The 139,811-nt window shown below is 44.8% G+C and overlaps 1 protein-coding gene across 1 annotated transcript; it reads left to right on the top strand.

Annotated features, from left to right (window-relative positions):
- The first annotated feature begins 23,414 nt into the window (after positions 1-23,414).
- Positions 23,415-125,018, top strand: LOC147639765 (D-xylose-proton symporter-like 3, chloroplastic). The gene is made up of 13 exons (XM_086773768.1): positions 23,415-23,892; positions 24,081-24,159; positions 51,768-51,827; positions 52,013-52,079; positions 52,214-52,338; positions 63,000-63,101; positions 63,181-63,546; positions 63,631-63,678; positions 63,787-63,849; positions 79,497-79,577; positions 79,699-79,797; positions 79,921-80,058; positions 124,424-125,018. The coding sequence occupies exons 1-13, from the start codon at positions 23,792-23,794 to the stop codon at positions 124,556-124,558; spliced, it is 1,464 nt and encodes a 487-aa protein (XP_086629894.1). The 5' UTR covers positions 23,415-23,791; the 3' UTR covers positions 124,559-125,018.
- Positions 125,019-139,811: the final 14,793 nt, after the last annotated feature.

The raw sequence follows: 139,811 nt of genomic DNA, 5'->3' as shown, positions 1-139,811 counted from the left end.
TTTGTATGGAAACTTTACATATTCTAATGTGAAGCTGGGGGATCTGTAGTGCTTGGTGATGTGGTTGCACCTAATACTCTCATACCAAAGTGACATAGCAGAAGTCTTAATGCCGCCTTAAATCACAACCCTTAAGCACCCTATAGGAACATTAACACAAAACACATGAGAGAAGCAAGAGAGAGATAAACATGTTTTTAGTATGTGTATTATGTACATGGAAAATGTACATGGAAAAGATTACATGTATGCTATCCCACAATGGGGTACTTCTACTTTTGACTACTTCTACTAGTTCTATATAAACTCTCGTGCATTCAACACACCAACACAAGAGCTTGTCTGTTCAATTAAACAATTAGTAGTCTTCCCTATACTGCCTCGATATCATTTTAGCAACAAATTGAAGAAACAATACGGAGACTTAGGAGCACATCAAGAACAGAATAAAAATGCTCTTGTCACCCCTCTGAAAGTGAGAAATGAGTGCACAAGAAGCTGTTGCTTTGCAAATCATGGCCTAGATGACCTATCAAAAAAAAAACTCGAGGTCAAAACTTGCAAATTCATGGAATTCCATCTCACAAAATTACAATTCACGGAGTTCCATCTCACGGCTTAAGAACCTGCACTTTCACGATTTAAGCCCATCACAGATTAAGCCATATCACACAATAGCCACTATATATTTGTTAAGCTTATTGCTTACTATTCTTTTGGCTAAATTAATGTAGCAGCTGCTCCATGAGTACATCATATCCATACTCATGCATTGGAGAACATTTGCACCAAAGCCTCACCATCGACAACTTCCACATACATCTATGGATGGGGGACCCATGGTGGGTGAAAGCATGGTCAATAGTACAACCCATCGCCTAGAATTTTCCTTCAAATTACAAACCTCTCTAAAAGACGCCACTAGCTTCACAAATCAATAATCTTCAATCCTTAGTGAAGATATCTATATTAGCATCACAAGTCGACGTAATTCTTTCAATCCTCACCAACAAGTGGCTACTTCAACACAGAGCAGTTCAATAAGAGTCTATATGACTCAATTCTTGTACTTCATGTAAATCTTTTTCATAAGAGCACTTAAATATGCATAAAAACATAAAAAGCACATGGACAAAAGAAGACAGGATCAGGTCTTACTCAACAACATTTGACAAGAATCTTGCCACACAAAGGGACATCATCACAAGCCAATACTTCAAATGATGAATATCGCTTCAATGAATCAAATGAGGAACTGAGAATCATCATCTCGTTCTGATGGATTAAGTCTACGTTCCTCCATGTCCTTCTCTCTCTTTTCTCCCATTATTAACATCTCTTAGTGTCCCCACTAACAAAAATCACATGTAACCTTGCCGATGATTGTCAAAAACAAAGTGAGCCAAAGTAAAAAGGGGGGGGGGGAAAGGGCTCCACAAATATAAAAATGCAATCATTTGCAAAAAATCCCACCTCCCACCCCGTTAGGAATTCCCAATACACCACTAACCTCTTCATTCATTAACTAGCTTTTCTTATTCCTTCCGAAGGAACAAAGACCATTGAACATCATTCAACATCAAAGCCATCGACAAAGCTTGTTCATTCTTCCCACACAAAGGGCTTCAACGCGATCATCATCAAAAGGGAGGAATGTTAACCCAATCCTAGGATTAACTACCACCATTATCTTACATCAAAGAGTCACGGTAGATACACCAAAGGGTTATACATTCATGATATGAAGCAATAGTGTCCAAAGCTACAACTTGGACGGGCGCTCGTAATAGTGTGACGGAGTATTTATGGCGATTCCCACTTCAAGAGCATGTGGTAGCACGTTAGGATGAAGTCCTAACGTGATGTACTTCATGGAGTCCTAAGTGATGTACTTAGGATGAAGTCCTAAGTGATGTACTTCATGGATATATTATGAGAGTAGTCATTGTAATAGCATTAGGCCTCTTATGAGCCTAAAGTGCCCGACCGGCCCCACAGTTTAAGTGAGTGTGAACACTTATGGCCATGTATATAAGTGAATTTCTCTCATAATATAACATACTCTCCCATTGTGCATCTTGCTCTTGCTAATCCTCTTTCTAATATCTCTCCCTAATGCATGCTAGTGAGTGTGTGTGAGTGAAGTGAGGTGAGAGGAGGGACGAGGACCCGTAGTGCAAAGCGACGATGTGACAATGCTCGTGCGGGAGACGCGATGGAATTGCTTCTTAAGGAGTTGTAGAGCTTGGAGACCTCAAGGGTGATGAGAAAACACGGTGCTCATGCTAGATCAAGTATGTGGAGAGGAGAGACTCAAAAAATACAAGAACAATATCTTGCTTATTAAGTTGTTTATGAATACAACTAGGCCTTGCTCTCATACAAAATGCCTCATGGCTTCACCTTTAAATAGGTGAGCAAGTGGACCTCAAGTCCATTCACACTCACACTCTTCTCTCACCCTTCTACATAACCTTAGTCCCTTAATACCCCCCCTCAATACCAACTACGAAAGAATTGGAATAGGTGTCATGGTGGTGTGGTTATCTAGGATTTACAAATGTGTTCCTAGAGCCTTAGAGGCTAATACAATGTTGCCTTCTAAGTCTTTATTTGTTGTTGTCGATGAAGATGTACACCTCAATGATGGTGCACCCCACTCTTTGTGTTTTCTTGACTTCTTGTAGATGACATGTTTTAGACATACATGCCATTGCTTCCACCACATGCTTTCCACCTTGACCATTCTCACACAATGATCATGACAAGGTTGCCACCCTTGCTTAAGTGGTTTGCTTTTAGATGGTCCTCCAATATGCTTGATGCTTCCTTGAATACCATATCTCCTCCATGTGTAATGAGGTAGATTTAAATGGGAAAGGGAAAGGGAGGGTCTTACCACTTGCCTTATGCATTGGTCAAGGGCAGTGTCTACTCCATAATTACAATAGCTTTTATACATGTTGGTTAAATGATACCCTTTAGGGTTTGAAGTTACAAGGTTAATGAGAGTAAGTGGTTGAGGTAAATGCTCAAACCAATAAGGTTGATCATCCTTGGCTCAAGAAGGAGAGGACATGGCTCATAATGTTGCCAATGCCTCTTACAAAAGTAATGCCAAAAGATGCTTAAAATCATGACAACCAATAAGGTAGAGCACTTAGGGATGCTATGCTCAACCTTACAACTCATCTTATACGATGAAAATGCAGAATATGGAGCGGAATGAAATGCCTTGGGCTTGGGAAACGAGAGCATACAGCCTAGGCCTCTTACAAACAAGAGCCTCAAGGGTAATATACAACAACATTGTAAATGAACACTTAGTGTACATGTGTTCAAGTTTCAACAACTCAAGTATTGAGTTTGTTGATGGAAAAACCAGAGATCTTCAACCTCTTTGACTCATGAGATGAAGACAATTGGTTCATGGTTGCACCATTTCTCCTTGGAAGAAACGGGTTAACGATGAAGACTTGAATGTGGCACTTATAATGTGTGCCCGGCCTCCAATGTTGATGAAGAAGAGCCTCCTTAATGTAAATGACCTCCTCCTTTGATGGTTGAGACCACCTTAGTGTTAAGCAACACTTTAGTTGATGATTAATATCACCATTAGTGTGTATAAAACACAAGTAGTGTTAAAAGACACATTTTTAGTGTCAAATGACACTTATTTTGGTGATTAACTCACCATTAGTGTTTAATAACACTATTAGTGTTTAATAACACTATTAGTGTTTAAGAACACTTTCCCTTTGTTGGATTAACAGAGTAATTAGTGTTAAACAACACAATTAGTGCTTAAAAGCACACTTTGAAAGCTTTAAAGTTGATGTTAATGTTGAAGCTTGACAGGAATGAGATTTATGAATATCTCATGTGGTTGGAATCTCTTCAAAATCAAGAGAAAGCTCAGCAACAACAAACATTTAATTCATCACTTGATTGATTAGAGCAAAGGAGGTGATGATATGAGCAAGAAAAAATCACAAAAAATGAAGCTTTAATGAAAGCTTGAAGAGGAAAAGAGAGAAGCGACTGGTTTTCTTCTGATTTCCGGCGCGTTGCTGCATGGTTGGAGCTCAAATCAGAGCTGTAGCACCTCCACTCAATGGGATATCATAGCCCTAAGGACCCATCCCAAATGGTAGCTCACAGGCGTCGAATTTCTGTACAGCCAGCGCTGCAGCAGGCGGGTCACTCAGACAGTAATGCCGTAGCGACGCAAAGAGGATTCACCAAATTGACCGTAAATTTTGATGCGCCTAGACCTCCTTAACATCTCCCATGTTGACACCTCTACAAGATTTTGCCTCTATTGGATGCTGGAAGGCCTCCAATGGAAGAGGGTTGAGCTCCACACATGAAATGATAAGAAAAAATGGAGATATTTGACCTATTCTACACCACAAGTGGTTCAAATCACCTAAGCTCTAGATACCAGGTTGAGAAAACGTGGTGCTCATGCTAGATCAAGTGTGTGGAGAGGAGAGACTCACAAAGTACAAGAACAAACTCTTGATTATTAAGTTGTTTATGTATACAACAAGGCCTTGCTCTCATACAAAATGCCTCATGGCTTCACCTTTAAATAGGTAAGCAAGTGGACCTCAAGTCCATTCACACTCACACTCCTCTCACCCTTCTACATAACCTTAGTCCCTTGATAAAGGGTTACAAGCTTGGCCATTGGAAAGATCCTCACGACTTCACCAGGTAATTTCTTTTTGGATATGTTTCAAGGAGGGTTAGAGCCATAACAAAGCTCAGTTGTTGAGTGAGAAGAGGCAAAGAGAAGATTTTGAGTGAAAATTTACTCGCAAGAAGTGAAGGTGTGTGTATTCCGAATCTGATTCTTTTTTTCTTTACTTTTAGCCTAATTTAATCTCTCCTTCTGAAGCCGAAATGGATTAGCATGACACTATCCAGAGAACTGTGCGAGCTACTCTCAAGGTTCAAGAATCTCAAAAGGGACACAAGATCAATAGAAAGGCTTTTACTTTTTGGGATTATGATGGCAAAAAGGATGCACACGTCATACTCACATGGTTGATGAGCCACCTTATGATTATTTTTCTAGAGAAAAAATTTCTGAGAAGGATAAGGTTAAATGTGCTACTAATCATTTGGTAGGTAGTGCAGCTCTTTGGTGGAATGTTATTAGATAGGGCAATCGTAAACCAAAGTCATGGAAAGAATTCCAAAAGCTGATTAAAAAGGATTTCTTACCTTCGTCATATAAGAGAAAAGCCAGACAGCGATGGGATAATTTTAGACAACATGAAAAGGAGAACATATCAACCTATATTGATAGATTTTGGCAAACTTTATTGTAACTTCAAACTATAGAGAAAGTGCGTGAAAAAGAGAAAAGGAGAAGTTCACAGAGCCGTGGTCTCAAGCCAGTTAAGAGAACAAAAGTGAACATGTTTCATCCTCGTTCTCTTACCAATGGCATCTCTCTAGCAACATACTGTGAGAAGAAAAATGGATTTTCGAGGGATACTACAATGACAGATTCACATATTCCTCCATCTTCTTGATCTACACATTTTGAGAAGTTTTAGCACAAAGATAAAACAAAGAAGCACAATGGTCCACAAGTGAATGGAAAGAATACTGAAGCTGCAAAGAAGACCAATAATGGAGATCAAAAATCATGTGTGATTACATGCTATAGATGTGACAAAGAAGGACATTATGCATATGAGTGTCCATAAAAGAAAAAGAATCGAGTTGTGGTCAACATGTGATGACGACGAAGACAAAGGCAACCAACCTAAACAAGAGGATACTCCCAACCATGATTTCTACCACTAGAGATATAAGCCTAAAACTCATACTTATGCGTTATTTAATTTATTATTATCATTTAAAAAATTATAGTTAAATTCAAATATAATGGTCAAGATAGTGCAATGATTGATATGTACTTTCTATACGAAAGAAAATACATATTAGACCATTCACTATCAGGATTTGAGTGAACTACCAATGATGCACATGTTTTTCGACTGATCACTGAAGAATGTATAACTTATTGTTATTTCACATTCAACCTTTAAACTCTAACTCCTCATTTAGTACACTTTCTTCAAATTGTTCTCTTTTCTATTTCAAATAAGGTTAACTAAGTGTCTGTGAGAGATACTTGTGTTAGTGTCTGTGAAAGATACTCGTACTGGTGTATGCGAAGAATACTGTTTTGATATTTGAGATGGATAATCTAAGTGATATTTATCTATGATGGTTGACTTATCACAATCTAGTGTTGAGAGGGATTCTATCTATGATAGATTTATATTCTGACTCTCTTCACTTGCTGATTAAATACACAACTAAGGTTAGTTGCAACCCAAACAAGAGAGAAGCATAGCTTGCACCCAATGCTCATTCTCATGTGCTTCTTCATAAGAAGAAGGCTCTTCTGAATCAAAGAGACCACCCATTTCTAATGCAAACTCCCCACCACGATGTATATTCAAAGCATGGCTAGAACTAGCCCTTGTTCTACCTGTGAGTGGAGCTGCAAGTTTGCTTTCTTGCAAAGTTTTCAGCAACCATCTTGTTGGCACTGACTTGGCTGTGTCTATGGCTATTTACTCTTCCCTGACAAGATCTTCCACTTCTTCCATAGAAGGGGGCTGAATGGTTGGCTGTTCCACATGTTCTACATGAGGATTTTCTTGTGTAGGGGCTGGCTGATCTGAATCCCCCCTAATTGCAATGGGTAAAAGTCCATCAAGCTGTACATGGCTGTTCCACATGTTCTACATGAGGATTTTCTTATGTAGGGGCTAGCTGATCTGAATCCCCCCTAATTGCAATGGGTAAAAGTCCATCAAGCTGTACATGGGCTGTTTTGAATTTTCAGTAAATACCACATCTCTACTTACAAAAATCCTTCGTGTAGTTGGATTATAAAGACGGTAACCTTTGCTCTCATTGCTGTAGCCCACAAAAATTCATTTCATTGCTTTGTCATCTAGCTTTGTTCGGAGTTATTCTGGCACATGTGCATATGCCAAACACCCAAATGTATGCATATAATCCACTGTTAGCTTTCGGCTATACCAAGCCTCAAACAAATAGTGTTATGGTTTTCAAAGCTTTTGTTGGACACCTGTTCAACACATGAGTTGCACACATTATAGCTTCCATCCAAAATTTGTGAGGCAACTTTTGTGCTTTCACCATGCATCTTGCCATCTCCATGAGAGATCTATTTTTCCTTTCAGCTACACCATTCTGCTGGTGTATAAGGCACAGTACATTGGTGTTTGATGCCCTTTTGAAGCATATAATCCTTGAATTCATTTGACATGTATTCTCCACCTCTATCTGAGCGGAGTGTTTGGACTTTACATCCACACATATTTTCAGCCATCAAAGTGTCGAAAGCATGTAAACACATCTTCTTTAGCTTTCAAGGGGTAAGCCCAAGCAAACCTGGAGTAGTCATCAATGAATGTGATGAAGTAAAGATGCCCCCCTATGGATGGTGTCCGCATTGGACCACATACATCACTATGTATGAGCTGTAATTTACTTTCAGCTCTAACAGCTCCATCTTTGGGGAATGGTTTTCATTGCATCTTTCCCAAAATACACCCCTCACATACATGTCTTGGTGGAGACTCAAGAGGCGGCATATTATCAACCATATGATGCTTCTGCAAAAGCATAAAACTTCGAAAATTTACATGCCCAAAACGAGCATGCCATAGCTCTGCATCATGCATAGCAGGAGTGTGGGCAGCCACTGTATTTGCATCATAAGTACGCTTGTCATAGCTGTCTAGCTTATACAAGCCTTTGTATCGTGTTCCAGAAGTGACTGAGATGAAGAGCAAATTTTTCTTTATCCCTGGAACATACAATACATTTTTCATACAAATATTGGCACCATTGACTGTAATAAGTATGACATTGCCAATTTCCTTTACTAGATATGTGGTATGATATGCACATGATACAGTGAGGCCATTTGAAGCATAAACCAAGTGCTGAAATACATCTTTGCATGAAGTGATGTGGCTCAAAGCACCACTATCAAAATACCATGATGCATTCTGTCTGTCAGATGCAATGCAAGACATATCAGTGTCTGAAGCACTTGGTGTGCAACTAGTGCATGTGACCAAAAAAGTGTACTCTTCTTGGATTACATTAGCTGATTGCTATGCTTTGTCATCAGAAGAGTCTGCTACTGCATTGCCTGCTTCTTTCCTTTTCTCTTTTGCAATCCGCTTCCTACATTCACTGATGTAGTGTCCAGGCTTATGGCAGTAGTGACATTTGCCCTTCTTTTTGGGCTTGTTTGCATCCCCTTTGTCAAACTTTTCACCACCAGACGAGGGCTGTCCATGATGAGCCTTGCTAGACTGTTGTCCCCCATGCTTAAAGCTATTTGCTTTACCCTTATCCTTGGCTGTAAATGCCTTGTCTCCACCACGGTTGCTCGATAAGTTTGCTCTTGTTTGCTCCTCCTACAAGAGTAAACCCACCAGCTCTTCAAAAGTGACAGGATCACCACCTCCTCTCATTGAGAGGTTAAGAGAGGTGTGAAAGCCCAAGTAGGAAGGTGGTAAAGAATGAAGAGTGTTGGTGACCATCTATCTGTCTGGGATAACCTCATCAATGTTGAGCAATTGTTCCTGCAAATCTTTCACTTTGGTGAGATGATCTGCCATGGAGTCACCCTCATCCATAGAAAGAAGATCCAATTGCCTCTTCAAGTAGGCAACTCTTGCCTCGTTGTGTACCTGATACATTGCTTCCAATGTGTCTCATGCAAGCTTCGATGTCTTGCAAGAACGAATGTGCGAAATAATAGTCCTTCTCACTAAAAGGGCTATCAATGATATGGCGTGTGCATCTCTAGAGTCCCATCTCTTCTGCTCTTGTGTGGGGCAGGTTCTACATCAGGAGCTCTTTCAGCACCTCCCCTTTGAGGCATGGCTGGCTGTATGGTAAGTGGGCGTGTGTCATCACCACACACGATGCCCCAAAGCCCTTTGGCTACCAGCAAATTATGGATCATGAAACTCCAGAGAGAGTAGTTAGATCCATCCAACTTGTCCTCCTGGGTGTGTGAGCACACCAAATACATCTGTAGCATTCTGTGCCATGTCAACAAAATATGCAAGCAAACCAAGTACCAATGTGCACTGCCAGGCAACCAAATGTCATGTGCAAATGTATGCCTGCAAACCAAAGCAAGTGTAAACCTGCACCAAATTGTCCAATTACACACAATGTGTATACATACGTGACAAATCACACCTGTAATGCCCAATTACATGCTCCAATCTAAAAATCCCCAATTTTTATGCACTCCAATCGTTTTAATGTGCATCTGATTGGCCAATTTTCACAAAAGCCCTAAATTTTTGCAAATGAAAGAGGTTCAATTTGTAGATTTTGACCTCAATTTTGAAAACCCCCAAATTACAAGCAAAGCAACATGCCCATTTTTTTCAATTTATCCTGAAATTGAGAAATCCCCCAAATTGCATGAACCCTTTACCACATGCACTGTAGTGTCTGCAAAATCTGCATATTTTAACCACATGCATTGTAGTGTCTGCAAAATTGTATCTGACGTGCACTGAAATGGCTGCAAAATCTGTATTTGTGTTTGAACAAAAATGTGTACAGAGAATACCTTTAAGCAAGGGCAGCACATGTAAAGCAGGTGCTAGGCGGGGAGCAAACAGGTGCGTATGTCGAGGGGCCTGCACAGCCAGGTGTGCAGGCATGAAGATGGAGCAAGAGGGAGCCGCCGTAGCTGCAAAACAGCCGGGCCGGGCATTGGTGACTCACTGCGCACTAGAAGCTGTTGGAATTAGGGTTGCAGGAAAGCACACAAAGCTTGGAGAAGAAGAAGCAAGAATGCACACAACACACAATGTATTAGATTGTGTCAATGTACAAAAGATAAGTTAGCCCTAGAAGGATGGGCGTATATACAAGCCGGGGGGAAAAACCTCCTAAAGAGGGAAAAAGTGCCCCGACGGTCCTAAGTGTGTTCACACACATCACTGCCTATATATATATATATGGCAACAAATCCCCCCTAGGAGTGATGGTGTGAACGAGAGCTGGCACTCATGTATAGGGGAGTGCCATGCCCGAAGTAGATCAGTCCACAAAGGGGAGCAAGCCCAAAGCTTTGCAGAAAGCTTCGAACTTCTCACGAGGAAGCGCCTTTGTGAAAAGATCGACGAGGTTGTCCTGTGTTGGCACATAGGCCAAGCTGATCTCTCCTGCTGAGAGTCTCTCCCTGACATAGTGATAATGCACCTCAATGTGCTTTGTGCGAGCATGAAAATTTGGGTTTCTCGCAACTGCCAATGCGCTCTGACTTTTAGTGAAGATAGAGGTGGCAGACTCCTGTCCAACACCCAAGTCAGCCATAAGCCGTCTGAGCCGCCACACACACTCAACCGTAGCTGTGAAAGCTGCCCTGTACTCAGCTTCATAACTAGAAGTGGCCACAGTAGGTTGCTTCTTGCTCAACCAAGATATGCATGAGATACCGAGCATGAAACAAAAACTTGTGGACACTCTTGTATCATAGTAACCAGCCCAATCTGAGTCCGAAAAAGCATGTAAATCTGGCGGCAACGATCCCCCCTTGGGATAAAACAACCCAAGATGTATGGTGCCACTCAAGTAGCGAAAGATGCGTTTAACTGCCTTCCAATGCTGAGACCCTGGGCTATGCATAAACCTGCTCACCTGTGAGACTGCAAACTGAATGTCCGGCCTCGTAATGCATACATAAATGAGGCAACCAACAGCTATCTGATAGAGTGTGACATCAAAGTGATCTCCAGCATCATGAAGACTCAACTTCAAACCTGTCTCCATTGGAGTAGCAATAGGCTTGTAGTCTTCAAGGCCAAATCTCTGCAACAATGTCTCAATATACTTTGTCTGACACAAAGCAATACGTCCATCACACTGCTTAAATTGTATCCCCAAATAATGATGCAAATGCCCCAAATCTGACATCTCAAAAGAGGCATTCAAATCAGCCTTAAAATCAACAATATGACTCTCATTTGGTCCTGTGAGCAGCATGTCATCGACATAGAGAGCAATGATTAGATGTACACCATCCACACATTTAACATACAAAGTACTTTCTGTTGGACTATTCTGAAACCTATGTGCAGTCAAATATGCATGTATCTTTTCATACCAAGCTCGTGGAGCTTGCTTTAAACCATATAAAGCCTTTTTCAACCTGCACACTTTGTTTTCCTGCCCTCTTTGAACAAAACCACGAGGTTGCGATACGTACACCTCCTCATGCAAATCTCTATTCAAGAACGCAGTCTTTATGTCCAGCTGATGTACATTCCAACCATTATGAGCTGCCAATGCACAAATGCTACGAATGGTAGTCATACGACAAGTGGGAGCAAAGGTCTCATCAAAATCAATGCCCTTTTCTTGAGCATAACCCTTTGCAACAAGTCTAGCCTTATAACGATCAACACTGCCATCTGGCTTTCGTTTCAACTTAAAAACCCACTTGCATCCAATGGCCTTTTTACCAATCGGCAAATCACACAAAGACCATGTACCATTCTTCATTATAGCATCATATTCACTTTGCATTGTAGCCAACCAATTTTCTGATTTTTGTGCCTCATCAAATGAAAGAGGTTCTTCCTCTTCACACATACTAGACACAACCAAAGCATAACAATCTGATGCATAAGAGGCATGCTGAAATCTTGAACGAGTAAGACTAGATATAGGTGCATCAATTTTACTATCACGTAAGGTTTGCACCAGCCATTTAGGCATACCTCTAGCCTGCTCATTTTCAGCCCTATCCTCAGAAATTACATCCTGTAAATCTGCATCAGAAATAGACTGATCTATGATGTCGTTTGAAATCTGCATAGGCTGAATATTTGCCTCATTATTAGGACTTACATTTGAATTCCCACCTGTAAACAGAGGTAACAATGTATCAAATACATCGCGTGAGCTCACACCTGTCTCTTTGGTACATGATAACAAAGGTTGCACAGCATCTTCCACAAAAACAACATCTCGACTAATCAAGATACGCTTAGACTACGGATGATACAATCAGTAACCCTTGCTCTCAGCACTGTAGCCAACAAAAATGCATTTGACAGCCTTATCATCCAATTTTCTACGTTGTTGCACAGGCACTAAAGCATAGGCCAAGCAACCAAAGACACGCAAGTGACCAATAGAAGGCTTCCTGCCATGCCAAGCTTCGTATGGAGTAATAGACTGCAAGGCCTTAGTGGGACACCTGTTGAGTACATATGCAGCACATATGCCAAGCTTCGTATGGAGTAATAAACTGCAAGGCCTTAGTGGGACACCTGTTGAGTACATATGCAGCACACATGATAGCCTCAAGCCAAAACGCATGTGGCAAAGCTTGGCTCTTGACCATACATCGTGCCATCTCCATAAGTGACCTGTTTTTTCTCTCAGCAACACCATTTTGTTGAGGGGTATACGGCACTGTACATTGGTGTTTTATCCCACGACTAGCCAGAAATGCATCAAACTCTTTAGACATGTACTCCCCCCCTCGATCAGAATGGAGGGTGCCCACAGTACAATTGGATACATTTTCAACCATAAGAAAAAACTGTTTGAAGCACAAAAACACTTCGGACTTTGCCTTCAGTGGATATACCCATGCATGCCTTGAGTAATCATCAATGAAAGTCACGAAGTACAAGTGTTTACCAAATGACGGAGTTTGCATAGGCCCACATACATCACTATGTACAAGTTGCAATTTGCGAGTGGCCCGCATAGAACCATCCTTTGGAAACGTAGAAGGCTGCATTTTGCCCAAAATACAGCCTTCACAAACATGTTTCAATGGTGCCTCAAGAGGGGGCAATGAAGCAACCATATCAAATTTCTCCAAACGCAGCAAACTAGCAAAGTTCAGATGACCAAAACGAGCATGCCATAGTTTTGTATCTGAAACCTCCTTTTCATCAGAAACTACATTTGCTGAATCTTCCACACACTTGTCATAAGAATTGAGCCTATACAGCCCACAAAACAAGGTGCCAAATGCAATAATCGTATCACCAGAAGTCAAATCATGAACAGTACATCTGTCATCCACAAATTTGACTACAAGTCCAAGTCTAGCAAGCGCAGAGACAGACAATAGATTCTTCTTTATCCCTGGCACATACAAAGTATATGAAAGTGTGAAAGCGCTGCCATTTGCAACAATAAGCATAATTTTACTAACGCCCTTCACTGGGTAAGAAGCATTATTGGCACATGTGACAGTATTCCCATTAGAGACAGTCTCAAGACAAGTGAACATATCACGATGCGAGGTAATGTGCTTTGTAGCACCACTGTCAAAATACCATACATTAGAGTCAATAGAAACTACCAAACATGCATCATGTACAGATGGGTCATACTGGCAATACACGCTAAACGCCCATTCTGTATCTTGCACAACATTTGCAGAATCTGCATTTGTAGAAGCATCCGCTATTGTGGCTGCATTTGACTCTTTCTTCTTTGCCTCTTTAGCCTTTAGCTTAGGGCAATTCTTAATGACATGATCATTTGCCTTACAATAGTTGCACCTGGTCTTTTTCTTGCCTTTATCAAGAGCCTTCTCAGACTTATTGTTGCTACCTGTGGAAGGAGAAGAAGTTGTAGACCTACTAATAGGAGAAGAAACAGTGGAAGGGGCTGCCTTACCACTTCTTCTCTGCTGTGCTGGGCAGCAATAAATGCTTGATCAACTGCACGCTGCCTGGCCCTGTTTTGCCTGGACTACGCTTCTTGCAAGAGCTTGTTGACTAAAGTATCATACTTGACAGCATCAGGAAGTCTTCACGTGGAAGCAAAAGTCTGATATGTCTTAGGTAAGGCATCAAGAACAGTCTGCACAAGAGAATGATCAGGAATAATCTCACCTGTAGAAATTAACTGTTTCTTGAGATCTTTAATCTCAGTAAGAAAAACATTCATGTCATCATCTTCCTGCATAATCTTCAATTCTAGATCTTTACGCAGGTAAGAGATTTTTGCCTCGTTACGACCTGCATACAAACTAGCTAGAATATCCCAAGCCTATTTTACTGTTTTAGCTGAACAAATATCTGGAGTGATGTTACGTTTGACAGAAAGTGCAATCAAGGCATGAGCCTGCGCATCTTTACCATCCCAACGAGCTTGTTCAGCAGTGGGTAAAACAGCAGCAATAGCAAAGCTGCTAGAAACTGCAACATCCTCAATAGATCCTACATCCAAAGAACCTGGACGTACATCCATACCCTGCACAATGTTCCACACTCCTTTTGCAACCAAAACATGCTGCATCATGTATGCCCAAAGTGGGTAGTTGCTATCTCCATCCAGTTTGTCTTCAGCAGACAACATGCGAAATACATCATTGTTATTATCAGCCTGGCCACTGTGGACTGAAACTGATGCAAAAGCTACCTGTAATATGAAGCAAAGACTGAACAGAGAACAACTCGTGCTATGTAGCACGGTCCACAATAGAATACGTATGCCTGTTTTGTAGAAAACTACACTGTCAAAATTTCTGCACAAAATGACGAAAACACCTGTGCAGAACTTGAAATGCAAAAACAGAGCCCGAAACGACCTCAGATGTGATTTCTGAGAACCTGCAAGCGCTCGTGAAAGCTCACCTCAATCGGAGAACGTGAGTCGGAGGGTGCTGGCAGTGTAGCCTTGGGAGCCGATGCCTACTCTGATACCAATTGTTAGAATTAGGATTGCAGTAAAGCACACAAAGCTTGGAGAAGAAGAAGCAAGAATGCACACAACACACAATGTATTAGATTGTGTCAATGTACAAAAGATAAGTTAGCCCTAGAAGGATGGGCGTATATACAAGCCGGGGAAAAAAACCTCCTAAAGAGGGAAAAAGTGTCCCGGCGGTCCTAAGTGTGTTCACACACATCACTACCTATATATATATATGGCAACAGAAGCGCCGGCATGGCTGGGCACTGGCGGCGAGCTGAGGAGCGAAAGCCGGCGGGGCTGAGCACAGCGGGCGGCGGGCAGTAGGGCGGCGAAAACCAAGAAACTCCCCAGACGCCAATTTTCACCGGGTTTGCTGTAGAATCTCCACAGACAGAATTCCAGGGCCACAGCTCCCAGCTCTGATACCAATTGTTGGTGTTGGACTTACACACTCACACACACAAACCTGCACATTAGGGTTAGGTGCAGGATGGAGATGCTCACATAGAGAGAGAGAGAGAGAGAGAGAGAGAGAGAGAGAGAGAGACAAAAGTGTGGTATCCACAAAATGCAAAGTCAACCCTTGCATGTGTGCCAATATAATATAGAAGTACAAAATATTATATGTTAGAGTGTCCTTTCACACTTGATATCCAAGGGGAATACATGCTCATCTAACCAACCAAGGTTATGTGAATAGTCCAGCTGAAAGCACCTTGTATGTGAAGAAAACCGATGCCAATATTCTCATAGTCATCTTGTATGTAGATGACATGCTCATTACAGGTACTAGCAAAGCACAAATTTCAGATTTCAAACCTGATTTGAAAGTTGAATTTGATATGTCAGATTTGGGGCCTTTACACTACTATCTCGGCATACAGTTTATGCATACAGATGATGGCATTGTTATGCAGCAAACTAAGTACATAAAAAGTTTGCTAAAAAGGTTTCACATGGATGAATGTAAGCCCATTTCTACTCTGGTAGAACTAGGTGTACGGCTTACTATGCATGATATTGGAGAGCCTTTTGAGGCCGGCATTTACAGCCAAGCAGTGGGATGCCTCATTTACTTGTGTAACACGAGGCCAGACATATCTTTTGGGGTATCTTTGTTGAGAAAATTCATGCACAGCCCAGGCACAAAGCATTGGCAAGCAGTCAAACGCATTTTTCGTTATCTTAAGGGTACCCTGGGTTTGTTTTATCCCAGGGGGGCAGCTTGCAGCTTTATGCATACATTGATTCAGATTGGGCTGGTGATTATGATACTAGGCAATCCAGCAGTGGGAATTGTTTTTTTCTTGGCAGTTCATGCATATCTTGGTTGAGTAAAAAGCAACCCACTGTTGCCACATCTACTTGTGAGGCTAAGTACAGGGCAGTCTTCACAGCTACAGTAGATTGTGTATGGTTGAGGAGACTATTGGCTGATCTTCGTGAGTGTTAGTAGACACCCACCACCATTCTCACTGATAGCCAGAGTGCTATGGCCATGGCACAAAATCCAATATTTCATGCACGTACCAAGCACATTGAGATTCATTATCACTATGTCAGAGAAAGGCTACATGTAGGGAAGATCAGTTTATCTTACTGCCCTACACATGATAATGTTGCAGATCTATTCACAAAGGCTTTACCTCGAGAAAAGTTTGAAGCTTTCCGCAAAGCTTTGGGCTTACTCTCATACAGAGAATGATCTGCTACCTTGTGTACAGGTTCACACTTCCACTACAGGGGGGATTTGTAGGCATATGCTCACTTATGGTAGTGCTATGTGTGAACAGGGCTTAACCAAGGGCACTTTTTCCATGTGGTTTTTTCCCCTTGGATATCAAGTGTGAAAGGACACTTTTTCCCATGTGGTTTTTCCCCTTGAATATCAAGTGTGAAAGGACACTCTAACATATAATATTTTGTACTTCTATATTATTATATGGATGTGGCACACATGCAAGGGTGGACTTGCATTTTGTGGATACCACACTTTTGGTTCTCTCTCTCTCTCTCTCTCTCTCTCTCTCTCTCTCTCTCTCTCTCTCTCTCTCTCTCTCTGTATGTGAGCTTCTCCATCCTGCACCTAACCCTAATGTGCAGGTTTGTGTGTGTGAGTGTGTGAGTCCAACACCAACATTAAAATCTTAGACACAATACCTTTTGCCAGTTTAGCCCCATTAAACCAAGCCTAGTCCTTAATCATGTACATTAAGTTGAGAAAAGGAGAAAGCAATGTGGAATATTGTAATAAGATTTGGAGGGTGAGCTGGAGCTCTTGCTATTGGAAAAAGAGATGGAAGTTGTTATGGGAGAGCCAGCTACTTGTTGGTAAGTTTCAAGTCTTTTTGTTAAGAGTATGTATGTGGGCTTTGCTCATTGGATCTAAAGTGATATAAACAAACTTCACTAGTGGATGTTATCCCAGGTGTAAAACTGCATTGGAAGATGGGAAACATGCATTATGGGATTGTCTAGCCATCAAAGGTGCACGAGGAAAAATTGGAAAGTGGGTTGAGAAATGCTTAGGAATTTAGGCTCATTGGGGAGATTGGATCCTTGGGAAGTGGGCTTTCAATGATGAAGCTACAGAGTACTGTTCAATATTATCAGAGCATGTTATTTGTGAGAAATCTAGATCATTAGGAATGCTATTGTATTCCATAATGGATCTCTTGTTGGACTTGATGTGATATATGTAATGCATAATGTGTGTATATATGTGATGGTATGTAACTTATGTGAATAAACTGGTAAAAGAGAGGATGGATCAGCTAATGCAGAAACTTCATATGAGCATCACTTGATTTATGTATCTACTTGGGGGAATCTTCAAGCATACTAGGGTAACCTAACCCATAATTCATATCTTGTAGGTTAGTATTGCTGAGGTTTGGAAGACCAAGCTGCCCCGATTTGGACCCAAAACTAGAAGATGGTACCTCAAAGAGAAACAATGGATCATACTTTTGTTGCTTTCATAGAAAATCCTGTGGGGACCAAACCTACAATTAAAAACTGGTCCAAAAAGGGGGACATATTGGAAAAACAAATCCCTAAGAGGGTGTACCACTAAAGCTATAATGGAGGCTTGCATCATGCTAGGATATCAAATCTCTTGGGAGCAATCCAGTTTTCTTTTGGAGGATGATAGATGGACTTTGTTGTGTAATTTACTAAATTAAGTGAAATGTGATAAGTAGTGGGTCAGTCTCTGAAGTAGTTTTGGATGTAAAAGGCATAGTTGTGTACTCGGCATATATATATACTTATTATTGATCCCAAAAAAAACTGTTAAACACAATAATCATAACTGGTTTTGGAGAGGGATATGAAGACTTTATTCAAGGCCTCATCATTCAAAGTGAAAGCCTCCACTAGATGAGATGGAGTAAATCCTTAAAGACGAAGACAAAAAGCTTGAATCAATAAACAATCCTTATGGTGGCTATGTAGGTGAGGAAGAGGAAGGCCAAGCTTCAAAAAGAGGTAGAGGAAGAGGCAACAACAATCAATCCTTGTGGTGGTAATGCAGGTACAATAAGAGGAAGAGGAAGGCAAAGCTTCTAAAGAGGTAGAGGAAGAGGCAAATAAATATATATAAGTTGAAGTATAACTAGGCTAGGTACATAGAGGTAAAGGAAGAGGCAAATAAATATATAAGTTAAGGTATAACTAGGTTGGTTACATAGAGAGACACAAAGGTAAGCTAGGTATCAAAGGCTTTTCTTAAAGATTTGATATAGATTATGAAGAATATTTGGTAAATGCATTTTTTAATGGAAATTTAGAAGTATATATTTGGTACATGCATTTCTTAATGGAAATTTAGAAGTATATATGTAGTGGCCCTATGTCAGCACACTTCACTTAGTTTGCAAATTGAAGAAGAGATTATACGGCTTAAAGCTTAGAGGTTGGTATGGTAGGATAGATGAGTATTTCAAAGATGAAGGTTTCCAAAAGAGTATAGAAGATTTTGCTCTTTATTTTAAAAACAATGACATTATATTGGTTTCCAAAAGAGTAAAGTAGATCGTGTTCTTCATTACATGGTATTGGTTTTGCTTTATGTTGATAACTTGATTTTGATAGGTAGTAATGATGGCTTGGTGGCTAAAGTAAACTCTAAACTCTTACACTATATACTTGGTAATGAGGTAAGTAAACTCTAAACTCTTACACTATATACTTGGTAATGAGGTTTCCAAAAGAGTATAGAAGATTTTGCTCTTTATTTTAAAAACAATGACATTATATTGGTTTCCAAAAGAGTAAAGTAGACCGTGTGCTTCATTACATGGTATTGGTTTTGCTTTATGTTGATAACTTGATTTTGATAGGTAGTAATGATGGCTTGGTGGCTAAAGTAAACTCTAAACTCTTACACTATATACTTGGTAATGAGGTAAGTAAAACATATGAAGATGGTACTTTATTTCTCATTTAGAAAAGTTCAATATGGCAAACATGTCTCTACCTCAATGAAGTTTAACCTAAAAATAGTGAAGGATGAAAAAGGATAATAAACGACAATGCTGCATAGTATAGGAAACTTTATTTGATATACTTGACAATAACTAGCCACACCTTTGTTATGGTGTGAATACACTTTCTTAGTTTGTATAGTCACCTTGGATGGCACACTAGAGTGCATCAAAGAGAATCCTCAAATAACTAAATCATTATTGAGGGATTCATTACTATGGAGGAGAGAATGTGAAACTCCATGGTTTCAATGGTTCTAATTATGCATCAGCTTTGATGCATAGCAAAAATATAAGTGGAAATGTTTTATTTTTTGAAAGGAGCAATCTCATAAGCTTCAAAGAAGAAAAACAAAATTAAATTCTCCTATAAAAAGCCTTTAAAATGGGTAGCTCTTGAAACTATAGAAATATGTTTGGAGAAATGTTTCATTTTTTTGAAAGGAGCAATCTCATAAGCTTCAAAGAAGAAAAACAAATTTAAATTCTCCTATATAGAAATTTAATACAAAGCCTTTAAAATGGGCAGCACTTGAAGTAGTAGAAGATGTGCTTCGAGAAACCAGGTTTCTCTAATTGCTCTCAGCTTACACTTGTCTTCTAGAGAAATTCGGTTTCTCTAATTATCTCACCTTGTACATGTTTATTGTGATAACATATTAAGTAAAGCATTGGCCAAGAATCTAGATTAATGTCAAAGGACTAAACGTATTCCAATAAGGGAGCATTCATCAGATATAAAGGACATGATAAAGATATAGTGTTACACTCTTGTAGCACCAAGGAGAATGTATACATTACCTTTGTATATGTGTATGTTTTGTGTGGGGGGGTGTGTGTAATGGTCATCCCTTAGCTTATAAGAGTGGCAAGTTGAAAGTAACAAAGTGCAACTACAACAACAGGTGACGATCTATGATAATGGATGGGCGGGGGCACGGGAAGGTGGGATGTTTTCTTGTGTTATTTTTCTTCATGTTTTTATGTGCTTTCCCAAAGTTTTGATTTATTTGCACATGGTTGTTCAGTTTTAGTTTGAAAGGTAAGTGTGGTGAGAGATTACTTCGTGTACCAAGATTATGTCAAGTATTTTTGGATTTAAAATGTAAATTGAGTAATACTAGAGAATTGCCCAATGGTAGGACTCCTATAGTTACCTATTGGGACATAAGTTCAAAAATAGAACAACCACATGCTAAACATAACACGGATAAAAAAACAAACTTAAGACGACTTTTGAAACAACATTAATGCCACTATGTATATGTAGTTGTTGTAGAGAACACTGAACCAATACATGGTAAATTGTACAAAACAAAACCAGAAGGGTGCTTTACATTGTATATGTACATATGATGATTATTGCTATGTACATAAAAACCTCATGAGGGAGAACAAATTGAGATAGATGTTTTATTGTTGTTTTTTTACAAGCATGGACTGAAAGATTGCAAAAGCCAAGCACAAAAACAAGATTGTAGATTCTGATATTTGTATCTAAAAAGAAGGCCACATCTTTAGGAAGGACTCTTCGTGGAGATAGAGAGACATAATCATCACCATTTAGTATGGCTTGTTTGTATTGCTTGGTTCTATCCCCCAGATAGACTGATACTTGCCAACATACTATTAAGCTAGGCTAAGACTTTCATCAAATTCAAGGGTTACGGGGTTTGTTAAGCAACTAGTGTTTCCATCAGCAGCAGGAATAGCAACATGCTCATGTGGATGTGTCATGGTTGTTCCATCAAACTGTGCAATTTCTTGACCAAACTGAGGACAATACCTAAACATGGGTACATCGGAGAAGAAGATATTATTCATATCATGTGCCTGTGCCAAGTGTGGCATTCTCATAACTTTCCAAATTGCATTTGCATGTTTTCTATGTCGTGTGTCCCACTATCGAAATTATCCAGGAAGTTACTAGATAATACTTCCCTGTTTGCAACATCTTTAGCAAAGTTGAATCTAGCTCTACTCCCAATTTGTTGATAATGTGGTTGTTCATATATACGTAGCATCTATCGAAAAGGTTGAGTGTTGTCAAGCAGACCTTGTTTTTTAAATCTGCTTGGCCATACACAGAGCGTAAACTTAATGACCCTCACCGAGCTTCTTAGTTGTAATGTTATTTGCAAAGAAGCTGAAGTGGGGTTTGTGCAAATCTTTCATTCAGTACCCCAACAACATACCTTCGAAATTGTGCATGTGGATTTGATTCAGCCCATGACACATAACTTAGCCGACTGCCTCACAAAGCACAAGAAAGAAGAAGAAGAAGAGAGTGCATGCAAGGGTCGAATCCGGTAATTTGCCCTTGCTTCAGCCCACGACACATAACCAAGCAGACTGGTGGTTGTTAATGGTTTAACATGCTACCTCACAAGCACAAGAAAGAAGAAGAAGAAGAGAGTGCATGCAAGGGTTGAATCCAGTGATTTGCACTTGGCCAACCCTATTAGGGTTAACTCCCTGATGTGAGGCCGTTAGGGGCTCACTCTACACTCTCTTTGCGTCACCCAAAGAGAGATCCATGAAAGCTAGGTAGGAGCAAGAGGGAAGGAGCTATGGAGAGCTCAACTTCTACCTCAGGCCAATCGTATGCAAACATGACAAGGTGGAGAGCAATGAGAAGGGAGTGAAGGAGAGAAGGGAGATCAACACCATTCCTACTCACATACACCAACAATCGCAAGCAAGCAAACCACCATGAGAGAGAGAGAGAGAAGGCAAAACTCAATTGAGACAAATGGGATTTTCCCTTTTCATATTTCATAAAATGTCTTATATACATGAGCTCATATTTACAATATCCGGCCGCCCAATTACAAATGGGGACACAAAACTAGTCTTCCTAGTTTATCTAGCTCTATGTACATCAATTCCGTATGACCATCATTACATAAGCCGTAAGCTCGGTCATCCCATGTCTCATTTTGGCGCTTAGCGCGGTTACAAAAAGATGAATTACAAGGGAAGTATAGTAGTTGCGCGAAAGGTCATGTTAACCAGAGTGGTTAACAATGGTTTGTGTACATGCCAACGCATGTATTTCTTGATCTTTTTTCCAAGTGATATAAAAGATGGTGCCATGAGCCTCACAACCATCTGGAAATGGATGTGATTCATCGAACCACCTTTTTTCTAGAGAAAACAAACCTTTGATGATGGATTCTATTTAGACAAATTCTTCAAGTGGTTCCCAAAAAGACAAGTCTATATTGCCAGTAGTGGCGAAAACTTCAAACATCTTTGCCTTCTTCTCAGTAGGGAATCTTGGACAAGTAGGTGTCGAACCACTCATATCTTACATGGGTGTCTTAGACACTTTGACATTGTTTTTAGACGAGCCTAGAAAAAGCAAAAGTCATTACATTTTCTATAGGGACAAGTGGAAAGCTACAAGTGCAAATTGGAGCACACCATGTACCAGAGGAGCGAGCTAGTTTCCTCACTACAACCATGTTGTGCATAGCTACAGCTTAGCCTTCCTGGAGGGGTGATGATATGAGGTGGTACCTATTGGCGAGGCAGAGGAGCATTATCTCTTGAAGACCCGTCTTCATTAGGAAGATTCGAAATGTCAGTCAACACATTTCTTTGCACGATGATGCTACGCTGATTCTCCTCTTTGGAGCCATGGCATCTAGTAAAGAACGAGGGAGAGCACACAGAGGCTAGCCTGCAAACGGTGAATTAAATAGATAAAAAACCACATGCCTGTATTTGTTATGTGGAAGACAAGTCGTTGGATGACGAGAACCTTTAGCTACTATGAATTCCAGAAGGTCGGCAAGAAAAAGGAAGGAGCATACCAACCCATAGGGCAATGAAAGCCAAGTGCATCCACAACGGCCGCCAACAACAGCAGGAAAAGAAAGCACACCTTTACTTGAGTGCTACGTTTATCTTAAAACCTCGACCTTATTATCTCAAGCTCAGAAAAATAAAATCAAATCGAGCACCTTAAATTGGAGGTAAGGTTTATACATCGAAATAATTGAATGGAAACACGATGTTAGTGCCACGTGTATTAAATTTAGAAACTTAAATTTTTAAAAAAGAGAGGTTGTAATGAAAATTTAGAAACTCTTTTTCCACGTGGCTCGTCAAGGAAGTGGCACGTGCTTGCGAAGCACGCTGGTCTTATTCGAGGTGGGGGAGTATCTCGTGGGGTGCTAGGGAGCAGAAGGGGCGCTATACCGCCTCTCATATGGCGCCTCGCCCACGTGTGGATTGCGGAGCATTTGGCTTTGCAGAAAAAGCTAGTTTCTGTGAAGAGTACGAGGATACCAACGGTTCTTGTTGCCAGGGTTTATGTGAGAGAGAGAGAGAGAGAGAGAGAGAGAGAGAGAGGGGATACCAAGGGTTCTTGTTGCTAGGGTTTTTGTGCGAGAGTGTGTCTGAGAGAGGCAGAAAAAGCTAGTTTCTGTGAAGAGTACGAGGATACTAAGGGTTCTTGTTGCCAGGTGAGAGAGAGAGAGAGAGAGAGAGAGAGAGAGAGAGAGAGAGAGAGAACAATCATGAAGTCCGATCAAGATGTCTACACGCAGCTCATAGAGTCCCAGGAATCGCGAGAGAAGCTCACTGCCAACACCTTCAAATGGAGCTCTGTCATCTTACCGTAAGCCCCATAAATACATTTTCTGTTTTCGTTGTTTTGTTTCTCCCTTTCTTTTTGGTATTTATCCATGGGACTTTAAACATCTCTCATATGCTTAAGCTGTTCAGAGAAGAACATGTGCATTATTATGGGGCTTCATTTACTTTAGCCTGGACTTAAGCTTGTTTAATACGGCAAAATCGTCTCAGGTTTCTGTTTCCAGCCCTGGGAGGATTCCTTTATGGCTACGATATAGGCGCCACATCATCTGCTAGCTTATCCGTTGAGGTGTGTCATCATTCACAATATCATGCAATTCTTTCATGAACCTTGTTCCTTGTTTCTCCAATATTATGGCAGCAATCAAGTATTTATATAGATGTAGTTTCTAACCAGAGGAAAATGGTTTTTACTAAACAAACAAGATAGTACAAGAATAAGAGATCAATTTGTTACAATAGATGAACCTTTCAAATAAATAAATTATGGCAAAGCCAATGTGGCTTGTGGCATTATCAATGTATGTCCAAATGGCGAGAAAATGATATATTAAGGTCTTGAAAGTCTTCAAAACAGAGAGAGAGAGAGAGAGAGAGAGAGAGAGAGAGAGAGAGAGAGAGTTAGCTAGTTAGTTAGATTAACACCTTACGAAGGCCCACAGGGTCTACGAATGGTAATACATTAAGAGTGTGTCTATTAGGCACGGTGGCATGACAAGAACCAATGAAAGCTGAAACATTTTTGACTAAGATGCCTTGCTAAAATGATGGAGCCTGTGAGGCATGATACAAACGCACATAAGATCACATATGAAGGAAATGTACCCTTTAAATATTTGCTCCTCCACCTTAAGAGTGTGTGGGTCATGGTTGGGCTTAGGTGCATCTTGGTGCTTCCGTATGATCTTTGTCACCTTGGTGCTTCTGGATGATCTTTGTCACCTGTTGTTTGGTGTGGGGCGTTGGGTGTTCCCTTCAAACTCTCTAATAGTAGCATCATTTTTGGTGGGTGGGTGTTGGTTTCCAAAAGAAGGGGTCCAAGGTACGCATCCTTACAATGTCATACGACTCTCTTGGTCAAGTCTTTTGTGTGATGCTGAATGCTTTTCTAGATCACTTTGCATAATCCTATGTTGTGTGAAAAAATGAGGTAAGAAGAGTCAAAGACTACCCAAGAGTCTCTCTCTCTCTCTCTCTCTCAACAAATTACTTGTATGCTTTCTTATCTGTGTTGAATCACACACACACACACACACACACACACACACACACACACTTACTTTTTGTGTGTGTGAAAACCATGCTTCTATTAACAATGACTTGTGTACAATATAGAAGATGGACTCAAGATAAGTCCATCTTCAAAGAACTTCAGAAGTAGTGAAAAATACCTCAAACTGGCTAAAAGTAATGTCCTCCATCTGCAAGCAGTCATGGAGGGATTGTCGCAAATTCATCTTAAAGTAAGCATATGCCTCTAGAGACGTTTGCCCAAACATAGCATTGTTTCTCATCTTCCATATAGACCCCAATATCTAGTCCATGGAAAGAAAATATCAAAATCAGGAGAGTTCGGCACACCAGTCCCAAATATCCAGAAATGCTTTCTGTATCGCCTGCTTGGAAAGCGACCTGAGATATCATCGACCAATGGTCGAAGAAACTCCCTTGTCTCCAAATAATGTCGTAACAGGTGTGGTATGGTTTCAGAACGAGCTCTACATTTGCAGCAGGTGCCTCTAGCTAATCATCTTTTAGCAAGCATCTCTGCAATAGGGAGGACACCCACTAAATAGTGCCAAAGAAACAATCTTTGCTTTAAAGGCAACTCACGTTTCCATATACCCCGGAGGTGTTTTTCCACTATCTTTCACTCTTTTGCATACCCCATAGAGTGTTGCCATGCGCGTGAATCCAAGGTAATGGAAGCAAATGTTTATACATGCTAGTTGCACAAAACACCAAGATTATTGCAAAACACTAAGATTTTTGAAAATCTTTTGGTTTCAAGGTGAGCAATAAGTTACCTTTTCTTTATGCTATTTGGAAGTTTCATAAACATCCCAAGAAGCCTAGAGTTATAGCTGCCTCTAGTAATACCTCTTTAACTTCGTTTTCAAAATGGTTGATTAATTGCTTTAAAGCCATTTTGCTGAGTGTCCATGAGCTTTGGAGACATTTGCTTAGAAAGAAGGATGTACTTATAGATTGTCGTTGGATCTTAAAAGATTCAATGAGAGTGATTCCCGTTGTTAAATTCTTAAACTCTTCTCGTGGTCTCACTGAGAAGTCTTCTCCTTTGTGCCTTCAAACTTTTGATTTCACTACTTGCTATACTAAATTGGACAAACGACTTGCATAGTAGAATTAAATCTCTGATTTGTTAAGTCTTTCATTACAAACTAGAGCACAATAGATACAAAGCTTTGTTGATAGAAAAATCAGCTCTTCATTTTGATTTTTGTTGGTTGAAAAACAAAACCAAGACATAGCCAAGAATAAAAAAAGATACACTAAGTTTGTAGACCAAGATGATATATTGTCTTGGTTAGATTTTCTCCTAGATAACCTCTATGTAACCTTAGGCGATTCCTCATATAAACAAACCATTGGTATTCCTATGGGTACTAATTGTTTCGTTTTTCTTGCCAATTTTATCTTTTTTACATATGAATTTGAATTTATGGAATGCCTAGTTTCCGTTGATATGTGTCCTGTCTTTCTCCACAATCTTTGTCAAGTGAGACGTTTTGTTGATGATCTTTTTGTTCCCAATATTCCTGATTTTCAAGACTTTATGTATTTAAACCCTACCTCTCTAGGTGGAGGAATTTATCCCAAAGAGTTTTGTGAACTTAACGACACCGCAAATAATGACCATTGTTCTTTTTTGGACCTTAAGATTTCTCAATCTTGTGTTGGTTTAGATGTAGATATATATGATAAACGTTTACAACCAGAGTATTCTAACTTGAATATCATAAGAATGTCTATCTTCACTTCTAACATTTCTAAAATAACTAAATATGGTGTTGTCTCTTCTTAGTTATTTAGATTCTCTTGTATTTGTTCAAAAAAGTTTGCTTTTATTGCTTAAGTTTGCCAACTCATCATTTTGCTTGTGCAAAAGGATTATTGCTTTAAAAAGGTTTTAAGCAAAGTTCATTGCTTTTTGCATCGAAGTAGATATATCTTTGAGATTTCTGCTTTTGGAATGTTTAAGATTATAAGTAATAAGTTTCACAAAAATGGGGAGCTTAAAAGGCCATTTTTTGTTTAGATCATTTTAGCTCTTAGTTGTTATTTATCATTGATTCTAGTCTTGCTTAATCATTGCTTTAATAGGGAAGTGATTTGTTTTTGCTAGTCCAATAGTAAATGCTAGCTTTCATCATGATTGAGTCTGCCCTTCACCTCCGGAGAAGTGATAGAAACTCAGCTCGTTGGTCTCTATATAAATTTTGTGTCCTCTTGGTTGAGACAAATTTTTTTATATGTAAACCTGCGCTAGGGCATTGATGATGTGAGTAGGGATGTCGTAGTACCTAGTCCATGCTATGCATGATGAAGTTGATGATCTTATACTTCATGATTGGACACTCTTTGAGGTAATGTCTGCACTTTTTTGTATTTTTTGTATTCTTGTCTTTACTTGTTTTGTTTTAGTGAATTAGTCATTTAAAGTTTGTTTTTGCTAATTAGCTATTAAAAAATTATTTAGCTTGTTTTTTAGAAATTCTTTTGTTGTGGTTCAATAAAGAATTTGTTTGTGTGTATGTGGGCGTGTGTGATTTAGTTATGTATTTGTCTATTTTTGCAAGTTATTATTACTATTATTATTATTATTTTTTCTTGGGTGTCTCTATTAAGCTTTTTTTAAAATTATTATTATTATTAATAATTTTTTTTGGTTTGTTTTTGGTGATTCTCTTCTTTCTTTTAAAATTATTCGTAAGTTCAGATGCATCTGGCCTTATGACGGTATATATACATTCTAGTTGCAGTTATCTTATCCAAATGTGAACCTCGAGCATTGTCGGTTTGCCCTTTCACTTTCCAGTACTGCAGCTTGTCATGGTTCATATGGTTTCAATAACCTTTTTATCTTTCTACAAATTAGTCTATGATGCAAACCCAAGTTATGCTTACTGCATGCTTGTGGAAATCATAGCACATTCACTGTATCATCCACAACATCACGCATCTTCTAGTTCAGTTTCACTAAACAATGCATCAAAACGGATGGCGTCTCCATTTGTCACTATGGGATTTACACATGCCAAGAATTCACGCTTTGCATTTTGAACATATAATGTGATTTGTGAAGGATGCTCAAAAATCTGAGTGGAATGTTGCACACGTGTCTGCCAGCTCAGCTTTTGTGCTTGTCCAATGACCATTAGCTTTTTTAGTGCGAGAAATCTTTTGTCTTTGTGTATCCGCATGTAGACTTTTGAAGAAGGCTTTGGAAGAGCAACCTTTGTCTATTATTTGTTTGAGGCATACCCTTACTTGCCATCTTTGTATCTTCCTTTGCTTATCCAAAGTGATATAGGTTTTGGCCTCACAATACCATATGTTGGACATTTCATAACGCGTGACAATGGCTAAGTTCTGTCAATGATTATATTGCTTGTTTTGCATCATCCACTCTTTGCCTTTGTTCTCCCATGTACCATCTACCATAGTCTGCCATGACAGTTTGCGTGCGATGAGCAAAGCAATACCAAGCTACGTCCAAATCTTCTAAGAGTTGGTCCCGAAGTGACACAATAGCATCCTTCACCATTGCTTGAAATATGCTATGTGTAAGATAGTCGTCGTTAAAAATAAAAAAACATTGATGGTGCAATGGAGGTTCGTATGTAGGCATTTGAAAATACCATCCATAAAGATACTGTCAGAATACGCAGCGGAGATGATGACCAAATCTAGGAACACGAGCAAACGCAGTGCAGAAAAACAACACAAGAGAGGGAGAGAGAATAGAGGCGTGTAACTTTGCTCTATATACACAAAGAAGATCTCGAATATGATACAAATGTGACAAGGGAATGGGGGGCCATTTTATATGGCCCCCATAGTGCAGTCGGCTTGTTTCAGAGGCAGCCGACAGGCACTAAACCTCCACGACCAGCCAAAAAAGCAGTCGGCCAGCACATGTGGGAGGTCGTGGACCTGAAGCAAAACAATTAGCGAGCACTAGCATGTACAAATGCAGTCGGCCAACATCAAGCAACAGAGGTCCTCCTTCCACCACAGGGCTGCCACCCAAGCCACAGAAAAATAGGAAAAAATGGGGGAAAAATACGGGGAGAGAGGAAAAATGAGAAAACACCTACAAAGGGTGGGCACACCCACAACAAAGGCCCTGGTGTTTGGTACAGATAGGAGATGACTTCTAACACCCCCTCTCAGCTCCTGGCTGTGAAACCAACCACAGGGAGCTGGGGTGCCGCCTAAGCAAATCCTGAGATAGCGACTTTGTGAAGAGGTCCACCGTACTGTTCTCCGTCGAACAGAACTCTAGCAAGATGTCATCAGCAACGAACTGTTCTCGAACAAAGTGCCTCTGGATGACCGTGGGTTTCTCCAGTGGAAGCCCAATCCTACCATGCAACCTCTGCAACCTGACCACCTCACAAGCAGCATCACAAGCAGCCCGGTACTTTGCCTCTGTCGACGACAAGGCAAAAGATGACTGCTTCTTACTGCTCTGTAAAACTGCTTCTGGGCCTGAAGTAGATCTCCTCGTGTCCGGATCTCCTCCCCAATCTGAGTCACTCCAACCGTGGAGTCGGAGTCCATCAATTAATCCCCCTCCTGTGTAAAAGAGTCCATGATCCTTCGCATGCCGCAGAAACCACAAGATACGCAATCCTGCCTCCCAAAGAGTCATTTGTAAACACGAGCTCAACTGCCTCATCAGGAAGCTCCTGTCCAATCCGGTATCCATCAATCAAATCAATGGACCATTCTGCTTCCGAGTCAAAGAGACATCACACTGCTCACAAGGATCAACACCTGTTACGGTGGAAAGCCAAGTCCTGGAAACTTGTTGAAGACCACACAAGGCCTTCTAAAACCTATCAACCACCCCCTCTAAATCCGAAACCACAAAGCCTGGAGAATCCACCTTCTTCTGCAAGTAATCAACTGCCACCTGCCTAGCTTTATGAGAGGTCCCCGTGGAAAGAACATCCTCATCTGTAGGAGTTTCTTTGTCCCGAATGCTACGAGACATCAGAGCATAAGTTACCTGTTTAGTTTCCTCTGATTGATGAACACAAGAACCACCAACATCAGTACTGGAAAGTTCCTGCTAACTGTTGCCATTAACTGGCAAGCTATCCTCCATCTGGTCCCGGAAAGCGTGCACAGGTGGAGCATATCCACACTTAAGTGGCCATTACCAGATTGCCACTCATCACAAACCAGAGGACTTGGGAGAGAGAGTGTTGAAAGCTTGTAAACTCCATTCTCCACTCCGCCTTCCCAGACTACCTGGCCTGGTGCTTTGTCCCGAAGAGCAACAAAATGCTCATCAAACTCCACCCGTACACGAGTCTTGCAAACCTGATGCACTGACAACAGATGAAAACCAAGTGACAGAACATACAACACCTGGGAGGAATGCTTTCCCCCTCTACCATCGGGAACTACCTCCAACCTGCCCTCACTGTGAACTGGGACAGTGGATGTATCCCCAGTAAGAATGTGACCAGAATACCTACAGAGATCCTGTAAATCTGAGCGGGAAGGAGTCATGTACCTGGAAGCACCACTGTCTAGAATCCACTCCCGAGTATTCGTAGCGGAGAGTCCTCCAACCTCCTCCCTGCCTGAAGAAAATGAAACATTGGTGTCCATCACCTCCAAGTGCACAAAAGCCGGAGTCTTCATGATTGCTGCTGTGGAATCTTCACCCTTCTCGGTCTTCCGCTTGGGACACTGTCTCTAATAGTGGCCTTTCTCGCCACAATCATTACAGGTCTTAGTTTCTCGCGGTCAACGTCGGACTTCTTCTCAGAAGACTTCTCCGATGAAGCCTTTCCTTTGCCCGTGTTACGGCCTTTCGAGCGTTGCCTAGTTATGGCCTCCGAACCTCCGCCTTGTGCATTGTTCCTCCTGGTCCAAGACCATGGGCACAAGCTCCTCCCACGTGATGGTGCTGAGCCTGCCACTGGTAATCAAAGACGAGTAAAATGCGGAGTACTGAGAGGGCAAGTGTGACAGCAGTGTTATGGCTATGTCCTCTGACGATATCTCCTTCCCAGCTTGAAGAACTTCTTGCTAAAGAGCTTGCAGCTTGTTAATATGCTCCCGCATCATCGACGACTTTGCAGGGCTCATAACCCGCATCTGTACTTCCAAGGAAATCCTTGTCATGGGCGATACCCTGTTGTAAAGAGAAGCCAAATGCTGCCATATACCTCTGGCCAGCGTCATATGCTTTACATGATTGATTACCTACGGTGTGCAGTTGAGGAAGATAAATGAATGGACCTTGGCGTTGACGCGATCCCACAACTGTGCCTGTGCCTCCCGGTTCTTTCAGATCGACGGTAACTCCCCTTCCTCTACTTCCGGCCGTGGAACCCCAACAACGATGAAATCAACGAGGTCGTAAGACTCCAGAAGAGATTCCATCATAACCTTCCATATGCCGTAGTTGTTCCCGTCCGGGAACGTGGGGAGTGTAGGGATCTTCACATGCCTCTCGGCCATTTCTAACAAATCTGTAGGGATCTTCACATGCCTCTCGGCCATTTCTAACAAATCTGCCATTGCGGGGATGTACTCTGAAAAAGGGTGGGTGGGTGGGAACAAAGAAGAACTTACACCTGGAAGTGGCTGTCCAGCAAATCAGCCCGCCGTCCTCTTGCTTCTCCTCTTCCCGAACAGTCCTGAACAGTCCACCAATCAGCAACACAATAGTCCCCCTCTTGCTCACACAAATCCCAAGAACTATCAAGAGCCTAGGGCTTTGATACCATGTCAGAATACGCAGCGGAGATGATGACCAAATCTGGGAACACGAGAGCAAACGTAGTGCAGAAAAAGAGCACAAGAGAGGGAGAGAGATAGAGGCGTGTAACTTTGCTCTATATACACAAAGAAGATCCCGAATATGATACAAATGTGACAAGGGACTTGGGGGCCATTTTATATGGCCCCCATAGTGCAGTCGGCCTGTTTCAGAGGCAGCCGACAGGCACTAAACCTCCACGACCAGCCAAAAAAGCAGTCGGCCAGCTGCAGGGGGTGATACATGCCACATAACATCATTTTATCTACAATTTGTGTGTCCCTTACAAATGTCTGCCCAGTTTCTAGACACAACATTTGTAAAAGGATGTTGATTCTGACCTCGTACAGTTTATGGCTCAGTTCAATTCTGGATATGATATGTAGATTGGGGCAGTTTCTTAGCTGTTTTCTTTGGAGTCACAAATCCAGCTTTGTCAACCTTCCCTTTTACTTTTTCCTTTCCAATAATTGTTGTTTTATTATTTGCCAGAGTTCCATTATGCATCGAGGGTTTACCCTTGAACTTTTTCTACATCTTAACCCAGCTCCTATGTTAGCCACCTTGTTTACAGGTTGCACAGCTTCCTGTTTCTGAGGTGGAGATACAGCTTTTGGAGGAGGTTGGTGTATTACTGATGCATTGCAAAGCCATGTGCCCAAATTTACAACATTGGAAACAAGCTCCAGCTAACACATCCCAATTAAGCTTATATTATTTTTTGCCAATAGCTAAAGGCCCAATTCCAGGTCTGCTTACCCCAATAGAAATGTGAGGGATAGTGAGTTAATCAATGTCCTGCAAAATACAAAACGATTTCCATTTCGTGTGGGCCTTTGTATTTTGATATCCAACGAACTAGAAACAAAGGAGAATGCTCAAGGTTTATATTCCAGTGCAGGGAATTGGGCATTCTAGAACTCGAGTGTTGTTGTCCGAGTTGTATCCAAAAGGAATAACTTTGAGATTGAACAACACTAAGTCTTTTGTACAAGAGTCATGGGATTAGCCATCTCATGGAGGCACTATTTATCAGTGAAGGAAATCAGAACTGAGTACATGGATATGAATACTGTTAGTCTACCATAGTTAGATACTGACTTGGGTAGTTGGACTACAGCAGGAATTGGTGTAAAAACCAAGAAATTGGTGTTAAAACCAAGGAACTATTTGTGCATTCGTTTGTTTATCTGATTTGTGCTTGTGAGCATATTTGTGTATGTGTGCCAAGGGTCGGAGATGCTCGGTTAAACCCAAGGACGAGCATGTGTGCACGAGTTTGTGTCTTCTGACATAGAACGGATGCGTGTTGATCTTGATAGGAAAAGAATCATGCTGGGAAACTCTTGCCTGAGGACAACTTTAGAGGTGCAAGGGATGGGCAGACAGGTCAAACCCAAGGTTACTCTATGTGAAAGGTGAAAACCCTGAGGGCAAAATGCTCCCGAAAGCTAAGCACAAGAGACAAGGAGGACATTCCGCATGAAGAACCATGTCTCAAGAGCCGGAGAGAGAAGATCTAAGCCCAAAAAAAGCAGAGAAAAGCAAGACCCAACAATTGAGGACAACTGTTTAATAAGTTGGGGAATGTCACCGAAGCATCAAAATATAGATTGATGATATGCAAAAAATGGCGTGACAATGGTGTCGTGGCATTGACGCGTGGCAAAGTAGCACAAGGTTATCTTACAGGCTTAGAATGATGCGACTAGCTTTTGGAAAGCAAAAGATGAAAAGTTTTTTAAAAAACTAAGAAGAGAAGAGCATTTATTATCAAAAAGATGCTTTTTGGACTATAAGTGAGTTTAAAACACTTTTCTTAATTACTTTGGGCAACCCTCCAATGAGTTTTATCTAATATAACTCGGAGGGGGAAGGGGCCAGCCCAAGGCTATTTCGAACCCTAGTGTGGTGTCCTTGAAGAAAGGGGATGAGCTACCAACCAAGCAGGATGCGGTTGAAAATCAAAAGTCTTCATCGAAGAGATCTTCCCCCGAACAGATCACCCGGTCCTCCACCTTGTGGAAGGAAGATGGAGAAGCCATTCCAAATATCACATCGTGGAAAAAGGCGACATCTACTTCATCAAGCCTTTCATCTTCCTCATCTTCATCTTCTTCATCTTCTTCTTCCCCTTCCAGGTCACCCTCTCCACAACATGGAAAGAAAGGGAAGAAAGGTAAGTGCGAAGCTAAGGAATTTAAAGAAGGAGAAAGGATAGTGTAGTTTACACTATATGATGGAGCGCATGGTTACACAGACAAATCCCTTACTTTTATCCACCAATTTTATATTGTTTTTGGTTTTGAAAACTATTCGGAATCATCCAAGATTCACATGGCTAGTTTACATCTTACGGAGACAATCAATGCATGGTGGGGTGCACTCATGGTTGAGGGAACATCTCCTAAGAAATGGAAAGACTTCAAAAAATAATTTTATGAAGTTTGAAGATGATGTGCACCTTGCATGGGAAAGATTGCGTATGGAAATAGGTGAGACAATTGATCATAACAACAAGAAATATTGGGATGAATATCTCGGGATTACTCCTTTTAAAGAGATTTTTCCGGATTGTCCCAAGGGACCTCGAGAGCAAGTAAAGTCCAAGGAAAAGTCTAAGCCAGTGGTTGGTGGGATTCTCGATATATTGGGAAACACTTCGGAACCCAAGGCTAGAGAGTTATACCTCTCTTGGGGCAAAGTGCGGAACAAAAATGCTCTAGTGTTAACATGGGAGCCACAAATAGTTTCATTTCCATAGAGCTTGTGGAAGAGTTGGCCCGAGGAGATGGGACCGGCCTTGCATGTAGAACAAGGGTTTCATGGTGAGGCAGTAGCAGTAGTGCCTATCATTGGTAAGTTAAGGATTCATGTCCAGGGTTATGTGGACTATGAGGATTTCTATATTTCACCTTTGAAGCACTCGGATGTCATCTTGGGGATGCCACGGTTCCATAGGAAGAGTGTTATTATCCAAAATTCTCGAGAGGACTATTTCTGTTAAGTATAAGAATAAGGATATCACTATTGTAGCAAAGAAGAAGGGAGATACCATTCCTATTGTATTCCATGTATCTATTTCCAAAGCAATAAAATCTTATGTCTTTGCGTATATGATCTTTGTAAAGGATAAGAGTGGTGAAGACTCCTGAGCAACTAGAGGATCATGTGATAGTGTTGATTCCAGGAAGTTCATGCCCGAATCGACCTCCTTACCATGTGAGTGCAGTACATCAAGAAGAGATTATGACACAAGTATAAAACTTGCTATCAAAGGGGTTAATACGGCCTAGTTCTTCACCCTTTTGTTGTCCGGGGCGGGTTGGTGATATATTGGATCAACTAGAAGGCGCATCATTCTTTAGTTGGATTGACTTGAAGAGTGGCTATCATTCGATTCGGATCTAGCCACAAGATATTCACAAGGCTGCCTTTCGTACCACTTTTTGGATTGTATGAGTATTTGCTGATGACTTTTGGACTCACAAATGCTCTGGCTACCTTCAATTGCATGATGGATTGGATCTTTAGACCTCATCCGAAGTACGCAGGCACTTTCTTTGATGACATCATTGTGTTTTCCAAGACCAAAGAGGAATATATAAAGCATTTAGCTAAGGTATTTCAGGAGTTGCAGGAGCACAAGTTATTCATCAATGGAAAGAGAAGTGAGTTTTTCTTAGAAGAAATACATTTACCTTGGACATATAGTGTCTAAGGAAGGAGTGCAAATGGATCATCAAGAATTGCCTAGAATTGAAATCCATACATGAGGTGTGTAGTCTCTTGGGGTTATGCTCCATATATAGGAGGCTCTTTAGAAACTTTGCCACCATTGCTGCTGCTCCATTGCATGATCTAACCAAGAAAAAAGTAGTATTCTGATGGGGTGAGCATTAGAGACATGCCTTCAACTTCTTGAAGTAGAAGCTTACTACTGGACTGGTATTGGTCATTCCAGACCTAGTGAAACCTTCTATGGTGGAATGTGATGCAAGTGGGGATTGTATAGGGGCCGTTTTGCAACAAGAAGGGCATATATTTCTGCTATGCTTGAGAGATGAGCCTTGAATTCCCGTGAGAAGTGTAGCACTTCCACCCACTTTGGGCATTTATGCTTGATCACATTGTGATAGTTCTTTTGGGTGACCATGGCAATACATGCTGTGCCATACATCAATGGCGACATTTCCAAAAGCATAGTATGATGTATGCTATTTGAGAGAAGTTACTTCAAAAAAACCGCGAGGGGCCCAATACACCCCATCAACAAAACCCCCTTGCAGGATTGATTTCAAGCCTGAGGCATTTTTCGATGGAAGAAAATCACCACTGCATTTTCAGACAAATGCTTGAGGGGGTTGACAATCGAAGGCACCGTGATGTCATAGTCATGCTTAGGCACCGGATGTTTCCACCGCTTTTTGTTTTCCACAAAATCTTGAGCAAGTGCATCATAAATAAACTGCTCTTTAGAAGAAAGAGCCACTTTTGTATTGACCGATTTGTCTGTGTCTGTACATAGCTGCTTATTCCCATGTTCTCCTTCACAATGAGAGTAAACTTGATTACTAGAATCACCCGTGATGAAAAAAGAGAGAATCCCACACTCTGACAAACTCTCACTCCTTACACAGACACACAGAGACACTTTTTTTTTTGGGGGGGTGAAAGCACTGTTCTGTTTATTAATTAAATGTACAAAGGAGTGTGTCTCATTGCAAGACACACACTACTCAGAAACAATGATAAAACACCTCTAACTGATTGTAAGGAAGCTCTCCAAGACCATGGCAATCTTGAAGAGACAGAAGAAGAGATCTCCCGTAGTAAGTGAAGTAAGAGAAATCAGCAGTATGAAGATGAGATGATTCCAGGCCGTGTAGATGGTCCAGAGAGCCCAAAATCTCATTCAAGTAAGAAAGAAAGGGGTGAAATTGTGGAAAAGAGCCAGAAGTCTCAACCAAATCTTCGACTTGGAAATTTGATTGCGTAAACGTGTCGAGAGATTGTCGAGGAACTGATGAGCAGAGGGGCAAAACCATAGAGTATGTGGGGGATTGTTTCCTTTGTTCGAGAGCATCTTCTACAATCCGGTGATGCAATGCGCCTACAAGCTAAGAAAACCCCAACCGGCAATGCTCCCACCCCACGTCTCCATAGAAAGACCTTTTGCTTAAGAGAGAGATTACTTTTCCAAATACGTGAGAGCACATCACGTCACCACCTTTGACGCTTGTTTAGATGCCATAAGCGATTGCCATGTTGTTTAATCCATGGGGGGGCAATAACAAGTGATACGCTTTCGTAGCAAAAAGCAAAGGCATAGGAAAAGGGCGGAGTTGAGGCCTGCGTGGAACAAATGACCAATCATCTAGTCTCTCTTGGCTTTCAAGAGGAGGCACAGGCTGAAATGGGGCAAGCAATTCGACGAGTGTATTCCAAATCTGCGTATGATGCATACCCAATCCAAGTCGTTGCCTCACTTTAGGGAAGGAAAGTAGCATGCCTTGCATATCAACCACATCATCTATGCTGCGCATGTGCATGAAGGAAATAAGATCTGCGAGGCTCTAGAGTGGCCAGAGGCTCTTGAAACACCTTGCTCCAATGAATGTATATCAACCACAGGAAAGTAGCATGCATATCAACCACATCATCTATGCTGTGCATGTGCATGAAGGAAATAAAATCTGCGAGGCTCTAGAGTGGCCAGAGGCTCTTGAAACACCCTGCTCCAATGAATGTTTTCTAGGCGCAAGGAATTACTGATTCATTGCTGCCACCCATTCCAATGTAGGTATTCCAGAATAACTTGCCAATCCTGAATCAACCCGGTGACATATGGGCAACCTGGGATTTGAAACCGGCCTTCAGAAATTTGACGGGCAGTGAAACAAACACTCGCACCTAAAACACTTCATCACCCATGGGAACCTGGAAAAGGGAAACAAACAGGGGGAGCTAGAGTGCTCCTGCAAATAGTACAAGAACACCGATTGGCCCCAAAACGCAGTGGCGCCCCTTGCGGTATTTCTTTACTTGAACAAAATTTGAGTACAAAGTACAACTTGTAGAATCCTCTACCAATAGGATCCCTCGAAGCTTTCACCCAAGACTTCCAAATAAGAACTCTCGTGATTACAACAAAGCATTCCATAGAGAAGGCACACTGGTACAACACCTCCCTGCTTGAAAAGGTCTTCTCCATCGCTACCATGGATCTCTCAAACCCTTTCCCAAACAGCAATAGGGCTGAACCAAACATATGTCCTTCCCTATAGTCCCAGCTTGCATGTAACCTCGAGAAAACTAGAACGTGTTCACATGAATCCAGAGACATGCTTTCCACATGAAACCAAAGACCTGTATCCGATAAACCAAAGACCTGTATCCCATAACCATAGGCCTATTTCCTCGATACCAAAGTCCTGTCTCCTCTCGAAAACCAATGTCCTGTTTCCATGACAGATAAACCCACATATGCAGCATCCAATCACGGTGCCAAAAACCCAGTGTTGTTTTCCATAGCACCAGGTGAGAGAAAAATAGAGAACCTGTAAGCAAATCCTTGAGCACATATAAGTTCGATACGAAGAGAAATCACACCATCTCTCCCATGAACATTGTCCCGTGCATCTATAGCTTGTTCTCCTGTTCAAAGTCTCTCATACTTCCATGTTCAAAGTCTCTCGTACTTCCATGGTACACAAAAGAGAAAACACACCGGGCTCTTATGATGAAAGAGAGAGTTATACAGTGGTCGGCTGTCTCTGTCCAGCCCCTGTTTCGCCTGCAATCTGCCCGACTGGCTGCACCTGCCTGGCTGCCCGTTGCTGGCCGCCTGGTCCCCCCTTGCTGTGCGCCTGGTCCCCGGTTGCTTGCAGCCCGTACACAGCCCGTCTGGCGCCCTTTTACTGGCTGCAGCCCACCTGGCGCCCACAGCCATACGCAGCCCATCTGATGCCCCTTTGCTGGCTGCAGCCCATGTGCGCAGCGGCGCCCGGCTGGCTGCAGCCCATGTGCACAGCAGCGCCCGGCTGTACCACACGTACGTGCAGCAGCGCCGACTCCACACGGCGACCTGCCCGACGATGACCACCACCCGGCACTCGTCATCGACCACACGGCGACCACCCAGCGATCTGCCCTCTTTCAGCACTGCCACCCTTCGCTTTATAAAGAGGTGATTCCAAACGCTTTTCTCAAAAAGCCAAAAGCAAGAATCAAAATGCATGCTTACTAAAATAATAATAATATTTTAAGCCTTCAAAGGTTTAAAAACCTTATAAACTTGAAGATCCTCTTTTGTCCCTTTCGCACTTGGGCTGGCCACACATATGGGTCTCCTTTTCTTATCCCAACTGATGCTGTTCACACTGTCCATCCCATGCCCGTGCCCACTTGCTTGTTGTCTAGAGGGAAAAACACAGGGTCGTAATAGGTTTCGTCCTCTAAACTTTCAAAAAACTCTCTCTTCGTAAGCAATAGACCAATGCCCAAAAGCTTTGGTTTGCATGACTGTCACCAAGTGAGAAAGCATGATGGCCCAAGGTTGTCGTTGACATAGAAATTCCAATATAAGGGTGCTTTTTCGAGCAATGAGATGTAGATGAATATCAAGTATGTTGAGTCCACCTTGCATCTTTGTTGGAGTGCAAACCAATTCGTTTTTGAGAAGATGGAGAGGTTTTCGATCCGTTCTTGTGCGCCAAAGACAATCTAAGGCCTTTGACAAACACATCCAAATCTGATTTTGTCCAAGGCAATAATGGCAAGTGAAACTGGACATACGCAATGAGAATGGATTGTACAATTTTCACGCGCACATGCAAGGGCCACATAGATAGCTTCCAATAGTTGAGTTTTTGTCTAAGTTTCTAGAGCACCCATTGCCTTTCTTGCTTAAAGAAAACATGCCAACCAATTGGATATCCCAAGTGTCTTACAATTTTTGGGGTGGAAAAATCTGTCTTGGCCATAGAACACTATGCTAGTCACAGTAGTTTAAGGGCAAGAGCTTGGATTTTTGAAAATTCACAAAAAGGCCAGCAGCCAATCCATATAGATGCAAGGCATCCATGATATTATGAAGATCCGTTGGTGTGTTTTGGGGGAAGGAGTCATTAGCATACGCATGACTCACAAAGTCTCTTCCTCCAGGTATGGTGATGCCATGAGCTGCCATTCTCTACTAGCTTATCTATTTATAATAGCATTGGGTGCGTTGCAATAGCATAAAGAAGAGCACTAAGTCGACAACCTTGTCTAAGAGAACGACCCATCTTCTAGGGCATTAGACCATTGTCGATGATGCACTGTGCTTGGCCATCCTCATAAAGCCAGTAGATGACATTCTTCATTTTATTGCCAAATCCCATCCTTTCCATGACCAAGGCTACAAAATCCAAATGGATTATATCAAAAGCCTTTTCAATATCAATTTGTATGATAAGCACATCTTGGTTTGTATATTTGGCATACTCAATACCCACATAAGCATTTGCAATGTTAACCATGATTTATCGGCGTGGCACAAAGCCATATTGCCTTGGGTGCAAACCATAAAAAAAGAACATCTTTGATGTGGTTGACAATCATTTTGGCTACCAATTTGTAGATCACAGGCATGAGTGTGAGCGGGTGCCAGTTTGATAAGCGGTCACATAACTGTTTCTTAGGCAGCAGATGTAGCAAGCCTTCCTTCTAGCATGAAGGGAGATGACCATTAACCCAAGACCGAATTGATCATAAATAACAGTTGATTTTTTAAGAGATCCCAATAATCCACAAAGAATTCCACATTGAGACCATTCCAACGTGGGGATTTCCCTCCATGGTAAAAGAAGACTCCATTTGTTGTGCTTGGCAAGCAGTCATAATCAGATTAACAAGATCAAGCATGGCATTCCGAGGATCCATGACTTGCTAATTTGGTGAACCGGGCGTAGCAAAGAGGCTTTGGACTTCATTTTGTAGCTCAAGAGAGTCTTGAGTCCATCGATCATCAGATATCTTCAGCCTATGGAGAGAATGCATTCTTCGTAGTGTGAAGGCTTTTGAAAAAGGCCTTGGAAGAGCAACTTTATCCTTCAAAGAATTTTGTCTAGCTTTGTCTTGCCATTTAAGCAATTTCCTGTGATCATTCCTCTGAATAAAAAGTTGAGCTCTTGTCAAGGCAAGAGACACACACACACACACACACACACACACACACACACACACACACACACACATTTCTCTTGCATTAGAACTATTTGGTTGCTAGGCTGGCACTCTTATTCTATATTACAAGATTTCTTTGCTTTCTTAAAAAAAAAAAATGAGTTAATAACCTCATTCTAATTCTGGGGCATATGACTGGATCCTTAACTAATTTATCTTGCTACAAAGATCTTTTTAACTAATTTAGATTGGCACATGACTGGACCCTTGGTACTGCATCCTTGGTGTTTTTGGGCTGGATTTAGCCTTGGTGTATTGATAACCATTTAATAGGTTATGCTATATATGGTGGGCATTGGGTTTGGTAGCCGTCCGCCTCTTTACTTCCATGAATACTCGGATATTCGCCTGCAACGACTGGGGCCCTGGATCTTCTGCTACGAATGGCGGGAGCTCCACATAGATGGTGCATGGCTTCCTATATAACTCAAGGTGAGTGGTCTATCCACTCACTGAGTCCTTTGTGCTTGTTACAGTAGATATGGCTTTGTCTCTGGCTACATCCGGGGGTGCGCCTCCTTCGGTTAATCAGGTGCATATTTTTAACAAATGCACTTGTTCAGTTTACGTCTGTTGCTGCTAACTGAATGGCCTTGAAGATTTTGCAATTTATTCTCCCTTTGATGGCTTCATACATGTTTGCTAGCTTATACAGGATGGCTGATGCCTTGATTCCATAGGGATAGATGTATAGGTGGACTCTACCTTTCTGTGGAATAGTGGCTTGTGTGCCATGCTATTTCCTCATTGTTTTTGGCAGATCTCATAGTGAGTTGTTTTGTTAGATGTTCAGGGATTGCCTGATGCTCTGTTTTGTTGTATTGCTGACATATTATAGTTGTCTAACCACATTGAGCAGTCCATATTAAATGGATTATTGCAGGAACAGGATGCATATAGGCTATTTATTTATATTGGGTGTCTGTAGCAAGAATTTGCCTCACGATTTTTGTCCTGCTCGTGGGTATGCGTTGAATGCACGCATAGTAATGGGTAATTGCTTTTGTGGTAATGCTGTTTGACTTGTATTTTGCACTTGGATGATGGCTTCTTTTGTGTCCTCTGGCACTTTGTCAGGTGGAGAGTATTTCCTGTCTGATGATGTTGCGTTATTATGAGGAGGTGTTGAGGGCTGCCTGATACCATGTTTGGTAATCAATACATTGGTTTTCACTGTACAGGATTTGGTGGTCTCTCAGGCCATAAATCTATCTCGACTGACTGTGTTGAGGTGGACATTGGGTTTGTATGGAAACACTAATGGCATAAGACACATTCTGAAATAGATAGGTGTTAATACATACACTTCTTGAACCTAGGTATGTGCAGATTATTTCTCTAAAACCTGGGTTACTCTGGTACCTTCTCTATATATAATGAATAGATTAAAACCTGGTTATCACTTTACAATCCTGGATATAGGTTAAAGGGGTATTTTGGGTGTTCTTGGTTTTGCTTTGCTTATCTGTTCTCTCTTGCTTAATGGCATGTTGGGCAGGATGTTTGGGCTGCCTTGTACTTTTCAATGATATGTATATAGTGCTGCAGCTACTGGCATGATATGATATGGTTCCTGCAGGTTAGTTGCCTTTTGTGTGGTCACATGCTTTATAACATGTATTCCAGATTGGGGTACAATGGATGCATTAACCCTTACTTGCTATTGCTCTGCTCTATTAGTTCTAATCCATCCTTCTGCGGATTTTTCAAACATGCCTTTTCGGGATATGGCTAATTGCTATCCTGTTGTGATTGGTGACATTATGAGCTCTGTACATGGGCTGGTATTGTAGTGCTGATGTTCTACTGTGGAAAGAATCCTCGATATTTTTGGTACACTATGGCCTAGGCTGCTAACTGGTAGTCACTTATCTGTTGTCAATATATAGGTTTATAAGTTATACTATATGATGGGAATTAACATGAGTATAGTGATGCCGTTATTGGTATGGTATGATATGGTTCCTGCAGGCATGATTTTGTGGTAGGTGGGCACTTGCTTTGATGCATGTACTCCATATATGGATTGAGATACAATGGATGCTCCATTTTGTCTGGTGCTCTGTCAGTTGTAATCCATCCCTTTTGCTAGATTTGTCATCCATGGTTTTTTGGTATATTGCTTACCTATTTTGTAGAGAATGTTCTATAGTCTGGGCATACTCTGGCATTGTCGTGCTTTTGATCTGATTTGGTTGGATTTCTGATAATGTTGGTACAACTTGTACATGACTGCTACTATGTAGTCATCTACCTGTTTTCAATATACAGGGGTATTCTAGTATGCTATAATATAATCTGTAAATTAACATGTAGAATGAAACATTTAATGAATCTGTTAAGCCTATGAAAAAATTACGTAATTCATCTGGACAGCATTCGAGTTTATATGTTTCAAGAGTATTAGAGTTGCATACTGGTTTGACATACTCTGAGTGGATGGTAAAAAGTTTCAAATTGCTTATGGTATATAATCTGTAATGAATGTATCTGGTAGGTAAAAACCGGAACTGCAATTTTTCAGGGATCTGCACCAATCTTGTCTAAGTGCAGAACTAATTTTAGACTGCTTGTGGCCAGATTAAGGCTTTGGTTAATATTAAAATATTACAAATGTTAGAATATTCATGAATAACTGATGGGCTTACAAACTTTGTAGAATATCTGACAATGATATTCTGGATAAATTTCATAATGATTCAGATGTTAACTTTAAAAAATCCTATTTGTTGGACATCAATAACACGTGGTTGGGCTTTACGACACCTGTAATACGCATAGGGACTAACATTTCTGTTGTTGCTTGTGTATGGATGCAGGTAACAGAGCTCACCTTTTCAAATAGGATGTTTTTTTGGGTTGATGTTGTTGCTGGACAGTAAAGCCTATGGGCAATTTTGTTCTTTTGAAACATTGTTTCTTCACTTGAAAATCTTGTATAATTTCAATGAAATAATACAGTTTTTCCCATTTACTTGTCGGAGTTGTTTTGGTCTTCTGACGTTTTGTCAGCTGTGTATAATTATGTATTTTAATTTAGGCAAAACACACACACATGTTGGAAATAAGTGCTCACTAGGAGTACTTTTAGTCTTGGTCATCTCAGTGTATGCCACGTGGCACCTCTATAATTGTCCCATAAGTCACTCTACTCTATCTTGTACTTCTCACCTATATATTGTGGGTGTCACATCAATGAAAGCATCAATCTTGTGTCTTGTCTACACTCATCTCAAGGTAACTCTTTGTCTTTCATTTTTGTTCTTGTTTCATTTCTAGTCTGCTCTAGCTTTCATATTTTCTACATGGTATTTTAGGGTTTTCCTGTTTTTTTCCTATGAGCTTTCGCCATTCTCTCCAAGCTGTCCCACTCAATTCAGCGCAGCCCATGTGTTGCCCGCCATATCTTCAGGCCGCCGCCTAGCTGCATCTGTTGCCCTGCGTAGACCTGCACATGCTATCCAGCGTTGAGCTACACTTGTTGTGTAGCGTTGACTTGCATTTGTTGTCCAACGTCGCCTCTTATAGCTGCACGTGCTGCCCTCGCCAGATTCACAGCATTGGGACATAACTCGACCTGCTGCTGTAGCAACCCGTCAGCCTGAACTTGCTGTCCGCCCTGTTCAGGCTCATACAGCCCACTGTACTGTTGCTGCTTTGGCTGCCTTCTTCATCAACTCAAGGGTGCGCATCATCTAGAAGCAGCTGCAGATCGACTTTCCTCCTGATAACGAGCTATTTGCTGCATTCAGTTCTGCCATTGTTTCCTCTTGAAGAGTCTACAAGGTATTGTGCATTGTATCCTTCAGTTTGCTGGTCAGTCCTTTTCTTATCCTCATATCTGCAAACTGCTAGTTCCTCATGCTTCGATGGGCTGTCACATGCTATGGCCTTGACAAGTGGTGAGAGAGCCGGCTTCTAAAAACAATTTGGATCTCTTCTTTCATTCATTTCTGCAATCTTGTAAGGGAATAGACACTGCCCTTGCATTTTAGCAAGAGGTAAGACCTTCCCACATGGCCTCTTCTACTCATTCTCTTATGTCTATCGACAAATTCAATGGGTCCAACTTTCATACTTGGCAAATCAAAATCAAGTGCCATCTTATGAAAGAAAGTCTTTGGGATGTTGTTCACCATGCTGCTCCCGAAGATTCCGACATTGAGCAAGTTATCACTTATGCTCCCACTGCCAAGAATGACAAAGCCTATGCTATCATCTTGCTCGGTCTTGGAGATGATTACATTCATCACATCTCCGACATACAGTCTGCTTCTCGAGCATGGATCACTTTGGATACCCTTCTTGGACCCCGCTCTAAAAACTCTAAGATTGCACTTATGATCTCATTCTTTGATCTATATATGCAAGAGGGAGCTACTATAGCCTCTCATGTCAATTATTTTCGCAGTCTTATGGTTCAGCTTGCATCAGTGAAGTCTCCCATCTCCGAAGATATTGCTATTGCTGTGCTTCTCAAAAGCTTACCTGACACCTATGCTACTCTTGTCACTACCTTCAAGTATCACAATAATCCTACTCTTGAAGGTATCATCAATGCTCTCCAGGAGGGGATGTCTTCAAGGTCCATCTGTTTGTCTACAGTCAGTCTTCTGTCTATCTAGTCTTGTCTGTCTGTCTATCTGTTGTCTGTCTATCTGTCTATCAATCTGACTGTGTCTTGTTTTAGATCCATCTTGTCCCTTTCCTTGTGGACCCATATGAGGATATCACTTGAGGAGGGTGTCTCAGGATCTTTGTCTGTCATGTCTTCTGTCTTGTCTCTCAGTCTATAGGTCTTTATGTCTGTCTTCTAGTCTTGTCTTTCTGTCTTCCTCCTAGTGTCCACTTAAGGAGGGTGTTGGAAATAAGTGCTCACTAGGAGTACTTTTAGTCTTGGTCATCTCAGTGTATGCCACGTGGCACCTCTATAATTGTCCCATAAGTCACTCTACTCTATCTTGTACTTCTCACCTATATATTGTGGGTGTCACATCAATGAAAGCATCAATCTTGTGTCTTGTCTACACTCATCTCAAGGTAACTCTTTGTCTTTCATTTTTGTTCTTGTTTCATTTCTAGTCTGCTCTAGCTTTCATATTTTCTACAACACACACGCAGGTTGCAAGACTTGGGGGTTCCATGAGAGCTCATCTGGGGTATTATGGCACTTTATGAGACAGTAGTTGATCAGGTGCGGACTTTAGAGGGTCTCTCCCAGCCGTACACTCCACTATAGAGGTGAAATAGGGCTGCCCGCTCTCTCCGACTCTATTTGGACTATACATTGATGAGATCTCTGATTATATTGGGACACGAGGGGACAGAGGAACCCATTGGATACCCCTGCTCTTATATGCTGATGATATTGTGCTTATAGCAGACTCACCAGAGGGTATGCAGAGGCACTTGGATACTTTACATGCTTATGCACAGGACAGTGGGCTCTCAGTTACCCTTGGTAAGACCAAGGTTATGGTGTTTAACACTATAGCTCAGTGGGTTTGGAGATCAGCGCCTATTTTCACATATGGGCAAGAGACAGTGGAGTATGTTGACTCATACACATATCTTGGAGTGGTGTTCACTGGGCCCACATTTTCCATGAGGGGGGCAGCAGAGGCCAGATTGACTAGAGGATATGCAACACTAGGAGGTCTAGAGAGGATGGGCTCATAGGTACAGTTTCAGGAGCCACGCACTAAGCTGTGGCTTTTTGACACGCTGGTCACATCGGCTATGCTGTATGGAGTACAGATCTGGGGGCCTAGCCTAGATCGTCACAGTCGATCAGGACGCACATACGATGGATGGAGATCGATGGAGAGACCACTTGTGTCCATGATCTCCAGGATGATTCGGGCTAAGGCCTCGGTACCCCATGAGATTATTAGAGCCGAGATGGGAGCACCACCGATCGTAGTCGAGGCTCTTGCCAGATCAGTGTCCTTCATTCAGAGCACCCGGCAGCTTCCCCGACACCGGTATGCACGACTTGCTTTAGAGTCCTCTCATCAGCTAGCCATGGAGGGAGACACTTCATGTTGGTATGCGCAGATAGCATCCTGGTTTGACCTCCACTGGTTTGACCTCCACGGGTTTGACCTCCACGGGTTCAGTTTAGACAGACTTCCACCCTTCCAGTACTCTCTGGAGGCACCCTCTCTCACCTTGACACATTCTGAGATTAGTAGAGTCATCAGACAGGATCTCATTCAGTTGGACACTAGGAGGACATGGCTAGAGCCCTCATAGGAGTTGGGGACGAAGATGGCTTTCTATAGAGACCATCTTCTCCGCACCACTGAGGATGGCTTTATACTTAGATCGAGCTACATGGATACCCATCTGTCTCATGGATTGAGTTGCGCCATTGGGCAGATCCGCACCTCTTCACATCAGTTAGAGATAGAGACATGCAGATTTAGAGGCATACTTCCACGGGACAGGATTTGTCAGATTTGTTGGATAGAGCCAGAGACGGAGGAGCACTACATCTGTCGCTGCACAGCATATTATGAGATTCGAGGGCGCTACCATTGCCTTTTCAGAGAGGGATTTGGACCACTGGCTAGAGTCATGGACTATTGTGATCAGCGATGCTTGGGTTTTTATCTCTTGGAGATCCGCAGGCTCAGAGAGTCCATTATCAGGAGCAGACGCCCGATTGGCATGGAGTCCACACAGAGACAGATTACTGACTTCTTTAGAGGGACTACCCGGGAGGACACACAGTCGATAGCCCAGCAGTGGGCACCCCGTGGGACTCTAGTTGAGAGAGCTATCCAGTTGGGCAGATCTAGACGCCCGAGGGTTCGCGGATCCTCACATCGGAGACGGTGCCTACACCGGAGGATTCAGAGCATCATTGGGCTCGTCCGACCAAGCATCTCACTACGGCAGATATCCAAGCCATCCGGCAGAGACCCATGCTAGAGCTCCTAGGATGATCATGACTCCAGCCATGTACTGTTGTACTCATTGTCACTTTTGTACTCCCCCATATTCATGTATTTAGGTATCCATGTACTCATGTACCCCATTTTGACTAGTAGCATTAGCTTCCCCCCTACTGATGTATTGTGGGGCTATCTCTTTTCTTTTCCAAACAGTGTATCAGATGTCACATGGTTGTAACTTTGGTCTCATAGGTCACTTTGGCCTTTTGAAGACGTTAATATAACATTTCATTTCATTCTCTCTCTCTCTCTCTCTCTCTCTCTCTCTCTCTCTCTCTCTTGCATACACACAAAGTCAAGCCTAGAGGTTGTGCAGAAGCAGAGGCAGTAGACGGGAAGAGATCAGTGGCAAAAGAGGAAGATGACGACCAGCAGGAATAAGCGACAACCAGCAGGAAAAGAATGACGAGCAGTAGGAACAGAGAAGAGCTAGGAAGAACAGTCAACAGCACTCAGCAAGAACAAATGATGTCCCAATCTGAAGTAGTAACAGTCTATGGCCGAATCCCTCTACACCGACCCAGAGTAGGAAGGTGCGATCGCCTATCAATGTAGTGTGCGCGCACACACGCTCGTGCGCAAGGCTGAGAGATCGTTGGCGAAGACGCTCAATAGTTGCACCCCTCTCACACAACTTGTTCACCACAAATTTTTCACACACACACACACACACACACACACATAATGCATGGCTGTGAGTGAATCATGTAGTTGAAAAGAAAGCTTTTTGTTTGTGAATCTTGAAATTGAGTTTTAAAGCATTACCTCTCCAAGTGTGCCAAAGAACCATATCCCTTGCTTAGCTGAGCCGTAGCATCCTTGCATAAGGTGAAGGGTGGACCTCTCCTTGATATGTGTCAGAGTCGACCACTTCCACGTGTTCCCCTCTACTGGTGAAAGTATGCCTGCCTGATCATGAGGTATGAAAGACTATTACCTTGATTTTATTGAGATTGGCCTGAGGCTCTTTTCGTGTGCAAAATACCTCAAGTACATCCAATCTTTTTGCAACCCCTTTGATGATGGATGATGATGCACAATATCATCTGCAACGAGCTCAACCTCCTCTTCCTTGGTGATGTCATTATAGTAGTGTAAATTGGCTTAGAATCTTCACCAGATTTTGCTAAGTTTACCTCCTTCACTTCAGTAGGTCCATCATAGACTCCGCTCTCCTTACTTGTAGGTCCTTGTTTTGCATTTTAAAATACTAACTTATGATCCCCTATGGTGTATGATTTGTAATGCTCCAGTACTAGGTGTAAGTCAGGTTCTTGTTCTTTCTCTTCTTTAGCTAACTTGACAACTTTAGCCTCAGCCTCTCATTCCTTTTGGGCTAACGCATGGTTTTAGTGCCCAATGCCTGGGCACATTGCTTGAGGCTACGTGTTTGCCACGTGGCACTACTATTGGAGAGGTTTGTCATAGTTGGCATCAAAGTTGCCACGAGGGACACTTGCAAGATCGCCGTGCCCATAATCTTGAGGATTCTTCTTTTGACTACAATCAAGAGGCGTTGCGAGAGTAAGTGTGCCCTTGATTATAGTCTAGAGAGGCATCATTGCAGCGTCACAAGATCAGGCATCGATGCTCTCGAGATAGTCGTCAGTAGCAATACAAAGGTATGGACAGTCACACATGAGAAACGGATATTTCACTTTAGGTAAGATCCCTTCTGGTGGAGGAGTGAGATCAACCTTGTTGTATGTCAAGGAGTAGGCAACCAAAGGCCAGAAGTACAAGCAAAAGTATGAAGATTGGTTCAAGGAGATTGGGCAGTGTGTGTAGTAGTGTACAACAGTCTTGGCAGGGGATTGTGCCATGTGGCAGTTGGCAGCATTAAATGTAAGTTGTGGACAATAAAAACAGGCAACAAGAGTTTCTACTTACCGATTAGGAGTGCATATGGATACACATAGAGGAAAATCGTTATTATTATCTGCATTTCTCTAGTGATTGGGGCCTACAGTGTGACTCTCGCGTAAGGGCTGGCCAAGGAGGATCTTGAGTGGAGCGTGGATTGTGAACCGACGTCTTCATTATCAGCCATCTCTTGTACTTGAATCTCAGCTGTAACACTTGTACATAATATAAAGCAGTAGTTTTAAGACTCTTGTGTGCGCTATGTGTTTGATTCTGTTACACTCTTCTCTCAAAACATAGCACATAGGCACAAGTGTTCTACACAAGTAGATGGATACGATGGCTTGGACTAATAAAGAGCTGGCTTCCCCATATTCGTCTTTGAAATCAGCTACGTCATCATTATATAATTCAAAGAGGGTTGGAGTTAATGGAAAATCTTGCTTCAAAGTAGTGCTACTTTTAGTTGCATTAGACATTCTTCCCGATGTTTTGACTTGGAAAGTGCCATTGCTGCCCATAACAGATTTGATGGGAAGTTGAATTCTAGAAGTCTTAAATTTTTTTTCCCTCAAAGTGAAATTATATTGTCTAAAACTAGTGTGCCCTCTAGCTTGCAATTGATTTTTCTCTACAAATTGCTAACCAAAGTTTCAAGAAAATGATGCATATATCTTGGACATTGTGTGGCTGACCATGATTGTCCTGTAGAGTTCCTCTCAATCACTATGCTAGGATAAACATCGTGGTAAACAGCTTCGAGTGCTCTACTAGGACTAGGTAGATCTAGAATAACCCCACGAGTCAACACACTACCTTATAGTCCTGGACCTCTGCTGCACCAGAGGCTAGGAGAACCACATGTTGTAGATCCTAGCGTCCCATACCACTGGGATATGCCCCATATACTTCTTACAAATCGATCATACGTCAGCTTGGAGACTCCGGAATGTTCCTTGAGGTATAATAAAGTTGTTAGCAATTCCCCAACAACACCCGGCACAGAAACAGTGTCTTGTTAGAAGAATAAATCAACCCGAGGAATCAAGTGATCTCAACATCAATGATACATGTTCTAAGTACGGATCCCTGCAGTTCATACAGCGTGAGGTACGTAACAGCAACTCATAGGCTCCCTGAGGACTCAACCCTAGTTCGCTAGCATTTGGGTCTTTGGGCTAAAGCAGGCCCTATATATGTGGTTATTAGCTGGTGGTAGATCCTTTTTGGATCTGGAGATGTCAAAGGATGATAAATAAGAACAGACAAGACAATGGATCATAGGTGTCTCTGGTTATCAACCCAACCGCATCCCTCCTTTCTGGACTCGCCCACTGAGCTTACAGTTGTGTTGGGTGTCCATATTAATCCCTAGCAAAATAACCTCGTGCTGCCATCTGAAGTAGATGCTTCCCCATTCTGTTGGGGCTTCCTTGCTAACCTAGCAAATATTTCATAATTGGTCTAGGCATGGATCTGATGGTTATGTCTCATGTGTTCCCACTTTTACATAGACTGGGCCTCTAACCATTATGACAACGGTCACATTTGTGAAGGTCCAAACTGCATCCTTTGTTAGCAACAACGATTTTTAGACACTTACTACCACAAGTTTTTTTATATGTTTGGAAATCGCATGCATTTTCATTAACTTTAACTTGCTATTATACTGAATATTTTACGTGTCTTATAATGCATGTATTATTATTATTATTATTGCTATTTAAATAATGATCAATGTTCGTATCTTTAGTAAAGCTGCTGTCTTCCGACATCCACTAATGAGTAGCGCTGGTATGTTTTTATTTGATGATGCAGTCTGCCTCATTGAGTGGAACCAACTGGTACGACCTATCATCAGTACAGATAGGGCTTGTGGTAATGCATCTTCTCCTTGGCTAAACATCATTTGTTTTTCCTTATCCTCGTCGTTGTTGATGCAAATATGGCATGGATGTTCAGAATCTTTTACCAATTGAATGCTCTGTAACATCCGTCATGTTGCAGATAAGTGTCCAATGGTGTCATAGTTCTGTTCTAAGCATTGATTTGTGACAATGCAGGAGAGCGGTTCACTATATGGTGCCCTAGTGGGGTCTGTTTTGGCCTTCACTGTAGCAGACTTTCTAGGTTTCTTTATCCCTACTCCAACTATGCAAAGAACGTTTCCTTTGAGGACTTAGTTCTTAACTGTAAATTATTCTTCAATAATTATTTCTGCTACGTAAGATTCCTTATGAAAGTTCTGAAATATACATGTGAAGGTCGTCGAAGGGAGTTGATCACAGCAGCTTCCTTATACATCCTTGGAGCAGCCATACAGGCTGGAGCTCCCAGTTTTGCTCTTCTGATTATTGGAAGATTAGTTTATGGCCTCGGAATTGGTGTGGTAAGTATTGGCATAAGTTGTCCACAACTAAAGCTGTAGGAATTTCCTTTTATTAGCTTGAGCTCTGTTATGTTTTGGATTGGAGAAATTTGTGTATTGGGCCACTGACTGTTTGAAGCAATAAACATAATCAACATGTTGCACCACATTGCACAAAGCAGGGTAGCTAAAAGTCTACTGTTTCATGTCCAACTGTCTAGGCCTGCTCTGATACTAATCCAACGACAGAGGAAGTGTAAGGAAGATAATTATGTGGCTACTTGGGGCTGGGGGTCTATCAAAAGGACCCATTTCCCCCTTTGAAAACTATTTTTCTTGTGTAATAGAGTTTCCATTCTTGTACCCTATTGATTCTGTTGTTATCTCTTGTTATCTTCTGGTATTTTAGTCTCTTTTGGCATCACGTTGGCGATTCATGTCACTTGTGATCACTTATTGGCATTCCACAGTGGGATCACTCTCCCTGCTGTTTTTTATATGGTATAGGAGCTTCTTCTGATTTAGTGAGGCTACTCTTGCTTCGTAATCTGATTTAGTTTTTTATATGGTATAGGAGCTTCTTCTGATTTAGTGAGGCTACTCTTGCTTCGTAATCTGATTTTCCTTGTATATAGTGCCACCAAGTGCTCACATCTTCCTCTCTGCTAAACCATACTATTGTAAGCCTTCCACAGCTCTTAAACTGCTCTAGCATGGTAATTTGTATAAGTGGCTGATCTGCACAAGCACTTCTACACCTTGCGGAGTCTTGTAAAAGGATCCAAAACTTTGGGCTGCAAGTTGTTTTTGAACTCCCTTGTCCTCTTTGCATAGTGATGAGAGGCTCAAGTTCTCAAGTTTCCTCTTCCTCCTGATGTATTGTGATCTCTTGGCAGCCCTATACTCTTGCTATATGTTATCGGCATGTATCGAAATCACTAGATGTCTATGTTCCCAGAGAAGGCTATCAAGCATCCGGGCAGATTGCTACCATGCTTCCCTCCTATGTGTGTGTAACATCTCCCGATCAACAAAGGGAAGTGACAAACAAAGCTCTAGGCCTAATCCCAAGAGTAAACGACGAGTCCCCACAAGTCGTCCTCAACAAGGGCATGCCTCATCGTGAAATTCCATAGTTTGCAGTTAGTGGAATTAACTTCTAGATTTCAAAAGATGGGATGCCATGTCAAAGAAAGTAAGATGGAATGGAATCCCAAAAAATTACCAGATTTCATAAGTTCAAGGGATTTCAAGAGTCCATAATGTTGCAAGAAATCAAAGGAGGATTGAGGAGATTTGGAAGGAATTTCCCTACCCACAAGGATTTGGATCAAGCATTAGTGGAGGTTAGTTATTTTCTTCTAACCGCTGCCCAGGGCAGGTTATGAGCTTTCAGGGTGTAGGAGTCTTGTCTGGGCTGGTATCTAGCCGCTCTTGAGCGTGTGCAGGAGATTGTTGAGACCATGAGGACTGAGTATGTTCATGTCAAGAACCTTCTTGCTCTCTAACAAGGAACCATAGTCCTAGTGGTTAGACCACTTGTCTTGGATCACGGAAGTCCCTATTGGAGAAGCTAAAGAGGTCAAGAGGTGTGTCAATCCCTCTTGTTTGAGCCCTTCTCTACTCTCTAATCAACTAACCAATCTTTCCAAAAGGTAGTGGTTAAGTGAGAAAGCTTGAACCACATTTTTCTCCAATCATGATCAATCACACTCACTCAAGCAAGCAAGCAAGCATGCACACTCAACACACTCCATCCACACACACAAGCATGCATCTTGCAAAAAAAGCAAGCAAGCATGCATACTCAACACACTCCATCCACACACAAGTATGCATCCTACAATCAAGCAAGCAAGAAGGTAAGAGATCAAAAAAGGATTGCATCGTCGAGCGTGAGCGCTTAAGCTACTCCCATCTGCTTGTCAGTTGCCCTCGCCATCACTCTGCTCCTCTAAGTCCTCTGCCTCCCAGTTGCCCGATTCGCCCCCAGCTTCTGCCCGCCCTGTTGAGCACTCGCCTCTCCCTTCCTACGCCATCTGCCCTCGCCTGTCTCTAGCCAATGTTCGCCCCCCAAGCCCTCGTGTACCTTCATGCACACTCAACACACTCCATCCACACACAAGTATACATCCTACAATCAAGCAAGCAAGAAGGTAAGAGATCAAAAAAGGATTGCATCGTCGAGCATGAGCGTTGAAGCTACTCCCATCTGCGTGTCAGTTGCCCTCACCATCGCTCTGCTCCTCTTAGGCCTCCGCCTCCTAGTTGCCCGATTCGCCCCTAGCTGCTGCCCGCCCTGTTGAGCACTCGCCTCTCCCTTCCTACGCCATCTGCGTTCGCCTGTCTCTAGCCAGTGTTCGCCCCCCAAGCCCTCGTGTACCTTCCTGCTCCTCCGACTTGTTGAGCTTCTTCTGCAGCTTTAGTGTATTTGTTCCCCTTTCTTTCTGCCAGCCCCATTGCTTTGCTTTCTTCGCTTTCCTACCCATAACAGTCAACCCTCGACACCCCCCTCCCCTCCTATCCTCCTTTGGCCGATGTCTTCAGCTTTCGGGTCGGATTTTTCTCTTCAGCGAGTGTCGGTATCTTTTGGTCTTCTTACCCCCAAGAGGACTCCATGGCAGCCGCTCCGTCATCCCTGATCGAGGAATCCTTGGTCGTTTTTTTTCTCTTCAGCGAGTGTTGGCATCTTTTTGTCACACCTTTTGGTCCCATGCTTTTGCCTCCTCTGCACCCAGGGTGTGGTATGCGTTTCCATCAGCGAGCAGCTATTACCTGCAGTGTGGTCGGCTCAAGCACCAGTCACTCAGAGAGCTCAATGGGTGACCATCAGGATTGGAGAGGACAGAGTGGACTTTCTAAACATATATGCGTCGAATGCTGTAGCAGGCAGAGCCACTTTCTGGAGTACAGGTCGCTAGTCCCTTCCATCGGCGGATTTCTAGTGCATGGGTGCGGATTTCAACATGTTGAGTCGATAGAGGACAGAGTCGAAGGTGGCATGGCTACAATTTCAGGCGTAGAGGGAGGAGCTGTTTTTGGCTTTGACGGGACGACCCTTGGCATTTACCGGTGTTACGACCCTGTGTTTTTCCCTTTGGACAAGCAGGTGGGCACGGGCACGGACAGTGTGAGTTGGATATGAAAAGGAAACTCGTAGACGGTGGCCAGCCCAAGTGTGAAATGGGACAAAAGGGAATTTTATTGTTCATAAGGTTTAATAACCTTTGAGGTTTAAAAGTATTATTATTTTTATGGGCATGCGTTTTTAATTCTTGCTTTTGGCATTTTTGAGACAGCGCATCGTCTCTTTATAAGGTGAAGGTTGGCGGAATCGTGGAGAGAGGTCGCCCTATGGATCATCACTGTGTGGCGCATGGAGCAGCGGGCGCATCCCCTTGAGAGGTCGCCATGTGGAGTTGGCACTGCTGCGGGTACGCTTGGTGCAGGTGTTGTTGCGCATGGACTACAGGCAGGCGGCAGGTGCTGCAGCGCTTGGGCTACAGGCGGCTGGCCCTGCTGCGCATGGTCTACAGGTGGTAAGCGCTGCTGCGCATGGGTTTCAGGCAAGGCTGCTGCGCACATAGGCCACAGGCAGGCTGCGCATAGGCTACAACCAGGCGGGCTGCATCCAGCAGAGGTTGTCAGGTGGCTGCGCATGGGCTACTGCCATCAAAAGGGGACCAGGTGGCTGTGCGTAGGGGCTGCTGCCAGTCGGGCAGCCAGGCAGGCTTCTGATGAGAGGCCTCACTTGTGGAAGACCAGCCAGCTGCGCCCATGGGTTGCAGCCAGCAGTGGGAGTCAGGCGGGAGACTCACTATAACCAGCTGGGCAGTCAGGCAGGTGCAGGCGGGCTGCATGTGTGGAAGCAGCCAGCGTGGGTCTCTCTCTATCTCTCTTGAAGAAGACGAGCTGAAGGAGGCGCCGAGGGGCTAACAGCCAAGGGGTCTCTCTCTCTCTCTCTCTCTCTCTCTCTCTCTCTCTCATCGCAAGCAAGTTTTGTTTATGAGAATAGGATGCAGAGGATCAAGCTACACATGCACAGGATGATGTTCTTGGAAGAGATGTGTGTTGCTCTTCATCTTGGACTTATGTGTATTCAGGGTTTGCTTGACACGTCCTCTATCTTTCTCTCTCTAGATGTTTGGCACTGTGATTGGATGGTGCATATGTGGGTTTATCTGCCATGGAAACAGGACATTGGTTTTCGAGAGGAAAGAGGACTTTGGTATCGAGGAAACATGACTATGGTTATGGGATACAGGTCTTTGGTTTATCAGATACAGGTCTTTGGTTTCATGTTGAAAGCTTGTCTCTGGATTCATGTGAACAGGTTCTAGTTTTCTCGAGGTTACATGCAAGCTGTGACTATAGGAAGGACATGTGGTTTGGTACAGCCCTATTGCTGTTTGGGAAAGGGTTATGGGATCCATGATAGAGATGGAGAAGACCTTTTCAAGCAAGGAGGTGTCGTACGGGTGTGCCTTCTCTATGGAATGTTTTGCTGTAATAGCGAGAGTTCTTATTTGGAAGTCCTGGGTGAAAAGCTTCGAGGGATCCTATTGGTAAAGAGGATTCGACAAGCTGTACTTTGAACTCAAATTTGTTCAAGTAAAGAAATACCGCAAGGGGCGCCATTGCGTTTTGGGGCCAATTGGTGTCCTTGTACTTGCAGGAGCACTCTAGCTTCCCTGTTTGTTTTCCTTTTCCAGGTTCCCATGGGTGATGAAGTGTTTTGTGTGCGAGTGTTTGTTTCACCGCCCGTCAGATTTCTGAAGGCTGTTTTCACGGTTCCATCGCTGGGATATCGTCGACTTTCTCAAGGAGGTGAGCCCGTGGTTGTCACATCAAAAGCTTCAACATGTGGAAAGTGAAAAGGAAGTGCAGGAGACAGTGCAGGATTGCTGCCTTGCATCTCCGGAGGTTTGACAGAAACTCAGTACGAAGGCCTTTGTGTGAATATATGCTTGTGTGTGTGTCTGTGGAGTGCGCGTGTAAGAACATATCTTGATACATAGTTCTACACCCACTATTGGGGGCACTGATTGACGTTAGTGGGAATGTCGTAGTATCTAGTCCATACTATGCATAATGGAGTTGATAGTTATATAGTCTTGTGGCTTGACTACCATGAGTATATAACATGCATGTTCCTAAAAGGTGAATCTCAGCATGTTCCTGGATTCCTCTAGGTATATAATTTAGTCGTATTAGCGGACATGTAGATTTCACATTGTGAAGTTTTCGTTCGAGTTGTGGCCAGTTGATATTGTGCTAATACTTTCTATCTTTAGCGAAGCATTTTCCCTATCAACTACTTAGTTGCTGTACTAATTCTTTCTATTTGCTACTTCCCCTTAGTGCTAGGCTTCATCATGGTTGAGTTTGCCCTACATCTCCGGAGGTTTGAGAGAAACTCAGTACGAAGGCCTTTGTGTGAATATATGCTCTTATGTGTGTGTGTGTGTGTGTGGAGTGCGTGTGTGAGAGCATATCTTGATATAGAGTTCTACATCCACTATTGGGCACTGATGACATTAGTGGGGATGTCATAGTATCTAGTCCATACTATGCATAATGGAGTTGATAGTTTTATAGTCTTGTGGGTTGACTACCATGAGTATATAACATGCACGTTCCTAAAAGGTGAATTTGGGCATGTTCCTAGATTCATCTAGGTATATACAAAATTCTAGCCAAGGTCATCAGTTGGCGATTGCAGTCATGGCAGGCAGATGGGGTTTGTCCAGGATTGGAGTGTTCTACATGACATCTTCTCTTTTTGGGAGGTGACCGCTTCGGCCAAGTCAAGACAGCAAGATCTTATTGTCCTCCTCCTAGATTTTGAGAAAGCACCATCAGAGTGGATTGGTGCTTTTTGGAGGGGCCGATGTGCCGGATGGGATTCCATGAGGAGTGGGTCTGAGGTGTTTCTGGGCTCTACATGGTTCACACGGCTAGGTTCTCATTCAGGAAGCCATAGGTGACATTTTCGCTTTCTCGCTCGATTTGACAGGGCTGTCCATTGGCATCTTATCTATTTTTGTTTGTTGTTGAGTGAGTAGTTTTCTCTCCGCTTAGGAGAGAGGGCTCTAGGGGTTGTGGTTTCCCATCCGCACGCAACAGGAGCTTTTTGATTTTGAGTTCGCTGATGACATAGTAGCATACCTGTCCAGAGATGAGGGGAGCCTCGAAAGATTTTCCAAGACAATCGAGATCTTCTGCCGAGCATTTAAGCACAGATCAACTGTCACAAGTCGTATGGATTTTGGTTTGGCTCATTGCCCACTCTGACTTGGAGGCCAGTTGCTGCTTTTCAGTGGATCCCGAGTGGCACTCCCGTTCGTTATCTTGGATGTCTGTGGGCATTGATATCTCCGTGGAGCAGCATCCTCCTCTTCTTTTGAGCATTCGGAGGGAGCTGTTATACTGGAGTTCAGCCAAGCTTTCCCTAGTTGGCCTGGTCGTGGTGGCGAACCATGTTCTTCTCACCACCATGTGGTATATCACCTTCTGTTGGGCCTTCTACCAGGCTTGCATTGGTTAGGTTTGGCAGTTGATCTGCAACTTTCTTTGGGCTGGCAGCAGCGAACGAGGGAGGCTTGCTTGGGGCAAGGTGGCCTGGAGAGTGATCATTCAGTTGCGATGCAAGGGAGGCTTGGCGCTGAACCTGACCAATACAAGCTTGGGAGAAAGACCGGCAAGAGGTGATGTACCACATGGTGGCGAAATACGAGTACTTTCGTTGTGTGAAGCTGTGTATAGCCCCGAAACACCTCGGACCCACTCCTTTGGAAATCCCATCCTGCACGTCGTTCCCTCGAGAAAGCCCCAATCTTCTCTGTCATAGGCTTTCTCGAAATCAAGGAGAACAATAAGATCTTGTTGACGCATCCTAGCCGAAGCGGTCACCTCCTAGAAAGTGAAGATGTTATCCAGAATGCTCCGATCTTGATTGAAACCCGTATGTGTACCAAGTATCAAGTCGGTGAGGAAGGGTGGCAGTCGTCGATTGATGGCCTTGGCTAGAATTTTGTAGTCGGTCCCTAGAAGGGGGACGGGTCGCCATTGCCGAATCTTCATTTGTCTCACCACCTTGCTTGGGAATCAAGTGGATCAATCCCTCTGACAACCTCTCCAGCATGGCTCTCGTAACCATTATCTCGTTGAAGGCAGCTCTGAGGCCACCTTCCATGAGATCCCAGTGATGGAGAAATAAGGAGATTGGAAGCACGTCTTCTCCCGGGCATTTTCCCCTAAGTAATCCTGTCGTAGCCTCCTCAGATGTGAAGGGGGTCAAGAGGAAAGTCCAGGGAGCGTGAGGGACCACCTCTCTTGTATGTTGCCAAACCTGCTCATGCGCATCCAGCAGCATTTGTGAGGATATGGGGCATCCGCCGTGAGAAGAGAGTTGAAGAAATCTTTGGCAATGGCTCTCACATTTGGGGGGGGGGGGAGGGGGGGGGGGGGTTGGGTATCTGTAACAATGGATCCATCTTGGCCTCGCAACTTGTGGATACCATCTCTTCGCCTCTGTGGGCGTGCAATCTCAAAGAAATCCCCAGTGACCCTGTCTCCCGCTTGCATCCAAAAGGAGGCTCTGGCGTGGCATCTGTACTCCACCCTCCGCTCTTCTATGGATATGAGCTTTGTATGGCAGCAACCAACCGACTCTCAATCAATGGGCTATCTGGTGCACTCTCTTGAAGCCGTTATAGAGAAGCTAGGTCCCGGCGAATGCTGCTCTCCTGCTCTCAGAAGCCAGTCAATCTTCTTTGCGTTGCCTCCTGTAATAGACCACTAATCTCTCCAAGGCCTGCATCCAAAGCGCTTGTGGTTGCTCTTGAGTGAAATTCTAGCCCCTCTTGAAACTCCTCTATCCGTTTGCAAATCTCAGAGTCCTGGATGAGTGCTATCTAGGATCCTGGGTACTCAAATGTTTGTCCTGCCTCCAGGGGTCCTCCAGGGAGAGAATAACCGGTGCATGATCAGAGACGGTAGTGCTTGCCAAAATACCAATCATGCCACCATGACCACAAGCCTACTCATCTGCATAGAACTGATCTTGTCGGATGTAGGGAAACACAGACTCTCGGGGCTGCATCCGAACTTTGGAAGATGCCAAGGGTCCTGTCCCCTAAGAGCCAAAATCAGCTCCTCCCAAGCTGAGTACTCTGTACTCGAAATTGTAGCCATATGCCCCCTCCGAGTGTGTCCTCTGTTGACACTAGCATGTTAAAATCCCCACCCATACACTAGAAATCCACTTGTGTGGCAAGGATTGACAAACTGTACCCCAGAAGGTGGCCCTGCCTGTTGCAGCGTTCGGCGCATGTACATTCAGGAAGCCCACACAGTCTTCTCCAATCCCGATGGTCAGGTCACCCACTGAGCTCGTCGAGTGACAATGGTGCCCGAGTCAATCATTGCCGGCAATAGCTGCTCACTGTCGGAAATGCATGCTTCACCCCGTGTCTCGGACGGCAGGCCCGGTGGCTACCCACAATCTTGCATACCAAGGTGGAGGCCTCCAAAGAAGAGACTCTCGAAGCGAGGAGCTGGAGGTCCGCTTCTAAAAAAGAGAGGCAAGGGACCTCCGGGGATGACGGAGCGGCTGCCATGGAGTCCTCCTGGGGGTTTGAGACCAGAAGATGCTGAGTCTTGCCATAGAGAAAATTGCCCGAAAGCTAAAAGCACCTGACTTGGGGGGGGGGGGGGGGGGTGAGGGATGGGGGAGGCGCAAGAGAAGGCGATGAGGGAGGGGGTGCTGGAGAGGCGAAGTCGAGGGGGCCACAAGGGGGGCAGCACGACGAGGGAGGGGGAGGTGGAAGGGAGGCGAAGGCGAGGCAGGGCAAGAGGGGGGGGGGCAGCAGGGCGAAGGGGCTGCGAACAGGCACAGGGGGGGCAGAGGAGATGGCACAGGGGGGATATGCACAGGCACTAGAGCAAGGTGACGGTGGAGGGAGCTGCGCACAGGAGAAGGGGGGCAGGTGATGGTGGATGAGGTGCTGGCGTGCAGGGGGGGAGCTCCAGCTTCACTCGACGATACGCTTCGAGTATCTCCTATCTTTGGAAGATGCCAATTGGCATAACAATGCTTGGCTTCTGGTGCAAGCACCGGTGATGGCGGATGAGGTGCTGGCGTGCAGGGGGGGGAGCTCCAGCTTCACTCCACGATACGCTTCGAGTATCTCCTATCTTTGGAAGATGTCAATTGGCATAACAATGCTTGGCTTCTGGTGCACTTCTTGGAGATTCTTTGGAGATCCATTGTTGCGGCCACTGGATGGTCCATCCAGGATGGCCCAAGTTGACCCAGCTGGGTCACAACACAATGTAACACTTAAACAGACTTGAATGTAAGTATAGAACAATGCACGAGAATGCTGTAAACATAACTTGTATTAATTCTAAGAAGCTGTTACATTGCACTCACTGCACCGTGCACAGCTAGCAGTGGTCACAGTGAGATGGACAACACACAGGACGGAATGACAGTGTGATCACAGGACTCAATGAACAAGCTGAAATGCCAATGACAGAGTAGACTGAGCTGAAAAGATGTATGTAGAATAGGATGTCGCAATGGTTCCATTGATGTGTCTTTTAACGCTCTGGAGAGTCACACAGTATCCAAAGATGCTGTCAGTGAGTACCTCCTATCATTGGAAGATGTCTCTCGGCATGACAGTGCGGTGCCTGCTGGTGCGTTCACCTCCCATGTATTTGTTGGTTTGCTTCTTGGAGATTCTTTGGAGATCCATTGTTGCGGCCACTGGATGGTCCAAGATAACCCAGCTCGATGGTCGAGGATGATCCAGCCAGGATGGTCCAACTGGAACACTGCACACCATGGGCACCCTTGGTGGCTACATGCATTACAGCTCTCAGATGTTTTCTCCCTTGAACTGCAACCATCCAACCCAAAAACCCCAAACCCCAACAAGGGGTCTCTCCTCCCTTTATTTAGCAGGCGTTACCTCTTTCTAGAGTCTCTCTAATCCATTTCATTCAGAAGTACTTTTCTTTTCGAATGAAAGGTTCTCTCTATCTGTTTCTAGAGTCTCTCTATCCATTTCATTCAGATGTACTTTTCTTTTCGAATGAAAGGATCTCTCTTGTTTGTTGAAAAGTAAGCATGGGAGATCTGTCAAAAAGAAATAGAGGTTCCCTCAAACTCCTGAAAGATAAAGCTAGAGAATATTGTTTCATAACTATTAACAGCACAACATTCATAGGGCTCAAAGACTAGTCTGTTTCTAGTTTTTTTATTCCTAGTTGGTGGTGGAGTCTGCTAAATGTTCCTTGGACTCCTAGAAGGATAAACATACAGCCCCCTGAAAGGTGGGATTCTCAGGCATCTTTGTAATCCCATTGTGTTGACAACGAGCAAGCTTACAACCCTTACTACAAAGCATATAGTCAAGATTCACTGTGATGCCCAGATGCCTATCCCATCTTTTGTTTCATTCTACTTTCACAGTGTCGTGATGACGCTATCAGTATCTTTTCTTTTTACAGGCTCTGCACATATTGTACCCTGATCTTATTAGCCATTCTGTTCTTTTGCAGACGTAATTTAAACTATTGATTCTTTCTTTTTTCTATCTGCAATGAAGGCTTCCATCAGTGGCTGGTTTGTAATTTTTCAGATGTAATCATTCAATTTAGTCTTCTGTCAGGCCATGCACGGAGCCCCAATGTACATAGCAGAGACCTGCCCTGGGGAGATACGTGGCACATTGATTTCCATGAAAGAGGCCTTCATAGTTTTGGGAATGTTGGTAAGTTTTTTTCAGTAATTTTTTTGGAGTTAATGCCATACTTAAGAGTAACTATCATGCTATGTATCTTTTTCTACAGCTTGGATATCTTATTGGGTATCTAGCGGTTGATACGGTGGGAGGATGGCGGATCATGTATGGCATCAGTGCACCTATTGCCTTGATAATGGCGGTGGGCATGTGGTGGCTACCCCCATCACCACGTTGGATACTGCTTTGTGCTTGCAAAGGAAAAGGATATGTGGAGTCGTCACAAGAGAGAGCTGCTGCAGCCATCTGCCGGTTGAGAGGAAACGATGTTGATGAAGTTGTAGTTTCACATCAAATGCAGGAAACCTTGCTATCTTTGCAACTTGTACAGGATGAAGTGAGCTTCTTGGAGATCTTTAGGGGCACCAGTCTGAAAGCTTTAATGATAGGTGGTGGCCTTGTGTTGTTCCAACAGGTAACAATACTGGACTTCATTTCATTGCTGTAATGGATCATGTAATGGTATGAGAGATGTTAACTAACTAATTGCTGGTTTTAGATCACTGGACAACCAAGTGTTCTTTATTATGCTGCATCAATTTTCCAGGTATAATGCTCTGCACCTGATTGAGGTGAATGCACTCATTCTTGTGGTTTTGAAATCTTATTGAGACATCTTAATGACTATGGAAGCACTCTTTTGATTGTTATGCAGAGCGCAGGATTTTCTGCTGCTTCTGATGCCACAGGAGTTTCTGTAATCTTGGGATTGTTCAAGGTACAAAAGATTCTCTTCCAAAGTCCGAATCGCCAAATATTTGTAAATGTTAATATAATTCTCTTCCAAAGTCGGTCGACTCAAGGCAAAGGCTGGTTAGCACTGGTCTACGGGAGTCAAACAATGTTCAAGCTCTTCTCAAAAGGACTCAAAACTGCTCAAAATTGGTTGACCTTAGTCTAAGATGGACAAAGAAAAAAAAAGAAACATTCAAGGGTAGTCAAATCTAGTCATTGAAATTCCCCAGAATCTTGTGCTGCTCTCGTGTCTATTAGTTTTTAAAAAAAAGAGATTATTATTATTATTATTATTGTATACTAGTGCCGAGTTACCTGTATGTCCACAAGCCAAGGGCGTTACCTCTTGGGCTAGAGCCCGCTGGCTGTGTCCATTAGTTTTAAAGCTGTTGATCTTTTAAAAAAATTGGCTTTGGCATTTCTTCATATATATGAAAGTTTTGGTGCTCTCCCCCAAACAACCCTCTCCCCCCCCCCCCCCCCCCCCCCCCCCCCCCCCCCCCCCCCCGCGCGTGTTTTCCCCTTTTTTTTCCCTCTTCGGCCTTTTGGCATCCATGCCATACACAACCACGCTACACTTACAGAAATCAAGCAAGAGTGGACTGAGAACCATTGTGGAGAGTTCCTCACTTTGACTCTGATATTTCAAGTGATGGGCTGATTCCATCTATACAATCTACCTCTCTTTATCCAAGTGGAATTGCATAGTTAAGCATCATGTCCAAGAAGCATGGCTTGTTACACAAACTAGCAATGGCTAGGACATTTTGACTCTAGTTCCTACCTCACATTGATGACTTCTTCATCTTTTGCTTACAAGTGACAAGCGCTTGGAAGGAGTTGCATGACATTTCGACTCTAGTAACTAGTTCTTACCTCACCTTGGTGACTTCTTTTCATCTTTCGTTTACAAGTGACAAGCACTTGGAAGGACTTCAAGTAATGTCAAGAACATGGCATAGCCCTCAAATGAGAAAACTCTGTATTTTGGGTTACCTTAGGCATCCTGCTAGGACACATTGTCTCAACCCAAGGAATTACCACTGATTTAGCCATAGCAGCGAAGTTTGCCTTATTTTATTGACCATTTTTCCATAAAAGCTTCCCCTCCTTGCAAGTTTAAAGGTGTGGAATTGCAACGGAGCCCTTAGAACAGATGCAAGATACTTTGAGGATATTTTCAGACACAGTGATATTGCTATGTATACGGAGACCCATTAATGCACAAACAAGAGGCTTCCTGACGCAGGGTTATAGATGGGAATCAGTTTTCCGCCCTCAGCCACGTACAGTGGGAGGTACCAGAGGATCTAGAGGAGTGGCAATACTTTTCAAGGAGGAGCTTCGTGACAAAATACATGTGGTACATAGAGATGCAGATGCGTGGTACATGTGGGTCCAAATATGCAGAGAGGGGCTCCGCGAGCTATATGTGGCGGTATGCTACTTTCCCCCAGCCCACTCCAGGTTTGCACCATCAGGAGAGTCGCCCTATGCGCCACTATATGATGATATCATGAGGTTTGCCAACATGGGAGACATATTACTATTGGGAGACTTTAATGCACGTATAGGCACAGAGCAGACAGAGCTGTATGATACTCAAGAGGCTATGTGCCGGGAGATCATGGCAGAGGATGTAGGGTTGCAGACATCAGCACAGGATGAGGGGGAGATTACAGATTATGGTAGGCATTTTTTCACACTAGGAAGTGCACATAGGTTGGTCATATACAATGGCTTATCGAGATGGCAAGAATCAGATGCTCTCACACACTGGAACTCTAAAGGGGGAGCGAGCACAGTGGACTACTTCATGGGATCTCCTTCATTGATACTTGATGTGCGGGGTTTCACGATTTCCAGTCGGCCCATTGGTATAGCAGACGATCATGCATACCTGAGTTTCACACTAGTAGGTAGATCCCCAAGAAATGGGAGCCACTCATCTACGTAGGTACTCGAGATATCAGTTTACACGTGAGACACTTGGGGTTTACCGAGATGCAGTATCTGATGGCTTGTTTGCTTTAGACCCACATAGCCCTCTAGACGAGATCACGAGAGGATTGGCAGGTGTACTACATGCATCCGCCTCATATGCGTTTCCCTGCACTATGATCCCCCCCTCCCCCCCTCCCCCCCCCCCCCCCCCCCCCTGGGGCCTGCAGCACTGCCCCACAGAATAGTTGAGACACGAGCATAGCTACAGCGTGAGATTGCCATTGGGACTCACATGCATAGACAGGCCAGGATGATCTTTCGGCGCCTTGTGCGGAGGAAGAAACGAGCCTATCCTGATCTACCAACTCTTCCTGGGGAAGGACAGCAAGAGGACATGAAAGATGTTTTAGAAGAGACAGCCTAGTACTCCGATCACTGCACCTGAGGCATGGCATACTTTACTATGCGGATGGTGCTAGATGCGATAGACAGGTTACAGAATGGAAAGGCATAGGATCATGATGGGCTAGTTGGAGAGCACTTCTCATATGCGTGCGATACTTTGGCTCCGCTCATCGTATATGTGTTTAATCGTGCCATTTGTGAGGGTTTCCTGGCAAGCAAGAGTGGGGACCCCATGGTACCAGGCAATTATAGGATGATTATGATTGGTCATTACTTGGCCAAACTATATGGCTCTATATTGGAGTCCGAGCTGAGCCGCTGGGCAGAGAGGCATGGTCATCGAGCACATGGACAGGCCGGCTTCAGGAGAGGATTTACTACCTTGCACTTCCGGCACTTATTGAAGAGGGCAAGGCACAGAAGAGAAGGATATACTGTTGCTTTGTGGACTTCCGCAAAGCCTTCGATACCGTGAGGATTCTTTCTCCGAGTGGGAGGTAGTCGCTATGGGACATAGCCATTGGCGCCTAGTCCGAGACTCTTGTAGCACACCGGGTGGGCAGATTCGTAATCGCTCGATTGGTGTGCTCAATGTCTATGCGCCCAATCATGCTAGTGCCAGAGCAGAGTTTTGGACCCTTGTTACAGATGCATTGCCTGAGGCTGCACATTGGTGTGTTGGGGGAGACTTCAACATGCTTGAGGACCCGGCCGATAGGGTGGGAGGCAGTCATGTTACAGTGCACGGCACGGAGCTTGCAGCTTGGGAGCGATTTTGTATGACACTGCGGATCACTGATGCATGGCAGCATGAGGCTTTCTCCCGTTCTCAGGACAGTCTTAGTTTTTCTCGGTCAGATCGCCTGCAGGGAGGGACTAATCTATCACGGATTGATCGCTTCTATGTGGGCGATAGGTTCGGGGAGCGTGGTGGCTCCGTTGGCACTCGTGGGCACCTCTTTCTCAGACCATGCGCCAGTTATTTTGACTCTTGAGGAGAGGACACGGGAGACCAGCTTGCAGTTGAGGATCCCAGAGAGGATACTTACAGGTGCTCGCTGAAGCTTTCTCCCCCCCCCCCCCCTCCCCCCCCTCCGCTCAAGCTGCTGCTTGCTCGCACCCCCCCTCCCTGCCCTCGTGACTACCTCACCCCGCTTGCTTGCACCCCCCCCTCCGCGCCCCAGTGCTTTTCACGCCGCCCGCCCTCCCTTCCGCGCCTGTCGCCCCCTGCCCGCATGCCCTGTCTCCTTCGTGCCCCCCGCTCCCTCCCTTCCTCTGCGTCCCGTCCCCCCTGCTTGCCCCCGCCCTCCCCCCCCTTTCGTGCTTTCCCCACCCCTCCCTTTTCGTTCCCTGCTGCCCCCCCCTTTTTTTCTCTGCCTCTGCCTTCCGCCCCTTCCCCTCTGCTATTTCCGTCCCCCTCTGTCTTCCGCCCCTTCCCCTCTGTCTTCCACCCCTCCCCCTTTGTCTTCCGCCCTTCCCCCTTTTCCCCTCCCCGCTCCACCTTTTTGGTGCAGCTTGGTTCTTGCAGGACCCTCCGTTTTTCACTTCGCCCTCGACTCAGCTTCAGACTCTGATGGAGGTTCCTCCCGCCCCACCTCAGAGGGACTCTTCCACAGCCCCCTCGCCCGCCCCTGAGGATACCCCCATCAGGCTTTCTCTTTCGCCAGAAGAGGAAGCGAGCCTCGCCGCAGAGGTGGAACGCCTCCAGGCACATTCCACCATCTACCGTATAGTTGGCACTCGCCCCAGCAGAGGGGAGATCCGGGATCTTCTCCAGGCCCGCCTTCTTACAGACGTGGGCAAGATCCTGGACGTTTAGTTACTGGGCCATGGACACTACCAGATTGAGTTCGAGACAGCCTAGAGCGTGGCCCAGGTCCTAGCCATGAGTCCCCTTGACATCAGGGGCGCTTGGGCCTTCTTCAGACCTTGGCAGCATGGTTTCGACCCAGTAGCGGCCGAGCAGGGAGAGCGCATATTCCATGTCACAGTTTGCTTTCCTGGACTCCGCCGCGAGTACCTTCCGCTCCTTTCTAGGATAGGATCATTGGTGGGCTCGGTGCTTGAGACTGGCCCCATAGCAGCTTCAGTGGTGGCTAGAGCAGCTGGCCTGCCTTCGGTCAGAGTTTTGGTTCGTGACATCTCCTCCCTTCCGAAGGTCATTCAGTTACCTGGGGGGGGGGGGGGGGGGGATGGATCGATCAGAGAGTGGAGTTTTCGGGGATCCCAAACCAGTGTTTTATATGCAGGCAGGTCGGCCACCTGGCCAAGGCCTGCCCTCGCAGGAGACCTCGACCTTCACCTCAGCAGCAGACCCCCGATGGCCCGCCCACAGATGCGGCTCGGCAGGTAGCCTCCGGGACGCCTGCTCAGCCCACAGAGACCTCGGATTGGCAGCCTGGACAGGGGCACCGTAGAGGGAGACAGCCACAGCAGCATGCCCAGAGACCGACGCAGCAGCAGTCACAGCCTCAGCATCACTGGGTTCCAGTGAGGAACAACTTTGCTCCCCTCCAGGAGGAGACCCCAGCGCAGACTGAGGATCAGGAGATGCCAGCACCCCCCCTTCGCCCCTACCCCCCCTCCCCCGTTCCCCCCTCCCGCCTTGCTTCCACCTTCGCCTCCTCCCGTTCCCGCTCCCGCTTTTTCAGCGGCTCCTTCCCCACCCCCTTCTCCCCCCCCCCTCCTTCCCCTCCGCTCGCCTCAGCTCCCCAGGAGGCACTGGCAGTACTCTGGCGCTCACCTGCAGCAGTCAGGCGGGCACTGAGCACCGACCTTGCTCGAGCACTGCAGAGGAGACCTACCATGCCGATTCGTGCTTCACGGATATCCTCTATCCGCAGTCGGTTGAGTAGTCTCGACACTAGACAGCGCTCGGAGGCTTTCGACTACTCCTTCACAGGCCTTTTTGGAGCGGAGGGCCCCCATGAGCCAGCCCCCATCAGAGTTCATGTGGTGATACCTCCGGCTTGAGGGGAGGAGGCACTTGATTCAGCGGTGGTCTTCTCCTTCCCTCTCTGCGGCACTAAGGACCGGGAGTGGACTCGCTCTTAGTATTTTGAAGACTTAGGCAGTTGAGTTTTCTCACCATGTGAGCGATCTGGAGATGACAGACGTGATAGGCCGACTCTGGGAGTAGCCACATTTCTTTGATACCGGGAGTGCGGATGCCTCCGAGATTCGACATTTGATGGTTCGCATAGTGGCAGACCTAGCACGAGACCCTGGCTATGTCTGCATACATGAGGTTTCTCTCTCTGAGCGGGAGGCAGTCGCTATGGGACACAGCCACTGGCGCCTGGTCCGAGACTCTTGCAGCACACCGGGTGGGCAGATTCGTAGCCGCTCGGATGGGGATTACTCTCCATCCAAGCCGCTTGCGAAGGCCCGCCGTAAGGCTGAGACAGCCTCCACCTCAGCAGGTCATCCATGAGGATCATCTCATGGAATGTACAGGGTCTTGGTGGCGCACACTATGTACGTTATCGTGGTTGCTTGAGGCAGGAGCTTCAGAGATGCCTGGTTGGGGGTAGTATTGATATTCTGATGATGCAGGAGCACCATTTGAGTGAGAGCAGGGTTCGGAGATATGGTTCGGTGATGCCTGGTAGATGGGACACATTTTGGTCTGCAGGTTTTGGTCCCTTGGGTGGGCAGGAAGGAGTATGTATGGTCATTGCGGATGTATGGCGGTAGGCCATTGTGGATCGCGGGGTCATTGTGCCTGGTAGAGCACAATATGTTATTCTGAGGATGCACGATGAGCACTTTGGTGTGCTCAATGTCTATGCGCCCAACCATGCTAGTGCCAGAGCAGAGTTCTGGACCCTTGTTACAGATGCATCGCCCGAGGCCGCACATTGGTGTGTCGGGGGAGACTTCAACATGCTTGAGGACCCGGCCGATAGGGTGGGAGGCAGTCATGTTACAGTGCACGGCACGGAGCTTGCAGCTTGGGAGCGGTTTTGTATGGCACTGCGGATCACTGATGCATGGCAGCATGAGGCTTTCTCCCGTTCTCAAGACAATCTTATTTTTTCTCGGTCGGATCGTCGGCAGGGAGGGACTAATCTATCACGGATTGATCGCTTCTATGTGGGCGACAGGTTCGGGGAGCGTGGTGGCTCCGTTGGCATTCTTGCTGGCACCTCTTTTTCAGACCATGTGCCAGTTATTTTGACACTTGAGGAGAGGACACTGGAGACAGCCTTGCAGTTGAGGATCCCAGAGAGGATACTTACAGATCCCAGTCTTTCTGAGGACATTGAGAGGATATGGCATGATAGCCAGAGCTGTGACTTGGATGCAGCAGGCCAGTGTGCCCAGGGACTCATCAAGCTCAGCTCTTTTTTGCACGCTACAGCCTTGACACGGCTAGGAGAGACACGAGAGCGGGAGCGTTGCTTGAGACGTAGCCTTGCTTCGCTCCAGCGTCTTCAGGAGCAGCTGCCTACATGTGAGTGGGTAGCGTCCCAGCTGAGCTAGGCACGCCAGGAGGTTAGAGAGGCAGAGGAGCAGAGACATGAGTTCTACTATCATTGCCCTGCCTCTCAGTGGACGCAGCTTGGTGATAGAGTGACTGGGGAGTTTTTTGAGATCACCGAACCCCGCCATGCTCGAGCAGGAGTATGCCAGCTCAGGAGGCAGGACGGATCGTTAGCCACTGAGCTCGGGGAGATTAGAGCCATTGCCACTGAGTTCTATAGAGACCTGCTTTCAGTGGAGCCAGCCACGGAGGCACGTGATGCTTGCAGACAGACTGTGTGGGCCCATGTACAGAGGAGGGTCACAGATCGTATGCGCACAGTTTTGGGTGAGCCCCTCTCAGAGGATGAGCTTGTTGAGGCTTTGAGGGTCCTTCCGCGTCATAGTTGCCCTGGGGAGGACGGATTGACGCCTGCCTTTTTTGGGACCTTTTGGGGCCAGGCCTCCCCAGGGGCTTTCAATATGTTTTGGACATTGGGGTGATGCCACAGAGCTTTTCAGAGGGCTTGATCTTTCTTATCCCCAAGGGGAAGGGAGTGTCAAATGATATTCGGCATTGGAGGCCTATTACGATCCTCAATACTGTCTACAAGGTCCTAGCAAAGGCCTTGAGTTTGAGGATCTAGCCCTTCCTTGGGGAGTTGATTCATGCTACCCAGACAGGATTCGTCAAGGAGCGCAGTATCCTTGACAACATTTTTACCTTCTGGGAGGCGACGGCCCGAGCTAGATTTCTCGGTGAGGACTTGGTCGTGATGCTTCTTGATTTTGAGAAGGCATACGATAGAGTTGATTGGGGTTTCCTAGAGGGCACTATGCTTTGCCTGGATTTTGAGCCTCGAGGAGTGGCGGCTCTATATTCCATAGCTCGTAGCTAGGTGTTGATGGCAGGAGGACGGGGGCCGAGTTTTGAGTTGACCAGATCAGTTCGTCAGGGATGCCCTCTCGCCCCGTTCCTCTTTCTCTTCTTTGAAGAGGCTATGAGCATGTATTTGACAGCAAAGGAGGTTGGTTTGAGAGGACTCTAGCTCCCAGTCCGGGGTGAGGACCTGCTCGATTCTGAGTTTGCTGATGACACGGGATTGTTTCTGCATGGCCAGGAGGCCAATCTACAGAGGGCAGAGCAGTTGCTACAGGTTTTTGGTGTGGCTTCGGGAGCATTGATCAATTGGCGCAAGACAGTGGCTTTTTGGATCAGTAGCGCTCTCGCTCCGGCATGGAGCCCAGACCCGGGTTTTAGATGGATTCCTCCTGGTACAGCAGTGCGGTTCTGGGATGCCAGATTGGACTTGATTTGTCACCTGAGCAGCAGATCGCCCCGCTTCTTCTGAGCATTCGAAAGAAGCTTTTATATTGGAGTATAGCTCGGCTATCCTTGGCTGGGAGGGTGGTGGTGACAAATCAGGTGCTTTTAGCGACTATGTGGTACATCACGTCTTGCTGGATCTTCTCGAGCTCTTGCATCAGCCAGGTACAGAGGCTGATCAGGAACTTTCTTTGGTCTGGGCGGGATGGTCAGCCGGCCCTGGCTAAGGTTGCTTGGGCAGTTATTACTCTTCCGCTGGCCCAGGGGGGCTTGGGCATTATAGATTCAGCTGATCAGAGTAGAGCCTTGTTGGGGAAGCTTATTGTTCGGGGGCTGCTTCCAGGCGCTGAGCCTTGGAAGGAGCTTCTTTTTCAGCGGCTGTAGGCTAGAGCTCCCCCAGCAGGGGGCGCTCGGGCACCAGAGTTACGGTGGATCTTCATAGAGATGAGGAGGACAGGCCTCAGTAGAGGATGGGAGGACAGATTTGCCTTGAGCATCCTGCGAGCTCGGGAGCTGCTGAGACCGGGGATTTCTCAGAGACCTCCCAGTTGTGATGAGGAGCGGGCCAGACACAACTTGCTCAGCTCGAACTGCTTGCCTAAAAGCTGCTACATGGTCGTATGGATCTCCCGACCCTTCATATTTCTTTACCAATTTCTGAAGAGTTGATGGCTTTACTTGTCGTGAATACTCATCATAGGGCCTACGGCCTCTTACCCTTAGTGGGAATTGTTCCTCTCTTTGGAAAGATGGTCCACATGTTTCCAAAATTGGTGTGGGTACCCTATTACCAGCCTCACCAAACCCTTCCAAAGATCTTGTCACCCTCATTTCAGGAGGTGCACTTATAGGAGGCCGAGTTGGCTCCCTTCTCATCCGATTGTCATAGTGGGAAAGATGTTGTTGTGGTGGTGTGACCTGTGGTCGCACATTTGGTGTAGGACGATATCGTGGTGCTAGAGTTGGGCTACTAGCAGTGGTCCACTTAGATGTTGAAGGTCCCTCTCTAGTGAACTCTCGTAGGGGAGGAGCAGCAGTTTCTCCAAGAAAGGCTGTCTCTCCTGGTTTGGCTGTACGTGTTGAGAACACTTCCATAAATAAAGGTTGTCCTTTCCACGTGAGTTCCCTAATCTCTTTCCAATCTAACGTTCGATATTCATTTGACCATTTATCAACTATTCTGTTCATGTGTCCTGCACACTTCTCAACTACCACTACATAAGCTAGAGGAAGATCCAGCTCTGGCGATTTAGTTGTGGCATAATATCCCTCTAACGAATCTTTATAGACCTCTTGAAATGGGTCATCCTGTAAAACCTTCGTCACAGGAATTTGTCGTACAAACTCCCATTGACTTTCAGCCCCTTGATCCATTTTACACTTGCCTTTCCTATCCTTGTCCAAATTGAGATCTACAAGAAGTATATCATCTATGGATGGCTTTGAGGATTGGGCATTGGATGGTCCAGGCATGTCCGGCTCGATGAGCCAGTCATCTCTAGACTCTTTTGCTCTGGAAAGTTGTGAATAGTCTAACAACTCAGTTTTAGAGAGCTCCCCTAATTTGTCTACCTTTTCCGGATGGTAGGTGACTTCATAGCGAACACCATCTCCACCCATGTACATGTTACCCTGGTCATTGACTAGAGGTGCTCTATCAAGTTCTGAGAATATGTCGGCAATCTTAACAAGGTACCGTTGTTGTGGATCCCTAAAGATCTCAGCTCCTTGAGCATTTGTGTAGACATATTGGAGTCGCACATTGAATGTTAACCCCATGGTGTCAGCCTCGAATGGATTAAAGGATCGTGTGGGTGTCCTATTTTGGGCTCCGGGATAACTAGTTGATGGCCCTAGATTGTCCATGGACAATGAACTATTTGTTCTGGAGGAAAGGGTATCGGATTGGGATTCAGAAAGGGTTTCAGCAATATCTGCCAAGTTTCCTATCGATTGGGTCCCACTTTCCTGAGTAGGCACTCTAGAAGGTGCCCTAGGTCCTATGGCAGAATCTACACGACGTCCCGACCGCAAGTGCATAAGGTCAAAATTTTGTTTTGGTTTTTTGATGTTTTTTTGTGTTTTTGTTTTGGTTTTTGTGTTTTGTTTTTTTTTTTTGATAAAAATATATATATATATGTATATATATATATATTTTTCCCTACCTAACCCCTAAAGGCAACTAAAAGGAGTATGTAACTATCTATCCTATTTTCTTATTTTTAAATGTTTTTTTTAATGATTTAATGATTTTTTTTTTGAATTTACTCAAAAATTATGAATCACACTTAAAAAAAATACTAATTATGCACAAATTTACAAAAAATTAAAAAAATGCAGTTTACACTAATGAAGAACTACAAAATATGCGAAAAATAATAGACTCCTAAAAAATCAAAAAATTTTCTTTTGTTTGTTTTTTCCTCCTTTTGTTGGTTTTTATTGTTTGTTTGATTGTTTGTTTGTTAGTTTGTTTTTTTTATTTATTTTTATATATTTTTTTAATAAAATGAATGAATCTCGTGTCAAAAATAAAAAATTATAAAAATACTAATTATGCATGCAGTTAAAAAATTCTAAAAAATAAAAAATAAAAATGCAAGCTTCTTTAACTATGCAAAATTTTGTACAAAAATTTAAATAATGAACAATGGATTCAAAATACAAAAAATAAAAATTGTTTTTTTTTCTTCTTTTTTTTTTTAATTCTCTTTTTTTTTCCCCTTTTGTTTTGTTTTGTTGTTTTTTTTTAAATATATTACAAAAATTTAAAACAATGCAAATTACACTAAATATGCTAAAAATTACAGAAATGAAAAAAATAAAAATATGCACACACTATGGACTCCTAAAAACAAATAAAAAGAATTTTTTTTTATTTTAATTTTTTTTATTTTTTTTAATTTTTTTCTTTCTTTCTTCTCTCTATTTTTTTTTTAAAGATTTTCCACTATTTTTTTTTTCAAAATCTCTTTTTTTCTTTTTAAATTTAAATTTTTTCTTCTTTCTTTTTTCTTTTCTTTTTTAATCTCTTTTCTCTTTTTTTAAAAAAAAATAAAATAAGAAATATTATTATTTTTTGTTTGTTTTTTTTTATTTAAAAATAAAAAAACATAAAAATTAATTAAAAAAATAAAAAAATAAAAAAAATGAAAAAATCCACTAACCTTATCGTCTCGCTCCGCGCTCGCAGCCCGGATTTGTCGCCGCACCGCTCGCCGGTTCTTCACGTGCTCCCAGCCTTCCTCTTCACTGCTGCCAGCCTTCAATGGCCTCCTTCGCTGGCTTTTTCTGCTGCTGCTGCCCTCTGGCTTCTTTTGCTTCTGCCGGCTGCCCAGCAGCTGCCGCCTCCAAGCTTGCCGACACCGACTGCCACTCCGTCGCCTCCGTCTGCAGGCCTTCGCTTACAGTCAACTCCGCTTCTTCCACCTCCCACACCTTCCGCACGCTGTTTCGCTAGCCAACAGCAGGAGCAGCGGAAGGTATCGTCTTGCCTTCAGCTTCTTTTTTTTTTCCACGTTCACAGCCAGGAGGCACTCCTTCACGCCTCCCACACAGCCTTTTGCTGCCAGCCGCCTCTCTGCTTCAATTGTTCCGCAGCCAGCTGCTCCCGCCTGCTGCTGCCAGCCGCCCCCACTTCGCAAGCTTGCAGCAGCCAGCCACCATGCCGTCTCTTTCGGCTTCCTCACCACCGAGCTACTCGTCGCTGCTACCGCAGCCGCCTTGGCTCCTTCTACACGGCCTGCCTTCCGCCTCCTTTTTTTCTACGTGGTCTCGCCAGCCGCCTCAGCTTCGCTCTCTGCAGTCGCCTGACCAGCAGCTGCCGCCTACAGCCTTCTTCCACCCGCTTTACAAAGCCTTAGTATAACTATATATATATATATATATATATATATAGTTCTCTTTGCTTGCTTATGCCCACACTGGCCGCCTGATGATTATATAAATATATATTTGTTTTTATTTTGAAAAAGCAGTCTGCTCTGCAGGTTTGATGCAGCCCTTGTCCTCTAATGTTTGATGCAGCCCACAAATATATATATATATATATATATATATATATATATATATATATAGATTTATAAGTTCTTTCTTAGGGCCACCCTTGGTTGCCCGTTTCTTTCAAGCAAATCGGTTAGTCATGCTGCAATAGATAAATATTTCTCATTTTTTCCTCGAGCACGCTTGATGCGTTGGCTCCCCACACAATAACAACACAAAACAAAAGGAAGGTCGCCTCCAACACTTCCTATCTCTCTTCTTTCTTGCTTGGGAGTCAATGGGGCTTGCATAAGCTATGGGAGAGCTTAGCAACGCACCTCTTTTCTTTTTATTTATTTATACTAATTACATGTTAACGAAAAGCATGAAAGAATGAAATGACAAAAAACAATGAAGGTAAGCATAATGAACGGTACTTGGAAAAAGCAATAAAACATAAAAAACAATGCGGGAAAAACCTCAACCGCTCAATGGTTTTTTTCTTATCCTAACCTTATCCACTCACCGGGATCACACACCCGAACTTAACCTAATCACTCAATGGTTTTGCAACCAAAAGAGGAAATAGTGGTGGTTTCCACACACTCTCAACCGGATTTGAGTCTTCTCCCCGGCAACGGCGCCAATGGAGAGACGGAAAACTCTCTCTCTTGTAGTAAGAGGAGTACGATCCACACTAAGCTCAATCCAATGGGATTTGCATCCCTTTCGGAGCTAGGGATTCGACCCGTACCGGTGCACAAGAGCTTATCCACAAATGGAGAGAATGCTCATGGCTACCACCACTTGACACTAGACTAAGCATACACACAAGCTCAACTTGTCCTCATTCCTACACACCCATTCATTCACAAACACAAGCAAGAGGAATACAATCACTATGCACTCAAGCAAAGAGAAAGACCTCACTCCACTCCTATCTTCCTACAAGCATGCACACATTCAAGCATCAAGCTTCCATGAAAGCTTCAAATCAATCCATGTACTCAAAAATGAAATACTAAAAGCATGCATAAGAGTAAAATGATTAGAGAAGAGGATGAGAAAGACTCATGACATTGCTAATGATTCAATGAAGAGATTTACCTCATACAATGATGTAGATGGGGTGAGAGAAGAGTCTTCACCTCTATGGAGAAGAGGGAGAGTAGGTCTCTCAAAGGAGCTCTTGCATGAACTAAGCCCAAAGTGTGTCTAAGCTCTCAAATGAGCCACCTTTTATACAAAAATTCTAGGACTCCCATAAGTCCCCATGTGGGATTATTATCAAACCCTCTCCCACATTCATCTACAAAGTGGAACTCTTTTCAAGAGCCCTAAGTGTATCGTTTTTGTTGCATCCTGGTATTGATCTTCATTTGCAAGCAACACAGCCGCTCATCTGGAGCCTCGCGGTACGCACAGAGCACGGTCATATGTTGGGTTCTCGGCCTCGCCTAGCCTGGGGACCATTGGCGGCAGGCCCAGCACACAGTTTTGGGGATTGGCAGGCCTTTTGGAGTCTCCCGGAGGAGATCTAGACAGAGAGGCTAAGTCACTTCAGAGGGGGGCTGATTATGAGGGATGACATTTAGGAGGCACTCACTGAGGAGTGGTTCACGCCTTTCGAGCCAGCGGCCCCACGGTGGATGGGAGCCTTTACACAGTTGGAGATCCTAATAGCTGTCAGAGCTTGCACTGAGGATGGTAGATGCCCCTGTTGGACCATGATGTCGATTGGTTGAAACCTTATATTGGACCTCCTCATTCCGATGTCCGTGATGAACACGATCCTGACATAGTGGACAAAGTTGAAGTTATGGTTCCAAAACAGATCCTTTTACATCGTTTCAAGCATGGCTCCGGTCAAAAAGAAAGAAAGTTCCTCATGAAGTTTCCAGACCGAGGGACACACGAAGCGGTGTGGCTTGACAAGACCTTTCAAGAATTTTTGGCATTATTGATGGACTATTTGGAGGCTTTGCGGCTCTTGTCAAGTTAAGAAGAAGGGGATGTCACGTGCATCCCATAGTTGGATGCCATGTGGACATATTTGGACAAGTAGGTGCAGGACCTGGAGTGGAAACAGGTCCCTTGTGAGTCCCATTCCGGGTTGAGTCAGCTAGGGTTCCACTCTAAGCATCCAAGGTCAAGTGTACAAGTCCCGTACATGGTCTTGGTCAGGTGTGCAAGTCCTGCACATGAAGGAGTGTGAGTCCGTACTGTGAGTCACCCTCTGGAATGATGACAGATGTTCTGGGTGTTCGGCTTGTAACCAGATACCAGTCATATGAGGAGTAGAGCATGTAGTTGCATGTAGATTGAAGGGGCAGCCATGTGGGCCACCCCAGAAAAGGATTAAGACCCTTGCATACAAAAGGGGTAGGCCTTGTAAGGGTCAAGGAGGCCCATGGCCAAGCCCAACAGTCACCATTGGCTGGGCATGTTGTCTATTACGACCGTCACACGTGGGACGCGTACATCGTTACGTGGGATTTACATGCCAGTAATGCGTGGGACACGCGGACGTTGCGTGGGAAAACCAATGGTGGCATACTATTGCACATCATCGCTTATAATAATAAGTGTGAATGGGTAATGTTCGTGGATGACGGTTGTAGGTCAAAGCAAATAAAGCTATTACACCATCCTTGGTGGGGGCCCTACAGAGGGTATTTGGGACCTAATCGGGTGTACTGTCTTTACTGTGATTCTCCTCTCTACCGCGAGCCACAGTGCTCTGAGCTTCGACCTTGGTCCCCTGGACCAAGACCACCACCAGTCCATCAGGCCCATATCGATGTGATGCTTACACGTCACCGACGCACGATGGAGGCCTCTTCTTCTCAGCCTCTCTTCACTATTTTTGGTGTTGCGGCCACCGTCTCCTGACCAATGATGTATCTCCTCCATGGACCCCTCCCCTCCATAGATTCGGGATCGAGTGCATTATGATCATTCTTGTATAATTATAGCACGCTCCCCCATTTGTTCTGTGCATTTACCTAGCACTTAGCTTCAGTTACTAGGTTTCCAGTTTCAGTTTTGTTTTAGTTTTCCATGATGATGATATTCCATGGATACTTGAAATCATCTTTTGTCTCATAGGCCCATTGGGCCTTTTGTAAGACGTAAATATAACTTTCTTTCTTTCTGTCTCTCTCTCTCTCTCTCCCCTCTCTCTTGCACTCTCACTTCGCTACATTGTGCAAATCGTTAGGAACCAAGGTGCCGAATATTTGTTATCCGAAGTATAATCCTGTCTGTAAGCACGTCTTTTATAATTTCCAAAGGGCACTATCTGATTGTATTCTTCAGCCGTATAGATTGGAAAATCTCAGTATCATGAGATCTGTAAAGTTTAAGGATCTTCAAACCTCGGGATGGATAAAGTTGTATGAAACACGTCTATGTATGTGTGCGCAAGCGCACGTGTGTGAGTGAACATTTTTTTTTTGAGATATGACTTAAAGTCATGGTGCCTTTTACTCTCATCTGTTGGTGTGCAGGTTTTGATGACACTAATTGCAGTCTGGAAAGTAGATAAACTAGGTCGAAGACCTTTGCTCATTGGAGGCGTGAGCGGCCTCGTAAGATTTACCTATTGTTGAAAAACGACGTGCTTCTATTTTTCTTAATTTTATCATCATGGTGGCCTAACTCCGTATAATATTGAAATGTGTCTGGGTTCTTTTTGGCTGATACCTGCAGGTTTTTTCCCTCTTCCTTCTAGCATTGTATTATGCCTTTGCACAAGGTGTCTCAGCTTTGGCAGTCATTGCCCTACTACTTTACGTGGGCTCTTACCAGGTGAGACTACAAAAGACAAATTGAGAGCTGTGTCAAGACTGTTTCCCTTTTATACTTAGTTTCTTGCTGTTTCCTGAGTCTGGGCCTCCATCCATGTTTCATTCTATGCACCATATGTTTCAGGTGTCATTTGGTCCTATATCATGGCTTATGGTGTCTGAGATTTTCCCGTTGCGAACACGAGGACGGGCCTTAAGTATTGCTGTTCTACTGAACTTTGCATCAAATGCAGTGGTGACTTTTGCCTTCTCTCCCTTGGAGGTATATTCCTGCAAACTAAGCTATTGCAATATCATAGATTTAAGGGCTTGTTTAGTTGTAATAAGTCTCCTTTAGTAGATATCAATTGTATTAAGTAGCAAGCTATTTTGGACATATCCAACAAAGATTAGTCAAAACTTGTGTGAAATGCGCAGCATGCTCTTTAAGGCTAAAGCAAAGTTGGCTATGTAATGACCAAAATAGCCTTAGGATAAATATGTCATGCACATAGTCACAAGAAACTTTTCGTCATTTTTGTCATTTCGAAAGGTTTCGTTTTGTCTCTTTGGATGAAATGGAGAGCTTTTAAAGTGGCATTTGGTTTTTTATGAACTTACTTGTAACTGGCACAAGACACTTTTAAGGAGGATTCAAGACACATTCTCCACAAATTTTGTGCCAGAAGTCTCATACTTGCTAATGAGAACTGAATCCTCCCATAGAGCAAGGGGGGGTTTTCTTAGAAAGCTGATGTAGGCTGTCATTAGATGGTCAAGCTCATGTGTGTGTGCACACTCCCTATGACTGTGTGTGAACCCACCCTTAGGTGTTGATAAGACATAGTCATAAGGGACGGTGACGGGGGATGGTGACGGGGACGGGACGGGGGACGGCCATAAGTAGGGCGGGGACGGGGGAGGGAACGACACTCAAAAAATACTTTTTTTTGAATTTTTTTTACTCTACACTTATTCTACTTTGGAAGTATATCAAAATGAGCACAAATTTACACTAAAATGGTAAGCTTTTGAGTCATATTAATAATTAAGTAGATACAAAATGAGTCATATTAATAATTAAGTAGATACAAAACGAGTCATGACTCAAGAGTCAGGAGTCAGGACTAAGCCTTAAGGAGGCAGAATGCATGGACGGACTCAATGAGTCAATGACAAAAAAGTGCTGAAGACTAGAGGCTAGAGGCTAGAGCTAAGTAGTAAGGCCCATGAATCATGATCCATGAATGATCATCCACGTGAAGTGCTCGCCTCATGGTCATGGGTAGCTTGTGCTAAAGAAGCATCAAGCTCATCCTCAGTCTCATCCTCACTGGCATGTTGCTCCTGCACCTCATCCTCTTGTTGCTTTTCTTGTTGATTCATCTCCCACTCGGTGAAGGAATCTGCCTTCTTGGTCACGCTCTTGCAAAGCATTCGCAAGTTCGCGCTGACGAAGACAAGGTCATTGGCACGCTCTACCCCGAGTCGGTTCCTCTTCCTAGAGGCAATGTGGCTGTAGGTACTCCAAAGTTGCTCCAAGCAAGAGGAGCTGACGGCCTGGCTAAGTATGCGGATGGCAAGCTGTTGCAGCTCCGGTCCATCTGAACCAAAGTCCTCCCACCATAGAGCAGCACCAACTTTGGAGCGGTCAACCTGTGCATCATGATAGCTAGGAGCCATGAAATGACCTGTACATCGAAAGCTGGTCCTTGTTCTTGCGCCTAACCGAGGATGACATGCTCCGGGAGATTGGCACAACAGTTGCATCGTACGAAGGCACCTTGAAGACACATGTGGCTGACCGCGAAAAAGACGTAAGAGAAATGCAAAACACTTTGGAATCATGTAAGGCAAAAGTGGTTGCAGGTGAGAAGGAAATTCATGGGTTGAAATTGCCAGCGCCACAAAGAAACACATTGAGGAAGTAAGCCCATGGATTGAAGTAGTAAAGACGCATAAGGATACACCAGTCAATAAAGTAGAGGTGATGAATGCTACATTGGAAGAGGAAGCCAAGAGACGGGCACGTGCCTTTTCATGGAGGAGCTTTGTGAGAAAATACATGTGGTACATAGAGATGCAAATGCGAGGTACATGTGGGTCCGAGTATGCAGAGAGGGGCTCCGCGAGCTATATGTGGCGGTATGCTAGCCAACTCCAGGTTTGCACCATCAAGAGAGTCGCCCTATACGCCACTATATAGTGATATCATGAGATTTGCCAGCATGGGAGACATAGTACTATTAGAAGACTTTAATGCACGTACAGGCATAGAGCAGACAGAGCTGTATGATACTCATGAGGCTATGTACCGGGAGATCACGGCAAAGGATGTAGGGTTGTAGAGATCAGCACAGGATGAGGGGGAGATTACAGATTATGGCAGGCATTCTCTCACACTCGGGAGTGCACATGGGTTGGTCATATACAATGGCCTATCGAGAGGGCATGGATCAGATGCTCTCACATGTTGGAACTCTAAAGGGGGAGCGAGCACAATGGACTACTTGATGGGATCTCCTTCATTGATACCTGCTATGCGAGATTTCACGATTTTCAGTTGGCGGTACTCGACATATCAGTTTACACGTGAGACAGGTGGGGTTTACTGAGATGCAGTATCTTATGGCTTGTTTGCTTTAGACCCGCGTATCCCTCTGGACGAGATTACAAGAGGATTGGTAGGTGTACTACATGCATCCGCCTCATATGCGTTTCCCTGCACTATGATCTCTTCCACCCCCCCTAGCAGCACTGCCCCACAGAACAGTTGGTATGATGATGAGTGTCGCGAGACATGGGCACAGCTACAGCGTGAGATTGCCATTGGGACTCACACACACAGACATGCCAGGATGATACTAATCACATTTGGAGGATTGGTATTATGACGTAGCCTGCCACTCCATGGTCTATCAACTGAACCACTAGATGAGGAATCTCCTGGTCCACTCAAAGACTATGATTGTTGCTGACTTGCATTCTGTGCAACCACTTTTCCACTCACATCAGCCCTAACAACAACTTTTTTAGCAGCATACCAGTTGCTCATCTCATAAAAAACAGCATCCCTGCTTACCCTCAACTCACGTGTAGGAGGGTTATAACACCTGTATCCCTTTTGCTCAAGGGAATACCCAATAAACACACATTTTTCAGCTTTTGGATCCAGCATAGTTCTTAGCTCATCTGGCATATGCACATATGCAATGCATCCAAAGACTTTTAGATGAGACAAATCAGATTTTCTGCCAGTAAACCTCTCCTCTGGAGTTACATCATGTATGGCTGCAGTTGGAGTCCTGTTTATGATGTAAACTGCTATAGAAACAGCCTCAACCCAATAGCTATGCGGCATATTCTTCTCTCCCATCAATGCTCGCACAATCTCAGCAATGCTTTTGGCGCCTTGTGCGGAGGAAGAAACGAGCCTACCTGGCTAAGTTAGAGGAGGAGATCTACCAACTCTTCCTGGGGAAGGACAGCAAGAGGGCATGGAAGATGTTTCAAGAGACCATAAATGAGACGCCTGAGCTCGCCACAATAGTGCCTGTGGGACTCAAGATCCACTACCGCTCGCGCACGTGCGGTCATCAAAGATCAGACAGACCAACCCTTCAAAGAGGGTCATCCCATGGGACTCGGGATCCACTAGCGCTCGCACAGGTGGGGTCATCAGAGAGTGTGCACACCAACCCTTAAATGAGCCCAATGCCCCTGCCCCAAGATCCAGACCATCCACCTGTTAGCTCCAGATCTGGAACTCCGGTGCCAAAGAGCAGCACTGCCCCAGCCAATGGACATTGACTCCATGTAGTGTATTAGAGGAGGAGGATATATGATGAGCCTCATTTATGTGAGGCCAACATACTAGTGGGCCGTTTTCTTTTCTTTTAGCACTTCGTTCTTTCCATGTTTATGATTTCCAGTATACACATGGAACATATGTAACACTTTTTGGTCTTGTATATGACAGAGACACATGAAAGCCCAGAGAAGGGCCTACCACGGGTAGCAGGGTACTAGTGGGAATCAGTGTATAGACAAGGGATGCGACAGGGCACTTCCAGAGGCTCAGGTGGGATCGCTATACTATTCAGACCAGCACTACACCAGCGTATCAGGGTGGTGTCGAGAGACCCAGAGGCACACTACATGTGGATTAGCCTACAGCTCTAAGAGGTGAGAACAGTTTACTTGGCAATATGCTACTTCCCCTTGAAGGGGTCGAGATTCAACACAGGTCACATGGAGGACCAGATTGGAGGAGGAGAGGAGAGAGGGGCCCTTCCTAGTGAGTCTCCATACGCCACTCTATCCGCAGATATCCTACACTATTCGACCATGGGGGAGGTTCTCCTGATGGGGGACTTCAATGCACGCACACAGAATCAACAGTGTGAATCATTCGACTTCACACCCCTCATCCTACAGGCACTAGATGATGTAGATGCAGGGACCACGAGGATGTCAGAGGACAGTGGGCCAGACAGGACAGGTTATGGGCAACACCTTCTGAACCTGGGAGCTAGACACCATCTCGTTATTTATAACGGGATGTCACAATGGCCAGAATCGGGAAGACTCACATGTTTCCCATCATCAGGAGGCAGCAGCACTGTGGACTACATATTGGGCTCGCGGGAGAGCACAGACCTGATAGACTCTTTCACTATCCCTACATGCCCCATTGGTGCTGACCATACTTATTTGGCTTTTTCTCTTAGGAGCTCTCTTGATCTGCCACCCCCGACCACTCAGGCATCTCGTACCATCTTCCACTTTACCCGGGAGCTTGCAGACGTTTATGATTCAAAAGTACATGATGGCCTCTTTGGTATGGACCCTACAGCACCCATCGATGTACTGACGGCCCAGCTTTCACACATACTGCACATAGCAGCTAGCCACAGCTTTCCACACCATCTCCAGACAGGGAAGCCACCTAGATCCGGGGACATGCCCCAGAACGGATGGTATGATAATGAGTGCAGAGAGCTTCATCGACATCTCCGAGCCCAGATAGCGATAGGGGAAATGACACAGCAGCAGGCCAGTAGACAGATGCGGTCTCTTACACGCCGTAAGCGATGCACATATGAGGAGGCTCAATACTGGGACATCTACCACATGCTCACGAGCAAAGATGCAGCCACTGCTTGGCGACGACTCAGAGAGCCACGCCCCCCCCACCCCGTTTACTGATTCTCAACGCTGGCAGAGTTATGCAGAAGGGCTTTATGATGTTCCGCACCAGCCACTCATCCCTCGCCCCACCGAGACTCCACCGACCTCATCGGTTTTCTTTACTACCGATATGGTATCTCGAGCTATACATAGAGTCCAACATGGGAGAGCTGAGGATCACACCGGCTTACAGGGTGAGCATTTCATTTATGCAACTGACACACTCTCTCCTTTTATTGCTTACCTCTTTAACAGGGCGCTGGTAGAAGGTTTCCCGGTTGAATGGACGATGCACACTATTGTACCGATCCACAATGTTGGGGACATGTTGGACCCCGGTAATTACAGGACTATCATGATTGGTCATACCTTGGCCAAACTCTATGGGGCTATCTTGGAGGCAGAATTGAGCACACATGCTGAGAGGGAGGGGCTTCGTGCCCCTGGTCAGGCAGGTTTTCGGCGAGCCTTCTCTACTATTGATCACATTTTCACCCTGAGATGCCTGATTGACCAAACTCGGGCACAGAGACAGAGACTCTATTGCTGTTTTGTGGACTTCCGCAAAGCCGTCGACACAGTCCCGAGAGAGCGCCTCTTCCACCGCTTACAGACACTGGGCATACCCCCCGACTCATGTGGGGGATTTACAGATTATATGAGCAAGTGTTTGGACGAGTTAGATGCTTAGGGGGACTATCAGTCTTCAGATATGATTGCCAGCACCATTGGTGTGAAGCAGGGCTGCCCTCTCTCCCCGACACTCTTTGGCTTATACATCGACGAGGTAGCAGACTACATCATACACGGAGGAGGCTCTGGGATTGACATCTCAGGTACGACTGTACACATTCTATTATATGCTGATGATATCATTCTTGTGTCGGATACTTGAACAGGGCTACAAAGGCATCTACAGGCTCTGGATACTTTTTGTGCGGAGCGAGGACTCACAGTGAACCTTGGGAAAACCAAGGTTATGGTCTTTCATACATCAGAAGCAGTCAGATGCCAGACTATCCTTAGGTATAGTGGTGGTGGGCTCATATGTATACCTTGGGGTCTCATTTACCAGCTCATCAGGGAGATTCTCTATGGCACAGGCAGCCAAAGACAGAGTGACACGAGGGTACGCAGCACTAGCAATTTTGGAACGCCAGTGTCACCAGGCACACTTCCAGGAGCCCCGTACTAAGGGGTGGCTATTTGATACACTAGTTACTCCAGCATTGATGTATGCAATAACAGTATGGGCACCAGGTTTGGCTACATCCTCATGGACACAGATAGAGCGCCCTTAGATTTTGATGCTCTCACGGATGATCCGCAACAAACCTTCAGTACCACATGATATCCTTCGAGCGGAGTTTGCTGTACCACCTATGTTAGTAGAGGCCATGTTCAAGACTATATCTTTTATACACAGGATGCGGGAGCTCCCACTAAATCGGGTATCTCGGGCTGCTTTTGAGGCATCCAGACAGTTTGCTGAGGAGGGACATACTTGGTCATGGTACTCCCAGGTGGTACAGTGGATATCATCACACAGGATTGATATTGACAGATTACCACCCTTACAGTATGACCTAGCTGCACCACACAGACGTCTCTCTCAGACAGAGAGGAACAGAGTCATGAGACATGGCATTTGGCAGGGCCACATACAGGAGACTTGGCTATCTCCCAGTCAGCCACTCCCGACGAAGATGCTCTACTACAGAGACCACTTCTTGAGCACCTCCACAGACGGCTTCATCCAGCGACCACGATACTTGGAGGTCCACTTATCACATGGAGCCAGAGTAGCCATTGGGTGACTAAGGGTCTCATCACACCAACTAGAGATCGAGACTGGGAGAGCAGCACGCATCCCTCGAGCAGCAGAGCGCATTTGCAGATTATGCCAGACGGGGGTAGAGACAGAGGAGCATTTTGTTTGCCAATGTGGTGCTTTGCAGGAGATCAGGGCATGCTATCCTGAGGTTTTTAGAGGGACCACATCACTTATACAGATCTGGGAGAGATCGGATCAGAGATAGCTAGGCAGACTACTATTAGCACTATAGAGACACAGGGAGATCTTACTTCAGACACCCGCACATCATAGCGGAGGAAGATAGTCGCAGTTGACTGACTTCTTCCAGAGATTGGCACCAGTAGCCCAGCCACATATATTGGGAGATTCGAGCTAGGCGACGACCAAGACTAGCCGGCTACCAGACACCACGGCCACACCACAGAGAGATCGCGGCCATCCGGTCTCGACACCAGCAAGAGGTCGAGGAGTAGCTGGCACATTTTCGCTCTAATCTAGGACGCATGTTCCAGACATTTATGGCATCCTCAGATCGGATGTATGACATATTGTACCCAGACTATGGGACTGGATGGAGTTAGGAGTAGATAACATATCATACTTGTATCACCCCTTCAGCATATAGAGATGCATTAGTAGCCCTAGTACTCCATCCACACCCTCTCGTTTGTACACCACCATTGAGTCCCCTATGGTCGTGTTGTCATACTTGTACATTTTATTCTCACTCCACATTTTCCTCTTGATGACTGGAGGAACATCATTGTACTACTTGTTTGTCTCATAGGCCAACTTTGGCCTTTTGCAGACGTTAATATATCTTTCTTTCTTTCTTTCTTTCTCTTCAATGCACGGATTGGGAGCAATCAGGTCAAGCTGTTTGACTTTGATAGGGATCCCATCATCTTGCATGACTTGGATCCTGGGGACATGGGCATTCAAAGGATATCATAGGACTGAGGTAAAACTACCTTCTATGGTAGGTCTTTCTTGGAGATGGGCGCTGTATAGGGGTTCATCATATATAATGGCATGAGCAGTTGGCCCACCTCAAGAGGTCTCACATGCTTTCCCCATATAGGGGGCTCTAGTATAGTTGACTATTTGATGGGCTCCCCGGTCTAACCCAACACATCTCCGATACTTGTCTTTCACAATCTGAACCCTCTTTCCCAAGCAGCCCCCTCACCGCCTACACATAGATCCACTTTCATCATGACCTAATATGGTTTATCAAGGTCGTCTCGAGCCCCAACTCTCCACTCTTGATCTTTCTGCTCCACTATCCACCATCATAGCCCAGCTCACCACCTTTTGCATGATACAGCTTGATAGGTTAGGAAACATCATAGATGACAATAAGTACATAATTGCCCTTTGATGTGGACCTTAGTTCATGTTGAATTAGAGATTGTTGAGGTTGTAAGAACTACACCTTTCTTTGAGTTGATCCATAAGCACCACAATGAGCATGAATCTGCTGGATTGGGTATTATCTTCCATGTTTGAAAGCAAAGAAATCCATGGTGGGTGTGTGTGCAGAGAGAGAGAAAGATGTATTAATGTCTACTAGAGGCCGAACTCGACCTATTAGACAAATGAATGTACAACTGTCAATGTCTTGTGGATGTTCAGAAAAAAAAAAACAAAATGAACATGAAATAAACTATGAAAGTACTGAGCTAGTGGGGGGGTATGATGGATGGAGCACTACTGCTAGAGGCTCAGTATGCAACCTATATGCGCAGGGTATACAAGAATGCAATGCAGATCTGTCTAGCTCCAACCAGTACCATAATGGGGGTGTAATATGTGATACATAGGCGATGGCGAGGCAAAAATACCTCGGAGCATGATCTCTGAGTGTGAGTGTAAGTGAGCTAGTTGCTTCTGGATATGGTGCTGATGTCGAGCCCGTATCTCTGTGATCTTCCTCTAATGTAGTCTGGGAGTATGGTAGCTTGGTGCTCTCGGTCTCTGTCTGGCTCGGAGGTCCGCAGCGCGCTGAAGTGTAACCCCCTCCTGAAAACCGGCCTCAGATAAACCAAAGGGCGGTGGAACAAACACTCGCACATAAAACACTTCAACACCATTGAGGACCTAGAAAAGGAAAACAAACAGGGGGAGCTAGAGTGCTCCTGCAAACAGTACACGGACACTGATTGGCCCCAAATCGCAGTGGCGCCCCTTGCGGTATTTCTTTAATTGAATATAAGAGCTTTGATTACAATATAAGGCTGGGAACTCAGCCGTCGTAGTAGAACCCTTGAAGCCTGCAAAGAGCCTGCATCTGGCTTCTTGTCCACTCGGCATCCACAAACAAGTCCAGCCATTGTTCACATCGAAAGACTCTCACACATTGAGTCTGCATACAGAAGCTTTCTCCCATGATCAAGGCTGCCACAACCATCCATAGCCTCTCACACTATGAACAGCATCACACCCTGACACATCCAGTGCTTCTGCATCACAACACAGACTCCCAAACTGTCTCTCAAAAGAGAACTCGCATCACAGCACAGCATACAATACAGTTGACACACCTGTACAAACCCTCTCTACCTTCCAAGGGTACTATCCATCTCTGTCATGGATTCCCTGTCCCCTGTCTAATCAGTAGCAAGGCTGTACCAAGCATGTGTCCATTCCTATACCTTCTGCCTGCATGTGACCTATCTCCTTTTTCTGCCCAACAGCCCCTCTTTTACCAAAAAGCTCACACGTGGCCCCAAAATAGCTTATGGGCCACGTTTTCTTTAATGAAGGGCTTTATAATGACTTTTAAAGGTTTTTAAACCTTTTAAGCTAAAATCTCTTTGCCCCCTTTCACACATGGGGTTATCCACACATGGGCTCCCTTTTTGACTCCAACTTGATGCCATTCACACTGTCCACCATGTCCCCGTGCACATCTGCATCTTGTCCGGAGAAAAACACAAGGTCGTGACACCTCCTATGTCACGATAGGCAGTGGGATAGATCTCTGGAAGAAATCAGTGAGTTGGAGCTGTCGCCCACCTCTCCCTGTGGTATGAGTCCATAGTAGTGTCTCTTTGTGGCGCTGTGTCTCTAGCAAGAACTGGTGATATTAACGTTTGCGAAAGGCCAAAGTGGCCTATGAGACCCAAACATAGTACACAGCTGATGGTGTCTCATCAAAAGTAAGACAAAAAGGACTAAAAAGGTCCTAAAACAGTCCTAAATAGCTATGAAAGGAAAATACTCCTACTGAGGTACAACAAAAGTGTATAATATCTACAACTAGCATAAGACTGGTGTAATCTGCTCATCTGAGTCTCTCATATGGGGTGCTGTAAGATAGAGAGACTAAAGTGACGGGGCAGTTGTCTCATGTGGCGGGTGATGATGGCTCTAATCCATCGGTGATGAAGCGGCCGTGGACGAGGTCCTGGTAAGCGTGGGCATCTCGCTCGACAAAGTGCTATGGCTTCTCAAGGGTGACTCCTCCCGAAGGACGTCAATGGGACGTTTGGCTCTCCGAGGGGGTAGTGGAGATCCTCGTCGTATTTGCCGGGGTGGTCTTGGCCCTGAAAAATCTGTCATGGCTCGCTGGCGGGGTGGATCCTGGTGTGCTGTCCTGGCTCGTAGGAGAGCCTCTCAATGGCGTCTGAGCTCCAATAAGAAAAGCCCCAAACACCTCTGATCCTCAAACTCCATCACATGCCGTAATGGTCCAAAACCCTCTCGGAAGAGACACCACCATCTCCCTCATATCTCATAGTACATTGTACATCGGCATATGTAGTGCTCCTCTGACTCCACTTCCTGGTGACATAGCTGACAAATGCGGTCTCCTGGCTTCATCCCCTCGTATCTGCCAGTCTCTACCCTCAGCTGATGTGATGAAGTGCGGATCTGTCCAATGGCACTGCGAATGCCATGTGAGAGATCGGTGTCCATGTATGTAGACTTTGTCACAAAGTCGACTTTGTCACAAAATCATCTGGGAAGAGATGTAGAAAATGGTCCCGATAGTGGGCCATCTTCGTGCCTAGTGGTAGGGGGGGCTAGACCATGTCCTTTTTGCATCTAGCCTCACGATGTCCATCTTGATCACCCTATTCTGCTCAGAGCGACTAAGGTCCAAGAAGGGGCAGTCCAGGCTGTAATCAAATGGAGGGAGTGCATCAATTGTCATGCCATGTACACATCTGGGTGTACCAACATTGTGTATCGCCTTCTGCTGCTAACTGCCTGGAAGAGATAAGTGCTAGGTGTGGGTATCTCTGTCTGGGGAGCTCCCATATCCTCTACAAAAATGTCACTGACTGGAACAGGGCTTCGGTAACCACTGGTGCAGCTCCTATCTCTGCTCTGACAATCTCATGAGGTACGGATGGTTTGCTCCGAATCATGCGTGCGATCATAGTCACTAGTGGTTTTGTTGGGTTTTATGCTGTGTATGCACCCAGAGGAGTGCTAGTGATCATCAGTAGATTACTGGGGCACTTTTTACTTCAGTTAGTGGAGGTTTTTTCCCCAGTTTAGCTCAGTTTCACTTATATGCAGTTTATAAGTGTTTTGGTCCACCTGGCACATTTATGGCCGGACATGTGAACACTTATCTTTAGGGTCACTATCATGTGGCTATTGTACTTCACTTTTTTATCATTGAAGCATACTGAAGTCGTGTTCTCTCTTATCTTGGTTTCCACGCCTGCTTGAACCTGTGTAAACCCTAACCCTAACCCTCCATTGCCTTCAATTGGTATCAGAGCATTGAAGCTCTGCATTGCCCTGCCCGTACACTGCCAAGCTTTTGTTGCTGCTGCCCGTACAGCATCCGTACATCCAGTCACACGCCGCCTACAACTTCTGTACCTGGTCGCCTTCAGTCGGGTACTGCACGCCGCCTACAACTTCTGTACCTGGTCGCCTTCAGTCGGGTACTGACGTCGCCTTCAGTCGGGTACTGCACGTCGCCTTCAGTCGGGTACTGCAATAGGCGTCGCCTACAGTTACTGTACCAGCCCGTACAGTCAAGCGCAGCCACCATCACCTGTGCGCCTTCAGCTACATCTGTGCGACTGCTGCCCGTACACTTGCTTCCGTACCCGGCGACTGTACCCGGCGACTGTACAATCCTGCGCATTCTGTACCTGACGTGTACCTGCTCGCCCAACACAGTACTGTACCTGCCCGTACAGTAAGCGCTACCTGCACAGTACTTCCACCTACATCAGTCCTGTGAAGTACAGTCATTTGTACTTGCACTTTGGTGATCAGTACCTGCAGAAATACCACAACTTACACAGTCATTCAGTGGTAAGCATTAAAATTCAGTTTTTGGGCATTTTTATTTTCTCTGTGAAAATATACAGGCACAACAGGCAGATTTTCTAGCAAAGAACAATACAGGTTTTTTGCACAGTTTGGGTGCAGCAAATTTGGGCATTTTTGGGGCATTTTGGCATTGTGTACGCCATTTGCTGCTCTACTCAGTCATTGGTGCATTGAGCTGCACATTCAGAGGATTGAGAGTGCAGGCATATTTGGGTGAACTGTATTCAGTGGAGTACAGTTGTTATCAGGGTTTCTGCTATTGGGTTTTTTGGTAAACAGGTACAACATTGTGCGTAAAGCATAATGGCAAATCAACAGCAAAGTGATGTATTCACATATTTGTCTAAGGAAGACAAATTGGATGGCACGAACTACTCCTTGTGGAGTTTTATGCTGAAAAATGTGCTTGTGGCAAAAGGTCTTTGGGATTTTGTTAGTGGTGATGAACCACGTCCAGGTCCATTGGCTCCAGAGACTCCTCCCCAAGGGGGTGCTCGTGGACGAGGACAACAGGTACAGGCTCTAGGACAGCCATTGCCTGTTCAGAGAACAAATGCTCAAAAGACATGGGATGCCAGGGATGCACAAGCTTTGTCACTCATTGCATTGTCAGTTCAGAGGTCCATTATACCTCATATTCGTTTTGCTGGCTCTTCACAGAATGCATGGGTGACTTTGGAGCAGATGTATGCTGCTCGTAATGAGGCTAGGATCTCATTTTTGAAAAGAGAGCTGGAAAATCAGAAGATGAATGAAGGAGATGATATGTCTAGCCACTTAAACAAGCTGCAGGATTTGAGAGAGCAACTCATCAATGTGGATGAGATTATTCCTGAGACACAGCTTGTGTCCACCATCTTGCACTCTTTGCCAAGATCTTACTTGGCTTTTCATACCTCTTTGAACCTCAGCATGAGGAATGCTGTTGAACCCCTCAAGTATCAGGAACTTGTTGCTCTCTTACTACAAGAGGAGCAAATGAGGAAGAATATGAATATGAACACAAATGCTGAACAAGCATTTACTGCAGGTCAAAAGGGGAAAGGAAAAACTCAACCAAAGAGTGCAAATCAAAACTCAGGTGAGGGTGGTTCTTCACAGGATACCAAGAAAGGTGATGGACAGCCCAAGAAGAAGGGCAAATGTCATTACTGTAAGAAGCCTGGTCACTACATCACGGAATGCCGGAAGAGGATTGCCAAAGAGAAGGCAAAGGAAGCTGGGATGTCTGTTAATGATGCTTCTAAAGCTCCTCCAGAGACTGCTTCTTTTGTTGAGGACAGGGATTACTGTTTTTATACATGCAGCTATGATGCCTCTTGGTCTTCACAGGCACTTAGTTTGACAGAGCATGCATGTACTTGGTATTTTGATAGTGGTGCCTCAAAGCATATCACATCTCGCAGGGATTTGTTTAGTCATGTTGGCCCTGCCCCTGGTGGCAAAACTGTTCAGTGTGCCAACAATGCTTCATATCCAGTTCGTGGCATTGGGGAGATTCAGCTCACAGCCATTGATGGCTCCATTCTCCGCCTTACAGATGCCTTATATGTACCAGGGATAAAGAAGAATTTGTTGTCCATTTCTTCTTTAGCACATTGTGGAATGCAAGTCCACTTTGATGATGATAAATGCATGGTCAGAGACAAAGCTAATGCCTTGACCTTGATGCTTACTGGTACACTATGTCATGGACTTTATCAGTTGGATGCATTTCAGCCAGTAGATCAGTCTGCTTATAATGCATTCACTCTTACTCCAGCTATGGTTGATGCGGAGTTATGGCATGCTCGCATGGGGCATGTAAATTTTGGTAGTCTTATGCTTATGCAGCGACATAATATGTTTACAGATCTACCTCTCATGGAGAAGCCTCCAGATCACATTTGTGAAGGATGTATTTTGGGAAAAATGCATAGGTTTTCCTTCCCACGTGATCAGGCTCTAAGAGCAACTGCAAAGTTGCAACTTATACACAGTGATCTTTGTGGTCCCATGCAGACGAAGTCATTAGGTGGTTGCTTTTATTTTGCAACATTTATTGATGACTTCTCTTGTATATGCTGGGTCTATCCTTTGACACAGAAATCACAGGTATATGATGCATTTTTGGCCTTTGTAGCTGTCACGACCCTGTGTTTTTCTCTGGACAAGATGCAGATGTGCACGGGGACATGGTGGACAGTGTGAATGGCATCAGGTGGGAGTGAAGATGGAGGCCCATGTGTGGATAACCCCATGTGTGAAAGGGGGCAAAGAGACATTAATCAAAAAGGTTTTATAACCTTTGGTGGCCATAAAATTAATGTTTTAAAAGGTTTCAAAACCTTAGGAGGCCACTAAGCAATATTTAGAGGTTACACCACTTTTGGAGACACACGACTTTCTTCTCCCTCTCTCTAGCTTTTTGGGAGTAGGCGTGCATATGGGCTGCGTGGAGAAGAGCAAGTCGGCTGCTGCAGGTTTTCTGGCTACTGGTCCTGGAATAGGCCGTACAGCGCTGTACGGACAGCAGGTACAGTGTACGGCTGCTGCAGGTACAGGCTGCGCAGATCAGGCTGCTGCAGGTACAGGCGGCGCAGGCAGGTCAGGTGGCTGCAGTTGCACTTTTAGGCGGCGCAGACAGGTGTACGACTGCATGCATATGTGTACGGACAGGTACAGCTGGTACAGGCGGCTGCTGTACGACAGCTGATACAGGAGACAGCTACACACGATTTGGTACGGGTGTTTGCTGGTGTCGACCTGTTCGGATAGGTGGTTGCAGGCGTGTGTTTTTTTTTGGAGGACGCCGTGCTTTTGCAGAAAAGTAGACAGAGGCTGGTTTCTCTGGACATAAAAGTGAACAAGGGCTGGATATTCATGAACATAGACATCATGTCGATGGCGTTCATCTGATGGAGCTTTCAGCCTTTCTATGCTTTGATTCGGGACTGTTTTGGGACAGTTTATGGGCTGTTGTTGCTAGGCTGCAAATTCAGCTATGTGTGCTTGGGTTTTTGGCTACAGGCACAGGTCTTTTGGTTATGTTTCTTGGCATGGGAGTGATGCAAGCTCGCATGGCTGCGTGCACATGGAGCAGATTGTTTTCTTCCTGCTAGAAAGGAACAGTGGGACCTACAGCTACGAGAATCTCTATGTTGCCAGATGTTTCATGTGGGAACAGGTAACTAGATGTATGGAGACAGGACAGAAGTTTCAAAAGGGAAACAGGCCTAAGGGTTTCATGTGGAAACAGGTCGTAGGTTTCTCGACGAGGAAACATGTTTTTGAGTTTCTCCAGGAGAAAGGTCACATGCAGGCAGAAGGTACAGGAGTAGACACATGTTTGGTACAGCCTTGCTACTGACAAGACAGGGGACAGGGAATCCATGACAGAGATGGATAGTACCCTTGGAAGGTAGAGAGGGTTTGTACAGGTGTGTCAACTGTATGGTATGCTGTGCTGTGATACGAGTTCTCTTTTGAGAGACAGTTTGGGAGTCTGTGTTGTGATGCAGAAGCACTGGATGTGTCAGGGTGTGATGCTGTTCATAGTGTGAGAGGCTATGGATGGTTGTGGCAGCCTTGATCATGGGAGAAAGCTTCTGTATGCAGACTCAATGTGAAGAGTCTTTCGATATGAACAATGGCTGGACTTGTTTGTGGATGCCGTGTGGAAAAGAAGCCAGATGCAGGTTCTTTGCAGGCTTCAGGAGTTCTACTGGGACGGCTGAATTACCAGCCTTATATTGTAATCAAAGCTCTTAAAATCAATTAAAGAAATACCGCAAGGGGCGCCACTGCGATTTGGGGCCAATCGGTGTCCGTGTACTGTTTGCAGGAGCACTCTAGCTCCCCCTGTTTGTTTTTCTTTTCTAGGTCCTCAATGGTGTTGAAGTGTTTTTATGTGCAAAGGTTTGTTCCACCGCCCTTGGTTTATCTGAGGCCGGTTTACAAGGTTCCGTCGTCGGGACACATCGTCGACTTTCTCAAGGAGGCGAGTCCGTGGTTGCTTTGGTTGGGACAATCGCCAACTTTCCTAAGGGGGCGAGCTCGTGGTTGTCTCATGAGAGTCGCATTAAAAGCTTCAACATGAGGAAAGTGAAAAGGAAGTGCAGGACACAGTATAGGATTTTGTGTCTTTGCCTATTTGAGGTGAAGAGCAAGAGCTGAAGATGAAGTTCAGGAGAAAAGACACCAAGGACAAGAAGTAGTCGGCCAGGAACAAGAAGCAGTTGAAGTGTTATGGTGCAGGAGATGCGTTGAAGGCTATGGCTTTCGACAGTTTGTCATCGGTGGTATCTTCATAGAGGCTTCATGGGTTCGGAAGACAGTTTCCTTCTATGTTTAGCAGTGGTGATCTACTATGCTTCATCGAGGACTTGTGCTTACCACTTGGGTGGAGTGCAAGCAGGTTTTGGGTGCCTGAGGATGTATCAGATGAGGCTCAGATGGAAGTGGAGGAACTTGACGAGGTTCTTATTCCTGAGCATATACTGGCACATAAGGAAAGAAAGGTACAGGGTAAGGTTTCCCGTCGCTATCCTGTGAAGTTCAAGAGCTGTTCACTGATGGATACGAAGTGGATGGAGGAGGTTCACTGATGGATGCGAAGTGGATGGAGGAGGGTGACTTAGCAGATTCACCTCAGGAGTTGCAGCTTTATCTTGATGCCTATGAGTTGGAGTCGACTCTCTGTTACGGCTCATTCAGGCTCAGCAGAGCATAGGTCTGGAGCATTGCCTGATGCTCAAGAGGGGGGTAGCACCTCCGCTCCCTTGTTACAGACAGGCTCATTTGTTATCTAGGAGTCGCTTGGTGACATCTTTGTATTCACCCGAAGGTACTGAGGCTGACAGTACATCTGCTTATGGGACTTCTATGATATTGTGTACTAGTCACAGGAGATGGTGGTTGAGTAAGGTTCACAGTCGCGCGCACCTGGAACTCTAACTGCAACTATGGATAACTCTATGGAGGACATAAGTCTTGCGAGCAGTCCTAGAGTTGCTTTGGTTCATGGAAATATGGATCGAACTCTGTTTGTGCATGTATGCATACACTTTTTGAGGTAGAGGTATTTTTGTATTCTGGTGCCATTGGATCCTGGTACCATTGAGAATACATTGGGAAATACTCTGCATTGTGTTATCTGTTGCATGTATGTTTGTATGATGCATCAAGTGCTTTATTATGTTCATGGGGTGTAACTCTTGCGGGATGGCCATGAGACATATCTGGGAAAGTACTTGGTAGATGTAGTGTTTGGATGCATTGAGTGCTTTCATATGCTCATGTTTTACCTTCAGTCGTGGGTCCTGCGGGATGCCCATGGGCGTAAGGCTTGCGAGCAGCCCTTAGACTGTTACTTTGGAGTAGGTAGAGCATTTTGAGGAGCATATTGTTTGCGAATGCATATGTGTGTCATGCATATGTGTGTCATATGTAGAATGATGCATGGTTTTGTTTTTGGCTAACACAGTTAACGTGTTTCTATTTGGTTTTAGACTTTTGCTGTAGGTTCTGAAGGAACAAGCAAGAGGACAGTGTGGCTTATTGTGCAGGATGATTGTTCTATCATCCAGATGCATTGGAAGGCCATTGTTTCTGCCATATGGGGTATCTTTGCTCATGAGATGCTTTACTGTGCCATTGAGTGCAATCGAGGACGCTTGCCATTTTTCAAGAGGGGGGTATGTCACGACCCTGTGTTTTTCTCTGGACAAGATGCAGATGTGCACGGGGACATGGTGGACAGTGTGAATGGCATCAGGTGGGAGTGAAGATGGAGGCCCATGTGTGGATAACCCCATGTGTGAAAGGGGGCAAAGAGACATTAATTAAAAAGGTTTTATAACCTTTGGTGGCCATAAAATTAATGTTTTAAAAGGTTTCAAAACCTTAGGAGGCCACTAAGCAATATTTAGAGGTTACACCACTTTTGGAGACACACGACTTTCTTCTCCCTCTCTCTAGCTTTTTGGGAGTAGGCGTGCATATGGGCTGCGTGGAGAAGAGCAAGTCGGCTGCTGCAGGTTTTCTGGCTACTGGTCCTGGAATAGGCCGTACAGCGCTGTACGGACAGCAGGTACAGTGTACGGCTGCTGCAGGTACAGGCTGCGCAGATCAGGCTGCTGCAGGTACAGGCGGCGCAGGCAGGTCAGGTGGCTGCAGTTGCACTTTTAGGCGGCGCAGACAGGTGTACGACTGCATGCATATGTGTACGGACAGGTACAGCTGGTACAGGCGGCTGCTGTACGACAGCTGATACAGGAGACAGCTACACACGATTTGGTACGGGTGTTTGCTGGTGTCGACCTGTTCGGATAGGTGGTTGCAGGCGTGTGTTTTTTTTTGGAGGACGCCGTGCTTTTGCAGAAAAGTAGACAGAGGCTGGTTTCTCTGGACATAAAAGTGAACAAGGGCTGGATATTCATGAACATAGACATCATGTCGATGGCGTTCATCTGATGGAGCTTTCAGCCTTTCTATGCTTTGATTCGGGACTGTTTTGGGACAGTTTATGGGCTGTTTTTGCTAGGCTGCAAATTCAGCTATGTGTGCTTGGGTTTTTGGCTACAGGCACAGGTCTTTTGGTTATGTTTCTTGGCATGGGAGTGATGCAAGCTCGCATGGCTGCGTGCACATGGAGCAGATTGTTTTCTTCCTGCTAGAAAGGAACAGTGGGACCTACAGCAACGAGAATCTCTATGTTGCCAGATGTTTCATGTGGGAACAGGTAACTAGATGTATGGAGACAGGACAGAAGTTTCAAAAGGGAAACAGGCCTAAGGGTTTCATGTGGAAACAGGTCGTAGGTTTCTCGACGAGGAAACATGTTTTTGAGTTTCTCCAGGAGAAAGGTCACATGCAGGCAGAAGGTACAGGAGTAGACACATGTTTGGTACAGCCTTGCTACTGACAAGACAGGGGACAGGGAATCCATGACAGAGATGGATAGTACCCTTGGAAGGTAGAGAGGGTTTGTACAGGTGTGTCAACTGTATGGTATGCTGTGCTGTGATACGAGTTCTCTTTTGAGAGACAGTTTGGGAGTCTGTGTTGTGATGCAGAAGCACTGGATGTGTCAGGGTGTGATGCTGTTCATAGTGTGAGAGGCTATGGATGGTTGTGGCAGCCTTGATCATGGGAGAAAGCTTCTGTATGCAGACTCAATGTGAAGAGTCTTTCGATATGAACAATGGCTGGACTTGTTTGTGGATGCCGTGTGGAAAAGAAGCCAGATGCAGGTTCTTTGCAGGCTTCAGGAGTTCTACTGGGACGGCTGAATTACCAGCCTTATATTGTAATCAAAGCTCTTAAAATCAATTAAAGAAATACCGCAAGGGGCGCCACTGCGATTTGGGGCCAATCGGTGTCCGTGTACTGTTTGCAGGAGCACTCTAGCTCCCCCTGTTTGTTTTTCTTTTCTAGGTCCTCAATGGTGTTGAAGTGTTTTTATGTGCAAAGGTTTGTTCCACCGCCCTTGGTTTATCTGAGGCCGGTTTACAGTAGCACTTGCTGAGACAGAGTCAGGATGCAAGGTGAAGAGACACCGTTCTGACCGAGGGGGGGAATATATGTCACATATGCTGAATTCCTTTCTTGGGAGTAGAGGTATAAAACATAAGTATACTACTCCTTACACTCCACAGCAGAATGGGGTTGCAGAAAGGAAGAATCGGTCACTCATGGAGATGGCCAGATGTATGCTAAAGGCAAAAAGACTACCACATATCTTTTGGGTGGAAGCAGTAATGTGTGCTTGTCATATTTTGAATCGATGTCCCACAAAGGCATTGGTTTCTATTACTCCTTTTGAGGCTTGGCATGGCCGCAAGCCTTCTGTATCGCATTTTCGTATCTTTGGGTGTCTTGCATATGCACACATACCCAAAGGGTTGAGGAGGAAGCTGGATGATAAAGCCACAAAATGCATTTTTGTTGGGTATAGCCGTGAGAGCAAGGGCTACAGGTTATATGACACACTATCCAGGAAGATATTCATCAGTCGGGATGTGATTTTTGATGAAAAATCAGAAATATCCATGGCTGGTTATGAGGCAAATCAGGCTGAAAATGATGTGTTTGAAGGTCTACTACCCATGGAGTTTCATTCCACAGTTGGTGATCCAACTCATGAGGGTACTGGACAGCCAGCAAATGACGTAGGTGGTGTAGAAATTCAGCAGCCAAATGAGCCAGAAGCTGAACCAAATATGGGACAGCAGGCACCACAGGTCAGACATATACCTAGATGGTATTTGAGGACATTACAAGACAGCCATTTAGAGGGTCCTCTTGCTGGTCGTACTCATAGGGAAACAAGGACCAATGAGCATGCACACATCATGGATTTGAATCTGGTTATGGCAGCCAGTTTACAGGATGATGATGAGCTTGATTCATTTGTGGATGCACGAGATAATGTGCATTGGAACAAAGCCATGCAGGATGAGCTTGATTCTATTAAAAAGAATCAAACATGGGATTTGGTTGATCTGCCCAAAGGCAAGAAAGCAATTGGTACTAAATGGGTCTATAAGTTGAAAAGACATGCAGATGGATCCATTGACAGGTACAAAGCCCGTCTAGTTGCAAAGGGCTATGCACAGAAGAAGGGCATTGATTATGAGGAGACATTTGCTCCTACATCCCGTATGTCGACACTTAGGTGTGTCATTGCATTGGCTGCACATCGTGGTTGGGTTGTTCACCAGTTGGACATAAAGACTGCATTCCTACATGGGGACCTCGAGGAGGAAGTTTATGTATTTCAGCCCATGGGATTTGGAGAACATGGTCATGAGGGGAAAGTATGCAGGCTGAAAAAGGCCTTGTATGGTTTGAAACAAGCTCCACGAGCTTGGTATGCAAAAATAGATGCTTTTCTACTCACTCAGGGATTTGTGAACAGTCCATCAGAGGCCACTCTGTATGTAAAGAAAGAAGAGACAGATCTGCTGGTCATCAGTCTTTATGTGGATGATCTCTTGCTCATGGGATCAAATGATGACAAAATTGCAGCTTTTAAGGAGATACTGCAACAGACATTTGACATGTTTGACTTGGGCCTTGTACATTACTATTTGGGCATACAGTTTGTGCAGGATAACAGAGGCATTGGGTTGTTGCAATCACGCTATGTTACTAAACTTCTGGAGAAGTTTAAATTTCAGGATTGCAAGCCTATCAGTACTCCTATGGAGCCTGGGATGAAACTGTCACTACAAGATGACAGTGTTTCCTTTGATGCCACTACATATGCTCAAGCTATTGGGTGCCTCATTTACTTGTGTAATACAAGGCCAGATATTCAGTATGCAGTCTCTCAGTTGAGCAGATTCATGCACAGCCCACGGTTGTCACATTGGCAAGCTGTGAAGCGTGTATTCCGTTATTTGCAGGGTACCTTGTCTCTTGGGTTGCTTTATCCTGAGGGGGGTGACATGCAGTTACACGCTTACAGTGATTCAGATTGGGCTGGTGATTTTGATACCAGACATTCCACTAGTGGAAATTGTTTCTTTCTTGGCTCTTCATGCATTTCTTGGCTAAGCAAGAAACAGACCACAGTGGCCACTTCGTCTTGTGAGGCAGAGTACAGAGCAGCCTACAGTACTACTGTTGAGTGTGTTTGGCTGCGTCGTCTTATGACTGATATGGATATTTCAGTGGAGGAGCCTACACCTATCTATACTGATAGTCACAGTGCCATTGCTGTGGCCAGGAATCCTGTGTTTCATGCTCGCACGAAACACATTGAGATTCACTATCATTTTGTTCGGGAGAGACTCCAGGCAGGAGATATCAGTCTGATCTACTGTCCTACAGATCAGAATGTGGCAGACATCTTCACCAAGGCATTACCACGTCCGAAATTTGAAGCATTCCGCAGTGCTTTGAATTTGTTTCCTTTTGGTGGATGATGTACAGTGATCACATATCACTCCAGGGGGGTTTGTTGGGTTTTATGCTGCGTATGCACCCAGAGGAGTGCTAGTGATCATCAGTAGATTACTGGGGCACTTTTTACTTCAGTTAGTGGAGGTTTTTTCCCCCAGTTTAGCTCAGTTTCACTTATATGCAGTTTATAAGTGTTTTGGTCCACCCGGCACATTTATGGCCGGACATGTGAACACTTATCTTTAGGGTCACTATCATGTGGCTATTGTACTTCACTTTTTTATCATTGAAGCATACTGAAGTCGTGTTCTCTCTTATCTTGGTTTCCACGCCTGCTTGAACCTGTGTAAACCCTAACCCTAACCCTCCATTGCCTTCAGGTTTCTCTAGTACCTGCCATCCATCATAGAAATCTCTCTATGGTCCGACTTGGCCCCGACAAGCAGTTCCCTCCTCGTGTGGTAGAGGCTGGGTCCCCATATGGGTGAGCCATATAAGAGTGTAGGTGTGAGCAATGTGTCAAACAACCAGAGTTTGGTGCGCGGCTCCTGAAACTGAATGTAGGCACATTGTCTCTCTAGTGCCCCTAGGGCTACATATCCACGTGCCAAGCTAGCCTCAGAGAGAACTGTGGTCCGCTGAATGTGACTCCTAGGTACACATGATCTGGTGTTCTCCATTGTCACCTCTAAAAGTGAACTGATGGTCGGATCTAGTCACCTAGACCTGTGCGGTATTGAAGACCATAATCTTAGTCTTCCCAAGGTTCAATGTGAGGTCCCTATCTGCACAAAACGACTGCAAAGCATCCAAATGCTGTTGCAAACCCTCAGGGGAGTCTGCAATAAGTACAATGTCATCGGCATATAGCAGTATGGGTATCCAAATCCCTGCCAGATTGGCCCCTGTCCCCCCATCCTGTCAATTTAGTCGGATATCTCATCAATGTAAAGTCCAAAAAGAGTGGGTGACAGTGGGCATCCCTGCTTCACCCCAATGGTGCTAGTCACTGTATCCAACATGCCTCCGGGAGTCCGTACTCTGTCTATCATCGCCTCATATAATTCATAAATGCCCCACTGCATCTCCTCTGGAACACCAATGCCCCACTGCATCTCCTCTGGAACACCAATGTCATGCAAAGCCTTTGACACGGTGCTACGTCCTGAGGGTAAATATGTGACCAAAGTCGTGAAACCTCGTTTGAAACCTGCTTGCCCAGGTGCTCTGAGTCCATGTGTCTCAGCCCATCTACTCAGCTCTCGATCCAAAATAGATCCGAATATCTTGGCCAAGCAATTGTCAAATCCCCAACGATCTCCTCGTAGAACGCTCCCGATTCGAGACTCGAAACCTGCAAACAAACAAACAAACAACAAGGGGGTGCAGGCCTGACTCACCTCCCCACCATGACAGCTGTGGGCAAGCCCACAATCTTGGCTGTCCCCATCGAGCCACGAGTTGAGCTAACTGGGTTGACGTACCGACCAATCTCCTCCTCCTGACGTCCCATACCGCCACGAAGCTACCCTCGTGGGCCTCGAGATTGCTGCCGGCCTCGACTGCGTAAAGCAGGTGCACATCTGCACTAGATCCAGGCTCCAAGACCATCGAGCTCTCACAAACTCGCGAGACTCTCTATATGACTAATGACTAACCTTGGCCATCCTTTTATAGGCTCTTGGCCGGTCATCGAGTGTCCACACTTGGACGCCCGCCCGTCCATACTTGGGTGCCCGTCCGTTAGTCTATCCCTAACTCAGCTCGCCAATCAGCCTGCCTAGCTCCAAGCTTCCCCAAACCTTGAAGCTAGTCTTGCGTGCGTGTAGCACACGATAGATACACACTGTGCATATGACATACTCCCCTTCCTCTAAGAGCTCACTCCTGAGCTCACTAAAAAGCAAGGGTAATCTCTTTGAAGAGTAGTTAATGTCTCCCATGTAGCGTCCTCCTCAACACGATTCTTCCACTTGATCTTGTATTCCGTGATAAGCGTATTACGTAATCTTCTTTCACGAAATCCAAGAATCTTTTCAGGTTCGTGCGGAACAAATGTCATGTCCTCGACATCTATAATTTCTTGAGGAGTAACTAACTGATCTGTTCCATCGAGTACTTCCTTAAGTCTGCTGACATGAAATGTCATGGCCCTGTGAAAATGGAGCAGGACAAGTGTGGGCATGGTGGTTGCAGAGTCAGAATATTTTATGATTCACATGGGGGGTGCCCGGACAGAGTTTAAGATGTGTGGACATCCCTAGGTGTGAAGGGGGGAACTAGAAACATTAAGTTTTAATGTTTATTGGAGTTTGCCCCTAGGCCTTAGTGGCCCTAGGAACTTATTAAAGTTGGGGCCCTAGGGATTAATTTTGGGAGGAGTTTTCTCTCTCTTCTCTCTCTCTCTTCCCTTTTTGGGGAGTCGTGTAGCAAAAGTGGAGAAGCCCTCATGCGCTTGAATCCTAGCGTGGAAAAGCTCAAGAGAAAGGAGGAGGCGACTGATTTGCTGTGTGCTGTAGCTGTTTTTCTGAGTAGAATCAGCCGTACAGCACTGTACGGCCAGAACTGGGCACACTCTCTCTCTCTCTCTTTCTCCTCTGTTGCTGGCGGCGCACAGAACTGCTGCTGGTTTGGCTGCGCAGAAGCCCTGTACAGGCTGTACAGTCTGTTTTCCAGCAAGTACACATTGTACAGCTGCCGTACAGTGTACGGGCAGCAAGGTACAACAAGTACAGTCGCTGCAGAGGTGCTGACAGGTGGCTGGACAGACCAGAATACACAGATTCAGGCAGGTACAGAAGTGGACAGCAGGCTGTTTATGCAAGTACAACGCCTGGCACGTATCCCGAGGCGGTACAGACGGGTACTGTGCTGATTTTCAGATCTGTACTTTTCAAGGACAGCATAGGAGTGAGCATCAGGAGGAGGATACAGGCAAGTGCAAGCACACGTGTGAAGCAGGATTGTGGATTCAAGTGCCTGCAAGCACAGATTGGTGCTGTTGCTTCCTCCAGTGTTGTTTCACGAGCTGAACTTGGTAAGCTCTGTTTCTGTTCATCCATCTCTCTTTCTACTGCTTGATGTCTGTTGCAGATATGTGTTATCTGGCTCCTTGTGAGAGGAGGGGTATGGCAGATCGACAAGGGATTAAGACAGAGATTGAACAGCATATGTATGTTTGAGCTGAGAAGATGTATCATGCTCTTGAGTTATGCCAGATGTATGCCCATGGCTGGCCTGCTTAGTGATCTTGGCTGATCGGAGGGAGGCACAGTGTATTGTTTGAAGACACAGATCTGTGTGCATAGATCCTCTGTGCTGAGAAGGATTTGTGGGCCGTCAGATTGGACTTACAGGTGTAAACTCTTGGCTGGTCTTTGTGTTGTACTCAGCCATACATATTATTTTAATTGAATAAAGAAATACCGCAAGGGGCGCCAAGCTTTGGGGCCAACAGGTGTCGTTGTGTTTTCAGATTTGGGCACTTTAGCCCCAATCTGTGTTTTGTTTTTCATCTAGACTACAAGTGGACGGGTGATTGCTCCTACCGCACTCTGGTTTTCTATCAGAGGCCGGTTTCAAGGTTCCATTGCCGGGACCAATCATCAACTTTCTGAAGGGGGTGAGCTCGTGGTTGCTTTGAAGAAAGCCATCGCTGAAAATTCAGCAATCATGTCTGATACAGAGGAAGAGTACTTCTATCATGAAGAAGAAGAGCAAGAGTCTTCTCCTGAAAGAGATGTATCTGAGGATATTTTTGCAGGAGAACAGGCTGCAGATGTTGAGCCTTATGAGGATGTAACACAGCCAGAAGATGTGCATGGTAAAGAGGATGATGATGCTCGGTTCAAAGATCGCTTGGCTAGTGTTATGGATACTTTTATGCAGCTCACACAGAGCGAGAGATTTGCTGAATTTTTGAGATCTCGCTCAGAGCCCCGCACAGAGCCCCAGAAAAAGAAGAAGAAGGTTCGTTCAAAGAATCTTTCTCAGGGTCATAGTGGTACCACTCCACAGGATCCATCTCCTGCCCAGTTTCCGAATATGCAGCATGCTTTTGGTGCTAACCCACAGAGTTCCTTCTATGGACAGCCACCTATTCCTCAGCAGAACTTGCATCCAGGGTACTTTGGTGGTGGCTCGGTGTTCCAATCCATGACTGGGGGTTATCCTCAGGGAGGCATGGGTATGTATGGGCCTTTTGGAGCCAATTTTCAGCCTGGCATGCAAGGGAATATGTATGGTGGTATGCAGTCCGGTATGCAAGGAAATGTGTTTGGAAGCTTGCAACCTGGGATGCAAGGCAATATGTTTGGTGGCATGCAGCCAGGTATGCAGCATGGAATGTTTGGAAACATGGCTGGGATGTATGGTATGCCTGGTGTTGGAATGGGAAATGTTGACCCAATGATGGGTATGAATGTTGGGGGCAGCAATCTTACAAAACCACTTCCATATGATAATCTAACGCCTATGGGAAAGACGAAGGATTACAAGGAAGGGGGAGCTGCAGTGAAGTTTGACACTTTCAGTGGGGCCAAGGATAAATTGAAGGCACTTACCTTTTTACAGCAGTTTGATGCTGCTTTTTCTGGTGGGAATTACACAGAGTCTTCTAAGGTGAGGAAAGCTGCCACTTTTCTCAAGGGCAATGCTTTGCAGTGGTGGTCTACTCTTCTTTTGCAGGGCATAGCACCCACCACATGGGTCCAATTCAAACAGGTTTTCTCTTCCGTATGGCTCACATCTACATTTGAGGTGGATGTTATGACCGCATGGCACAAGCTGGATGCTTCAAAGTGTGATAGTTTGGAGGATTATAACAAGAAGTTTTGGGAAGCTCTACTCCCAGTGACTTCTTATCGTGCCGTGCCATTATCTGAGCAGGTAGAGAAGTATTGTTGTGGGCTGCCCAAGGAGGTACGAGATTACTGTATAAAGATAAGAGTAACGAACATGTCACAGATGATTGAAAATGCTATGACAGCTAATGCGTTACTCACATGTGGTTCATCTGGATTTAAGGGCAGTAAGAAATTGGGCAAGAAAGCTGAAAAATTTGGGCATGCTTCTCGTGATGCTAAAGGGTCTACTGACACAAAGTATAAGAAGTTGCCAATGCCCAAAAGGACTTCTGAGGAAAGACAGGCTTTGAGAGATGCTCAAAAGTGTTTTTACTGTACTGAAGAGGGGCATATGTCATTCAATTGTCCCAAGAGAACGTCCAAGAAGGACCCTGACAATAAAGGAGAGCCCAAGCCAAAGAAACCAAAGCCTTCTGCAGGCTTCGTTCCTGATCTTGTGGGTGAGCAGCTAGGTGGTGAAGCTACAGAGTTGTGCAGGGCATGGGGCAAAGTGAGAGATCAGAATGCTTTGATCTTCTTTGACACAGGTGCAAGAGCCAACTTCATTTCACCAGATTTGGCTGGCCGATTGGGGATTCGCGCAGAGGAGATGGGGCCGTTACATGAGGCAAATATGGCTTGTCCAGGGTATGCAGAACCCGTTACTCCTATCATTGGGAAGCTTCGGCTTCATTTGCAGGGTTATGTGGACAGCGAGGAGTTCTTCATCATGCCTTTGGATGGCTGTGATGTTTTGTTGGGGATGCCATGGTGCCACAGGGTACATGCGGTGGTGGATACTTACAATAGGAAAATTACTCTGACTCATAGAGGGAAAGAGCATGTATTGGATGTAAAACTCAAAGGGGAATCTGTTCCTATTGTATCCGCTTCGGCGATTTCATCAGTAATGAAAAAGCATCTTTCCGCGTACTTGATTTATGTAAAGGATGCACAGGATGATGAGTCTAAGTCTAATTTGTCAATGTTAGATAAGGACAGGGCTGATTTCTTAAGTGGGTTTCAAGACTGTTTTTCCGAGTCATTGCCAGGAGAATTACCTCCTGAGAGGCCAGAAGATCATGCCATAGATCTGATTCCTGGTAGTACTCCACCGAATAGACCGCCGTATCGTGTTAGTGCAGCCCAACAGGAAGAGATTATGAGTCAGGTGCAGGAGCTATTGAATAAGGGGTTGATTCAGCCTAGCTCATCACCCTTTTGCTCACCTGTGCTCTTAGTGCAGAAGAAGGATGGTTCTTGGCGCATGTGTATAGATTACAGGGCGCTGAATAAGAATACCATCAAGAATCGATTCCCCATACCGAGGATCGATGACATCTTGGACCGCTTACAGGGCTCCACAGTTTTTAGTCGTATTGACTTGAAAAGCGGGTATCATCAGATACGCATTAGACCCGAGGATGTGCATAAGACAGCATTCCGAACCACATTTGGGTTGTATGAGTTCTTGGTTATGCCCTTTGGTTTGACAAATGCGCCTGCCACATTTAACAGAATGATGGACAGGATTTTCAGGCCTCATAGAGAGTTTGTGGGCACATTCTTTGATGATATGATTGTGCATTCACGAACTGAGGAAGAGCATAGAAGGCATTTGGCCATTGTGTTTGCAGAACTCAGAAACCATAGATTGGTGGTTAATGGCAAGAAGAGTGAGTTCTTTTTGCAGGAGATACATTTCTTGGGGCATATTGTGTCTGGTCATGGAGTCCGTATGGATCCAGCAAAGGTGGAAGCAATACTTAATTGGCCAGCTTTGAGGACCGTGCATGATGTACGCAGTTTTCTAGGATTGTGTTCCTATTACAGGCGTTACATACGGCACTTTGCTGAAATTGCTTCGCCTCTTCATGCTTTGACGAAGAAAGCAACTCCGTTTAGATGGGCTGATCGGGAAATTACAGCATTCAAAAAGCTCAAAGAAAAGCTTACTTCGGACCCAGTATTGGTGTTACCGGACCTCCGAAAGGCTTTTGTTGTCCAGTGTGATGCATGTGGAAGTAGCATTGGTGCAGTTCTCATGCAAGAGAGACATGTGATAGCCTATGAGAGTAGAGTTTTGCAAGATGCCGAGAAGCATTTACAGGTGTATGAGAAAGAGATGTTGGCTGTAATTCACGCTCTTTCTACATGGAAACACTACTTGCTTGGGGCTGATTTCACTGTGCAGACAGATCATCAGACCTTGCGTTATTTCCTCACACAGACTAAGCTTTCAGAGAAGCATATGCGTTGGGCAAACTTTTTGTCAATGTTTCACTTCCAGATTGTGCATGTGGAAGGCAAAAAGAATGTAGTGGCAGATGCTTTGTCACGCAAGCCATAGGTCTCTGCAGTTTCACTTGCTTATCATCATGAGCTTGATGAAATGAAAGAGCAGTATGCCCATGATGAGGACTTTGAAAGGTTGTATGATCAGATGTCTGAGGGTCAGCGGCATGAGCATTACACTCTCAGAGATGGGTTTTTATTGATGCATGGCAGACTGTGTGTTACCAGGCCATTGCGACTCAAGGTTATGATTGAAAGTCATGCTCCACCGTACGCAGGTCATAGAGGTATTGACGCCACGGTCAAAGCAGTGGAGACTTTCTTTTATTGGCCAACCTTGAGAAGAGATGTTGATGCCTTTGTGAGGCAATGCATCGTATGTCAGAAGGTAAAGTTTGACCGTCAGAAGACACCAGGGTTATTACAGCCTTTACCTATTCCGGATAGACCTTGGGAGAGCATTGCCATGGATTTTGTATTTGATCTTCCACGGACACAAACGGGAAATGATGGCATCTGGACTATCATATGCAGGTTCAGTAAGCAGGCTCATTTCATTCCCGTGCGGAAGACAATTAAAGTGGATCATATGGTGAAGTTGTTCATGGCGAACATCTTCAAGTATCATGGCTTACCTACGTCTATCATTAGTGACCGTGATCCACGGATGACGAGTTTGTTTTGGAGAGGGTTGTTTGACAACATGGGTACAACTCTCAAGTTTTCATCGTCATTTCATCCACAGACAGATGGTCAGTCAGAAGAGGCTAACTCTACAGTGTTGGATCTTCTCAAATGTTATGTATCAGAGCATAAGCAACAATGGGAAAAATATCTTCCTTTGGTGGAGTTTGCATATAACAACACTGTACATAGCTCGACAGGCAAGGCGCCTTTTGAGATTGTAGAAGGAGGGAAGAAAGTACCACCCATTTTGCATACAAAGGATAAGATCTTTGAGGCTGATCAGTATGTGGAGAGCTTGGATGAAGCTTATCGGAGAGTTAAGTTGGCCCTCCAGAAAACTCAGCAGAAGCAAAAGAAAGCCGCAGACCGTCACAGACGTGATTTACAGTTTGCATTGGGTGATTGGGTTCTTTTGCGCTTTGAAAAGGCTAGACTCAAGAAGATGAAGGGTAAAGAGCGCTTATTCCCTAAGTTGAGTATGCGATATTATGGGCCTTTTCAGGTTTTGGAAAAGATTGGTGAGGTAACCTATCGATTGAAGTTACCAGATCACTGGAGGATTCACAATGCTTTTCACGTGAGTCTTCTTAGACCTTTCCGTGGGGATGTGCCTGAGGATGTATCAGATGAGGCTCAGCCGGAAGTTGAGGAACTTGATGAGGTTCTGATTCCAGAGCAGATACTGGCACATAAAGAAAGGAAGGTACGAGGTAAAGTTTCCCGTCGCTATCTTGTGAAGTTGAAGAACTATTCACCGATGGATGCGAAGTGGATGGAGGAAGGTGACTTAACAGATTCACCTCAGGTTTTGCAGCTTTATCTCGATGCCTTTGAGTTAGAGCCGACTCTTATTGTGGCTCATTCAGGTTCAGCAGAGCATGGGTTTGGAGCATTACCTGATGCTCAAGAGGGGGGTAGCACCTCCACTCCCTTGATACAGACAGGCTCAGATGACATCTAGAAGTCGCTTGGTGCAGATTTTCTCTCACCCGAAGGTACTGAGGCTAACAGTACATCTGTTTATGGGACTTCTATGATATATGTGTACTAGTCACATGGAGATTTTTGTGGATATGTATGGTTCACAGTGGTATACAACTTGGACTATTACTATGCCATTGGTTTGCAGTGAATGTTGATACATGTGTATGGCTCAGAGAGATTGGGACGCTGATCTTGCCATATTGTATATTTCACTTTGGATATTTTGATGCATCACCAGAATGCAATCGAGGACGCTTGCCATTTTTCAAGAGGGGGGTATGTCATGGCCCTGTGAAAATGGAGCAGGACAAGTGTGTGCATGGTGGTTGCAGAGTCAGAATATTTTATGATTCACATGGGGGGTGCCCGGATAGAGTTTAAGATGTGTGGACATCCCTAGGTGTGAAGGGGGGAACTAGAAACATTAAGTTTTAATGTTTATTGGAGTTTGCCCCTAGGCCTTAGTGGCCCTAGGAACTTATTAAAGTTGGGGCCCTAGGGATTAATTTTGGGAGGAGTTTTCTCTCTCTTCTCTCTCTCTCTTCCCTTTTTGGGGAGTCGTGTAGCAAAAGTGGAGAAGCCCTCATGCGCTTGAATCCTAGCGTGGAAAAGCTCAAGAGAAAGGAGGAGGCGACTGATTTGCTGTGTGCTGTAGCTGTTTTTCTGAGTAGAATCAGCCGTACAGCACTGTACGGCCAGAACTGGGCACACTCTCTCTCTCTCTCTTTCTCCTCTGTTGCTGGCGGCGCACAGAACTGCTGCTGGTTTGGCTGCGCAGAAGCCCTGTACAGGCTGTACAGTCTGTTTTCCAGCAAGTACACATTGTACAGCTGCCGTACAGTGTACGGGCAGCAAGGTACAACAAGTACAGTCGTTGCAGAGGTGCTGACAGGTGGCTGGACAGACCTGAATACACAGATTCAGGCAGGTACAGAAGTGGACAGCAGGCTGTTTATGCAAGTACAACGCCTGGCACGTATCCCGAGGCGGTACAGACGGGTACTGTGCTGATTTTCAGATCTGTACTTTTCAAGGACAGCATAGGAGTGAGCATCAGGAGGAGGATACAGGCAAGTGCAAGCACACGTGTGAAGCAGGATTGTGGATTCAAGTGCCTGCAAGCACAGATTGGTGCTGTTGCTTCCTCCAGTGTTGTTTCACGAGCTGAACTTGGTAAGCTCTGTTTCTGTTCATCCATCTCTCTTTCTACTGCTTGATGTCTGTTGCAGATATGTGTTATATGGCTCCTTGTGAGAGGAGGGGTATGGCAGATTGACAAGGGATTAAGACAGAGATTGAACAGCATATGTATGTTTGAGCTGAGAAGATGTATCATGCTCTTGAGTTATGCCAGATGTATGCCCATGGCTGGCCTGCTTAGTGATCTTGGCTGATCAGAGGGAGGCACAGTGTGTTGTTTGAAGACACAGATCTGTGTGCATAGATCCTCTGTGCTGAGAAGGATTTGTGGGCCGTCAGATTGGACTTACAGGTGTAAACTCTTGGCTGGTCTTTGTGTTGTACTCAGCCATACATATTATTTTAATTGAATAAAGAAATACCGCAAGGGGCGCCAAGCTTTGGGGCCAACAGGTGTCGTTGTGTTTTCAGATTTGGGCACGGAACCTTGAAACCGGCCTCTGATAGAAAACCAGAGTGCGGTAGGAGCAATCACCCGTCCACTTGTAGTCTAGATGAAAAACCAAAACACAGATTGGAGCTAGAGTGCCCAAATGTGTAAACACAACGACACCTGTTGGCCCCAAAGCTTGGCGCCCCTTGCGGTATTTCTTTATTCCATTAAAATAATATGTATGGCTGAGTACAAAACAAAAACCAGCCAAGAGTTTACACCTGTAGTCCAATCTGACTGCCCACAAATCCTTCTCAGCACAGAGGATCTATGCACACAGATCTGTGTCCTCAAGCAACACACTGTGCCTCCCTCTGATCAGCCAAGTTCACAAAGCAGGCCAGCCATGGGCATACATCTGGCATAACTCATAAGCATGATACATCTTCTCAGCTCAACATACATATGCTGTTCAATCCCTGTCTTAATCCCTTGTCAATCTGCCATACTCCTCCTCTCACAAGGAGCCAGATAACACATACCTGTAGCAGACATCAAGCAATAGAAAGAGAGATAGATGAACAGAGTCAAGGCTTACCAAGTTCAGCTCGTGAAACAACTCTGGAGGAGGCAACAGCACCAATCTGTGCCTGCAGGCACTTGAACCCACAATCCTGCTTCACACGTGTGCTTGCACTTGCCTGTATCTTCCTCCTGATGCTCACTCCTATGCTGTCCTTGAAAGTACAGATCTGAAAATCAGCACTGTACTTGATTGTACCGCCTCGGGATGCGTGCCAGGCGTTGTACTTGCAAAAACAGCCTGCTGTCCACTTCTGTACCAGCCTGAATCAGCCTACACAGGTCTGTCCAGCACTCAGAAAAGCACCACCTGCACCTGTACTTGCTGTACCTGACTGCCCGTACACTGTACGGCAGTCGTACAGTAGGGTTTGGGCTGGAAAACAGGTTGTACAGCCTGTTTAGGGCTTCTGCGCAGCCACCAGCAGCTGCTCTGTGCGCCGCCAGCAACAGAGGAGAAAGAGAGAGAGAGAGAGAGAGTCCAGTACTGGCCGTACAGTGCTGTACGGCTGGTTTCTTCAGAAAAACAGCAACAGTCTGCAGCAAAACAGCCGCCTTCTCCTCCTCTTGAGCTTTCCCACGATTGTACACAAGCGCATGAAGGAAGCCTCTCCTTTTGCTACACGACTCCCCAAAAAGGGAGGAGAGAGAGTGAAGAGAGAGAAAACCTCCTTCCCAAGTTAATCCCTAGGGCCCCAACTTAATAAGTTCCCTAGGGCCACTAAGGCCTAGGGGCAACTTTAATAAACATTAAAAGTTAATGTTTTAATGTTCCCCCTTCACACCTAGGGTTGTCCACACATCTTTAAACACTGTCCGGGCACCCCCCACGTGAATCATAAAATATTCTGACTCTGCAACCACCATGCACACACTTGTCCTGCTCCATTTTCACAGGGCCATGACATACCCCCCTCTTGAAAGATGGCAAGCGTCCTCGATTGCATTCTGGTGATGCATCAAAATATCCAAAGTGAAATATACAATATGGCAAGATCAGCGTCCCAATCTCTCTGAGCCATACACATGTATCAACATTCACTGCAAACCAATGGCATAGTAATAGTCCAAGTTGTATACCACTGTGAACCATACATATCCACAAAAATCTCCATGTGACTAGTACACATATATCATAGAAGTCCCATAAACAGATGTACTGTCAGCCTCAGTACCTTCGGATGAGATAAAATCTGCACCAAGCGACCTCTAGATGTCATCTGAGCCTGTCTGTATCAAGGGAGTGGAGGTGCTACCCCCCTCTTGAGCATCAGGTAATGCTCCAGACCCATGCTCTGCTGAACCTGAATGAGCCACAATAAGAGTCGGCTCTAACTCAAAGGCATCGAGATAAAGCTGCAAAACCTGAGGTGAATCTGTTAAGTCACCTTCCTCCATCCACTTCGCATCCATCGGTGAATAGTTCTTGAACTTCACAAGATAGCGACGGGAAACTTTACCTCGTACCTTCCTTTCTTTATGTGCCAATATCTGCTCTGGAATCAGAACCTCATCAAGTTCCTCAACTTCCGGCTGAGCCTCATCTGATACATCCTCAGGCACATCCCCACGGAAAGGTCTAAGAAGACTCACGTGAAAAGCATTGTGAATCCTCCAGTGATCTGGTAACTTCAAACGATAGGTTACCTCACCAATCTTTTCCAAAACCTGAAAAGGCCCATAATATCGCATACTCAACTTAGGGAATAAGCGCTCTTTACCCTTCATCTTCTTGAGTCTAGCCTTTTCAAAACGCAAAAGAACCCAATCACCCAATGCAAACTGTAAATCACGTCTGTGACGGTCTGCGGCTTTCTTTTGCTTCTGCTGAGTTTTCTGGAGGGCCAACTTAACTCTCCGATAAGCTTCATCCAAGCTCTCCACATACTGATCAGCCTCAAAGATCTTATCCTTTGTATGCAAAATGGGTGGAACCTTCTTCCCTCCTCCTACAATCTCAAAAGGCGCCTTGCCTGTCGAGCTATGTACAGTGTTGTTATATGCAAACTCCACTAAAGGAAGATACTTTTTCCATTGTTGCTTGTGCTCTGACACATAACACTTGAGAAGATCCAACACTGTAGAGTTAGCCTCTTCTGACTGACCATCTGTCTGTGGATGAAATGACGATGAAAACTTGAGAGTTGTACCCATGTTGTCAAACAACCCTCTCCAAAACAAACTCGTCATCCGTGGATCACGGTCACTAATGATAGACGTAGGCAAGCCATGATACTTGAAGATGTTCGCCATGAACAACTTCACCATATGATCCACTTTAATTGTCTTCCTCACGGGAATGAAATGAGCCTGCTTACTGAACCTGCATATGATAGTCCAGATGCCATCATTTCCCGTTTGTGTCCGTGGAAGATCAAATACAAAATCCATGGCAATGCTCTCCCAAGGTCTATCCGGAATAGGTAAAGGCTGTAATAACCCTGGTGTCTTCTGACGGTCAAACTTTACCTTCTGACATACGATGCATTGCCTCACAAAGGCATCAACATCTCTTCTCAAGGTTGGCCAATAAAAGAAAGTCTCCACTGCTTTGACCGTGGCGTCAATACCTCTATGACCTGCATACGGTGGAGCATGACTTTCAATCATAACCTTGAGTCGCAATGGCCTGGTAACACACAGTCTGCCATGCATCAATAAAAACCCATCTCTGAGAGTGTAATGCTCATGCCGCTGACCCTCAGACATCTGATCATACAACCTTTCAAAATCCTCATCATGGGCATACTGCTCTTTCATTTCATCAAGCTCATGATGATAAGCAAGTGAAACTGCAGAGACCTGTGGCTTGCGTGACAAAGCATCTGCCACTACATTCTTTTTGCCTTCCACATGCACAATCTGGAAGTGAAACATTGACAAAAAGTTTGCCCAACGCATATGCTTCTCTGAAAGTTTAGTCTGCGTGAGGAAATATCGCAAGGTCTGATGATCTGTCTGCACAGTAAAATCAGCCCCAAGCAAGTAGTGTTTCCATGTAGAAAGAGCGTGAATTACAGCCAACATCTCTTTCTCATACACCTGTAAATGCTTCTCGGCATCTTGCAAAACTCTACTCTCATAGGCTATCACATGTCCCTCTTGCATGAGAACTGCACCAATGCTACTTCCACATGCATCACACTGGACAACAAAAGCCTTTCGGAGGTCCGGTAATACCAATACTGGGTCCGAAGTAAGCTTTTCTTTGAGCTTTTTGAATGCTGTAATTTCCCGATCAGCCCATCTAAACGGAGTTGCTTTCTTCGTCAAAGCATGAAGAGGTGAAGCAATTTCAGCAAAGTGCCGTATGTAACGCCTGTAATAGGAACACAATCCTAAAAAGCTGCGTACATCATGCACGGTCCTCAAAGCTGGCCAATTAAGTATTGCTTCCACCTTTGCTGGATCCATACGGACTGCATGACCAGACACAATATGCCCCAAGAAATGTATCTCCTGCAAAAAGAACTCACTCTTCTTGCCATTAACCACCAATCTATGGTTTCTAAGTTCTGCAAACACAATGGCCAAATGCCTTCTATGCTCTTCCTCAGTTTGTGAATGCACAATCATATCATCAAAGAATGTGCCCACAAACTCTCTATGAGGCCTGAAAATCCTGTCCATCATTCTGTTAAATGTGGCAGGCGCATTCGTTAAACCAAAGGGCATAACCAAGAACTCATACAACCCAAATGTGGTTCGGAATGCTGTCTTATGCACATCCTCGGGTCTAATGCGTATCTGATGATACCCGCTTTTCAAGTCAATACGACTAAAAACTGTGGAGCCCTGTAAGCGGTCCAATATGTCATCGATCCTCGGTATGGGGAATCGATTCTTAATGGTATTCTTATTCAGCGCCCTGTAATCTATACACATGCGCCAAGAACCATCCTTCTTCTGCACTAAGAGCACAGGTGAGCAAAAGGGTGATGAGCTAGGCTGAATCAACCCCTTATTCAATAGCTCCTGCACCTGACTCATAATCTCTTCCTGTTGGGCTGCACTAACACGATACGGCGGTCTATTCGGTGGAGTACTACCAGGAATCAGATCTATAGCATGATCTTCTGGCCTCTCAGGAGGTAATTCTCCTGGCAATGACTCGGAAAAACAGTCTTGAAACCCACTTAAGAAATCAGCCCTGTCCTTATCTAACATTGACAAATTAGACTTAGACTCATCATCCTGTGCATCCTTTACATAAATCAAGTACGCGGAAAGATGCTTTTTCATTACTGATGAAATCGCCGAAGCGGATACAATAGGAACAGATTCCCCTTTGAGTTTTACATCCAATACATGCTCTTTCCCTCTATGAGTCAGAGTAATTTTCCTATTGTAAGTATCCACCACCGCATGTACCTTGTGGCACCATGGCATCCCCAACAAAACATCACAGCCATCCAAAGGCATGATGAAGAACTCCTCGCTGTCCACATAACCCTGCAAATGAAGCCGAAGCTTCCCAATGATAGGAGTAACGGGTTCTGCATACCCTGGACAAGCCATATTTGCCTCATGTAACGGCCCCATCTCCTCTGCGCGAATCCCCAATCGGCCAGCCAAATCTGGTGAAATAAAGTTGGCTCTAGCACCTGTGTCAAAGAAGATCAAAGCATTCTGATCTCTCACTTTGCCCCATGCCCTGCACAACTCTGTAGCTTCACCACTTAGCTGCTCACCCACAAGATCAGGAACTAAGCCTGCAGAAGGCTTTTGTTTCTTTGGCTTGGGCTCTCCTTTATTGTCAGGATCCTTCTTGGACGTTCTCTTGGGACAATTGAATGACATATGCCCCTCTTCAGTACAGTAAAAACACTTTTGAGCATCTCTCAAAGCCTGTCTTTCCTCAGAAGTCCTTTTGGGCATTGGCAACTTCTTATACTTTGTCTCTGAAGACCCTTTAGCATCACGAGAAGCATGCCCAAATTTTTCAGCTTTCTTGCCCAATTTCTTACTGCCTTTAAAACCAGATGAACCACCTGTGAGTAACGCATTAGCTGTCATAGCATTTTCAATCATCTGTGACATGTTCGTTACTCTCGTCTTTATACAATAATCTCGTACCTCCTTGGGCAGCCCACAACAATACTTCTCTACCTGCTCAGATAATGGCACGGCACGATAAGAAGTCACTGGGAGTAGTGCTTCCCAAAACTTCTTGTTATAATCCTCCAAACTATCACACTTTGAAGCATCCAGCTTGTGCCATGCGGTCATAACATCCACCTCAAATGTAGATGTGAGCCAAACAGAAGAGAAAACCTGTTTGAATTGGACCCATGTGGTGGGTGCTATGCCCTGCAAAAGAAGAGTAGACCACCACTGCAAAGCATTGCCCTTGAGAAAAGTGGCAGCTTTCCTCACCTTCGAGGACTCTGTATAATTCCCACCAGAAAAAGCAGCATCAAACTGCTGTAAAAAGGTAAGTGCCTTCAATTTATCCTTGGCCCCACTGAAAGTGTCAAACTTCACTGCAGCTCCCCCTTCCTTGTAATCCTTCGCCTTTCCCATAGGCGTTAGATTATCATATGGAAGTGGTTTCGTAAGATTGCTGCCCCCAACATTCATACCCATCATTGGGTCAACATTTCCCATTCCAACACCAGGCATACCATACATCCCAGCCATGTTTCCAAACATTCCATGCTGCATACCTGGCTGCATGCCACCAAACATATTGCCTTGCATCCCAGGTTGCATGCTTCCAAACACATTTCCTTGCATACCGGACTGCATACCACCATACATATTCCCTTGCATAGGCTGAAAATTGGCTCCAAAAGGCCCATACATACCCATGCCTCCCTGAGGATAACCCCCAGTCATGGATTGGAACACCGAGCCACCACCAAAGTACCCTGGATGCATGTTCTGCTGAGGAATAGGTGGCTGTCCATAGAAGGAACTCTGTGGGTTAACACCAAAAGCATGCTGCATATTCGGAAACTGGGCAGGAGATGGATCCTGTGGAGTGGTACCACTATGACCTTGAGAAAGATTCTTCGAACGAACCTTCTTCTTCTTTTTCTGGGGCTCTGTGCGGGGCTCTGAGCGAGATCTCAAAAATTCAGCAAATCTCTCACTCTGTGTGAGCTGCATAAAAGTATCCATAACACTAGCCAAGCGATCTTTGAACTTAGCATCATCATCCTCTTTACCATGCACATCTTCTGGCTGTGTTACATCCTCATAAGGCTCAACATCTGCAGCCTGTTCTCCTGCAAAAATATCCTCAGATACATCTCTTTCAGGAGAAGACTCTTGCTCTTCTTCTTCTTGATAGAAGTACTCATCCTCTGTATCAGACATGGTTGCTGAATTTTCAGCGATGGCTTTCTCCAAAGCAACCACGAGCTCACCCCCTTCAGAAAGTTGATGATTTGTCCCGGCAACGGAACCTTGAAACCGGCCTCTGATAGAAAACCAGAGTGCGGTAGGAGCAATCACCCGTCCACTTGTAGTCTAGATGAAAAACCAAAACACAGATTGGAGCTAGAGTGCCCAAATCTGTAAACACAACGACACCTGTTGGCCCCAAAGCTTGGCGCCCCTTGCGGTATTTCTTTATTCCATTAAAATAATATGTATGGCTGAGTACAAAACAAAAACCAGCCAAGAGTTTACACCTGTAGTCCAATCTGACTGCCCACAAATCCTTCTCAGCACAGAGGATCTATGCACACAGATCTGTGTCCTCAAGCAACACACTGTGCCTCCCTCTGATCAGCCAAGTTCACAAAGCAGGCCAGCCATGGGCATACATCTGGCATAACTCATAAGCATGATACATCTTCTCAGCTCAACATACATATGCTGTTCAATCCCTGTCTTAATCCCTTGTCAATCTGCCATACTCCTCCTCTCACAAGGAGCCAGATAACACATACCTGTAGCAGACATCAAGCAATAGAAAGAGAGATAGATGAACAGAGTCAAGGCTTACCAAGTTCAGCTCGTGAAACAACTCTGGAGGAGGCAACAGCACCAATCTGTGCCTGCAGGCACTTGAACCCACAATCCTGCTTCACACGTGTGCTTGCACTTGCCTGTATCTTCCTCCTGATGCTCACTCCTATGCTGTCCTTGAAAGTACAGATCTGAAAATCAGCACTGTACTTGATTGTACCGCCTCGGGATGCGTGCCAGGCGTTGTACTTGCAAAAACAGCCTGCTGTCCACTTCTGTACCAGCCTGAATCAGCCTACACAGGTCTGTCCAGCACTCAGAAAAAGCACCACCTGCACCTGTACTTGCTGTACCTGACTGCCCGTACACTGTACGGCAGTCGTACAGTAGGGTTTGGGCTGGAAAACAGGTTGTACAGCCTGTTTAGGGCTTCTGCGCAGCCACCAGCAGCTGCTCTGTGCGCCGCCAGCAACAGAGGAGAAAGAGAGAGAGAGAGAGAGAGTCCAGTACTGGCCGTACAGTGCTGTACGGCTGGTTTCTTCAGAAAAACAGCAACAGTCTGCAGCAAAACAGCCGCCTTCTCCTCCTCTTGAGCTTTCCCACGATTGTACACAAGCGCATGAAGGAAGCCTCTCCTTTTGCTACACGACTCCCCAAAAAGGGAGGAGAGAGAGTGAAGAGAGAGAAAACCTCCTTCCCAAGTTAATCCCTAGGGCCCCAACTTAATAAGTTCCCTAGGGCCACTAAGGCCTAGGGGCAACTTTAATAAACATTAAAAGTTAATGTTTTAATGTTCCCCCTTCACACCTAGGGTTGTCCACACATCTTTAAACACTGTCCGGGCACCCCCCACGTGAATCATAAAATATTCTGACTCTGCAACCACCATGCACACACTTGTCCTGCTCCATTTTCACAGGGCCATGACATTAGCCCCAATCTGTGTTTTGTTTTTCATCTAGACTACAAGTGGACGGGTGATTGCTCCTACCGCACTCTGGTTTTCTATCAGAGGCCGGTTTCATGAAATACAGGATGAACTTTCACATGAGAAGGCAAATCCAATTCATATGCAACTAAACCAATACGTCGTGTAATACGAAATGGTCCACAGTATCTAGGGGATAATTTCGGAGATCGACCTGTCCGTGAAGTCTCGGAATCTTTCGGAACTCGCAAATACACCATTGTTCCTTCAGAGAACTCTCAGGGTTAACGATGTATATTAGAATAAAACCTGTCTCGGTCTTGAGCACTTCTAATAGATTCCTTCGCAACTTGTAACATTTCTTGCATATCTTGCAAAAAATTACGTGCTGCATCATGCTGAAGTCCTGAGAATCCTACTGTAACATGTGATCTAGGTTGAAAACCATACATAAGCATGAAACGACTAAAACCTGTACTCGTATGCTTAGTACTGTTGTATGCAAATTCTGACATAGGAAGATAATCCTCCCATGAACTATGTCTTTTGGATACATATGCTCGAAGCATATCCTCCAAAATCTGATTTCACTCTTTCAGTCTTGAGGATGATCAGAGGAACTCAAATTCAAAGTTGTTTCCAACTTCTCAAAAACAAGTTTCCAAAAAATCACTCGTAAACTTAAAGTCCCTATCACTGACTATGTCCTGCGGTAACCCGTACAGTCTAAACAATTGCTCGATAAATTGTCATGCTAATTGCGTAGCTGTAATAGTCTTCCGGGTCGGTAAAAATCTAACCATTTTTGTCAAGCGATCTATCACAACCCAAATAGAATCGTGGCATTGATGTGTTCGTGGCAATCCGGTAATAAAATCCATGGAAATACTTTCCCATTTATTACTTGGGATTTGCAAAGGATGTAACAACCCAGCTTGTCTAAAGCGTTTAGCTTTATTTGCCTGACAAATTTGACACTTGAGAACATAATCTTCTACGTACCCTTTCATCTTTGGCCAATAAAAAGTGTGTTTCACTAACGATAGCGTCCTGTGTACCCCAGGGTGTCCAGCAGAAGGGGCGTCATGACACTCCCTAAGAATCTTGGACCTAATGTCTGGGATCTGTGGTACACAAATTTTGTCATTACGGAATAGTAAACCATTCCGAATCATCCACTGGCCTCGTGGAGCGTGAATGGTAGACTTGCTCAGTCATTGAGTCTTGGTCAATCAATGAGCTCCCATCTTGGATCTTCTGCCAAAATGGACCAAAATAACTATCAGTCCTGCAAAGCCCTCTCAATGACTGAAATAAGTCAGTAGAAATCCCGGTGAACGACAAAGTATTCACCTCTCGAATTCGACTAACGGCATCTGCAACACTATTCATGGGCCCTTTCCGATAACGAATCTCAAAATCAAAATCTTGCATTAACTCAGCCCAACGAGCTTTCCTACCTCTCAAATCATCCGCATCACACACATACTTGATTAACTGATGATCAGTCAATACCACAAACTAGATTCCAAACCTTGAGAGCATGAATCACAGCATAAAGCTCTTTCTCAAGGGTTGGCCAACGAGATTGAGTGTCGTCTAGCTTCTTACTTTCAAAAGCAACCGGTCTACCATCTTGAAATAGAGCAGCCCTGATAGCATAGTCACTGGCATCAGTTTCAAGAACATAAGGCCGACTAGGATCAGGTAATGCTAAGATAGGTGCTTCCTTGACTTTATCTTTCAAAAGTCTGAAGGCCATATCTAGATCTTTATTCCAAATGATAGGCTGATTTGACTTACGTCCACGACCTTCCAACAATTCGGTCATCGGTAGTGTGTACTCGTGCATAGATTTCCGAAGAAAAACAACAAAACCGAGAAAAGAATGAAGTTGACGAGTCTCGTGACATTCATCATCGTACCAACCATTCTGTGGGGCCGTATGGCAAGGAGGGGTAGAAAGAGGGGCATATGCTGCTGAACCATGTAATACATCTGCCACTCTTTCGTAAGCTCATGAAGTGGACTGCTCGGGTCAAGAGCGAACAGACCATCATATACTGCATTGCTATATCACATATGTACCCTCAATTTTGAAAAATGATGGAGGATTTGTTTGATTTTCAAAAAATGATAAAGAGCCCCAAATCTGTACCTTCCTATCATATGCATGGTGGTTGTGCTTTGATGAAGCTTGTTTTTCTTGATTGGGCACACAGCAAGAAGCTTCCTTTAATAAAGCTCGATGCTCGATGCTCGATGTAGTACTTGAACGAGCAATTGTTTGCTGCAGTTATCAATAGAGGCCGTCCACGATTCTCCCTTTGCATAGATGACCTACACACGAATCTTATTGTTGAGCTGTAGGCAGCTGCTGGCTGTGTGACAGGTGATGAGGCGGCAGCGTGAAGATGCACAGTTCAGAGGTGGGTATGTGCACAGTTCAGAGGTATACAGCAGCCTGTAGGTGGCGGGCTGTGCTTCGCCGCAGGTGTACAGCTGTGTAGAGCAGCGTGGGACTGAGGGTTGGCAGATGGCATGCGCAGATTAAAAATGACAGCAGTGTGGGTATACAGGTCAGAGATGGCGGGCTGCTTCGATACCAATTGTAGAGGTCAGCCCAGCTATGCATAGATGAACATGGCTTATGGCATTGCACACAGGAGAGGGGGAGAGAGAGTCTATGCATAGATGAACATGGCTTATGGCATTGCACACAGGAGAGGGGGAGAGAGAGTCAAACACACAGCAGAGAGGGAGAGGGAGAGGGAGAGTGTAAGTACATGCTTTTATGATGTGACGCTTGATTCATTCCATGAAAGTACGTCTACTTGTATAGGTTACAAAGGTTCTTTTGTGAGATCACTACTTATGTACGCCTACCTTTATAGGTTACAAAGGTTCCTTTGTGAGATCACTACTTATGTCGGACACAAATATCTGGATATTATTTTATACCCTGGTAAGAGGTGGTTCACACACACGTACTACCTCCTCACTCTAAGAGTGGGTTCACACACAGGTAAGACCTTGATTCCCAACAATAGTTGTGTCTTGCTGATCATGTCTTCCTGTGTGGGGCCTCAATAAGGCCTCTATCTGACGACGGAGCGCCAGGAGGTAGAGGCCCATCGAAACCTTGTGCGCACGTGATATGTCGATCTCCATACAGAACACGTCCATCTTGCATATGTCGATCTCCATACAGAACACATCCATCTTGCTTAATGTCATGTAATAAAGAAGGCCAAAAATGACAACCATGTATTACAAAGTTGGCAGAAAATTTTCAAAGTGATTGAATTATGTGTTGAGGACAGGATTAAAATTTGATTTTAGGTGCAAATAGCAATATGAAAGACTGAGGGTGTGTGTACGAGTGAGGGGTGCCTCCCAAACAACCATGTATCATCTGTCCCTGAATTTTCATAAGAGTAGTGTGTTGACTGTGGATGAGGGTGGGATGCACGTTTGCATGATAGTGGCTGGATGCATGGTTTTGGGCTTTATTGCAAAGGAAGAATGCAAAATATGAACTCAGATTTAAATTCAAAGTTTTTTAGTTTCAAAAAAAGTAGTGTTGTCTTAATGATCGGGCTCAAGGACTCGCAAAAATTGCTCTGTTTTGTGCTGCAGGAAGCCATTGGTACTGCCACAACATTCGTACTGTTTGGAATTATTGGTGTTTTGGCGCTACTGTTCGTGATATTCAAAGTCCCTGAAACAAAAGGCTTGAGCTTGGAGGAGATAGAGGCAAAGCTCTCAACATGAGAATTTGAATGTTTTAATCGTATGATGATGTTACCTTGGTCACAAGTTTGTCTAAGCATAGGGTGGATCGCTTTGCTTGTTCCTGGCTACGCCTGAGAATTCATAACACGCATGGTGGCGGATTTTCACACCCAGGCAGCAAATTCCACACTTAAAAATATAGGTTCGTCATAAAAATATCAGGTCAATTCCTCTTGGAAACGTGCAACTCCATGTGGATGTGGTTTGGATTGTGCCTATGGAAGGGTCGATGGTGGACTAAGCTAACATAGGCTTTAAATTGAGTCATCTACAATGAAAAATCAAACAATGATGTGCTTAAGGTATCATATAGATGTAGAACACGAGTAGGCACCATCATACAGACTCTTGTGTGGTGATTGTATATTTTTGTTGGTATTTGTAGTGTTCCGATTTTCAAATTATATTAGCCAAGTTGTTACCCAACTTAGCTTTTGGCTTTCTGTCTCATGTGAAGTAAATAATCTTTGTGCCCCTTGATCAAAGGGAGATTCCACTGTCTTTTCTGTGAGGGGTTTGGGCCTCTCGCAAGAGTTCTAGACTATCGAGATCAGAAATGCTTGGGGCTTTACCTACTAGAGATCAGGTGGCACAGAGACCATTTACTTCACAGGAGACAGGGGCAGCCCATGTACACGTCCGAGTTACCCATCACGAGCTTCTTTGCGCCCACCTCCACCAGGCGCCAGAGAGAGCTATTTGAGGATGATCAGTTAGTGAGACAAACTAGGTTTCCCGATGTTTCCTTGGAGAGCTACTCAGATTCAGAGAGCCAGATGACTGCAAAGACTGAGAGGACCATCCACTCCAGCTGCTTTGAGAGATCCTCAGTGATACGGGAGTCAGTTACAAATACGGAGCCTACTGCCCCGTCAATGACTACCCTCGACACTTGACTGCGCCACACATTATTGCCCCTGTGGATTGTATCTCTATTTATGAGGATGTATTGCACTTTTATAGTTGAGCCCAAGTGTAGCACATATGGCCTTCTTTGACAATTTTGATGAGATAGCCCCATTTTAGTTTAGTTCTTGTTTCATTTTCAGTTTGTTATTCCATGATTCAGCCACTCATGGATTCATTGTAAAACATTTGGTCTCATAGATCCTTGCAGCTTTATATGACAATTTCAACAAGATAGCTCTGTTTTAGTTTAGTTCTTGTCTCATTTTCAGTTTGTAATTCCATGATTCAGCCACTCATGGGTTCATTGTAACTTTTGGTCTCATAGACCCTTGCGGCTTCTAATAAATCTTTCTTTCTTTCTTTCTCTTATAAGAAATGTTACAAACAACTCTTGCCGTGAAAAGCTCCAAATATGGTTGGACTATGTAGAGATATCATGACAAGTGAAAGATCACTGGAGGGGAGAGGCAAAAGGGAACGAGGATAAATGTGCACGAGAGAGAGAGAGAGAGAGAGAGAGAGAGAGAGAGAGATAAATGTGCACGAGAGAGAGAGAGAGAGAGAGAGAGAGAGAGAGAGAGAGAGAAAGAAAGAAAGATTTTATTAACGTCTTCCAAAAGACCGAACTCGGCCTATGAGACAAATCGGAGTACCTGTATGGGGTATCCTCTGTCATCCCAACAAAATGAAAAAGTACTGAATAAAAAAAAGCTGAATCTGGGTGTGCAGGGGATGGAGCTCTATTACTAGGAGAATGCAAAGCTATATGCATGGAGTATACAATCATGATAAGCAACCTAGCTAGCTCCATCTTGTACCATACTGGGGGTATAAAATGGTATACATCAGTGAAGGGGGTGTCCACAGCTCCCTGAAGAACATGCCTGGGTGTGCTCTGAAGCGAGCCAGTCGCTCCGCACCCTCTCTGTGAAACTGAGCTCTGATCTCTGTCATCTCTCTCTGGTATAGGCGTGGTGTCTGAAAGCCAGGTGTCCTCTGTCTCCTGCGGGCTCTAAGTGTCTCTGCTCTCTGGAGAGTAATTCCCTGCCGTGTAGGGGCTGGTAGGGGTATGGATCTCTGAAAAAATGTAGTAATCTGTGTCTGTCCCCCCCCCTCTGGAGCTGTCTGAGCCTGTAATAATGTCTCTCTGTGGCGCTGTATGTCTAGAATGTATCTCCCCAGTATGCGCTGTTCTGCTGTCTCAAAGATCTGGCGTAGGGAATGTGGCTCTCTGAATAAAATGGAATATCTCTCTCTGATGGCTGTATATGCTCTGCATCTGCATACATAATGCTCCTCACTCTCCACCTCCTCTCTGCACAATCTGCATACCCTCTCCTCTCGGGGGATCCGTGCTGCTCTGCCAGTCTCAATCTCCAATCGGTGTGATGAAACTCTGAGCTGACCAATAGCCACTCGGGAGCCGTGTGGTAAAAAGCCCTCCATGTATCTAGGCCTCTCTATAAATCCATCATCAGTGATACTCATGAAGTGATCTCTGTAGTATAGCATCTTCGGTGGAAGAGGCTGTGTAGGCGATATCCATGTCTCTCGTGTATAGAGCTGCCATAGATCCTGTCTCAATACTCTGTTCCTCTCACTATGAGAGAGACGGATATGTGGTGCATCCCTGTCATACTGGAATGGTGGTAGATGATCCATGTCTAGGCCATGCTGTGAGAACCAATGTGTGACCTGTGCATACCATGATCCTCTGTCTCCTGCCTCAGCCAACTGTCTAGATGCCTGAAAAGCTCTGTATGATAATCTGTCCTGTGGCATCTCTCTGAATCTGTCTAGCAGGCATATAGTCTGAAATATGGCCTCTACCATCATAGGAGGCGCAGCAAACTCTGCTCGGATAATGTCATGAGGTACTGACGGTTTGCTGCGTATCATGCGTGCCATCATGAGGGCCTGTGGTCTCTCTATCTGTGTCCACCAATGAGTAGCAAGGCCTGGCGCCCATACTGCTGCTCCATACATCAATGCCGGTGTGACTAATGTGTCAAATAGCCACCCCTTCGTCCGGGGCTCCTGAAAATGCGTTTGGTGGCACTCTCTCTCTAGCATAGCCAATGTTGCATATCCCCGTGTCAATCTAGCTCTGGCTGCTGAACCCATGGTAAAGCGTGTGGCTGCTGCAGAGAAGGTAACCCCTAGGTACACGTATGATGTCACCACCTCCACCTGGCATCCTGCGAGAGTGAATGTCAGCTGACTCCTGCCCTGTCTCGATGTATGAAAGACCATAACCTTGGTTTTCCCAAGGTTCACAGTAAGACCCCTCTGTGTGCAGAAATCATGGAGTGCATGTAGATGCTGCTGTAGACCACCTGGGGACTCAGACACCAATACAATATCATCAGCATAGAGCATAATATGTACTGAGGTACCTGCTAAATCAACTCCATCTCCGCCTCCCCGTGTAATGAAGTCAGCCACCTCATCAATGTATAACCCAAATAGCGTGGGGGAAAGTGGGCATCCTTGCTTCACACCAATGGTGCTAGCAATAGTCTCGGACATACCTCCTGGACATCTGACTCGCCCAAAAACCTGCTCATATAATGCATAGATGCCCCATGTCATATCTGCTGGTATGCCAAGAGACTGTAGGCGCTGAAAGAGCCTCTCTCGTGGTACTGTGTCAAATGCCTTGCGGAAATCCACAAAGCAGCAATAGAGCTTTCTCTTCCTCACTCTGGCCTGATCAATCATACATCTCAAAGTGAATACATGGTCAGTGGTAGAGAAAGCTCTCCTGAAGCCTGCCTGCCCTGATGAGCGTAAACCTGCTCGCTCAGCATATAAGCTAAGCTCCTGCTCCAGCACTGCACCATAGAGTTTGGCTAGCACGTGGCCAACCATAACCGTCCTGTAGTTGCTCGGATCGAGCATATCCCCTGTTTTGTGAATCGGCACAATGGTGTGCATCGTCCACTCCGCAGGCAAACCCTCTGCTAGTGCCCTGTTAAATAGGTGTGCAAGAAAAGGAGCTAAAGAATCTACTGCATATATGAGATGCTCACCCTGCAGGCCCATATGGTCGGCGGCCCGTCCATGCTGTAGGCGGCGGATAGCTTCCTGTACCATCGAGTGGGTAAAGAAGCTAGCTGTGGTAGGTCGAGGCTCCTGTGGCTGAGGTATAGGTGGCTGCTGTGGGGCATGGTATAGACCCTCTGCATATGTGTGCCATGTCTGTGGGTCTGCAATAGGTGTCGGGGTCCGGGGCTCTCTGAAGTGCCGCCATGAGACAGGGCTATCTCTACTCATGAAGAAATGAAAGATCTCTAGCTCCTGTATCTCTGCAAAGGCCCGCCTTTTGCGGCGAGTAAGTCTCCTCATCTCTCTCCTCGACTCCTGCTCTGTGATGGCTCCCAAGGCTCTCTGTATGCGGAGTCGTGAGTATAGGGCTCTGCACTCGTCATCATACCATCTGTTCTGGGGCATAGTCCCAGGTCTCGCAGGCTCTCTTGAGTGTACACGATGTGGGAAGCTCTGTAATGCAGCCGTGTGTAGGAGTGATGCGAGCTGGGCTGTAATGGTATCCATAGATGCCAGGGGATCCATGAGTAGGAGCCCATCCTCTACTCTGCCAGTGTATATGTCTGCCATGTCATGTGTGAAGTAGATGGTAGTGTGTGGCGTCGGTATATGGGGGGCTGGTGATACTGGTGATCCGGCTAGTGAAAATGCCAAGTATGTATGATCTGCCCCAATAGGACGAGGTGGAATGGAGAATGAGGTGACAAGCTGTGATGCCTCCAAAGACCCCATAATGTAGTCTACCACCGTGCCTCCGGTCCGTGTATGACCCCCATGTGGGAAGCATGTCAGCCCTCCTGATCCCGGCCACTGTAGCATCCCGTTATAAATAACGAGACGATGCCTGGCTCCCAACTCTAGTAAGTGGTCCCCATAATGCCCTCTGTCTGGTCCAGTGTCCTCTGATGCCCGACTAGCCCCTATCTCCTCTGGATCCACAGGGTGGAGGATCTCCATGTCATCATAGTCATACACCTCACACTGTCTGCTCTGTGTGTGGGCATTGAAGTCGCCCGTAAGAAATACTTCCCCTAGTGTAGAATAATGCATAATCTCCTCTGACAGACAAGTGTATGGCGAGGCTCCTATCTCCTCCTCCTGTGGCATGTCCTCTGTAATGACGTAGGAGGATCCTGATGGAGAAAAGTAACATAGAGCTATGTATATAACCCTGTCCTGTGAGAGCTGTAAGCTGATCCACATGTATCTGGCCTCTTGATCCTGTGCTACCACTCTCAGTCTCCCCTGTAGCTCCCGTCTGAATAGGACTGCTACTCCCCCCGACCCTCTCGAGGTACCCTGGCGTGTGGTCCTCCTGTATGCTGACTCCCACTGGAATCCCTCTACTCGAGGTAGCCCTCTCTCTGGGCTCTGATGTGTCTCTGTCAGAAGTATGATGTCTCTCCCCACCATAACATGCTCCAGTCGTCCAGGCTGCACCCATAGTGAACCATTACAGTTCCATACTGCTATGTGTATCTCTGTCGGTGGCCTGGTCTGTGTCCCATAGGCCCCAAACCGCTAATCCATGGGCCGGCCATCAATGATGACCCGACCATCTCGATAGAAGGCCTTCTTGCCTTCTCTCCTCGCGTGTAAGACTTGTGGCATGCAAGTTCTCCTATGCTCAAGCTGCATCCTCGTGAGATCATCATCCAAGAAAATAGGAGCTCCCTCTAAACCCCGTAGTATGACCCTCTTCCTCATGAAGGTGACCCTCTCCGTCTCTCCTGCAAACTGTAGGATGAGGGCTCGCTTGCGTGTTGAGTCTTTCCCGGCTCTCCATGCTTTGGTGAAGGGGAGAGGGTGCTCTTCCTTGTAGCCGAGCTTCATGCATAGAAGCTGTCCATCTTTCTCGGGGGTGGAGTCGGGTGTCTCGGCTATACCTGTGACTCGAATGTTGAGGCGGCGGGCATGCCTCATCTTCTCCTCCTCAATGGTGGTGTGAATGATTTGGTGTTCTTCCCTTTGAGTCTCCTCCCTCACTTCTTTACGGATGTTCTTCTTCACCACCTCGACCCATCCTGACTGCTTGGCTTCGAGCTTTCCCTCCATGTCCTTTGTGATCTCCTTGGAGATCTCTTCTTTGATGGCCGTGAGAGTGTTGTCATTGATCTCCCCTTCTTCCTTCTCAGCATTCTTGATGGCTACCATTTCCACTTTCAATGCACTCACCTCCTCCTTGAGTGCCGTGTTCTCTTGTTCGAGGTTCGTGACCCGTGCTTCGAGAGCTATGATGTGCCGATGTAGTTTGTTTTCCACCTCATTGAGGTTGGAATCGGATGTCTTCTTGTTCTCCTTGATTAGTGCCTTCATTGCCATCTCGAGGGCCTCGAGTTTCTCTTGGAGACTCGGGGCCATCCCTCCAGGTCACTCTGCAGTCCTTCCCACAGGCAGGGAGGAGAGAGAGAGAGAGAGAGAGAGAGAGAGAGAGAGAGTTATGTTGCTGCCTTGGGGGCCTGAGCAAGGGTGGGTTGGGAAAGGCGCCAGAAATGGCGAACTGGCGGAATGTGGGGCACAGGCGAAATGGAGAGGCGAAGTGGCGGGCACAGCGAACTGGCGGAATGGGAAAAGGGGGCAGGCAGAAATGGCGAACTGGCGGAATGGGAAAGGGGGCAGAAATGGCGAACTGGCGGAATGTGGGGCACAGGCGAAATGGAGAGGCGAAGTGGCGAACTGGCGGAAAAGGGGGCAAGCAGAAATGGCGAACTGGCGGAATGGGAAAGGGGGCAGAAATGGCGAACTGGCGGAATGTGGGGCACAGGCGAAATGGAGAGGCGAAGTGGCGGGCACAGCGAACTGGCGGAATGGGAAAAGAGAGAGAGAGCGAGAGAGAGAGAGAGAGAGAGAGTATACCAAAGACCCAATGGGCTTTTATAAGACCAAAGTGATGCAATAATGCCCATAGTGCATCATAGAACAGAATATAAAATAGAACAAATCAAAACTCTGTCACTAGAGTGAGATGGTATACCACTCTCGAAACCATCAAGAAGCATAGGGTTAATGAGGATGGCCAACAGGTCTCCCTCAACTACGTCATATGGAGAGAGAGAGAGAGAGAGAGAGAGAGAGAGAGAGAGTGAGTTTACCAAAAGACCCAATGGGCTTATAAGACCAAAGTGATGCAATAATGCCCATGGCACAGTGCATCATAGAGCACTCTCGAAACCATCAAGACGCATGGGGCCAATGAGGATGGCCAACAGGTCTCCCTCAACTACGTCATATGGAAAGAGAGCTTAGTGGCAATGCAGCACAATGCCCATTGGAGTGAGATGGTGTACCACTCTCGAAACCATCAAGACGCATGGGGTTAATGAGGATGGCCAACAGGTCTCCCTCAACTACATCAAATGGAAAGAGAGCTTAGTGGCAATGGAGCATATCTTGGATCTGAAGCTGATGAGGCGATTGTCAGCGTCTGAGGTAACTCCTCTCAAGCGAGGTGAGCCCGCAAGAGCCCAAGGTGGGACCATCAAGACGCATGGGGCTAATGAGGATGGCCAATGGGTCTCCCTCAACTACGTCATATGGAAAGAGAGCTTGGTGGCAATGGAGCATATCTTGGATCTCAAGCTGATGAGGCGATCGTTGTCAACGTCTGAGGTAACTCCTCTCAAGCGAGGTGAGCCTACAAGAGCCCGAGGTGGGTCCACAGGATCTATTGTATGGGTGCTCTCCTCCTCTTGGATCTTGAAGAAGTTGGTGATGGTTGGCTAGTGAGGGAGGGGTCGGGGTAGTTGGGGCCGAAGCTCTCTCAAGAAAGTGTCTGTCTCTACGAAACTTGAACACGGAAGTCAATGATCATAGAAAGTGGGCCAAATCACCCACGGAACATGCAGTGAAACCTTTTGCGGATGTCATAGTATACTGGGTAGCGGTATAGTAACGCTCCTTTGTCTCAACCTTTGTGCGCGATATTCAATTGATCCTCTCCTCCCTTGGTCTCTGTATGAGCTTCTTGGCTCTACAGAGCCTAGCTCTTCTGATCTCCACTTTAAGACAGTGGGATGAAACTCGTATTTGGCCAATCGTGCATGGCATGGGACATGTGAACACTCAGGTAGCCTAGCTATCAGATGAATCCATGATCAATTACCTTGAGGAGGTGATCTCTGTAGAAAGTGCATCTTCAGTGGGAGCTCCGAAGGTGTCATCCATGTGCAGTGAGTGTAGCGGTTAGAAAGATCTAATTGGATAACTCCATTGGTGTCCTCATAAGAACCAAGTGGAAACTCACACATACCATACTCAAGAGTGGCCCGCTAGTGCTAGTTGTCTCCAAGACTCTTAGGGCAAGCCTCGGGTACCTGTGGGTATCCATGGGATTGGATGAAAGAGTGCATGGGATTGGATGAAAGAGTGCACTCTTTCATCCATGGGATTGGATGAAAGTGTGCATCCATTACCATCGGTGCCACAACAAATTTTGCATGGATAATCTGGTGTGGGGTTGATGGTTTTGCTTGGATAACATCACGACCTGGGGCCTCTCAACTTGCTACCAATCCTAATCGGTTAAATCTACCTCGATAAGGTTGCTCCATACATCAAGGTTGGTGTGATGGGGGTGTCAGAAACCGAACAGTGGTCTCTTGGAAATGTGCCTGGAAGCATTTTCGCTCAAGTAAGCTTAAGGGTTTATGAGATCAAACATATTATTAGGTGTTACAGCCACATGGATCTAGCTCACCTCCTAACTCTAGGTTTTTATGTTTCAAACCACCCTCGAGCTAAGGGGCTAAGGTTTGACTCCCACAACTCAATGCTAGGATGTCCCATAGAAGCCTTCGACATGTCGATCCATGCTTTTGCCACGTGTGGTTGTAGTCTTGGTCGAACTATGACCAATGGTGGGGTCATGACAATAATAACTCGTGTTTCACTTATATAGTGTCCACTATTATTATAAATAAATATCTTGTCATAAATGGCTAGTATACATGGATTTATTAATAATAACCTTATTCGTCAATATTACCTGGTTTCTCGTAATCCGAGGCTCTGTCGGAACACTAATCTCGAGGACTAGCACTTAGGTACATAATATACTTTCCCTACGTTTTTGCTCTTGGAAATAAATTATGTCTAAGAAAGAAAATTGGGAAACCTTTGCTGTAAACCAGCAACTGTCTCCCAAGTCAAGGAGTCCATTGTCCAGTCTTTCCACTTAATTTAATACTCGAGAATCAAATTATTTCTAAGTTGCCTTTCCTTGAAATCAATGCGTAACATAAAGATGAGTCCTCAATCTCAACAAGCCTCAGCTCCCAGCATCTCTGTTACTAACATGAAAGAACAGACTTCCCCTCCGAAGACATTCCCTCTCGTGGAAATTTACAGGGGAAATTGAAACTACATAAGACATTTGGCTTCATGATCTAGTTCACCATGTTTACTCTTTCCGCTCGTAACTCTGCCATAAGAAGTGATTAGATCGGTAGCCTCTGTTACGACAACTATTTTAGTGGAACTAAAGATAGACCAAGTTGAAACCAGAGTCATGAGGAGCACAACATGTCAGAATTGAGAGCGCGGAAGGCAAGGCGGCCTTTGATTACAACAAAAATGAGTAAATGTTACAATGGTGGGCAATTCCTTATATACCTCCCAAATGAAGTTGGCCGACTCAACAAAGTGTAAACAAGATAAATAAATATATATCTTATCCACAGCTAAGAGGCTATTCTCACGTGAGATGCATATTTCTAACACAACAATACCTCAATCCAACTCCTAAGGACTCGGATAATCCGACATCACAAAGACAATTGTCGTAGCCAATTAAATTACCTATCCTACTAGGATTGGGTAATTCCAAATACCTAGGGGATATTAAAAAATATCTTCCATCTTTGACAACCATAGAGTTATCAGATATTTGAACACTCATCATAAATGACCTTTGAAAGTGTTTCTATCAAGATTGTATCCAAACCAGAACACCCATGATATAACTCTCCTATACCATATCTTCGACCAAATGCGCAACTATGGAATTGGCTGAACAACAGGTCAATTCTTTCTAGGGCTATTTGCACCTAGAACTACATCTTTAAGTTCTAATTCTCAAGGGAAACTTGGGTTGATACCTATACCAAACAGAACTAGTTCACTGTAATCATAGATAGATATTGACTAGCTAAATGGTCTCTCGGTGCTAAATGTGTGCAATGTTCCACTATAATTGACTTATTATCTCTGTTACGTGATAGATTGAGAACAATAATCACGAACAGGACCTATCTTGGTCAGAGTCTCTGACTACCTGAATATCGAGAAACTAAAAGTCCCAACTCAATCTATTGTGTCAAGGTATGCAAGATGCAAGCAAAACTTGCCAACATCAACATTCCACTTGAACCAAATTCATGTAGACAGACACCACCATGCAATACCTGAGGAATAAATCTATCCGAGAAACCTACTGGTTTCAATATCAACAAAATCTGGATCTCTATACGAAATATATGTGCACGCACCAAGACCCCTTTTGGTTTCTTGGTTTCAATATCCGAGAAACCTACTAGTTTCAATATCAATAAAATTTGCTCTAAATCTGGATCTCTATGAAATATATGTGCACGCACCAAGACCCCTTAGGACTCTCTCTACGAAGCAAAGAAGCTTTATCTAACATATGGCAAAGCATAACCGATTTACCTAGAAACACAGACCCAATCATAGTTGCAAATGCCAAGCAACTACATAAAACTCTCTTCGATCATCTACAATCCATACTCTCATTCTTCCCTCCTCCTTGTAATTAATTTCTCAAATCAGCTACACATGAATTTACCCTAAATGATATTCCCTTTTACTTCCTCCTATAATTGTGGGGCTATCATAAGTGTATAACATTCGTCTATGGCAATCTTGCCCCAAACAAGATCATGAGACTATCATAAGTGTAGAACAATCATCCATGAAAATCCTACCTCAAGTAATACTATGTTTGTAGCACTCATCCATAAAAATCCTACCTCAAGTAATACTATGTCTATAACAACTCATTGGAACATAAGACAATCACACCTACATAAGGCTTGCTATATCTTGAATATGGCTACCACATGAAAGTATTATGAACCTCAGTTTAAAATCAGGAGAATAGACTTAGGGAACGCTACCTTTACCTCTCCCAAGGAACCATAGTACCCATCTCCACCTTTGTATCTGGGCACTAAAAAAAAACTCAAGTCCCATCTAGAAAATAAAATTCTCAAAAAATCAAGTTCTATCCAAGAACCACATCTTACATGTAATAAGTGATAGCCTCTCTCATCTAGAAATGTGAGATGAAACAAAGGAGTACCAAAAATGTGCCCTAAGGAAACCTGCTACCATTACAACATGCAAGAAGTTCACATCTATAGTTTGCTATGATCTTGGGCTAGAGTACATACGTGATCTAGATACATATGGGAAATCAAGTGTAGGTGATACCATCAATGATGTGTATCACACATTTACATATCATGTCTCCATAGGGTAACATCTTTGGTACTAAAACCTAGTACCGATCACTCCGTATGATGAACTTGAATCGAGGTCTATTAAGAGATCTCTATTCTATAGAACCCAAATGTGCACATTGTAAAAGTATGAGTATAATCACCAGTAAATCTAGTGCACCTCAAGGAAAACGTGGCACAACGGTCCATCTTCACCATGCTGACAACAATAAGTTATCCATGTGACAGAGAAACCTCATCAGTGTAATTTTCTTGACAAAAGTCAAGACATGCTTCCCTCATGAGTCAAACTCATCAGAAAATAACCACCCATATGAAGCTACAATGAATCCGTGGCTTAAAGCCGAAAACTCTCTATTAGAAGATAACTCCCTGAGATCTTGTGCATTGTGCTCAATCAATTACATGATCTAAGGTTACGTTGGTAACTCAAAATAGGCAAGATCAATGATCGTATAGGAAAGTAATAAGTAACTACAAGTAGTAACAAGTCTGATCTCTAGCACTCGGCACTCGGTTGTGACACACACGGGTTGCAATCAAAGCAAATGCTTGGCATCATTCCTTCGTCAAGGCTTCTTTATTGGCGTCTATCTATCCAAGACTAACCAATGTTTTTCTTGAATGTAGGAAGGAACTATCGATCATGACAAATTTTTGTTTTTGTTAAAATAAAATTGGATAAGTGCAAGTGTTGTACATAGGACTATTAAAGTCATGCTATTGATCCTTTGCATCCTCTCCTAGTTTACACTAGGTAGCACTTTCTCTAGGGTCGCAAAAGATATGGGTTCCCACTTTGCAACTTACGGGTCACGGAATAAATGCCAAAGTAGATTTTCATCCAAGAGTTTATCTCAACAAACTTAAGGTTACCTTGGCAAGACTAGCCAAAGAAGGCTATCTGGTCTCTACAATAAATTCTTCTCTATAGGTCAAGGATTTTACCTAAAAGGAGATCACTAAACTCATTCTAATATCTAGAATAATAATTTATCAGATATATGTCTCCAAGGTGTGTATCTCCATCCAAACCTCCCAAGAGATCAACCACTCTTGGGTCCCCTCCCTCAGATCAATGGTCTCTTGAGCTACTCCCTCAGATTGGTCTACCATGAGTCCAAGTAATCAAGATATATTACGGCCCAAGTTGTTTAGCTAAGGAATTACAAACAAATTTTTCCTTATCATACCCATCTCTATGAGCGCATTTCTCCTTATGATACCCATCTCTGTTGCCTGCACAACCAGCTAACTACTGTGTGCATGCTATATAGCCCTCTACCACAGTTTCAGCGCATCACATCCATCCCCTTGCCTACATGTAGGTGTTACGTGTCAAGGGGAGACAACTAAGTAAAAATCAAGGCTCAATGGAGTTACTTAAGAAAAAACTAGGATTTTGTAAGGTTTCTTTAGCACATCTCCTACGCGCCCCCTATGCACACGATTCTCACATCATTCCTCCTCTCACAAAATCCATGTAACCTAACGTGTCAAAAAAACCCTAAAGAGCATAAATTTTTTCCCAGAGATGAAAACCTAGGCATGGCATAGAGATATACCTTCAACGAGTATGCATTAAATCAACCTTAGCTCAAAAACATAGTGAATACCTGGTTCTTGTGAACCCATGGAAAGAAAAATCTAATGAGATCTCTTCCCATGTACCACGATACCATTCCACGTTTAGGTTGCTCTCTGATACCAAGTGTTATAGCCCCACGGGTCTCCTAAACACGATATGAAAGTGATTAGTACAACCCCCCTACGAGGGGTGTAGACTAGCTTACCTCACAACCATATTCTTTAAACCACCTCCAAGCGAAGGGCTAAGGTCTGACTCCAATAGATCCATGCTAGCATGCCCCATGCACACATAAATCTTCAAGATTTTAAATCATGGATTGCGAGAATAGCAATATTAATGTCCATCATTGAATTTTCTACTTTAAAATGTAATTGGATAATTATCTTTTGAAAGGGTTGTTGGTATTGATTCTACCGGTGGCAATATCCACGACTAAGCTTGATGAATATGAGAAGTTTGCAACAGATCAAGTAAGAGAGGCATGACAAAATAAAATTGAAGAAGTACAAAAAAGCATGAATATGTTCCCTCCAACCTACATTGTTGTTAACCACTACACAAGGATAAAGATGATGAGTCAGACAAGGATCAGCCTGGGGCAGTTGGCAATCCAACCAGAGACGGATGTCAGAGGACCTTCCAACCATCCTCCCCACATACGAACGGCAAAGGAACTCCCAACCATCCTCCATAGATGGACGTCAGAGGACTTCCCAAACATCCTCCACACGTGTAGGTGGGATTGAGAGAAACATTGGAGGAAAATGAGTATCCTTTTACATTATAGTCTGCCTCAAACTTACAAATCATGAAACTTCCTCAAAATACAAGGTTCAACTGCCTGAAATTGTCAAATTGAAAAACGAGATTCTGACAGTCCAAAAGGACAAGGTAAAAGTAGATGGAAGGTGTGTAAATGAATGAAAGAAAATTGTGAAACCTAGTGTTCAACCTTGCTCTTGCCGAATCATGTGTCATTGGGTGTTGTCTTCAAGAACTTTGCGATGTGGTGGGCCATCTCGTCCTTTGTGTCCCCACTCCGTTATCACATCAGATTGCTCCATGGCTATGGGAGTGAAGGAAGAGCTCTATATGCCTATAGATGGAAGCAAGAAGAGATAGGCCTTCACGGTGATTCTCTCTCACAAAAGGTGAAATGGGAAAGAAGCTAATGGAAGGGAGAATCCTACAATCAGACCTATCTAGCATGCATTCATCAAAAAGCAAGAAAGATTCAATAGCATACAACTCCCTAATGTGGGCTCGCCTGTCGTGTCCTCATTCCATTATCACACCAGAATGCTCTACTGTCACTCCATGGGGGTGAAGTCACAAAAAGTGGAATAGAGAAGAAGCTAATGGAAGAGAGAAGCCTACAATCAAACCTATCTAGCATGCATCCATCAAGCAAGAAAGATTCAATAGCAAACAAGGAAGCAAGAGTAGAGGAGGGAAAAGCTCACAAGTATTGAGAATGCACGTGTCTTGCTTATTGTCAAAATTGACTTATATACAAGTGATTAGTGTTCACACCATAGGACAACCAAAACTTAAAAATTGTTCAACCAATATTACTAGTCTTAAGCAAGTATGTAGATGAAGTCATTTGACTTTTTCCTTTTTTGACATTAAGCTCGTGGTAGGCCGTTGTTGGTGGCTCACCACAACATAACAAGGCTATCTAGGCAGTTTAGAATTAATGAGGTCTGCCAATGCTGCATGCATGAGCACAACTCATTGAGTTATGCAAAACAAGACATATTAATTATGAAAGCTCACCATAAATTATAAGAGGAATGAATTAATATAAGTTTCAAAGATTTGAAACATGCTATTACAACTAGAGTTGCTGTAGAATTTTTTTCTGTACTTTTAATGCTTTCCTAGTTTGTTATGTTTTTCAAAAATGACCTCTTATTCCTTGATGGCTTCTGCCCCAAGAACACCTCTTTGCTCATGGTTTGGCACACATCTCCTGAGCACTTGATCTACTCCCATTTTGCACAATTGACTAGCCACATCCACATAGCTTTTTCTTTTAAGAGCTAACGTCTTCCTTTGGTGTTTTGTCATGTTTGCTAGGAAAATTTCATGGGTGATGAAGTTAAACATGTCATAAATATGATGTAGTGATGAATAGATCAGCAACTAAAAATTGGTCATGCACTCCATTTGGTTGTTCTTGAAAATTTTATTTGACCTAGAA

The sequence above is a fragment of the Cibotium barometz genome, chromosome 3, assembly GCF_041138505.1.
Source record: "Cibotium barometz isolate CiBa-2024 chromosome 3, ASM4113850v1, whole genome shotgun sequence".
In the NCBI taxonomy this organism is placed as follows: domain Eukaryota; kingdom Viridiplantae; phylum Streptophyta; class Polypodiopsida; order Cyatheales; family Cibotiaceae; genus Cibotium; species Cibotium barometz.
The sequence above is the reverse complement of the archived record's forward strand: the minus strand, read 5'-3'. Positions and strand labels throughout refer to the sequence as shown.

What these genes read in the sequence shown, in the direction of transcription:
- LOC147639765 (XM_086773768.1), top strand. Translation starts at nt 23,792, where the DNA reads ATGAAGTCCGATCAAGATGTCTACACGCAGCTCATAGAGTCCCAGGAA. An exon ending in CACTGTAGCAGACTTTCTAG is followed by an intron (nt 52,080 to 52,213) that starts GTTTCTTTATCC and finishes ATACATGTGAAG; the next exon opens with GTCGTCGAAGGGAGTTGATC. An exon ending in TTGCCTTCTCTCCCTTGGAG is followed by an intron (nt 80,059 to 124,423) that starts GTATATTCCTGC and finishes TTTGTGCTGCAG; the next exon opens with GAAGCCATTGGTACTGCCAC.